Source organism: Cupressus sempervirens, chromosome 11, assembly GCF_028749045.1.
Source record: "Cupressus sempervirens isolate cs-2001-9-10 chromosome 11, ASM2874904v1, whole genome shotgun sequence".
NCBI classification, from domain to species: Eukaryota; Viridiplantae; Streptophyta; class Pinopsida; order Cupressales; family Cupressaceae; genus Cupressus; species Cupressus sempervirens.
In genome coordinates, this window is record NC_143128.1 from 211,563,126 (window position 1) to 211,707,304 (window position 144,179).

At 34.4% G+C, this 144,179-nt stretch overlaps 3 protein-coding genes across 4 annotated transcripts; all 3 read right to left on the bottom strand.

Moving 5' to 3' along the window:
- Nucleotides 1–32,343: 32,343 nt before the first annotated feature.
- On the bottom strand, nucleotides 32,344–70,407 carry CPSF30 (cleavage and polyadenylation specificity factor 30). The gene is made up of 7 exons (XM_089810424.1): nucleotides 69,110–70,407; nucleotides 49,119–49,517; nucleotides 40,843–41,005; nucleotides 40,455–40,565; nucleotides 39,687–39,755; nucleotides 34,309–34,395; nucleotides 32,344–33,916 (listed from the first exon to the last, which is right to left on the bottom strand). Exons 1-7 carry the CDS (start codon nucleotides 69,472–69,474, stop codon nucleotides 32,927–32,929), a joined length of 2,184 nt encoding a protein of 727 aa, XP_089666550.1. The 5' UTR covers nucleotides 69,475–70,407; the 3' UTR covers nucleotides 32,344–32,926.
- Nucleotides 70,408–77,302: 6,895 nt separating this feature from the next.
- On the bottom strand, nucleotides 77,303–86,257 carry LOC149528915 (30-kDa cleavage and polyadenylation specificity factor 30-like). Of its 2 annotated transcripts, none has more exons than XM_089810426.1 (2): nucleotides 85,718–86,257; nucleotides 77,303–77,611 (listed from the first exon to the last, which is right to left on the bottom strand). In XM_089810426.1, exons 1-2 carry the CDS (start codon nucleotides 86,113–86,115, stop codon nucleotides 77,548–77,550), a joined length of 462 nt encoding a protein of 153 aa, XP_089666552.1. In that variant the 5' UTR covers nucleotides 86,116–86,257; the 3' UTR covers nucleotides 77,303–77,547. The 2 variants fall into 2 exon arrangements, with proteins under 2 accessions (XP_089666552.1, XP_089666551.1); XM_089810425.1 differs by having other exon boundaries at nucleotides 77,303–77,668.
- Nucleotides 86,258–129,715: 43,458 nt separating this feature from the next.
- On the bottom strand, nucleotides 129,716–131,701 carry LOC149528916 (uncharacterized). Its single transcript, XM_089808088.1, has 3 exons — nucleotides 131,538–131,701; nucleotides 131,117–131,324; nucleotides 129,716–130,387 (listed from the first exon to the last, which is right to left on the bottom strand). Exons 1-3 carry the CDS (start codon nucleotides 131,699–131,701, stop codon nucleotides 129,716–129,718), a joined length of 1,044 nt encoding a protein of 347 aa, XP_089664214.1.
- Between the last annotated feature and the right edge of the window lie 12,478 nt (nucleotides 131,702–144,179).

Sequence of the window (144,179 nt, forward strand, 5' to 3'; positions counted from 1 at the left end):
AGACTCTCCATTTCTCTTTCTTTGTTTCTTGTTCCTGGAGAGAAAATTCATTCCTTATTACATCTTCAGGGAAATAGAATTCATGCTGAATTGGACGAAGCTTGATCCTATGTCTAAGAGCAGAATTAAAGAAATCTTTTGCATCACAAAAACAAGAGTGAGATATTACCATCTTATACTGATCCAAAAATTTGTAAAGGAAGATCCACCCCTCTTTGGTTATTACAAACTGATGAGCTACAGTGCAAGTAGGAAAAATTGATCCTATTCCCCTTTTGTGCAAAAAGGTCTCCTCCACTCCTCCCAACTGCCATAAAAATTCAGCTACTCCTACCTTTAAAGGCACCTGATAGGGTAGTACATGGGGTGTCCCTTTGAGTCTGTAAACTCTAATGACAGTTGAGACCGAATATGGGATGATATCCCCCCAATTATGTGAAACTTTTAGACTATGGGGTCTATCCATAGGCCTAACAAGGTGCTTTAGTGCGTTAGGAATTCTGGGATTGTCACTCAATATGAGGCACCTTAGTTTAGAAGCAAAGTGCCTATCAAATCTAACAAAACTAGCATTTTCTGCTTCTCCAGTCATGTCTGCACTCCATAATTGAACTGGTAGTGCTTCCCCTTTTTGTTCCCTATTTAAAACCATTTCTTTACTGAAATATGTAACCCCTTTAAATAGAAACATATGCATCAATAGGGAATACTGACCCCAAACCTTTTGCACCTTTCCCTTTGCAATCCCCACCAATCCACTGTGAATCTAATTAGCCAAGTAAGATGCAAGATCAAAAATTATTTCTACACCAAAAGAGGAGATTTGGGTGATCATATACATGAAGCTCATAGGAATAAAATCTTCTTCACCCTCTCCGAAGACTCTACACAGGGTCCTGTATATCTCTACTGCCCTGGCATTAAAGCATGATTTCTTGAAAGGTTCTTTAGAAGATGATGTTATTGCTGGTAGGTTTCCAATTCTACCTATGTGGACCTTCAGTGCACCTTGTCTAACTACATCCCTTTTTGACATATATTCTTTTTCTAACTCTATCAAATCAATGGGCACATGATACCTAGTGAGAGGTCCCAGACTGAAAACTTCCCTAATCTCTTCTGGACTGATGGTAATTAAAACCTCACCATCCATGCTTCTCACTACCCTAGTGGCTTGATCATAACTTTTTTCCACAGCCTCAAGAAGGTCATAATCCATAAACACACTGGGAACAACTAGCTTTCCTAGATCAAAATTCCATATATTGGCATGAGGGGCATATAATTTCCTTTCTACAAACCATTTCTTGAACAAACTCAAACCAGCTTGAGAAGTTTGAGCATCTTGGACCCAATTACCCTTATCATACAATCCATCAGCTATCCTTAGCCGAGGGTTCAATGAGGTTAACCTTTTAACTTGCACTGTCTCTACAGTAGACTCTGGGAGCAACTCAAGCAAGTCATCATGCACATTTCTATCCAAATAGTTTATTTGACCTGAAAATCCCTTCTTCAGAGGTATCTTGGATTTTTTTTTACAGAACTGAAAAGCCTACAGAGATTATGGTAGTACTACTTACTTGAATTCTATCTTTTTTTTCCTTTGTATTCTTGCAAACTTTTCGCGAGCAGACAATTTCACTAATTTTTCCAAACTTCAACATGCTTTCCTTTAGTAATTACTTCTGCACAGGAATGGCTCAGAATCTTTGCTCGCGTAAGATGAAACTGATGAAATCTTTCTATATTATACTTTATTTTTCTCACGAACGATGCTTTCATGTCTAATTAATACAGAGAGTGACACCACATTCTGTGTTCAAAGTTGTGCCATTGATCTTCAAAAATCCTACGATCATGTGATACGGAGAGAACAACTAGGCGTTGCACTTGACATGTTGGTCAATTCATCCAATGAAAATTTACCATGTACATAACTCTTTCCTTGATGGCGCTTATGTCCAGACCCACTGGAAACTGAGGACATGTGTCAGTAGGTCGCTACTTTTTTATGCATAAAGAACGAGCACCTTGCCATAGCGAAGCAGCGACAACCATTGATCTGATCTGAATTCGACAGATGATATGTTACTGGGCTTGCTTAGAAAATGGCGGTGGGCCCTTATTTGCTATGTCGCTATACGTATGTCCCTAGCAACTCTTCATAGCGACAAGACGATAGCCATTGATCATAGACCTAATCAAAGGTGGGGAAATTGCATGCAATTTTTTGACTTATACTCGCTATGTCGCATAGCTTAAAAAACATGCAACTTTTCAATGCGAGGTAGCAAGGACTGTTGATTCTGCTCTAATCTAACGCTCAGGATATCTTGTACATTTGATCAGAAGGGCATTGATGAAGTATGAAACTCTGCACAGTTGGCGCCCTTTAAGATCTTACTTTAGTCCTAGTCATCATTCCACGTTACTAAAGGTCCCACCGGCTCTTGATTTCACGTAGCCTCGCTACTTCGCTAACGGCGAGATGTCAAATTTTTTTGATAGCGAGGTAGCGAGCTCCAACACTTTAATAAATTTTGATACCGTGAAATACAAGGGTCCATCAGATTACTACTACTGCTATTAACTGCTTTTGACAAAGGCAGTTATTACTTATCATGCCACCTGGATTAGTCATGGTACTGATGAATTTCAATGTTACCGACTCTTCAATTTCACAGGCCCTCGCTACTTTGCTAATGGAGAGATGTCAAATTTTTCTGATAGCGAGGTAGCGAAATTTTTTTTGCTGGGTCCCCTTTCCTTTTTTGACGGTAATTGCAGTGTGTACTTGACTAATAAATTAGCCAGAAAACAAAGTTTTGACTGCCATATCTTCATTTTGCGGTCCCGTTTTATAAACTTTTCAGCACTCGCTACCTCACCATACATAAAAAAGTGCCCATGTTTGCAAAGCGAGGTAACGACAACGGTGGATCTACTTAGATCGAACGGTTGGGGAATATGAGAGGAAAGGTATCTCGAGGGAACGGAAGATAAAAGACAACAGAATATTTGCCTTATTTGAAAATTCAAATATTTTGCTTCTGACAATTTACGAATAGAAAGAAGCGTAGGGTTTTCACAGTTTTTTCAAAGGCTAATAAACAAATGAATTACCTAGAAACCCTACTATCCACTAGAATGAAAATCTGACTTCCTACAATTGGACAAAAAATGTCTATCAAACAAAAAGTTAGACCAACACAACCCATGCCAATAAGACCATGGGCAAGTGTAAGTATGGATTTCATCACAGGGTTGCTTAATGTGGATGGGTATACAAGTATTATGGTTGTAGTTGATAGGTTCTCCAAGTATGCCACATTTTTAGCATGCAAGGCACCATGTAAGGCAAAGGATGTTGTGGATTACCTTTTCACAAGGCCATTCGAAGTCCAATGTGATGCTTTGGATTATGTAGTTAGGGGTGTGTTGATGCAAGATGGACATCCAGTTGCATATGAGTCTAGGAAGTTGCACGATAGGGAGAAGAATTATCCTACCCATGAGAAGAAAATGATAGGGATCATACATTGTCTCAGGACATGGAGGCATTATCTCTTAGGGACACAGTTCATTGTGAAAATAGACAATGTCTCCTCAACTTACTTCAAGACTCAAGCCAAGTTGACACCGAAGCAGGCCAGGTGGCAGGAGTTCCTAGCAGAGTTTGACTTTGAGATCCTATATAATCCAGGAAAGAAAAATGTGATTGTAGATGCTCTAAGTCGAAAGGGACAGTTAGCTGCAATTGAGGAGGATCAAGGGGCTCAACTAGGGGCTAGCTGTGTGATACTATCTGAGGACATCTTGGAGACTATCAAAGAAGGGTATCAAATAGATCCTTAGGTAGATCAATTGTTCAAGCAAGCATCAGAGGGTAGGACTCGCAAGTTCAGTATTCAAGATGGGTTTTTGGTCTTTACCTAGGATTGAGTCTACCTTCCTAAGTGGAAGAATGTAAGGAAGGAAGTCCTACATGAATGTCATGATAGTCCTTGGACAGGTCATCCAGGGCAAAAGAGGACCCTTGCATTGTTAGAAAGAGGGTTCTACAGGTAGAATATGAGAAAGGATGTAGATGAGTATGTTAGGAGTTGTCGCATTTGTCAGTAGGACAAGGCAGTAATGAAGCCTTCGAGAGATTTATTATAGCTGGTACATGTGCCAGTAAGACCATGGGCAAGTGTAAGTATGGATTTCATCATAGGGTTTCTTAATGTGGATGGTTATATAAGTATTATGGTTGTAGTTGACAGGTTCTCCAAGTATGCCACATTTGTAGCGTGCAAGGCACCATGTAAGGCAAAAGATGCTATGAAGACTTGATGGCTATGAAGAGAATAATGAGATATCTGAAAGGAACAAGATGTTCATCATTTGATTTACTTGGTTGATCACTTTGGTTTTCCATCAATGTCAAAGAGGGAGATTGTTGAGATTGTTGATATATGATTGAAGAGATCATTTGAAAAGAGTATTGTTAAGAAGGAGATTGTTGAAGAAGACTATGTGTTTCAATCATTATTTTGACACTGATGTCAAACTTTCTATTTGTTGGTAAGACAATTGCTTATATGATTCAAGTACTATCACATAGTTGATTGATGAGGAGGATTTGATCAACAAGATGTAACAAAAAGCACCTAGAGGAAAGGTTGAGTTATGATAATGTAATGAAGTATAAGGATTAGTTAATATAATGATGATATGATGTATTGATGATCTACTTAAGGTTACAAAATGGTTAGCTACACTTAGAAATTTTAGAAGAATAAGTTTAATAAAAAAAAATTTCCAAGCTTGACCGAGTGGATAGTAGATGCCAAGCAAAGTTAGTGCAAGCCTAGCAGAAATTCAATTGGAGCCAAGTAAAAGCAAACTCTAGTAGATGCCAAGCAAGACAATAGATGCTAAGTGAATTTCAGTTAGTGTCGAGCACCAGTAAAATCCAGTTGATGTCAAGTGATTTTATAGTTGATGTTGAGTGATGCAATAGGTATCAAGCATCAGAAGAATGATAATGTCGAGTTGTTGCATTATGACAAAGATCGAAGCTTCGCCATATAAAAGTTGATATGTTTGTTTTCTTAGAACTTGTGAATTAGGAGAAAGATGAGATTGATGAGCTGGTGGCACAAAATTTGATGTAAACCATTTTAGGAAAATTCAAATGGATTCTAAGAGAATTTTCTAGAGAGGAGAAGATATGAGGTAGATACATTGTATCCTACCTAATCCATCCAAAAACCTAATTTAGACGATGGATAATGAGCGAGAAAATATTCTAATTTCCTTTATATATAGGAATGTCTAGTCATGAAGCAAATAGAGTTAGAGAGGTTGGTGTCATATGCAAGAACCTGAGGAGAAGGAATTAGGGGTTTTTCTTCATCAAGTGTCCCAAGTAAAGTGTTTGCAATGGCATACCAAGCATGAAGGCTTAAGGAGATGAATTCTTGAAGGGTTAATAAGTTGTCAAAGCTGTAAAGTATGAAAGCCAAGAAGAATTGAGGACTGAATAGAGATTTGTAATCTACAAGTGAAGTTGTAAGTTGTATTAGATCACACCTCTATTGTTACTCTCTAACAATTGTATCAGTCTAGGGTAAATCCTTTGGATTAAGGTTGACTTAACAGTCATTGGAAAATCCTTTAACAAGGTGACATTCCAAATGAATGGCCTAAAGTCCTCTAACAAGGTTCCCTTTTAACAGGGTGATTGAAATCCCTTAACTAGGTCACATTTAGCAGTGTGTATTGTAACCTTTAATAGAGTTGGCCTTTCATAGGGCATCACTTCAGAAGAGTGAAAAGGAGTAGCATGTTACCGATGGTTTTTCCCAAATTGGGTTTTCACATTAAATCATTGTGTCAAATGTGTTGATGAATGTGTTGTGTTTCATGCTTTACATTTCTGCAATTTGATTAGACAGTAACATGCAAGTTTTAAGTATTCATGTATTCATTTGGATGCATGCACGAATATGAATGCTTTATGGGTTCACTGAGTTAAAAAAAGTTTTATTTGTGCATCTAGACCTTGAATAACTGATTCACCCCCCTCTTAGTTATTCTAAAATATTTTCAATAGTGTGGTAAATAGCCTAAAACATAGTTCGTAGGCACTCCATAATCATCTAGGGCATAAGCCATGGAATCTATCACAAGGACCTTGTAGAGAAACAGAGAAGTTTTTGAATCACTGCATCAATCCTCCTCCTTGTTCTATAGATTTAAGGTTTGCAATAAAAACATCAAATTCCTTTGAGGCCCTAACTAGGCATGGTGATTTCGAACATAATATCACACTGCAAGTGAATCACAATCAACAAATTAGAAATAAAAACTTAGGCACTCCCATTAAAGAGATATCAACGAAATCAACATAAAGGTTAGGGTTTAAACTAGCCACAAAATTCAATAAGAATAACAAAGAGAGATCTAAATTGGAAACAAACCAGGGCAACACACTCCAGTTCTTAGCAGTGCATATTAAGGCAAGTAAGCCTCGATTTTTTTCTCAAAAAAGAGACAATTTCCCCAAATTAGGTAACACCTCTATTAGAAAAGGCTTTTTTCGTAATATGATTTTATCCACTAAAATCTTGGATAAATAAATATTTTTCTTTAACAAAACTAAATATGTAGGCCAAAATAGATTACCTCTGTATTCCTAGCAGATAGGATTTCTATCTAAACCTATTGTGAGATCCCTCAATTTGTGTGGAGAAAATCTTAGAAAGAGTGAAAATTATAATCCCAAAACTCCGCATAAACCTTCTAATTCATATATCCTCTCCATCATAGGATTTGTAGCACCATGTCTCCTTCTCATCCCCCTAATCAACTTGTGGCTCTCCAACCCTTGAATAATAAACTTGAATAACAAATCTTGATTATTAGCAATTAGGATAGTGAAGATCATTGGCAAGAATGTAAGAATGTTGGTATTTTCCCATTTTGGAATGGGCCAAGACAAGAGATGATCAATCTTACTAACTGGTTAAAGGATTTCTGTCAAAATCAGGTAAGTATATCTCACCTTTGAGATAGATTGTTATATATACATTGTAGTGATGAATGTGTTAAAAAACATTTCCTCTTTGTCTCTGATTGCTATTTTAAAAGATATGCTATTAAATTATTTGAATGGATTCCAGATTGTAAGAAAGAATAGTTAAACTTCCTTATACCTACCTGGATCTCCATTCAATCACTCCCTCCTGAACTTATGCATTAGAGATTCTTAGGAAACTTGAATTTTCAATTGAAAATTTGATAGGAATAAATGCCTCTTATAAATATTGTAATAATGTTAAATTTTTTATTAACATTAAAAATAAAAAATAGGAATTCCATTCTATTAAGTTAATTTCAAATAACTACATCTATAAATTGAAACATTATAGATTTGAAGGCAAAATCTTAGAAATAGTCAGACTAAATAATAGAGAAAGATCACATTTAAAAAATTTCAACCTATATCCAATCTTAAAGATACCTTCCCTATGATTTACATTAGAAATAAAAAAGAAAGCCAAGGGAAGAGCATAAATGTGATAGATCCTTTGGTGTCGAGTAAGGCTACAATGGGAAAAGTAGTTGTAGAAATGGAGGATGGACAAATTAGATAAGAAGAAACAAAAACTACAACTATAACTACATGGATTAGTAAAAGTCTCAGACATATCTCCAAGGAAGATCAAAATAGAAAAATAGAAACAATTCAAGATTCAAAAGAAAAAGATTCTCAAAGCAAAGAAAAGGAAAAGGTTTTAAATCTATATAACAATAAAGAAATCACTCAATTGTTAGATATGGAAAAGTGTAAAGAAACTCATCTACAGATGAATCTAGATCTTATCTATGAAGATCAAAATTCCAAAGAAATCAAGAGCAGGATAGAAGGAATTATAGAATATAATATGGCAAGGACAGTAAATAGTAGCAGAAGACTAAACAAAAAACAAAAGAAAACACAAAAAGCTAAGAACATAAGAGCAATAAGATGGAATGAAAAATTGTCAAAAAAGGACTCAAGATCTTAGGACAAAAAGCTCTTGGAAGATAGCAATAAGACTCTTGAAGTAACAAAAAACAAAAATCTTCTCTCTGATGATTCTCCAAAGTGAAGAAATGTTGAATGCATAGAAGAAATAATGGAAGCTCCATTGCAAAAGATGGAAGAGCTAGTGAAGGAGAGCATAGACTCCAAAAAAGAGAAATTAAAATGATGTACCAAATTCTGGTACATACCAACCACAATACAAGATTCTCCTTTTTATAAGATGAGTGAGGACAATGCAAGGGAGAAGGATCAAAGTAAGATAAAAGGAATTATTAAACAAGATTTTCAGGTCTTCCTGAATAAGGATTTATCAAATAATGATGATATGGAAATGGTAATTTTAGATAAGGAAAAGAAAGAGGATTTCAAAATATTAACTGGGGAATTGATCCAAGTTTTTAACTTTGACAATATTGATAAAAGCAGTGAATCACAGAAAGATGATTTAATACAGCAAGTTCTAAAAATAGGTGGAGATAATTACACTTTTGAAGATTTGAGAAGAGATATGTTAAGTATTGAGGAGGAAGATAAAAGAAATAAAGGTCTATAGACAATCAAATCTAGAACAATAACAGTACAAGGAAATGGTATTGATTTGAGTAGCACATGGAAGTCACTAGATTTAGCAGATAATATATATACTAATAATTAGATAAGTCTTGCAGAACAGATAATGAAAGAATTAATGAATGAAGAAAAATTTGAGAACGAAGAAATATAATCTTAAAGTGCTTTAAATGCTCAAGAGAACATAGAACATTTGGGTATTTTAATGAATCAAGAAGGGATAAATACCCTTAAATATAGTAGATTGAGAGCTAAAAGAGGAAAGAAGTCTCTTAAAGAACTTAGAGAGGTAGATGGGCAGGAAAAAGAAAAACAAAATATCAATCAGTTACTTAATACATGGAAGCGGAAGAACCTTCCCAAGGTAGCATGAAGATCACTACCTGAAATGCTAGGGGCTTGAATGCACCTAGCAAGAAATGATTACTAAAACATAATTTAAAACAATTTGATTATGAAATGATGATGTTACAAGAAACAAAACTAAATAAGGAAGAAGGATTTAAGCTAGAAAAGAAATTACGTAGCTGGAACATTAAATTACATGGATCTAGAGGAGCCTCAGGGGGATTAGGAATGATTTGGAATCTTAGGAAAGTAACTCTAAATATACTAAAATCATACTATTCATGGGTGATCAATAGAATTAAAAGCATAAAGACTAACCTACAACTAATTCTAATAAACATATATGACCCAACACATAACATAGATAAAAACCTGCTATGGGAAGAAATGAGACTATTTATTAATAATCATAGCAATGAACTCATTCTTATAGGTGGAGATTTTAATACTATCACAAATACAAATGAAAATTTTGGAGGCATCCAGCAAATTTCCCAATCACCTTTGGAATTTAAAAAATGGATAGACCTTAGCAACTTTTTTGATATTCCTATTAATAATGGTAAGTTCACGTGGAATAATAGAAGGAAAGACTTCTCCTTTATAGTTGAGAAACTGGACAAGTTCTTTCTCAAAGAAGAACTAAGTGGACTAGACTTAGATATTCAAGCCCCAATCCTACCTATAGTAGGATCGGACCACTATCCTGTTAGGATTGAATTTCTAGAACCTTCTAAACCCATAAGAAACCCCTTTAAATGTGAAAAAATGTGGTTTTTAGACCAAAAAAATTTATGAAACTCATTAGAGAATTGTGGAATCAAGACAATTTTAAAGGTTCCAAAATGTATACATTTGTTTCTACGATGAAAAAGATTAAAGAAAATACACTTAAGTGGAATAAAGAATATTTCAACAATATATTTAAAGAAAAATTAGACATCAAAGAAAGCTTTAAAAAATTAAACACGAGAGTAATTAAAGAAGGTATGAATAATGAGAACTTTCTACTAGAAAAAGAACTCCTAGTTAGACAAGAAAACATCCTAGCAAAGGAAGAAGTCTTCTGGAGACAAAAATCTAGAAAAAAATGGCTAGACAATGGAGACCGTAATACAAAAAAAATTCATAATAGAACTTTTTATAATAGATCTAAAAGCAAAATTATTAAAATTAAAGACTCCTTGGGATCTATCATTGAAACCCTGACAGCATATCAAAGATTTTTGTAGATCATTTTAATAATTTATTAAACAATTTTGAGAGTTTGAATATCATTATTCCAAAAGTAATTTGTATAGAAGATAATAAAGAATTAAACTCTCCTACATCTTTGGAAGAAGTCAAATCTGTGTTATTCAACATGAACCCTAATAGCTCTCCAGGTCTAGACGGAGTCTAGGCTTTCTTCTTCCAAAAATGTTGGGATATTATCGGAATTGATCTTTGGAAAGCCATTGAAGCATCAAGAAATGGTGGGCCACAACTATCAAAAATGAATACTACCTTTCTTACTTTAATTCCCAAAAAAGATGATTCTAAAAACCCAAGAGATTTTAGACTTATAGCTCTTTGCAACACCATTTATAAAAATCATATCTAAAATTCTAACTAACCGAATGAAAGTGTTTCTCCCTAAGCTTATTTCAGAAGAACAAACAGGTTTTGTACTAGGAAGATCAATTCTAGATGGGATACTCATTATACAAGAAACATTACACTCAACCAATAAAAATAAAATGGCAAGCATGTTCATGAAACTAGATATTCATAAGTCATATCATATGGTTGACTGGAGGTTTTTATGAAAAACCTTAGAAGCATTCGGATTCTCTTACCAATGGATTAATCTTATTTATCAATGCAACTCAACAACTAAAATCTCCATTCTTATTAATGGGACCCCTGAAGGCTTCTTTGACACATCAAGAGGTATAAGACAAGGAGATCCCCTATCTCCTTTGTTGTACATTATCATGGCAAAAGCCTTTGATAGGACAATTACCAAAGCACACTCTAAAGGAAAAATTAGGGGTATTACTGTAACCAAAATGTCTCTAATATTACCCACCAACAATATGCAGATGATGCAATTTTACTAGGAGAAAGTACAATAAAAGAGGCCCTAAATATCAAGATGATTATTCAACAATACATGGAAGCTTCAAGTCAAAATGTGAATGTTGTAAAATCAAAAATATTCTTCATTAACACCAAACATGAAATAGAAAAATAGATATGTAATATTATGGGATATAAAAAGGGCACATTCCCCTATAAATACTTAGGAATAGAGTTAGAAAAAGGCAATAAAACTAATAAAGGATTGCACAATATCCTTGATAGGATGGATAAAAGGATAGGAGGCTGGAAAGATAAATGGCTTACAAAAGTGGGTAAAGTTACTAAGATCAAAGTAGTTTTATCTGCCCTCCCAACATACCCCCTTTCCTACTTACCTCTATCTAAAAGTATCAATAAAAAGCTTGAATCAAAACTCAGAAGCTTCCTTTGGAATGACACTGATGAGCATAAAAATGTGGCTCTTAAAAAATGGGAAAAACTATGTAAACCAAAGGAAGTAGGAGGCCAAGGTATCAAAAACTTAAGTTGGAAAAATGAAGCTTTAGGGGCTAAACTAGCATGGCAACTTTTTCTTGAAAGAGATCAAAATGGGCTAAAATTATGTATAAAAAATACCTTAATGCAATTGATCCCTACTCCTTGTTTAGAATGAGGATTCTTCCTAAAGGATTTGAAAGCTAGAATTTTATAGTAAAATGCAGTCCTTATTAGTAAATATCTCATGTGGAATGTTGGTAATAGTGATGAAGCTCTCTTTTGGGAGGATTCATGGGATGGTCACCCCCTAGTTGACAACATGGGGATTCCAACCATCCTTAAAGAGCAATTAGTCAAACTCTGGGGGTGTAAGGTTAGAAATTATAAAACTAAAAAAGATAATAATGGTAGTATAAGTTGGGAATGGAAATCTCTAGACAATATTGACTTAGAACTAGCAGTAAAAAAAGCTTTACGAAAAAATCATCCATAAGAGGAAAATAAAGCAGTTAGAGGGAAATGACAAACTCATATGGGTAGCATCAAAAGATGGCAGGTATAACATTAAAAATGGATATAAAGTAATCACCCAATCCCAAAGGTGGGGAGAAGTGAATATCCCCCTTAAACTCTGTTGTGATTTGCCATGTTTACCAAAGGCAGGCTTCTTTCTATGGATTGCCTCCCATAAGAGGATTTTAATGGTGGTCAGACTTAGGAAGATGGGCATTGAGGGACCATCAAGATGTGTGCTATTTAAGCAAGATGGTGAATATTTTAATCATCTCTTATAAATGTCCATATACATAATACTATTGGGATTGGCTCAGACAAATGTTGGGCTGGACAACTCCTTTTCCAGAATCACCAGATGATCTCCTTAGGGGTTGGCCAACTGATAATAGTAATTGTATATATAGAAAAATATGTAATATTTTCCCATCTATCCTTGTTTGGGAAGTTTGGAAAGAAAGGAACATAAGAATATTTCATGATTAGGCTATGTTTGCAGGTGAGATTATTAATAAAATTGAGGCATGTATTGGTGAAACCTTAAACACTCACCTTAGGAAAACCAAGATAGAGGAAGGATCATTTTTAGAATAGGATGGTCTAATGAAAAAGAGTTGGAAAAATCTAATTAATCCCCCACTTATGTATTAAAAAAAAGAATAAAGAGGCAAGGGGAAAATGTAGATGGATTCCACCACCCAGTGGTTCCACCAAACTAAATTTTGATGGAGCCCCAAGAGGAAATCCCGGTATTGCAAGAATAGGTTGCATCATTAATAATGATTCTGGCAATTGGATAGCGAAAAGGGCTAAATTTATAGGATCAACCACTAACAATCTCGCTAAACTAGAAGCCCTTCAAGAAGGTCTGCAAATGTGCTTAAATCTTAGTATATCAAAATTCATTATTGAAGGAGATTCACATATTGTCTTAAATGCCATTAGAAAAATGGGGACTCCAAATTGGTTTTTTCATTCGAAATTGGAAGAAGTGCTTAATCTCCTAGATCTCTTTGAAGATTTTCAGATTCTACATATATTTCGGGAAGGTAATAAAGAGGCAAATCAGCTAGCAAATAAGGGCGTTGATGGTGAAAATACCTTAATCTATAATTAGAATTAATTTAACTAGAAATTAAATACATGTCTTAATCAAACTGAATAATGTAAATCACATTCTTATTAGCAAAATTAGCTTTGACTTTATCCTAAAGATAAATCCAAACAGTTAAACAAAGCATCAAATAGTTAGTAGGTCTTAAGAAAAAAATTTAATAAGATACAAGGTAGAATAGTATACCATCAAATATAAACATCAAGCAAGAAGTAGCTAAACTAATTTCAAAGTTAGTAAATAAAGGGTCAAGGCATAGAAATGATAATTTCTGCAACAGTAGATTTTAAACAATATTGGCAAATGATTCCAAACAAATTAGAGGAAAAAAGAAAATTATGTTTTATCGTTCCCCATCTGATCTTGATCAAGTACTATCATCATGAGATGATATGAATCATGTCAGAATGGGAAGAAGCATCTTTATTAAGGAAGCAAACCCTTAGTCCAACAAAAGATAGGAACTTGTAAATTATAATGGAGAACATTATCTTTAAAAGACATATCAGAGTATAGAGTACTTTTAAACATTAGAAAGTATGGAAATTACAGACTTGTTTATTTATATAGTTTTATAAGCTAACTTCCAACCTTATGTGGAAATTAGTAGTGTTTTGGATGCAGCTTCCGGCCTAATCTTGAAATCTAGAAAGCAAAAATGCATCTATGCGGAAGAGTTTCCTTGTTTCACATATTCTCAAAAGAGTATTTTGATTAAAATACTTGTATGTAAATTAAATGAGATGATGTAAACTGGGGTATGCCCCTTTTAATCTGTATAATATAGGATTTTGGTCCTAGGCAAGACTAGAGGCTTTCTTACCCCATTCTTTCCTACCAATGCTCATTTGAACAGGGAATCTATGTAATTTTTTATTTTTATTAAATTATATTACAAGGCTTTGGTTGTTTATTGATTAAAAAAAAAGAAACTCTAATTTAGTTATTATTAATTAAATAATTATAATAAAGTAATATTAGATTTTTAATATATTTTTATATCCAACTTATTAAGTTAGACTTTTAAATTAAATCTTTTAAACTAAAGCACATATTTAATTAATTTCTAATTAATTAAATATAATTATATTATTATTTTTCTTTAACCAATTTTTCAAATTAGACCTCCAAATTAAGTCTTTAAAATTAAAGCATGTATTTAATTAATTTTTAATTGATTAAATACCCTCATAGTTTATTTTAAATCAAATAATATTTAATAATTCTCAATATAATATGATTGACCCAAATATTATAATTAAATCATTTACCAAATAAATCACATAGCCAAATCCACATAAAAGCAACATTACCAAAACTGACCAAAACTCAAAAGTTAAACAACACAGGCAAAGATAAACTCGTGGGTTTGAAAAGGGTGGAAAGTTAGATACATGTCATCCTTCTCAGGACAAGTAATTAGGCTATGGTTGGGATTGGACCTGAACTTTATCTCCTCATTCTAACTAGTGAGTTATTGTGATAGGAAAAGCTCATCCTAGAAATTTAGGCAAGTTGATGTTTGGTGCCGACAAAAATATATATATATAAGCTAAACAGGCAATGGCGGGGAGTAGTACAATGTATAGATCATGACTTCCTAGGAGGTGACTATGACTCCCTCCCTCAACCATATCAAGCACATCAAAAATAAATGTAACACACACACACACACACACACACCATAGACATACAAGTATGGAGTAACTATAATAGTAAATCCTAAATATAAATAACATCATATTTTAACATGAATATCTCATCATCATGAGAACATAATAAACATCTTTCTAAGATGTCGTATGACATCATCATAAAAGTAATTTCATTAACTAACTAAGAACAATTAAAGCATCATCACTTCAAGTAGGAAATTTTTACAATCTAACATAATCAGTTACTCAACATATCAAAGTATTGCATTTCAAATATCAAATAATGGCTAACACATTTATAGAAGAGTCATATAGAACTTTAACAACTAATTCTAAAATGATAGCAAAGGAGGGTATTACAGGTGGGACAATAGTGAGTTGGATTTCTTAGTTACAGAAGGTGAATACTTTATCCACTACAAATTTAGAGTATGTTGCTACTACAGAGGCAACCAAGGAGATAATATGGCTTCAATTTTTCATGGAAGAGTTGCGACACATACAGACTAGAAATTATGTATATGCAGATAGCCAAAGTGTCATTCATCTCGTCAAAAATTCTATTTTACTTTCAAAGACAAAACACATACAGTTGTGGTATTATGTCATTCGATCAGTTTTGGATGATGGATAGTTAAAGCTGGAAAAGATATATACAGATAAAAATTTAGTATATATTCTTAGAAAGACAATGCTAAGGGAGAAGTTGAACTCGTCTTCATCTTTGATTGATCTTCTAAAGTGAACATAATAAAAGAACAACGAAGTTTAGGGTGCATCAATCTAGTGAGAGCTTCAAGGATATTAGTAGTCTACAAGTGGGAGGGGATTCAATGTGGGATCTCATCACTCCCCAAGTGGAAGATTGTTGATTTGTGGTGACTGGTCAGGAATCTATTGTACACTTTTTTATAATTCTTGTTTTGGTTAATTCGTCAAGCATTTTTTCATTGACTCATCAACCATTTCCTAAGTTTGACTCATCAAGTATGTTTAGGGTTAACTTGTTGAGATGATATAAGTTAGGGTTAGGGTTTTCTGTAATGCAAATGTGTAGCTTTTTTCAGTGGTATTGAGTTGTAAGGAAGATTGAAGATTGTAACAGGTTGAAGTTACTGGATAATAATATTAGACTCATTGTTTGGTGGGTGTATCTCAGGGATTGGGTAAACCATGTTAAATCTTTGTGTTTTCTATTAAATTATGTGTGTTTTAGTCATATGTGATATTGTTTATATTTGCATATGAATGTATTATTATGTCTAACTAATCCTAACAAACCTATCATTGGGGACCATGTTGAAGGTTTTCTTTGAAGTCAATAAAGTAACAAATTGATTCTTCCTTTTCTCCCTGAATTTATTTTTTTGTTTTGTATGTTTGATGACAAGGTCTAACCAGTTATGATAAATTATGAAGATAAGTATATAAAAACTAAAAAATAGTACAGGTGAGAAAAATTAAGTTCACTCCCTGGAAGTCATATGGACTTTGCCCAGAAGCTAGAATCTAGAGAAACATATAAGCACTAGCTAGAAACATAAACAACCGAATAAAAGTATAAGCATAGCCTTGAGATGGAAAAAAAACCATGTGCATCCAAAGCAATAAGAGGAGTGGGGTTTGGATCGTCCTTCCCCAACCTTTTTTGGGTTATGATTCAAGTTCTAAAAGAGTCCAACCATCTACATTATCCTTTTCCTCCTAATGCAAAAGATATTTCCAAAGGTAATATAGGAAACCATTTGGAAGAAGATGTTCATCTTGAATCTCCACCAAAAATGAACCAACCTGAAGGTGTCAAAGGAGCACAACCAACAGGACTTTTCTAGACAAGGGCCTATAAAGAAGTGGGGAACCAAACCACCTATGAGGTGAAACCCTTCGCAAAGGTCATTGGCATCAAGTAATCGGGGAATATAGATGTAGAAGTTGAGAAATATGACTTCGTAGAACCCAAAGAACGCCCCCGCAAGCAAAATAACATGTCACAACGAAGAATGGAGCAAAACGAAAGAAGATAGCTCTTAAAATAGGATATATCTATTTCATTGATAATGGAATTGGATTACAGGCTACAAAGGATCAATCATTATAAAAGGAGATCAAAATCTAAAATGGAAACCCTAAAGGTGAATATTTAATAATTATATTAATATGATTATTAAATGTGAACAATGCATAAAGTGAAGTCTTAAGAAGGCACAAAAGGTAACTTAACAAAATAATTTGTGTGACCTTTTATTCTAACACCCTCCCATTTATGTGACCTTTTATTCTAACACCCAATCACAACATAATCTCTGTAAAGTGGAGAAATAGAGAAAATCACATAGGAAAACTCTAGTCCAAGAAGAGATGGAAAGAATTCCAAAAGACTAATGAAAGATTGCATAAGCCTCCAAACTAGAGAATTTCTCAGAAAATAGGAACAAAGAGGAATGATCATGAAGAACACCACTAAATTGTGAAGAAGTTACAAAACGTTGTCAAAAAGTAACTGTTAATCTAAAGAACCTCCACTAAAATAAAACCTGGTCAGGTTGAGAAGAGTATAATTTGCATGTTTTCCCTCAAATGACACTACTCAAAACAAGAGAAAAACAAAGATAAACAACTAAAATCAAATAGACAAGTGGCATAAAACATCAAAGCCTAAAGAGATGATCAATTGAATATGGAACGCTCCCCCCAAAATAGGCATGAAAAGAAAGTGTCTATATGGTAAATGATCTATCTCATTGAAATGCATAGGTACCCAGCCACTGCATTTGCCTAGTACATAGAAACAAATAATGTATACATAGCTCACTCCATCAAAATAAGGAAGTATAAGAACCAACATGAGAAACATCCCCCCCCCCTCAGGTAAGGAAACTCAGGTGCGGAAATAGCTTCCTACACTAATCCCTTAAGGAAAGTATTGTGCAAATTCTATTTAAATCCTTACAATTTTAGATTTTATATTATGTAAACAACAATATTGTAGTCAACCATGAATATAGAAAACAGATAGAGAAAGAAAACACAAACACAAAGATATGTTGGTGGGGAAAAACCTTTCAGTAAAACAACCCCACCCCTCCAAAACCTGCACAATGTATTATCTTCAACACAAAGGTTACAACACACTTGCAATGCAAGTTCTTTCAAGACACGGAAGACAAATCTAGTTGCAACAGAACACTACCAACAATACACTTTCACTCACATGTATCTATAACCCTAAAGTTGCTTATATCATGCGCTTTCCATTTTAGGGAAACTTCCAAAGAAGAACCATATTAGGGTACAGTACTCAATGGAGACTTGAGTGTACAGTATTCAATGATCAATTGCCACATGTCTTCATGTCTTCACCCATCATCATATCTTCCAAAGATAGCTCTTACGCGTCATAGGAATCCGTCATAATCATTTCAGTCATGATCTCCTTACACACGATTCAAGATGTCGACACATGCAAGTGGAGTGACACATCAACATGCCAACTAGACATGTACACTCACAATTAATTACATTATTTGCAAAAAATACATTGACAAAATAAGTAATAAGGATAGGAAGTATCCAAGGTTGAGAAACCTTATTCCTAACACCCACCCCGATGCAAACAAGGGAGAGGTGACAAGCAATTGAAAAAGTGGCCATAAAGAACTGCATGTCAAGAAATCATGATCAAGATGCAAAAACGAATACATAACAGTCTTATCGGGTTATCAATCTCAGACATGCCATGGGAGGAACACTCACTAGACAAAGGTAGATGAAAAACAAGCCAAGCATCTACCCCCATGGCACCTATCAGAGTAGTGCATGTATAATAAGGAAAAAGTTATGGTGGATCCCAATAATATAGTAATTTGTATGAGTGCCCTCAAATGATATTGCTCAAAATCGGAAGGCAAAACAAGGCAAACAAATGAAGTATGTAGATGAAATACAGCACTTTATCTCAGTGTGTCCGCATAAATACTTACAAAAGATGCCAACCAAGATGAGAAGAGACATAAGGTTGGTACAACAAAATGTACAACCCAACATAAGTCATCCCATGCAACAAAAATGATCCCTGGAACTGAAATAACCAAGATATCTACCAAAGTGTAAAAATGTAAAAAAAATTGAATAGAATGTACTTGGAACATAATCTAGAAAAACAACCAACATCATTGGAAAGAGCATAGAACAAGTTGTCCAATGATATGAAGTTTTTCCAAAATGGATATTGGATGTTGAAGATATGTCTTCCGAAGTTTAAAAAAAAGAACCCCTAACTTTTGATTGAAAATGTCATCAAAAAAAGATTAAGTCCATAAAATACTTGCACCTATGTGACAAGCTCAGAACCAACTTTCAGATGATATCTCGTTTGCAAAATAATGGAGATTGTATGCCCAAGTTATGAGCAAAAAATCAAACATGGGTCCAAACAAAGCTAGAAGGGCTAATGGGCATGTTAATGCAATGTTAAAGATGAGCCCAAATTTGACAGTCAAATGGTTGAGGCAAAAAACACCAATAGCCACAAAAGATTTCTAAGTAAAAATTAAGTTGTTAGAAAAAAGATCCATTTATCGGAAAAGTGGCCAAGTTGCTAGAAAATGGAAACTGGAACCTTTAAAAAAATGGTCAAATAAATGCATGTGTCACAACTGCCCAACAAACCTGAAAAATCGGTTGAGAAAAAGGCAAAACTGCCCACAAATGCCAAATCGCCTTCATAAACATAGATGGTCAAAAATATTGAAATCAACATGCATGAGTAAAAGGAGAAACCCGTCAAAAGGGGTTGAAAACCGCCTAAGAAATTTTTAGAAACTACCTTGTAAAATCCATACAAAATCACTAAAAAATTGTGGCAAGCAAAGACTGCAACATGGAAAGCTCATGGGACAGAGGAGTCTCCACGTGGCATGTTTGGTAGTGCAGGACGGATGGGCAATGAGTATTGTGTGTCAAAAAAAAGGGTGCAACTTAGGATAGGCATGTACAAGTGGAGGGCATGGAGGCCCGCAATGTCAAGCCAAGTACATAGCTCACATAGAAAAAGAGCAGCACTACAAAGGGAAGTAGGGGCTTGTAGCATATGGCGCTTAGAGAGACTACAAGACCCTGTGCTAATAGTACATAGAAATCAAAGGATGTACCCATAGGCCTACATCAATACGCTTTTTGGGGTCCAAAAAAAACCCTTCACCCTTTTTTTTTAAAATATGACCACTCTTTCTTTGTTAAAAACCATGTGAAACCCTCTCTTTTAAAATTTACCAAAAAAAAAAAAAAAATATGCACATTTTTTTCTAGAAAATTGCCTTGACAAAAAAAAAAAACATTTAAAACGTTGCCTTAATTTTTGTGCCTAGGTCATATAGCTTGGGCCAAACAAATTTGCACCAGCTTTCAACTATGTCCAAACCATACATATTCTATATGAAAATAGGGGTTTTTGAGTGATGTGAATCCAACTATGAGGTTCATTTGGGCCCAAGATGCTCCAAAAAAAGGTTCACCTCCAAATCCAATCAAAAAATTTATGAAACCATCAAACCCTTGAAGCCCCTGAATTCTTCAAAAAATAGAAAAAGTTGTGGTAGGTCAAATCTTTAATACCATGTAGAAGTTGAGAAATACAACTTCACATATCACAAGAACACCTACATGCAAAATAACATATCATAGGCAAGAATGGAGCAAAAGGAAAGAAGATGGCTCTGAAATAGGAAAGATCTATTTTTCAGATAATAAAATTGGATTACAGAATGTAAAGGATCAATTCTTTGAAAAGGAGATTAAAACCTCAAAGGTAAACATTTAATAATTAATATAATTATTAAATGTTAACAATGCATAAAGTGAAGAATTCTGCTCACAATGAGTTCTTCTCACGCTCTCGCTTTGGATGCATTTCAAAATGTTGTTGTTCCTGCTCACTGTGTCCTGCCTGCTATTGCGCTCCCTATTACAACTATTGTCATTTTTCCTATGACCATTGTTCATAAGAAGTCTTCCGTCGATGTCGTTGCGTCTAGTGGTTTGTAATGCCTACCCATAGTTGACTTTTCTGATTATAATTATTAGTACTTGGTTACCAAATTAGATTAGATGTATTTCATAGTCAGTTTATCTATGTGATGAGTTAGTTATTTCAGGTTTTTATGATTGTTTCGATGATAATATATGTATGTTCATTTAATGACTTTCAGTTATTTCATGATGTTAGTTAGAGGAATGATTTATATGCAGTTTATATTCCATGTGTACGGTGTGGGTGTGTGTGTGGGTGTGGGTGTGTACGTGCGTGCGTGCGTGCATGCATGTGTGTGTGCGTGCTTGCATGCGTGTGTGTGTGTGTTGTACATTATGATTGGCATTCCTGATGTGGTTGAGGGAGGGAGTCGTAATCACCTACTAGTTGGGATCTATACAATGTACCACTCCCCACCATTGCCTTTTTAGTTTAGAATATATGTGTATGTATATGCATGGATTTTATGCAAATTGCAGGTATCGGGTATTGACTTCCCTAAAGTGCCAAGATGAGCGTACCTTGTTTCAGTATCTGAATGGTATAAGTGAGGAGATAACTCTTGAGTCTAAATCCTAACCTAAGCCAATTGTCCTAGAAAGTAGGACAAGTATCTGAGTTGTTTACCCATCTGAATTCATCAAGTGATGTGGATTCGTGATTGTGACCCTGGAGTTTGATTATGTTCTTTGTCTTTAGTCGAGTTATTGTATTTGGTTTTGTGGGCCTATTGTGATTTTTACTTATAATTAAATCAAATTAAAAGATAATTTAATGAAAATGTTATAAAGAAATTCAATATTTAATTAATTGATAAATTAATTAAATAAAAGAATTAAATTTAAAAGATTTTATTAAAGTTTTAATTTTGGCGCTTTTGTATTTATTTAATGTAATAATTATTATTTAGGAGTTTTTTAAATAATATTATTAGTTGAATTAATAAATATATTATTAAAATGTCTCATAATTAACTAGAGAGAGAAAATATAAATTTAAAAAGTTTATTTTAATTAAATTGCATAAAACTTATGCATGAAATTAAAATATAATAAATTAATTGAAGAGAAAATTATTTAATAAAGATATTTTAAATAATGGCAAAAGCTTGTGCATGAAATTAAAATATAATAAAGATAAATATCAACAAGTCTTCTCGCGTGATTGCACAATCAAAGTCCCAAATTCAGGGGGGAACTCTTTTTCAGAGATCTAGAGCTCATTTTGCAAGGATTGAGGGATTTGGAGGAGCAATTTTCAAAAAGAGGGTTTGGAAAGGAAAGGGAGTTTTTTGCGAGTTTTGTGCGCCTATCATTTAGCATCAGATCCAGGTAGGATCTTGTGGTTTTGTGTAGTAGTTGCTTGTTCTTTGAATTCCTATCTTCTTCATGTTTGTAAATTTGTTTTCGAAATGAAGATTGAAACCCTTGTCTGGTTTATTTATTGTTCTTCATTTCAGATATCCTTTTTAAAAAAATTTAATATTTGAAACCCTGTTTGTTAAATTTGGTATTTCACAATTGTATGTTTTGGGGTTTTCAAAATTATATTTCTTGGGAATCGAGATGTGGGTTCATAAGAGACAATTTGTTTTGTTTATGAATTTGATTATTCTTTATTTTTGAAAAAACCTCTATAAATAAATTGAAATTAGAAACTCTTGTTTACTAATTTGGATGTTTGTATTTCAAATTATTAAAATCGAGACGAGGGTTTGGAGAAGGAATCAAGATTTGGGTTGTAAAATTTGATCGATTATTCATCATTCTCCTATCAATCTTCTATGAATATTGATCTAAAAAAATTATGTATTATTTTTAATTACTTGATAATTTATACGTATGCATATGACCTTCCAGAGTACCTGATTGCCCTAATGTCCACCTTTCCATTCTAGACTACTTCTCGCCTGAGAGGAGTTCTTAGTTGGTGTTATTCATTTTTCTTGGTTCTTTTGTTGCCTTGCTTTCATGCTCTTTTTGCGGACATCGTTTGGTGCTCCCCCTATTGGCGTTTGCCCTTTGTATTGTTTCCAGTCTCTTAGACCCCCGTTGGTCTCTTGTTGGACATTAATAAATTTATCTTATATTATCATATAATAAATTTCATAATGTTGTTTTAAATGTTGCAGTACGGATTCGATAAGGAAGTGGGGCGCTATTTTATTGTCATCTTAAATTCTAAAAAAATATAAAATAAGGAAAGAGGCAATGACCCCCCCTCCCCTCTTGGCTTGTTGCTTGGCAACGGCTCATGTTGCCATGGCAGTGTGAGTGCTACTTGATAGCGGCTCAGGTTGCCATAGCAGTGTTGACTACTGCCACAACAGCCTCACGCATAGCATGAGAGCCCTTTGGGCTTTAAATGTTTTTTTTTAAAGGTAAGTTTTATTTTTTTAATTAATTCAAATTTTATTAATAATTTTATTATTATGTTAATTTAAAAAAATTTAAGTTAGTAATTATTAAATATTCTAAATATATTAAATTTTATTAATTATTAAATATTCAATGTTATATTATTATATTATTAATAATGATTATTTCATTAATTGATTAATAATTATTTATTAATAATTTAATATAAATTATTTTATTAATAAATAAATAATTATTATCATTAATAATTATTGATTATTGATTTAATTATAATAATATGTAATTAACGTAGTTAATTAATTTATTATTAAAATGTATTTGTTCAATAAATTGTGAATTATGAATTTAGGAAAATCGGTAAACCGGTCGAGAGTTCAAGGTCATATTTAATTGACTAATAATAAGAATTTTTGAATCTATTGTTCTTGTGAGTTTGAAAACATTAGCAAATCAGCACTTTAGAAGAATGAAAAACAAAGCCTTGTTTAAAATCAAAAACATTATGAACTATAATACTTGAAAATAAAAATGAGAACTTGAAAACCTATAAGAGAAAATCAAACCTTGTGTGTTTTGCCAAAACATGATGTAATTATGGAAATGATTTCTATTACTAGGGAGTTATATTACATCTCTTTGATCATTTGAGAACCATAGTAGTTTTGATACTTGGGTAATGAAAACTAGAACCTTGTTTGTACATCAAATGTTCTTGTGTTTTGAAAATCCTATCAAAATATAATACTTTGAAAAGACAAACACTGTTAACTGGTTTTTTATTGAATGTTGTGTTGGATAACGATTTGAACTATGAAACAATGTTTAAACAACTTATATAAATTTTTAAATTGTTTAGGATTCTAGTGAAATCGGAAACTTAGTAAATCTAGGAAACTAGAGAAATAGAAACTAAAACCTTAGTTTTAAACATCAAATCTTGTGCATGAAAAAAAATGAGAATTTGAAAACCTTTAGTAAATATTAAACCTTTGTGTTTTCAAAACCTAATGAATTGAGAAAATTACTTCTATATGTATTATATGCAATGTGTGGTTTACTAATGTTGGGTGCAGGCTAACTTAGCTTTGACCAAATTAGGATGTTTACCAGAGGCTTGGGATTTTTGTTTTGTGATGTCATGATGATGTTTTGATTATGATCTTTTATTCCTGATCATGGTGATGTGTCATGTGTGTGCTATGAGTATGTTCAGATGTTTTGATGTGCTTTCCAGTTTCTTGTGTAGAACTGAGATGAATGGTGTAACTTTCTCGATATAGCCTTTGAGTCTTTGATCAGTTATCCTTGATTGCTTCCAAGTTGCTTGTATAGAACTAAGGTGATTAAATGATTTATTTTTGGTGATGTCATGTTATGACATAGATTTAGTTTATGTGTACTTTGATTTTGGATCAGTTTTGTTAGGATGATCGTATTGGTGGAATGCGTGTTTATGATCAGTAATATTTCAGTACTTTCCAGTTGCTTGTTTAAGAATTGATGTGTGGTTTATAATCATTTGAGATCTTTTTCTTTTTCTGAGCTTAGGGTAGGTTATATTTATGTCATGTTGGGAAGTGGCTTGCAATGAAGGATGAGGCCCTAAAGAGGCTGATGGGTAACCCATTGTAAGTTATTTTAATAAGTGATAACATTTCATTAAATGGGTTTAAAATGAATTAACAAGAGTCATTGTCATTCCTCGCTCATGCCTTGAGTTCTAGTATAGTCTAAGATGGGAGTGGGGAGGATGTTTGGTTGCGACCTTGCTTCATTAGTATGCCTTATTTTTATGAAAGGATATTGGTGTCGAATAGAGACACTATGGGGTTGGAATATTAAAAGGTTGCTAGGGTAACCTTAAAGTTGGCTCATGCGATGACACTTTTCTGCTTACATAGTAGATTTCCTATGTGTCATTGTTGCCTCTGGGATTAGTTGATACTTGTATCTTGGTACCTTTTGAGATAGTTTGATTTTAGGTGATTCCTTGAACCTAGATGTTGGTTTTGACTTGTGTTTTTTATCTTGTTTGGGACTTGATTTTATCTCCTCGGCATGGTGGGAGTGGGCCATTTAGGTTTCATGAGGTCAAGTAGTAGTGCATTTTACTTTTACCATTGAGATCTGATAGTGCAATATCGTGGTTGGAGTTCCTTGTTCTGCATTTCCTTTCTTTCTTATCTTGTATTCCTGTTAGATGGTTATACTCTATTGTATTGTATTTGATTTCAGGAATCGTAAGAGATGTTGTAATCTATTTTATAATGTATATTCTTTCAGCCTTTCATACCCTATGACCTAGACAGTGGACGATTGTGCATTCTAGTTATTGTCAAGTGGCATTTGGAATAATTGTATATTATTTAAATGGAGTTGTACTTGTAGTTATTCTTTAATGTGGATGTGTGATATATTGGTTTTAGTATTAAATAAACTTAAATGTGATTCAACTTCATGGGACCCTTCAGAATTGTAATTTATTTTATAGTATGTGCTTATGTGTATGTTATTGCTTCCGCTATATTATACCTATTGTTATATATTATCTTTTCAAAAAAAAAATGTTTGGCAAATTTATTGAAACTTTAGGTTAATTTCTTTTGGGTTCCCTAGCGGCGCATTACATGGTGGGTCTTTTGGGTTGTCTCAGATGTTGCCAGCGTCCTCCTAGACGGCCCTCTTAGGGTCTCTAGTAGCTAAGAGGAGATTAGCAATTTCTTATGCATATGTGGTTTCTTTTGACGCTGGTATTTGTGCCTCTGTTAGGAGAGGGGGATCCCGTCCTTCGGTGCTGCATGTCTCTGTAAGTAGCCCCATCGTAGTTAATCTTTATTCAAATACTATGGATGAGATCTTTAGAACTTCTGAGGATTTCTCTTCTACTTTTGCTATTTTTCATTTTAGGGGTTTCTTGCCCTCTCTTCTTGATTTACATGCTTGGATTTCCAAACGTTGGGAACTCGTCATAACTCATACAGTTTAGATTTATCCTGTGGCAAGGGATTTTTTATTGTGAAATTTTGAAATGTTGTAGATAGGAACACCATTTTGTGTAATTGTTGTTTCTCTTGGGAGGAGCAGTTTCCCCTTATGGCCAAACCATGGTATCATGGGTTTGATCCTTTTACTGAATCCTTTAATAAAATACCCTTATGAGTAAGATTGTTGAATCTTCCCCTTCATCTTTGGTTGGATCCAGTCTTGGAGTCTGTGGGGGAGGCCATTGGAGATTTTCAGATGGTTAATATGGATTCTTTTGATGTTTTTAATAGGACGTATGTTCGTATTCTTGTGGAGGTGGATGTTTCAAAGGGTCTCCCTGAATAGATTACTTTGGCTTCTCCCATGGCTCTTGGACACAAAATCTTGATTATGAGGGTATTCCATTCATATGTAGGAAATGTCATAAGGCTGGTCATCTCATTGCGCGGTGTTCCTCTGATAAGGTTAGATCGAAGAATCACCTTATTGGTGGTTGGGGGTTTTGGACCATCATTATACAATTCAAAAAAGTTTCCAAGGAAAGGGGTGTGACAGATTGCTCACCTCAGATTGATCATTCTGTGGCAATTGCTACTATTGCAGTCTTTGATGCTCTAGATGTTCTCTCTAAGGCGGCTTTGGTTCAAAATGTTAAGATTGCCCCTTCTATTGTTGTCTTCGTTCAGAACATTGATGTTGGCGTTGGTTCAACTATCTTATCTCATGTTGTGGGTATTGATGCCCATGTTTCTCCTGGGAGGGTTTTGGGGGTTATTTGTGGTGCTAACCCTTTCCTTGCTATGGGTATTGTCGTTGTCTACCCTTTAGTGGGTTCTCTGGATTGGCAAATGGCTACTGAAAAGATGGAGGATAGATGGACATCAAGTAAAGGGAAAAAAGTAAAATCCTCCAAACCTTCAATGTCTTTACATTATCATAAGATTGGGCCAAAATGATCTTGTTGGTCCTTTGGCATGTTTAGCTAGGTTGGTTTTTAGCCCTCTTGATGGGAACTATGGTGAGTTCCCCTAGTTTGTTGGGTGGTGCTCCACAATTGTTTTAAGATTTTTCATTGTTATATCTTTCTTTTCTCTTCGTACAAGGTTTTGGATCCTTTCAAAACTTGTTTTTACTTAATCAAAACAATGCATAAAGTGAAATCTTAAGAAGACATAAAAGGTATCTTAATAAAACAATTAAGTCAAACCCTTTACTCTAACAATAGAGTGTGTGAATCTCAACAACAGGAACTTCAGACACAATATCGGTCATGGGAAGAGGAAAGGTCATTGATAACGAAAGCATCTAGTGGAACTCTTGTAACCATAAATGGGGATCCTTCAAATGGGTCACCTTGCTAGCTTATATTTCTAACATGACATTATTAGATGTACAAGCTTTAGCAAAAATAGAGATATTAGTATCAATCGTGAGGTTTGAAAAAAAAATTCTCATTTCTATCCTTCATGCAAATAAAATTTCCAACCTAAAAGTGTGCCAAAGTTGCAAAAAAGGAAAAGGGAGTCCGGGACTATTTCCCAAAAAAACTATATGCCAAGAGAAAAACTCTAGGTTAAATGGGGAAAAGAAACCAAGAATTCTTATATTTGGAATTCCCAAATGATGAAAGCGAGAACCTAAAGGCAAGCCTTGGAAAAAATACATCAAGCAAAGTGTGTTATTTTAGATTTTATGATAGCAGCCCAAATAGTGGAAAATCGCAAACTTAGAGTTAAGTGTGAGGATTGTAAATAGCAATTATTGTTTATTACCTAAGCTAGTGAGGTAAAAGACATCAATAATACCAATGCTAGTACTTCTACCATGGTTTGGTGCTTGAAACAAAAAATTTATTAAGCAATTCTATTGGCAACGTGGAGAGAACTAGTTCAAAAATTTGATGATATAGGTGAGCCAAATGGAACATGACTTGCAAATCCTCTCAAGTGTGTATAGACATAGTAGGCTTGGAAAAAAAACATCTCTAGGGATTCGGATGTCATGCTTATGAAAATGTAGAACATGACCACTCAACTTATGAGCAAATGGAAGCCCTTGGACTTGTTTTAGAGAACACCACTAAAGATTGTGTTGATTAAAAGAAATACCATCTCAAAATCTTGCACCACCCCATCATAACTAAGGCTTTGTAGCTTCTCAAGCACACAAATTCTTTTAGCAACAAAATAGCTATAGGTTTGTACATGCTCTTGAATGACAAAAATGGTGTGAAATCCGATCCTATTCCAAGCAAGGTAATGCAAGGAAAACTAGAGGCAATGCAAAGCACAAAAGATTTTTCCATGCCCCATTGCCTACAATGGATTGAACAACCCATTTGACACATAGGGCTTGACCACGTTTCAAGGTGGAAATGAGACCAAGGCCACCAAAGTTTTTTGGGAAGACAAAAGTATTCCCATGCAACCTTGTGAAAACCGTGTTTATCTACATCTAGGGGCCACATGAAATCACACAACTTCTCCAACTTGTTGTATGGTGATTTGGATGGTGCCCAACTGGAAGAATAATAATCATGTGTTGTTGCAAGCATCTTTGAAAATATCTGAAACTTGCCTACTAGGGAAAGAAACTTGGTTAGTGATTATTACAATTTGGTATCAATCTTCGAAAAAATCATCCTCCAAAGCTCTTGTGCAAAATCATGAAAAGCAGATGGGATCCTAGAAAGTGAAAAATGTAACCATAATGAATACATTTCCAATCATACTAAAGAATCCATTGTAGAGGTAGTAGAAATGACTAATGATAGTAGGGGTCTTGTGTCATTGAATTGTTGAGACAGAAGCCAAGCAGAAGGTTTCCAAGCATTAAGGAGCATTTTAAATAGGTTATTTATATTCATGAGAGTAAGGAAAGAGTCATCGGCAAATGGCCATAAATAGGATACGCATTGGAATCAGGAAGGGAAATTCCCTAAACCTGACCATTAGATATAACGGGCAAACTTGATGAATTGATCTATGCAAGACAAAGGTATGAGACTGGTGACCATTAATAGTAATGCAAGCAGAGATGTTTGCAAAAAGCATTTGAAGAGATTGAATGAAACGAGGACCAAACCCAAGAGCTTGTAATTGGCAAGAATAAAATGTCACTCTATTTGATCGTATGCTTTAGCAAAATCAATTTTGAAGAAAATGACATTCTAATTGGACCAACAAGCCCATTCCATACCCTCTCAAACCCCTATGATATTATCCAAAATAAATTTGGTCTGAATAAAATCAAGCTGCTCATGATGCACAATTTGAGGAAGAAGATAATGAATTTTTTAAACAAGGACCTTAGCACTAATCTTGTAGGAAGCATTAAGCAAGGTGATTGGGCATCAATTACAAATCTCCTCTACATCGACATATTTAGGTATGAATTTTATATTTCCTTTGTTTATTTCAGGTCCTAGAGACCCGCGTTGAAAAGCGTCAAGATGAACATGATGCAAGTCCCAGCAAACACAGTCCGAAAGGGCCTTGTAACGTTCACATGGGAAGCCATCATAACTAGGTGCAACTTCCTTTAAATCTTGTATAAACAAAGGATGGTCATAGAAGGTCCTTTGAGTGGTTGTAAGATGAGAGAGAAAAATTGCAAGGCAATCCTCAAGGGCTTGTTGACTGGAAATTGCAGGTGCTTGAGGAGGAAAAACTTTTTGGTAATGATTAACAAATGCTTAGATGATGATTGGAAGTTCAATAAGAATTGAATTGCCTTCTCGAACCATTTTAATATCCAAAGAGGAATATCGAGGACATAGACAAGAGAAAAGTTATTTGCTAGCTCATCTTTATCTTTTAACTAGTGCATACGTACTTTAATATTAGCACCTCTTCTCGCATAGTTGTCAGCAAGTTGATTTTGATGATGAAGAGAAGCCATTGTTAGCTATAACTCGATTAAAATAGGTGAGCTATCAAACCCTCTATTATAATATGCAATTCCTTGGTGGACTGAGCATAAGACCAACAAAATTGGGTTAGTTGTCTCTCATAAAAGCAAAGAAATTTTGCGATGAATTACATCATTCCATCACAAAATCCACCTGTAGGTTGAATAGACATGGGTTGTAAATTCAAAATCCTTTGTATGTAGGTCAGAGTAGGAAGATGACTCAACAATGAGGTGATGAGAAAAAATAAACTTAAAAGAGTGACAGAGCTACACCTTTTGAATGCAAAATTTGATGAGAAAGTCGTCTCACAGGGTGACATTAGCTAAAGGAAAAAGTTAGAAGAGATTGATCTGTCACAAAAGGGGGGGAAAATTGAGAGATCATGCCACAATTGAGGCGTTTAAGAACTTTGTCAAAGCCATCCCGAAAATTGCTCCAAATATGTCAGATTGCATGTGGAAAGCGAAAATTGGTATTGAGGTCAAGAAGGTCCAACTTATTACGCATGTAAAACCAAGCTTCACACTCACCAATCAGCCACCTCAACCATATTGAAGTTTACACACAAAACCCAAGTGGTCAAAGGTAATGAGTCAATTATCCACTAAAAAATGTAAGCTCTTTCCATCACTTCATTTGGAGCATAAACATTAAAAATTCCAAAAGCATGATTGTTCATTTGCATGAGAACTCAAAGCAATCTGTGCATGGGGTACTCGCCATGACTAACAATTGCATCTTGCCAACATGAAATGTGAACTCCTAGTAAGTGCAACATGTAATCGTTTTGAGCTTTGGGAAGAGACCCACTCCCTAGGAATTAGGGTGTGAACTTCCCCATGGGAGAGAGACATTCTTAGCAACCTTTGATGACAAGGCAAAGATGGTGAATACTGCTTAAACTAAAAAGCCAATGTATGCATGCCTTTAAAAACCACAATTGTCCAATGCATTACCTTGGGTTTTTTGGAGCTCGAGACTCTGCAGTTATTTTAAGAGGCAATTTGGTCCTAGGAGTCGCAAAACAGCAATCCTTTATGTTATGATCTATAGACTAGCAACAAAAACATGTATAGGGAAAATAAAAATGCATGACACATAAAAAACAATGCTCGCCAACCTAGATATCAATGGTATGTTTGATTTGAGAGATCAAATTCCTTACAAACCCTCTTTTTGAAGGTGGAAATGGAAGAAACATTCTGGCTCCATTGGCACCATGCATACTATTAGACTAAGGGTTTGAAAAACATTTTTACAAAAATGGCCAACAAAGCAAAGGGTAGACCAAGAAACTCAATCCAATTGGGGACCATAAGATTCTCTTTTGCGATAGAGAATTTCAGAGACCAACATCAGAAAACGAGGATGAACAAACAAATCAAGCGCCATTTTTTAAGACAACCTCAGCTTGAGTCAAGTTCCCAAAACAAAATTAAATTTAAAAAATAACTTTTGGTCAAATTTTGCACGCCATCTAAGTGGAACCCATGAGAGATCTATGCCTTGGCAACCCTTTCTTACAGCACACTTTCAGAGGGAACACGACTAACAAAATAATATCCTATTAAAGTAATAACTTCCCAGCAATACATGTCAAATAGGAGCAATGCACCCTCCTTAATACCACTAGGTAAGATTGGTGATATTTAAATGGCATCCAGATTTATTAGCAACCATGGACTCTTCCATTATTAAGCTGTTGAAAATGTCCTTGGGAATTTCAAAGAGGCATTGCAACATGCCATTATAAATATACTGCAAATGGAAGTAAGCTTTAAGTTCTCTTGGCATGCCCTTCAAAACATATGTAGAAATTATTTATTTGACATTAATTTATGCTGTCATAAAATGTCTTTCTATTTTTGAGAAAATAATTTTCACAACATTGGCAATTAACAAATGTTCCCTTTTGTTGGAACCTAATGCTCCCAAATCCTAAATAAGTTCTACTACAGTCCTAGCTTTCAATAATTCTGAAAGCACTCAATGTCTTTGTGCTAATCAAGATATCTATCAGATCAGCCCCCATAATCTCATAATTAGTTCTCAGCAAAATCTAGAGTTCATGCTGATATTGTTTACTTCGAAACATAATTTTCTCAAATGAATAGTTTGTTTAACAACAATGAAACATCTAAAGCATCACACAAACCACATGTAAATAAAATCTCAGTGGCTCACTCCAGGTTGTCAATTTGTAAAACACAACTTTGACTATTCATCAGACCGTCCTATATTTGTTTGAGAAAAACGGTTACAATGAGTAGTTCTGTAAGTAAAACCTTTTAAAGTACAGATGCCCCCATGAGGAAAAATTGCCATGGTGACATTTTCCATTTTAAGTATCAAATCTTGAAAAAGTATACAAATAACCCACTATTTAAAACTAACAATACATGTACAAGATGATTGGCTGAGGCATTTCCCTGGGTTTCCAGTTCAGCAACCACCCTATTTCTATCAGATTCCCTCAATTTCAGAGGGCTAATTTCTATGTTACACATTCTCAAATCTCCGTATGAAGCTATCATCTCCATGAGTTCAATTTTGGGGATTTTATTAAATAGTTATTAGAGTAGAATGAACCAATCAAATTACATGCTGCAAAATTGCGGCTTAAGATCAGTTACAAATACCAGCTCTGAACTTCAATCTTTGATTATCAAAAAACTCAATTATCTCATTGAAGGTACGCAACTCGTCTATAGGTCAAGCATTAGCCAAGCTAAATTCTATTTATCCTACTGAACTGCAAGTCAAAGGAGGTAAAATTCATCTTAGTATCCATTCTCTTCAGGTTCAACTCCTGTGAATGGAAGCTCCCAATGATCAGCTTGATCCTCCTCTTCTCCATCCCAGTCACGCCTTTTCTTCTTGCTCTCCCCATGCCTAGATCTTCGAGGAGCCTCATCTTCACTTTCAGTGTCATCATCATTAGTTACAGCATAACTATTTATCCTGAATCCATTGTGCTGTTGATGTCGTGAAGGTTCAGTTTCTGATGCTTCACCAGTAGGTCGCGTCTGCTGAGACTTTCCAGTCACCCTTTGATCCATGCCCGATTGTAATCTGTCAGTGCTTGTATTATGCTCATTTCTGCGCCTCCTGTGATCTCTCCGCCCTCTACCACTATTCCCACTTTGTGGGGGACGAAATGGCATCCCTGATGGTCTGTTTGAATTCCCAACTACACCAGATCCACCCATAAAGTGAAGCCTTCCAGCTCCACCCATCATCCCATTTGGACCTGGAGCCATCATCCTTGCACCACCATGAGGGAATATTCCATTAGGTTGGGGAGCTCTACCATGGAAGATCATTCCAGGATTGGAGCCAGCCCCGTACTCAGATCCGCCAAACCTTGGACCTGCATGACTGTAAGGTGGAAAGCCTTGACTGGGACCAGCTGATGCATTGAACATTTCTGGCATGGCAAATCCTTCTGAAGGACCCATCCCAAATCTGTCAAAGCCATAGCCATCACCAATCATTACAGGATAGAAACCCATTGGATTTGACCCTACCAACCCTCTACCAGCCCTTGCCATTGGTCCATGTGGAGGCCACATCATTCCTCTTCCCCTCCCTCTGCCTTGACTTGCACCAAGTGAATGGCTTGAGCTTTCCTCTTCATCGCTCTCATCATCATCTTGATCATCATCATTATCTTCAAAAGGAACTATATTTGGATCTTCGTTCCTGTGGATTGCATTCACACCTTGGGCCTTTTCTTCTTCACGTTTGGATTCAACAGCACATGCAATGGCCTGAGAAAAAAGCACATCAGATATAATAACTCAACAGCTAAATCATTCTCACCACACCCTCAATCTCCGTGAAAATGATAGAAATAAACAAAGAATGCAGAAGATGATGAGACTACTGTACTAGAACACATTCTGATCAAAGGACTTCTATAAATTGATTAATCTTTGGTAAACTAAATGAAAACAGCACTAACAGTCTACATAAATAAAGATCATGAGACTACTGTACTAGCACACATTCTGATCAAAGGACTTCTATAAATTGATTAATCTTTGGTAAAATAAATGAAAACAGCACTAACAGTCTACATAAACGATGTCAAGACTATACAAAACAAATCAATCATTTCTTTGTTCTCCTTATCAAAAGAAATATAAAAACTGAAGCATACCATAAGCTCACTATCAGGCTCCAGATAAAGCAAAGAAGCTAATTGCTCTCCTATAGAAGGCTCCAATTCTTGGCAATCCCGACTAATCTGCATAGCAGAAAATTGTAACGTTAGGTCACAGGTGTAACAGCTCATTATAGCGACCTTACAGAGCTAGAGAAAAGAATGAAATATATCAAGCACTATCTTATTGGCAATTGAATCCTGTTGATAAAAGTATGTACATGTAGTACGTTTATTTAGTGCTAGCTTAACTCATCCCAATTAAAACTTTCAAATAGGACCACCAAAACAAAAAAAAATCCTCAGAACATGTTAGATATTTAACAAATTTGCTTGCATACCTTAATCTAATTCGTAACATTATTATTTGGGCCCCATTCATCATGCAACTCTAAGACCTTTGAACTATGAATTTAAGAATGCTAATCAATATTGTATAAGTTACCGATGCGTCTGGAAATAGGGCAGATGCGGGTGCGGATGCATTCTGATGCTCGCAGGCGTTAGGATGCATCGTGGATGCTGCCAAGAATCTTGCTTCCCTCCTACAGATGCGAGGGGGATGCTTGGGAGAGCATCTGGAAAGAATCCGTTGAGCATCCGGGCACAGTACGTGAGCATCCAGCCATTTTGAATGCCCAGTCACTTAAGTGATTTATTAAAATATGTGTTTAATAGGTTTTTTTTATTATATTTTTTCTCCTATTTGCCTCAACTGAAAAATGGCCCAAAAAGAGGCCATTCATTGCCATTAATTCTCCTATTACTGTTATTTCAATTTGATTATGCTAATTGCTACATAATGGTTTTATTTTGTATATTTTTGCATACATATAGTATACACACACGCACGCACACGCATATATATTTATTTATTTATTTAAATATATATATATATATATATATATATATTTATGCATGGACGCACCAAAACACATCGAAAATTGCAAAAAAAAACCGTGCATCAGCAACCCGCACCCACATCAGCATCAGAACCAGCATCGGTAACTTAGAATATTATTATGATACGATTGTATCTAGATTTAAAAGGTCGGAAGGACAGAATCATGCGTGAGATTATTGTCGCTAAGCTCAAAAGAAATACTTCAAAGACTTGGCTCAAACCATTAAAAACTAAAAGGAACTACATGAAATATTTGAGCTGATAATAGTGAATGTCCATAATGGCAAGTCCTGTGGATAGTTATGCCGTATGATACATTCTAATTTCAAAATATTCTGTAGTATAGAATAGGAGAAACACTATCTGGTACCTACACCTTTGTGAATAAATGATGGTGTGATATGCTCCAGTGAATACTTTGCACATTTTCGTTAGCTAGTTTTGCATTATATGGAAAAGAATTTATCAGCCACTTCTAAGATAATTTGCAAAGCTCTAGATTTAGGTATTTGTATGACATCAAAAGAGAATTAGATTCAAGGTGGAAATGTAACAAATATAAGAATACAGTAGCGTCCTTAAACATTGTCTATACCGGAGAGACAAACACATGCAACTATCAACTTGTATCCTACGCTGATCCTATCTACTAGGTCGAAGATTAAATGATCCTAAAACATAAATAAAAATGTTAGAGAGAAATTCTATCTTAAATTGGGTTATTCTTAATTGGAAACACTTAATGTTATTATCATTGGTAGATTTTTTATACATGTTGCCATCTATATTAGACCCGATGATGGATGGGAGGTTTACTGCGGCTTAAGTTTGGACACGCTCAGCTTGGGGCTCCCTAAGACCTCAGTCTATATTGGGATTCATTTGCCCCAACGCGACCGATTTACTCCTCCCCCTGTGCACACTCCCAGTCCATTATGTGACTAATAAAATAGTTGTTAATATTAAATTTACATATTAGTTGAATATCATTATTTGTCTGTCTTATTTAAGTGTGGAGAAATATAATTCATATTTAATGAGGGGTAATGATTACATACCTTAATTTTGGAGATTGCCACTTTACAATATATGTTTATTTATATTCTTAACTTGATAGATCCATACACCCGAAAATGCCTAGTCTCAAGGCTTTGACTACGGCCACGTGTATTGATTGTATTCAATGCTTGAATACTGAAACTTGGTGTCCCTTCCACTGTACACCGCTTGACTGTACTGCGTATGCAAAATGTCTTTTTGTTTTACCATGTAGATCCGCTGACGTCTTTTTTTCCTTCTGCCCTGATGTCATGGCCACGTCCTCCATTTATAATGTGACATGGTGAGGAGACGTGACATTTTATACACATAACCCTTTTTAAGTGTTTATGTAATGCTGTAGGTTTATTATTAGAACTTTGAATATAGAGACCTAGTTCTAAAATTAGGATTATATGATGATTTTTAATAAGCAAATAATGTCCTAGTGATATAGGGTTAATATCCATAATTAAATATCAAAATTCTATTAATGAATGTATGATGAAAAGTTGAGATTTGATAATTAATATCAAATAGTTTATCAAATAATGAAGATCTGAGATTGATAAATAATATCAAATATATATATATATATAATTGTATAAATGTAAATAATTTGAAGGTTTGTGACACATCCACATTGGACAAGAGGCCCAAGAATTTCTGAGGTTTAAGTGGCTCATTTATACTTTATAACTATACTCCATAAATATTACAATTTATCGTGAGAATTCATAGATTCTTTGAACAAGGGCTTTGAATTTAAATAAAAATACCGAGTTACCTCATCAATTTCACAAGTCATTAAAACAGACCTGAAAACAAACTTCCAAAATAAAATGTATACCCAAACCTCTTGCTCAAGTATCTGCTGCAGTAGCTTCTAGATATTAATGTACTTTTCAACCATTAGATTCTTCTCACTAGTTAAACCCCTTTATAATATATGTAAAACTCTACAGAGATTCAGATAGCCATCAGTTGTCACCAAAATATTTATCGACCCCTACATTCTTATATTTACATCCAATAATACTTTACCCAAATAATATTCATATACACTGTTGAAATTCACAACAGGATAATCAAGATTTCTAATATGGAAGATAAGATTAGCATCACACACGGGCTTTGTAACAAAGATGCCCTAATGCCCCATATATAAGATCAGACAAGTGTCTCTAGGAGAAAGATTATGTGCATCAACTACAATTTAGTCTTCAATTAAGCTTCTTCTAATCTAGTCAACACAATCGCCAAATAAATTACTTAAAGCACTCCTCTTTAATTTTTTCCTGCATAGAATAAAATATAATTAGTATTAGAAAACTACAGAATTCAGCAAACTCAACCAACCTAAAAGTGATAAACTCTCTTCATCTTGCCAGCTCAAAGATTCATCAAAATAGCCAACATTTACATGTTGCCAAAGTATTATTCATGTTTATTACTTTAAACACAAGCTCACAGAAACAATTCAACTGCACACAAGATCTAAGTTCACAAGTTTTTCTTTTGAACTTTCACATGACTTGGCCAAGCATGCATTGTATGCACTTTACTTCTATGTTATTAGAATGCTGGACATTACAATTTTTCCAGGTCTGCGTTGTACTGGAATCAGGTACTGATCCAAATAGCCTGTTGAATCAAGTAAAGCTTGTGTTTGAGGCTCTTTGAGCACTGGAAATCATGTAGGAACAAAATAAGGTATCCAAATTGGAGTTATCATGTGTTGGATAGGGCAGCTTGCAGCAAACGCTCAAAGAGAGAACATTTGCAGCAAATTTTTTACATTTAATTTTTACTTTGCCTCCAACTCCGACAATATGTTAATTCAAAATCATTTATATACAAATATCCCATTTTCCTTAGTTTTCACTTTATTCCTTCACATGCATTCTATTTTATTGACTCATGCAGTCTAAGCTGAAATAAAAAATTGTAATATTATAATTTATTGTTCCTTGATTACCTTCTTTTAATTCTTTATACCATCATTTTCGGTTGTCTCATTTTCTTTTACTTTTGTTTAGCTTATTACATTTATAATTCTTATCATTTAGATTTCAATTTTTTATTTTTTTTTAAATAATGTTTTAATTTATTAAATAAATAAATGTTTAATACATAATATTTATGAACAAATATATATCATAATATTTAAGTTCGATAAATTCATGTCATTATTATAATATATTTCATATTTGATATTTCTAATATTTATGGAGTTGTATTTAGCATATGCATAATATGTGTTATTCTGAACTTGAATAATACATATCAAAGTAACGAGATTCGGAATCAGATTGGAATCGGCAGGCCGAATCAAATCGCAAATCGGCCATGAATCGGAATCGAATCAGCCATGAATCGGAACCGAATCGGCCATGAAACGGCAAATTTAAAAAACCCTTGAAATTTAGTGACTTATTTCATAAACCCTTCATCGCTGATTCAATTCACCAATTCACAAAAAATCATTTGGCTTGAATCGAATCGCCGAATCGTGTGAATCGCCACAATTCACGTTACTATGATATATATCTATGATGTTCATATGTTTTTTGTAATGGTGAACCCAATCCAAAACTTTTGTCATACCAGTGCAGTGCACCCATGTACCTGTGCCTAACTTTACTACTATCTGAGAACAATGAGAAAACAAAGGTCTTTTTTTTAATTTTATTTTCATTATCTGCTATCAAGCGTTCACCAGAAATACCATAAACAAAAGGTATAAAAAAATTATTTTAAATAGCATAAAAATTTCTCAACATATGATCCAGTTGTACAGGCCTCTTTGGCTTTTCTACTGGAATCAACAAAAATGTTGCCTACAGATGGCATAAGCAGTAACCATAAAAGTCTCAACAGATCATAGATAGCAGGAAACCCACAGTACTGGAAACAATATTTAGGACGAAAGCAGATCACTCCCAAAGGGTAGGTAGATTGATAAATGCGTATCTCCTATTCATCATATGTAATGATGACATGTTTTGTGAGTATAATAACATCCATAACGCAACTAAAGAATGCAATACTCAATTGATGATAAAGAGGAGATCAAACTTGTGGTAAATTGAGAAATGAAGTTGGGTCAGAATATAGAAGGTAATATAGGATAATAACTGTATTGATACAAACCTTAGTAAATTTAATAAAAAGTGATGTTAATTAAATGCATAACGTGAAAAATAAAATTACCTCATTTTGTACATTTTATATTTCATCAATATTGGACTATGCATTAATGTGATAAGCTCACAAGCATTTTCAAATTATAACAAGACTACAATGATCACTAGAAGTAAAAAATATATCTCCTAATTATCAAGACTATCATGATCACAAAATGCACAGTTCCAAAATTCCAAAACTAGCCCACAATGCCTACAGCATTTAAGTTCAGGGTAACTGCAACTACCTTTACAGGTAAATTTTCATTGTACGGATTCCTCAAATGCCGAGTTTTGTGAAATGATAATTCACAGAGCTGCAAAGAATAAACAAATAGATTTAGAATTTAAGTTGACAATCGTTAAGCTTAATTCAACAAACATCAGAGAAGCAAAGAAAATCATCCAAAAAGTTACTGTAACGCCTAAATACTGTATCTTACTGACAAGGTTACTTGCAAGATTATAAAACATAGACCGGCATATCTGGATTCATTCAAAAAAGGTCACCGATACTGTCCACATAGACAGTGAACCATTGAAATCATTAAATAGTACCATCCACGTATATCTAAATGTTACATTTTTCATATGTGGATACTCCATGGCATCTTCTTCGGGTTAGGTCGATTATGATCATATGGTTAAACAATTAAGGTTAATCCACTAAAATTTGAAAATATTAATTAGAATAATTCAAAATCGCTAGAAAAAGGCCTTCTAAGATGTATTTGCCATCAATGTTCATATATTTAGGTTGCAAAATGAAATCAAGTGTTAAGACAATCTCAAGAGGTTTAGAGGGAGGAGATTTTCAGCACAAAGGCAGTTAATATTAATTCATACTTTAAAATGGCTACTCATTTGCAACAGTACCAATTTCCTAGTTTACTCTAGTCCTATATCTTGGGAAAAAGGAAAACATATTAAAATGTTCATGAAAATCCATCATCAGCCAATCCCCTCCTTGCTATAAGATTCCCTTTGCAAATGCTCTACGCTCAAATGAGTGTTACCTTCAACCATTTAAGACTGAAGTTTCGCCCGTAATGTGCAGCTCCATGTGCATGCTTCCAACCCCCTCCACCAACAAATCCACCGATTTTAGAAGTCATCTTTGCACATCCCTGTACAGAATTGCAACAGTTGGCACAGGAACATGGTAAATTTTTATGTATCATTAATGAGTTGCAATTATAATAACGATAGCAAAACAATCCAAAACACACAGCAGCATAAGAGAAACTAACACTAATATCATTCTGCTTGAATACAAAAATAAAATGTGTCCCTTGTTTTTCACCAATGGTGAACCCTTTTAAATATAACATCACAGAAGACAAAATGTAAAATATATCATGTGATATCTACACATAAATAGATTGAGTTTATATCATAAATTACCTGAAAATGACGAGTCCTGTTGATTGAGAATATAAGAATCACATTATCACAACAATCAAAGGCTTCATTAAGCTTTGCCTCATTGTTTCGTTGGGTTGCCCACATTCCTTGTTGTACAGAAAGTTCCAAATTCTCTTTATTGCTACTCTTCACAACAAAATACCTGATGTTCCTCAAATTAAAATATCCTCAATCAATATCACATCAATGTTCATAAATGATTTATAATATAGCAAGCATTCCAGTAAAAGATAACAAAAAAACAATTTTCTGATGATCAGATATATTCATTAAAAAAAATGTGATCAAAAAATGTATAACATTTTATTGCACAATGTGCAATCTAATTGCCACTATCAAACTCCAAGACTTCTTACAAGCATCTCCAATGTTAAAAAATGAATGCAAAAGCAGCAACAGATAAACTGATGCCTTAACACTAAATAGAACTGAGAAGTAACAATTTAATTTTTAAAACAAAAAAGAATCTCCATTGTTCATTAATTTAACTGCAGTTCAATCATTAAATTGATTATCAAAACTGGTATAACAGACACCAACCACTCATACTTGCCTTGAGAAAAAAACATTTGACATTTCAACTGATAAGCATAAACTGTCCCAAGTACTCTATCCAAACTGAAAACTATCCTGAACTGGAGTGTTGACACTACATGAAACTAAGAAGCAGGAAATTATTTTTAAATACAAAAAGAACTCACCATTTTCTATTTATTTAAATTGAGTTCAATCATTCAATACACGGACCATTTCTACTTAAGAAAAATCTGACATTTCAACTGTTAACATAAAATAGTACTCTATCCAAAAAGGAAGACTTTTCTGAACTGAAAAGATATGTAACTGGTAAGACCACTAACCGAACAGAGTCAGAAATACATATGCTCTCAGAGAAAACAAGAAGACATTGAGAAAACTCCCTAGAAAAGAATAAATCCACTGGAGCTGTTCCAATATGAAAATACATACAACATAAAACAAGTCCAGGTGCCAACGGTCAGCTCTAAAATTTGAACAATAGTTACAGGACTCATCAGGTACCTGGAGAAACTCGCCCACACATGGCAAGGGAAGCCAAGTGATGTCTAGAGACTTCCGTGCAACTCTGGGCAAATTTCTGACACTCACTGGGAATCTAGGAGCTTAATTAAAACCAAGTTTTTTAGACAGTTTATACCATATTTCCCAGTCTCCAACTTAGCGCGGACTCGGCAAGGCTAATTCAACTTGGGACTCCGCAAAAAAAAAAAATACAGGACTCCACAAAAACTCGACAGGAGAGTCATGGGTCACTGAGATTCAGCAAGGGTGATTCAACTCAGAACTTGCCAGGACTCAGAGTGTCTTGGAGAGCCCAGGAACTATGGCTTAAACTCTTCGAAATTAGTTAAAATTTATAGCATAGTTACCAGTGGAGGGATGGGTATTGGTACAAGAGATGGGTACTTGAGATGGAAAAGAATAAATATGATATAAATCTAGGAAAAAAATCATACGATAGATATGCAACTTTAAAGATCCAAAAAATACAAAAAATCCTTTTAATTCAAAAGCAGTACTCTAGAGTTAAGTTTCCAGTTTGGACATGGGTTCGACATTTGGGTTTACAATTCACTCAAATTTTTTGGGGGCTGGGTTCTGGTTCGTTTTGGGTTCGTCCATACAAGAAACTTTTTTTTAATTGTTTATATATATATGTAATCATATGCTGCAGCAAGTTCATACACCACTATGCTAATAACTAAGAATAAGATGGCGTTTTAGGTCTGCTGCTGCATAAAAGCCCAAAACGACATCATTTTAGGTTCAACAAAACAAAAAAGCACTTTATTGAACAGTTGAAAAGTCAACAAAAAAGTTGCTGTTTCCCAAATTCACTGTTAATCGTTGAAATTCTGCCCAGGCTCATTTAACCCAAACCAAATTCTGTCTAAATTCCCGCAAATTTGACCAGGGTTTGAAATTACAAATCCACAGGGAATTTACTAGCAAAATAGCGAATTCGACACAAGTGTGAACTAACTACGAATTTGGGCAAATCAAATTTAGACTTTCAGCTTTCTGGAGTAAATATGGTAACTTACCTCTCCAGTATCAAAATACAAGTCAACAAAAGAAAATATCAAGTATTATGAGATTTGACAATCATTATAATATAAAATATTATTTAATCTAAAATCCCTTGGAGATGGCAGGCAAAATGCAGGAGCTAATGCTGCTATTTTAAAAACATGGTATAATTGTCCATGAAGATGGCAATAGTTTCAACTTTTCCATTGATTAATATAACTTAATGCATGTACACATCTTAAGCCTTATGGTTGTTTCTCTTTGTACTACTACCAAATCAGCAATTTAAAAAAAAATGTTGGTGTAACTTTATATGTCTGAGAAATCTCTATAGAATGTTTCACAAGTTTCAAGGCATGCTTCAAGTAAACGCATAGAGATGCAAAGAACTTCATCTAAAGTCTCCTAATGTCTGAAGACATCCTCATATACGTCTCCAAGACAGGGACATGTTTCCAGTGTGAGAGACAAGTAGCAAGGTTCAGGGCACTCTTCTGGTAACTATAGTTAAAAGTGATTATGAAAAATGACATGACATAGAGATCCTTGTGGCCTGAAAGGCCTTAACATGGACTGCTTAGCAGGGCCTCCACCACCCATGCATTGTCCAATATCATTAGGATGCCCCAAGGGATGTTACCCCTCAGCTCTGCTGAGAACTACCACCCCAAAACCCCTACTCTAAATTCAAATAGTATTAGATAAAAATTGTTCAGGGCTGCCCCAGATAAACACAATGAGTTTTTCCTTTATCATTCAGCCATTTTAATAACCCGAGATTTTCCATACAATTGAATTACAATTGAACTTATGGTTTACTGAGTCAATCCCAATCTTGAAAGCATGCCACCATAGCTTCAGCCTATACAAGACTTGAGTCCATGTTCAAATTTGACAACAAAATTCAGATTAAATTCGGCAAGGAAAAAAAAAAGGATCAAATCTGCCTTCTAAAAATTTGACTTTTGAAAATGTAACTAATAAATCCATATATAAAAACATTATTAAAGCAAATTTGAATACATTATGAGAAATTTAAAAAAATTATAATATAAATATGCTTAGACTTTTAATATAATGTCAAGAGTTTGAAATAGGCAGTATCATCTTTTAGAATTTCAAAGATACTTTGAAAGGATTCTGGTGGAGGGATGTGGTCAATTCTTCCACAAATTCATCTCAATTTGTCTTTCTCAAACCAACAAAATCCATACACAAGTGATTCAGATTATGGGAGGAAACAATAAAAAAATTATCAATCTTCTTCAATGTACAATCAAGGAAACCTAACAAAGCCAACCAAAACTCCCAACCAAAGTGAAAAAAATATGTGAGCCCTTATTTGTATGAGCATTAAAGTAAAATAGAACAAATTTATAAGATGTTTTTGACATTCATTGAAATTTGAATTTCACAGATAAAATTTGGCAAACCCTATGACTTTGGATGCAGTAGTACTGTTATGCAAGCAAACAGTTCAAAATAACGCTGATGTTGCCAGACCTGGTATTACAAGTTCATCTCTAACATAGAAGAACGACTTGATATGCTAATTTTATTGTTTTTATTTTTTATGCCATTGATATCACAATCAATAAATTTTGTACACAAAAGACACTTGAGAATATTTAAATATTTAATATTCATAAAACTCAGCTAAAATCCTCTTTTTAGCTTCCTTTGTTCAATGTATTTTTGTGTATGGAATCAAAGAGCTTGTAATTTATTAATTTTTTATGTTTTTAAAGGCGATTAGAAAAAGCGTGTAATTGGTCAAAACTTAAAAACAATTATATAGATCATGTTTCTTAAAAAACTGCATTGCTAAGTCCAAGTCCAAAACCAGCCTGCCAAGTCCAAGTTTGGTAACAATTATCCGAATACCAGGAAAAAGTGTTGTGCACTAAGTTTGACCCTACATTTCTCACACTAAAATCAGAAGGATTGTAAGTTTCAGCTGGACAAGTAGAAATGCTGTAGAATGAACATTTTATGTAAAATACATTGTTCCACAGGCAGACATCTCCCCAAAACAACCTCCCTTCCCTATTAAGCAGTTTTTTTTGTCAGTTGGAGAAAATGTCCCCCACAACACCTTTTTTGCCGCCATCATCAGGTCAATGGCTATACTGCACAAGCTATTACATACTGATTGTAACCTGTAACTTTGAAAAAATTGGTTAGAACTTATAACTTATCCTTTCATGGGGCACTCATGGAGATGCCATATTGAAGATTCTTCCTAGAAGATTTTGATTCAACTCAATCTGTGTATCAGCATATGCATGCATACATAGATACTACGTCACAGGATTCTCTGAATTTCGGCTATGAAATCCGAAATCCAGCAAACCTGAAAACATAACTAATTTCATTGAATTCTGTCAAACATTCATATGGCTGAAGGGCACAGGTTTCTGTTTTTAATGTATATTTTTAAACATCATCTTTTCCCTGTCGCTGCGGCCTTAGGGGTTAAAAATTTTGTGTGATTGCAAACAAAGCAGTTTAACTTTTTTCCCTATCCAAATCTCTTCATCCCACGAACCAGAGCTACATTCACCATGATTTGGGCATCAGTTGACTGCTGCTTCATTGAACCTCCTCCAATCTTCTGCAACTATAGTTATGCACTTTACAATAAATAATTCTATTTTTAATATCTTCTGCATTATATATTTTAATACTGATTAATTATATTATGTTTGAATCTGTTTTTAGTATTATTTTTATATAATATATTTTTTTTTTAATAAATAGCAATTATTATTTATTGTATATACATAATGTTAGATATATATATATATATATATATACACATACATATACTTTTTTTTAACTTTTTACAATTTTAAAATTAATTATTTTTATTACTTTCCTATATAACTTTTTACTATATTTAATGTAAGTTACATATTAACATTGTACATATGCTCACACAAATACATACTAGGGGAAAATTAAAAAAACTGCATGAACTTAACTATTTAGCAATGTCAAATTATTTTATTATTTTTGTGGATGCATTACTTAATAAGTTAATTTAAGAAAGAAATAGAAATTAAAAGGCAATTTTTTTGTCGAACTTTTTTCATCTTGCAAACTTCATCCGAATTTGTTGTTGTAGAACACAAACTCAAACCTGAAACATGTGACATAGCATACACACACATACATATATACATAAATACAGATGCAAACACACGCATGCATGCATACACAAATGTCATTGCTATTCAGATATATACATAAATATGAAAATGTTATTGTTGTTTACACACATCGTACCCAAGGATATTTTTATGCTTTTTCCTAAAGAATCGGCAAGGTGACACCACTACTTCCCTGGGTTACCTTTGCAGGTTTTTTCCTAAAAACCTATTAGGTACTGAAAGTTGAATTAAATCCAAACATGTTGTATAGGCTAGTCTTCATAAGTGCTTTTGCTTACATCTGCCCTGGTTAAAACTTAATTATGTTCATGTCCCAAGGAATTTGGAAGGCTTGGCCACGATGCAGCAGCTTACCTTATATTAACAAAAGGCAAGCTCATTACACTAAGAGGAACATTCAAAGAGCTACCACTACTTTTACCTTTGTGGAGATGTTCTTCAAAAACCTGTAAACTACTCATCAGTTTAATTACATCCAAACATCTCAAAAAGGCTATAGTCTTTATCAGTACTTTTTCATACATCTGCCCTGATTAAACCTTGACTTTGTTAACATCTCAAGGCATTTGGAAGGCTTGGACCACGGCGCAGCTGATTACCTTATATTAGCAAGAGGCAACCTCATTACGATAAGAGCATTCAAAGAGCCAAAACATTGCTCCTCTGAAGTAATAAATCTTTTATTTAAAATGGTCAAACATATATGTACTTTGATGATGGATCCATTCTCTAGACGTGTGGATCTTCGAGACACCAAAATGTGCATGCAATGCACATTAATTAGAAAAAGAAAAGCATTTTATCCAAATGCTTAATGTTGTTATAACTGAGCAAGAGCACTACCAAACAAATTGAACAAGAGTTTCTATATCAAATATCAATTCTGCAACAGAACAAACATTGCCAGAAATGTACGAAATTCAATAATGGTGATTTCATCAGTTACTTTATTCTGTCCAGAAGATTAAGATATTTAGACAAATCATATGCATCAGTAATTGTCTCAATTTGTTTGGGAAAGGCTATGCCAAATTAAACAAGATGATGATTACTAGGTTAGTCACATACCTTCAACAACAATAGATGAGCTAAAGAGATAAAAGTGACTACCTACATTCTTTTTGTTGTTCATTTCACCACAGTTTCCCAAATGATCCTATCTGTAACAGTTCATCCTTAATTCTTAACTTCAGCATTACCATTTCCATAATTCATTTCTAAATTAGACAAATTCTTTCTATAACAGAAGATGAGCTGAAGAAATAAAAGTGAATACCTACATAGTTTTGATGTTTCAACTTTCATCACAGTTTTCCTTTTTAGTATTAATCGTAACGTTCATCTTTCAATGGTAACAGTTCATCCTTGTAAATATTGCCTTCAGTATTACCCGATCCACTTTCATTACTAGATCAGACACATTCTTTCAATTACGGTGGATAAGCTGAAGATATAAAAGCGGATACCTATATTTTTTTTATTGTTTCAAACTTATCACTTTTTTCCTATCAAGATCCTAACTCTCACCTTTCAACTCAAAAGGTGACTCCTTATAATTATTGCCTTCAGTATACTATTCACCAAAATGCAGTACTAGATTAGACACGTTCTATAACAGAGGATGAGCTGAAGAAATAGATATGGCTTATTTAGTTGTTTCCTTCATCACAGTTTTCCTAGTGATCCTCACTCCTAATTGTCAACCATAAATGTTCATCCTTATAATTATTGCCTTCAGTAATTACCATTTCCACAATTTATTCCATATATAATATTTAGCACTCTATAAAAGCCTCTATTGCTTTAACACTCACAATTTCTCACTGACACTGGCATTTAATAGACACCAATCTCTCATATAATCACAAGAGAAGGTTTAAAAAACTTTTCAAATGGCTAATAGCATAATTTAAGTACAATAAGTTCACCCAGCTCCCACTAAAAACCAAACTTCTGTTTCCTGGATTCCCTGCATGTCAATGCTTTACAAAGATCTTTGCTGTATCCTGCAATGCTTTTGACCACTAATGTTGATAAGTCATAATATAAGTAACAATTATGAAGCTATCTGTTACTGATATTAGCTCAAATACAAACCAATGCAACAGAGAAGACCTATGAAGTATACTTAAGAGTGCCCTCTGCTATTTTTAATACATTTGAGGACACAGAGGAACAGAAAAGAAGCATAAAATAGATCTCTTCGCTGCTACTCATAATAAACAGAAGACATACTCAGCCATGGCTGCATGATATAATCACAATGTTACACCCATTAATAAATAGTACGAAATGCTTGCTATAACAATAATCAATATAGTCTTAATCAAAAACAATAATTAATGTTGCCTCAAAATAACCAATATTTAAGAGAATTATATGAGAGCTTCTAAAAGCAGAATGATTTTTCATCACCCAAACCCCCCAATTGCAGACAATACATCGTCTGTTCTACCTTTATAAAATAATCCTTTAGCAAAAGGAAATTCAGTGTAATAATGTGATCAAATGTATATAGAATGGAAATCTCTCCAGACCACAGTCAGGCTTACGGGTTGCAACAAAAGACCCTAATGCCCGCACTTATTCTCATTATGGTAGAATGGGTTGCAATCAACTATGTCGCTCTGATAATAAAACTTCCTGGAACAAACTAAATTACTCAGTAGTTTCACAAACATCAGATTCAGTAGCCGTATAACTATTATTTACAAGGAAAAGCTTATAATGCTCCAACGACAAAATTTACAATATCTTCTTATTGATTGATATCCATGTACATTTAAATGAAGCACAGAAAATGAAATTGGTACATGTAAGAACTTCTGAAGCTGAAATGTATACACCGAGCACCAGTATAATTCTAACAGCCAATTCCAATGGCACACCCCCAACATCACTTGAGGAAAGGCAACAAACAATTAAGTACACATACATCACAGACTTAGGAATTAAATTGCAATACAATAGTCCCATAGAAGAACAACCATGCACTGAGTCGTGTCAACGAACCTAGAAATTCCTTGTGGCAGTGGCAACGCAGCAGATACAACATTCGGTTGATTTGAGAATCCATTTGCTGAAGGGTTCACTTGCTGACCTTGACTCTGATTTGTCTGATACTGTGGTACACGTTGTGACCTTTGCTGCTGCTGATTCTTGGGCTCGTCAGCTGAAGGTGAACTTCCTAGCGGTCTCTGAGAAGCACTAGGTGAAGGCTGAGCCTTTTCTGCTTGATGATGATAATTGTTTTGCCTGTGCTGAGGATATCTGTTTGGGTAGGAACCATTTGTCACTGTCGCCCACTGCTGAAGTTTCTGGAAAACTTCTTCTACAGGAGGAGGTGGACCAGGCATCTTTTGATGCCTATATCGACAATCAGCTCCATTCGGACAGAAACCATGTTTATACCTATTAAACAGTAAAATTAAACATTCATTTAGTACTATTACCATTCAGCTTCCAAATATATGACAGAAAAATCTTAATCACTAGCATGAATGTAAGAAATATTATTGATCAATGATTGGAATCATAGCACAATCAAACACCAAAATGGTAATTCAATATATTGTACCCAATTATTTATTAATCAGTTGTTTCTTGTAATTACCTCTGAGAAAATAGGATAAGCCATATTCTTCATCAAGACACTAGCAGAAAACTGATATAAAATTTAACGAAATACTCAAAATAAATTATCAGCACATCTAATGATCTGCTGGTAAAAGCTACGAGTGCTGATCAGAAAACGTGCTACCACACACCCAGTTTATAATTCTAAGTTACACGGGTACCCCTCCCCCCCCTCCGGACCTCGAACTGGTTCGAACCGGTTCGAGATTCTGGTCCGGTTCGACCAAGGTTTGACCAGGGTTCGATTTTCGAATCTTGGTTCCAACTGGTTCGAACCATGGTTCAAACCCGGGCGGACCAGGCTGGGAAAATCGAACCAGGTTCGAACCCAGCCAAGAACCCGCCCACGGACACGGAAATAAAGTGATTTATTTGCATTTTTTAATAATTTTTGGGGTCCACGTACCCTTAAAAGGTGTTATGAATTGGTTTTTTGCTCTCTCATAGTCATTTGTTGTTTCTAAATAGGTTGTTTTGCCTTGAAGGAGAGCACATAAGTTTTTGAGCAAGCATCTGGTTGTGCAAGGAGGAGTTTGAAGATTGACTTGTTGGTGTTCTTGAAGTGTTTGTGCATCATTTATACACATTTGCAAACTTGCAATGGCTGGAAAAGGACCAAGAGGTAAGATCTTATTCCATTTACTATTGTTTTGTTCTAGTTTTTCCATTTTTTTTTCATTTCTCTTTCAATCTTCATATGTTCTAAGTTCTTGAATCTTTTCCATTATTTCAAAATTCGTCATTTTCTTGCATATAGATTATGAACATATATCTAATTAGTAATTTATTGCCATAGGGAAAGGTTCGAAAGTAATGTCATCTACCTCTTCATCAATAGGCAACACCGAACAAAGAATGGAAACCAACTCTGATTCTCCTCTATGGAAGTATGTAGACATTATAAAACCCATTCCAAGAGGTGGTGCATTCTGTTGGAGATGTCGAGGATGTGATGTAGAAAGAAATAGTTCTTATTATCGTGTGGTAGGCCATCTATGTGGTTATACTGGAAGAGGAGTCAAGAAATGCCCTGGCAAAAATGGTGTCCCTATACCAAATCACACCGTGTTAAAATATATTGAAGAGCATGAGGCAGCAGAAGAGAGAGAAGGATGCAGGGCAATAGAACTCGGTAGTAGTAGCAATAAAAGTAAAAAAGCTAAGGGAATGCAGCCCCCCTCAGATGTTATTGTACAAGACCACCCCTTCTTCAATACTACAATGGACACTGACACTGAATCTGTCCCCATTGTACACAAAAGAAAGGGGCCAATAGAAACTTCTTTTCAAAACAAGGCCCGAGATATTGCTGACATTAAGGTGGGAAGATGCCTCTATGCAAATGGGTTGTCTTTTAATGTTGTCCGCTCTCCGTTTTGGAAGGACATGTTGAGGGGTGCCAATGAAGCTCCAAAAGGGTATTGTGGCCCCGGTTATGAGAAAGTGCGCACCACCTTGTTGGATGATGAGGTCCAACGGGTTGAAAATCAATTGAAGCCCATAAGGGACTCATGGGTTGAGACAGGGGTGACAATTGTTTCAGATGGATGGAAGGATTCTAGGAACCGTCCCTTGATCAATGTCCTTGCGATGTCCCCTAAAGGGGCAATGTTTCTAAAAGCAGTGGATTGTGAGGGCAAAGTAAAAGATGGGCCATTTATTGCTGATATCTTAATTAAGGCCATTGAACAAGTGGGTGCAAGAAACGTTGTCCAAGTCATAATGGACAACGCAAAGAATTGTAGAGCAGCAGGTTTGTTGGTTGAATCACGATATCCACATATCTTTTGGACACCTTGTGCAGTCCATTCACTCAATCTTATCCTACAAAAGATTGGGAACCAAATTGAGTGGATCAAAACAGTGTATGAAGAGGCTGAGGACATACAAATGTTTGTCACAAACCACCACATGACTCAATCTCTTTTCAGGAACTACTCAAAATTGGAGCTATTGAAGGTAAATGAACTTGAACTCAAATTAGTAATTGAATTTTTAATATTTGACAATTTCTGATTTTTCATATTTTACTTGTGCAATTTGCCAATGTTTATACTTTTCTTAGTTTTCTAAAATATGTATCTAATAGTTTTTTTTTCTCTAATTTATGTCACAGGTTGCTGAGACCCGTTTTGCATCACATATAATCGTCTTAAGACGACTTGTGCAAGTGAAAGATGCACTTCAAGGTATGGTAATCAGCAAAAATTGAGGTGTATGGAAGCAAAAGAACACTAAAAGGGCAAACAAAATAAAGGATAGGCTATTGGCTGACTCGTGGTGGGAACGTGTGGAATATCTCCTTAAGATCACCGAGCCCATTATGAGCATGCTTAGGTACACTGACATGGATAGGCCTTGCCTTGGAGAGATCTATGATGGCATAGACTCAATGATTGAGAAGATCAAGCAAGTTATAAATGAGCAAGACCAAGATCCGCAAGAGACCTTTTTCAAACAAGTGCAAAAAATTATTGATGAAAGATGGAACAAAATGACCACTCCATTACATTTGCTTGCCTATGCCTTGACCCCCAAATACTATAGCTCACAATATTGTGATCTACCAGGAAGGTTGCCACCATATAGAGATATGGAAGTGTCTGACGGGTACCAGGCAGCATTTAGAAGAATATTTCCTGATGATGATATAAGAGATGTAATCATGGATGAGTTCATGGCATTTGTCAATGCTTCAGGTCTAAGTAATGATGCTCTTCGTCATCGGTTCAAGAAGCATGCTCATGGTTGGTGGTACCTCCATGGCCAAAAATTCCGAACATTGCAGCCCCTTGCAATCAAAGTTATATCACAAGTAAGTTTTATTTTTTTTAAATTAGCTCACTTTATCTTCAAAAGAATTTTTAATAAGATTGAATTAATTCCTTTTTAATTGCCTACCCTATGTTGTCTTTATAGGTTGCTAGTTCTTCTGCATTAGAAAGAAATTGGAGCACCTATTCTTTCATCCACTCGGTGAAGCGCAATAGGTTGCAATCAAAAAAAGCTGAGAACCTAGTATTTGTGCATAACAACTTGCGCCTTCTTTCGCACAAGGGTCAAGAATACAAATAAGGGGAGACAAAGAAGTGGGATGTAGATGCAGAGATTGCGGACTTGGATGCTTCCACTGCTGCGCTTACAATTGATGATTTTGATGACTTTGATGCCAATACCATTGTTGATTCTGCTGCTGATCCCATTGGCCTTGGTGCAAGTAATAGTGTAGGCGAAGAAGGAGGAGATGAAGAAGAAGATGAAGAAGAAGATGAAGATGAAGAATGAAGAACTTAGAACTAGAAATTCAGAATTTTAATAGATTTTCATTCTCTTAGTTACTGTTAAACATTGAACGTGAAACAATTACACTTGAACTTGATATTTTAAATGTTTTGAATCTTTCATCTTTGATGTTGAAGTTGATTGAATTATGTTACTATATGATGGTATGCTCACCATGATACATTGATATGTTATTGCTTATGCTGTTTTAAAGTTTTAAATGTGTTTATGGTACTATGCTACATTCTAATTTTAACTCATGCTTCATAAAAATGTGTATATATATATATATATATATATATATATATATATATATATATATATATATATATATATATATATATATATATATATATATATATATATATATATATATAATTTTTACATGTTTTTGTACTAACGAACCCAAACAAACCCAAACCCCTTTCCAAAATTTCGTCGAACCAGCAAACCGATTCTCGAACCCGAACCCGAAACCGAACCACAAACCGGCAACTTAGAGTTTATTGAGTACAGAACAAAAGTTTAGATTAGAAGCTAAGATTGTTTGAACAAAGCTATATCGATTTAGGTCCATAGGTTACAAACACAGAGTTCTTGCTGGAGGTGTGATTTTTCCAGCCAGAGACTCTATTAAGATAATATCTTATACTTTCTATAATAGTCAACTACTTGTCTGTAGTCCGTCTTTCAGTCTAGATAGAAATGTTTCCTATCCTGTCTCTAGTTTTGTTTCTAATTCCGTCTTCAGTCTACGTTGTTTCTTTTAGAAACAACGTCCTTGTAATTCTTTATAAAGAACACATTTGTTCCTCTGTTAATCAATCAATCATCCGGAAATCCGTTAATCTGCCAACTCTTCTTGAATCTTGCAACATGGTATCAGAACTATTACTCTAACTTTTTCGAAAAAATTTATAATTTCTTCGTGAAATTATTTGTTTAAATTTTTTCAAAATTATTTTTGTTGAATTTCTCTAAAACCCGCTTAGGGTTTTCGGCCTAGAGAAATTCCCGAACTCGGGTCTGCCTGTGTTTGTTCAGCACACTCTAGCCCCATTCATCCATGCACATCGATCCTTGAAGAAAAATCTGCCATTTTTTATCAAGAAATCTGAAGTTTTTTCAAGCTTTTTTCCAGCTAGGGCCTTTTTTTCGAAACCCTAATTTTTGGGGTCGAAAAAATATTTTGTTTGCAGATTCTTGGTGGGTTTTTCGAGAGCTCAACTGGGTTGTCCTCCGTTTTTTCTGGGTGCCTCGATTTTTGTGCCTCAATTTTCGAGCCAGCGAATCCAAAAAACGACAGTAGATTCCTTTTGGGTTTTTCGAGCTCTCTTCTAGGTCATTCTTTGATTCTTCTGGGTCTTTCGTATTTTTGCCTCGAAGAACGTGCCTTCATAGATTTTAGCAATTTTTCATTGAAAAATGTGCGATGGCATCTCTAACAAATATTCTGCTCGAACATAATTCCAAATTCAATGGTCGCAATTATGGAACCTGGAAGCAACGCATCATCGCAATCTTCGAATATCGAAACACCGATCAACTTGTTCTGGGTGTTACGCAGCGTCCGACTTCTCCGGGTCCTGATCAAGGCGAAGCTGCATTTTTTGCCTTCTGAATTTGTTTCTGTTTTTTTATGGATTTGTTGATTTTCTCCTCAAAAATCATTTCAAGTTGTCTGTAATACGCAAGGTTGTGTGAGATTCTGGGTTTGTTGATTTTCTCCTCAAAAATCATTTCAAGTTGTCTGTAATACGCAAGGTTGTGTGAGATTCTGGGTTTGTTGATTTTCTCCTCAAAAATCATTTCAAGTTGTCTTTAATACGCAAGGTTGTGTGAGATTCTGGGTTTGTTGATTTTCTCTTCAAAAATCATTTCAAGTTGTCTGTAATACGCAAGGTTGCGTGAGATTCTAGGTTTTACCGTTTTTCCCACAAAAACGAAGTTTTGTAAATGCAACTTATTTCGAGTCATAGCACTCTTCTAGCAAAGCTTCTTGATTTCAGCATTCTGTAGATCCAAAGAGGGTCTCAGTTATCACAGAATGTTCCGACATCTGTACGTTGACCATTAAGGGAGGGTATTAAGATAATATCTTATACTTTCTATAATAGTCAAGTACTTGTCTGTAGGCCGTCTTTCAGTCTAGATAGGAATGTTTCCTATCCCGTCTCTTTTTTCTTCAGTCTAAATAGGAATGTTTCCTATCCTGTCTCTAGTTTTGTTTCTAATTCCGTCTTCAGTCTACGTTGTTTCTTTTAGAAACAACATCCTTGTAATTCTTTATAAGGAACACATCTGTTCCTCTGTTAATCAATCAATCATCCGGAAATCCATTAATCTGCCAACTCTTCTTGAATCTTGTAACAGACTCATGGATCAAATCGGTGGAAGAAATTCACAGTTTTCTCTCTCATGGTAAAATAGCACCACAAATCTGCAAAAAAACTATTTTTTGGTTCTTTTCATTTTTGCCAGATGTAAACAGAACAGGTTGAATTCACCGATGACTGCTTGGAGATGTAATTTGAAAACTTAATCAATGGTTGTTGTGCATTTGTATTTAAGTTTCCTCTCATTTACATTGTTTAGATACCAAACCCTAAAAAATGAAAATGCTGCTGTTAAACCGCTAAAAAGATCTTTTCTTTCCAACCATCTTATATTGTTGAGCATTTTTTTAGCTTTATTGTGCAAGCTTTTCTCAAATATTCAATATTCAAATGAATGAAAAATGTGCTTGTGTGCTTCTAGGGAAAAAGGCAATGTCTAGATTCTACAGCATAGCAATGCAAGATGGTGCAGAAAGGATTCTCTACGGAAGCCTGCCATACCAAGTGCAATCTGTTAGTGTAAATAATTAATTATTATTTACACTTTACTTATGTTTACTTAGGTTAAATGCATTATTTTATTATTTATTAGTTAGACACCTAGGAGTATGCATACTCATGTGAGTCGTCATGTTGACAACACAAGAGTTAGCAACTCTAATTTAGTACATGGTGTCTACAACAATAGAGTTTGCATGATCAACTGAGTTGTCATGTAGACAACACAGTTGTTTGCACTCTGATTAAGCACATGGTATCTACAACATCTTTTTATGTGACACACCTATGTAAAGCTTATCCTCTCATCATCACACTAACTTCTGTACTCAATGGAGGATAATCCACTCTTGGTGGACATGTGCTTAGTTGTGAGACTTATCATTTTGCTAACTCCTAGTCATTCTAGAGGCCTTTATATACAGGCACTTCTAGTGTACATGTACAATCAATTATCTATCATTGAATAATCTGATATCCAAAGAATCAATTATTCATATTGTTATTATGATCATACATCATTTGGTCCATATTGTGCTTTGTTATTGAGCTTCTTGATCTTGGCATCATTTTGCCTTAAGGCAAATTCTTACATGGTATAGAGCTATACCAAATTCTTACACAATCCAAGGCACAGTAACCTATAGTTAAATCAAGATCCTTATGAGAGAAGGTATCATCGATTTAAATATAACCTTGACCAAATTATTGTTGACCCAAGTGTATGGTTACAGATGCTAAAAACATTACCAAATTTATCTACCAAAATAATTGGATCCTTATTTAATATTAGAAAACACAACATGCAAATAGTGTGTGCAATAAAATGTGATGGAATCATAGATGAGAGGAAACTCCATCTTCTGTACCTACAATTTCTAATGATTTCATGTACAAATAAAATAGTTCTCCTTAATCATTTAATTGCAAAACCTAATTTGGTTTACACTCCAATCCTCATATCAATACCAGTATCCCTATATCTCCTAGTAATTATGGACAATATTTACCACAAACTTTCGCTTTAGAAAACATCTTAGGGATAATACTTCTCTCAAGAAAATGTTTGTGAGGAATGCCTAAATGAACTCTCCAAATTCAAAAATTAAAAAGACAAATATGCCACAAGGGCAATTTTTAAAGAGGTGTTTAAAATTAATGTGATACTCAAGGAAAGTAACAACTATAAGCGTTGAATATAATTTTACTACCTATTATTTGATTCTTTTTTGTTATTGTTATAGAATCTCTATCAACTTGAATTTTCATTTCATTTTCTTTAACAATAAAGCCTTCGATCAAAGTTTTGTGTTCCATCAATAAGAATAATAAGGAGTTGGAATATCATCTATATGCAGCTGTTAATTAAACCAGGCAGGCTATTTTGTATTATTATGGTAGGAACAAGTGAAAAAAATGAAATCATGTGACACATCATTGGTGTAAACAAATGAAACAACTCCATCAACTAGTACATGCCATAGTGTAGAACCTAAACACCAAACTTTACTTCATGGGTAGCGTTAACATTAAGGAGGTATCAATCAATGATGTGAAACAAAGGCCTTATAAACATAGTTCTAATGAGTTGGTAGTCTAACAAGTTGAAAATGGGAGGTTCTTTTCTTCATATTTATTCATTCAAAAGAAGAAAAACCAACTGATAGGTGAAAAGAAAATTAGTTTAATCAAACACTTGCTCTGTATATGCAATTTTAGGTTGAGTTTAAACATTATTTTTAATGGTTTTTATTGTATACTTGTTGTAGGAGGTTTCTTTTAAAGAAAACCAAACTATCTAAAGGCTAGCTAGCCATGTATTCTTACAGCCCTATAGCACTTCTGGGCGTGAGCACAATTGGAGCCTATTTGAGAGCATTCACACTAAGATGAGAGAAAACTTGCCCCAAAAGGACCTCAATGACATTGTCTTCAGCTAGTAGAACCTTAAAGACATTAAACCATATTAAGATTATATTATGAAAGATGCAGATGTAACATGCAAAAACAAATAACTAGATGTAACATTCAAAAATAAAGACCTCCTTGAAACTCAGAAAGGAGCAACAACAAAAGCTTTAGATTTTTTTTACACAATTATACATTGTTTGCAACTTTAAAAAAATGTTAACATGTTTGGAAGTCGTGTAATATTTGAATTATGAAAAAATCATAATCAAAATTGAGAAACAGACGTGTTCTCTAAATTGCATGTATTGATTTGTCTTTGCTGTGTAATTATGTAGTTTTATTTTGCCCAGTCCTGAGCCTGAGTAATATTTTGGGTTGAAAAGTTTTGGTAAAGTCCCACTTTGAACTGTGTGAGATTATAAATGAGGAAAAAACACAGGAGTTGACTTTGAAGGCTTTGAAGGAAATATGCCAGTTAGATGTCAAGAAAAAAAATTGACTTTGAAGGCTTTGAAGGAAATATGCTAGATAGATGTCAAGAAAAAAATTAAGTGTACAATGGAGAGACTAAACAGGTGGAAGGAAAGGTTTTGGCATAGGCAAAAACGTTAAGAATCTTACTATATTGAAATGACAGGATACTAACAAAGAGGTCATAGCAGAAGAATTTTCAAGGAAACTGTAAAAGATATTTTTAGCGCCACAGTTGTGCGTATGAACGTCAGAAAAATAGATAAGCTGATGGAAAGCTCAAGATGATCCATTTCGTTGAAGCAAACAAGGGTAGGAGTTTAACAGAGTCGACTGTCGAGTATTGTCGAAGCCAAAGACAAATTAATGGCATTCAATTGAGAGAAATTGGCAATAAATATTTGATTAATTATCACAATTTTGACATGCAACACTATCTAAAACAGATCATCATTTGTCTTGATCCCAATTTTTTGAGGACAAATAAATCAGAATTTATTCATGAATATTGCATTCCAGTTTCTTACAGGCTTTTTAATTTTTCAATGAATACCTTTTTAATAATTTACACCATTTAATATTACAAATTTGGAAATTTAGCACAGTGGCACATTTTGATTTTATAAACATTGCATAGTGTAGGCCACAACAAAGGTACACATTTTTTAGTTGTTATCTATTTGATTCACGGTGGCTTAGGAAACTCAAAAAAGATAAAAGCAAAGAGTACTGTTTTTCAGGGTTTTTAGTTTATCGTTAGTATTTAGGTCAGTTCAGGCATTTTTCAAGATGTTTTGTTTATCTTTAGAATTTAGGTCGGTTAGGCACCTATGTTTTGAAAATGTAGATTATAACAATTAGGCTTCCAGATGTAATGGTTCACAATTTTTATGCTAAAATGAAAAACCCTAACCATTAGGACTTAAAAGTCCATAGTTAATTGAAAAGTCACGAGTTCTCACAAGACAAATTGCTCATTTCTCAGCTACAAGTTTTCCTGATTTCTCAGCAAGTTACCATGATAAGTAGGAGATAATTTCCACAGCAAGTCAAATTGTGATATTGCTATCAGGGTTTAACTGTGTAATTTTGAGTCAAAGTCATTGACCCATGTTTCATGAATAGTGATTCAACACGAATCCATCTGTCATGAGAATAAATGGAACACTTAGCACTCATTGGATCTAGGCGATGCTCACAGGGGTGAAGCACTGGGACTTCCCGGGAGGTCACCCATCCCAGTACTACTCCAGCCTGAGCACGCTTAACTACGGAGTTTCCTCCATGGTTAAACCCAAAGCTTGCAACCCCATTTGCAAAACCTTCACCAAGTGTTGTGCCTTATGAACCATTCATTAAGCTTTGGGTTTAACCATGGAGGGAACTCCGTAGTTAAGCGCGCTCAGGCTGGAGTAGTACTGGGATGGGTGACCTCCTGGGAAGTCCCAGTGCTTCACCCCTGTGAGCATCACCTAGATCCAATGAGTGCTAAGCTCTGATACCGATTCGTGGCGCTGCTCCCTGGCTTCCGCATCCGATACGGACAGATGCGAGAAGCCTCCGAATGCCTGCGGATGGCTTCCGAGCAGCATCCGCAGGGAATCCGGGAGCATCCGGATGCATCCGCGGGAGTTAGGCGGAAAACTAATAAAATAAAGTATATTTTAACTTAAAACTATGAAACAACCTGTGACTAAAAGCATTTTTTAAAGCATTTTTTCACAATAAAACCCTAAAACGACCCTAGAAGACAACATAGAAGCATTCACAAGAGTCATTTTAGAGTTTTGTTTGCACCTACAGCCACTCCTTCATTGTGAAGCTAAGTTCAGCATTTTCGAAGAGGATCGATCGAAGAGGGAGAGATAGCTTTCTCAAAGAAGTTTAAACCATTCAACGTAAGTGATCAATCCTTTTCTTGAGTATTTAGATGAATTTTTTTGAGTTTTTGATGATTTTTTTAAGTTCTTGAAGATTTTTTTTTTTTTAAATTTCAATTTTTTTTTTTGAAAGATATGTAGAAGCAACTTTGGGTATCTATTTTAGTAGTTTTTCTCACTTCTTTCCACTTGTATGCATGATCATTGATGTTCATCGTTGTTAGGAACTAATTAAAATTTATTTATTTTCTTATAAAATAGGTTGCAAAAAACTAGGCAAGAATGGATACCGGTGGTAGTGCTAGTCAAAGTTCAATGGGGGGCCAAGGAGGGGAAGGGACTGATAATTTCAAAATTGATGTAGGTTCTCCTTTGTGAAAACATACAACACGAATATCACAGGTTTCAGGAGGTGGCTCATACTATTGGAAGTGCAATTATTGTCAAAGTAACAAAGGAAAACCTTTCAATAGCTCATATTCTCGAGTGAAGCTTCATTTTATGGGCCCTGCTGGCAAAGTATTTGGAATGTGCAAAGGCAAAAATGGTACTGGGATGACTAGCGCGGAAATACTTTCATTTGTAAAAGAACAAGAAGCTGCTGATGCATTGATCAATAGATCAAAAAAAAGCTACTATCAAGGTCCTTCCTCAAAGAGCAAGCCAAAGACACCCACTGAACCAATGGCATCCTCCCAACACCCATTCTTGCAGGTACCTGTGCCAGAAGAGGATGAGGAAGAAGTGGAAATTTCAACCCGTAAAAGAGGCCCATTGGACACCGCATTTAAAATGGGGGCAAGAGACCGCGCTGATGAAGCTATTGCACGTTGCCTCTATGCGAATGGGCTTTCTTTCAACTTGGTGAGATCACCATATTGGAAGGAAATGGTGGCAGCAATCAAAGAATCACCAGCTGACTACACAAGCCCGAGCTATGAAAAGGTGTGTACAACTTTATTGCAACAAGAGAGGGCACATATAGAGAGAGACCTGCAACCAATCAAAAAATCTTGGAAAACTTCGGGCCTAACTATTGTGTCAAATGGTTGGAAGGATACAAGAAACTAGCCACTGATTAATGTGATTGCAATTTCCCCCAAAGGGGCAATGTTTTTGAAGGCCATTGATTGTGAAGGGCAAGTGAAGGATTCGGAATTCATTTCTAGAATTCTCATTGAGGCCATTGAGATGGTGGGTAGTGAGAATGTGGTACAGGTGGTCACTGACAATGCCAAAAATTGCAGGGGTGTGGGTGCTTTAGTTGAGAGTCGGTATGACCATATTTTTTGGACTCCATGCACTGTTCACTCCCTTAACTTAATCACTGAAGTAGATTAAGTGAAGAAAATATATGAAGAGGGGGAGGACATACAAATGTTTGTGACCAACCACCACATGTCACAATCCATTTTTAGAACATACTCCAAATTGGAGTTGCTGAAGGTAAATTAATTTTTTTAAATTACTAAGTTTCATGGTTTTGTAATTTAGTTAAAAATTAAAATTTATAATTATATTGTCAATTGACATATTGCTAACTTGCTTAGGTTGCTGAGACCCGTTTTGCATCTCATACAATCGTTATGAGATGACTCCTCAAGGTAAAAGATGCATTAAGTCAAATGGTCATCGGTCATCAATGGGGTGTATGGGAGATCTCAAATTCAGAAGGAGCACAAAGGATCAAGAATTTGATCTTGAATGAGAGTTGGTGGGCTCGTGTGGCATATGTATTGGATTTCACCGAGCCCATCATGACTATGCTCCATTTTGCTGATACAGATACACCTTGCTTAGGGGATGTGTATGATGGCATGGACACCATGGTTGAGAAGGTAAAACATTCTATACAAGCACATGAGAGTGACCCCACACAATGTGAAGCCTTATGCAAACAAGTGCAAGCAATTATCAACCATCGCTGGAATAAGATGACTACCCCATTGCACCTCCTTGCATATGCCTTATCTCCTAGGTACTGTAGTGAGGAGATAGCTGGTATGCCGAGTAGAGTTGCACCATTTGCGGATGAGGAGGTTGCTAAGGGGTGCCACAAAGCCCTTTCAAGACTCTTCCCACTGGAAGAAATGCATGAAAAAGTGAGGGAAGAATTTGGGTTGTTTGCTTCGGGGTTAAAGCATTCTCCATTTGCATTAAAGGACCAAAATAGAATGGGAGCTATCACATGGTGGTACATGTATGGTCAACCTTTCAAGCATCTTCAACCTCTTGCAATCAAAGTCCTATCACAAGTAAGTTTTTTATTTTGTTTTGTAAATTTGTTTTAAAATTTTATGTTTACACTTGCATTGTAGAATTTAGTGTTTCACACATTCTATAAAATTAATTTGCTTTTCATTTGTATGTTTTGTGACAACTATATAGGTTGCTAGTTCTTCTGCTGCTGAAAGGAATTGGAGTACATACTCCTTTATCCATTCGGTGAAGCGCAACCGGTTAGGCTCCAAGAAAGCTGAGGACTTGGTCTTTGTCCACACTAACTTGCGTCTTTTGTCACGTAAGAATGATCATTACAAGGAAGGGGCAACAAAGCTTTGGGATGTAGCCCCTGAGTGTGCAGATTTGGATGCAACACTTCATGATCTTGTTACAATTGGAGACGGTGATGATGTTAGTGTGGCACGTGGTGCATCTAGCATAAGTGGAACCATGCTTGGTTCAAATGATCTTTCAGCAGTTGGAGATGACAATGAGAATGTGGATTTTCTTGCAAATCCCTATGATTCAGAGCCAGACTCTGATTGATTGAATCTTCAGACTTCAATCATTTACCATGTTTTTAAATTTTATTTTGTTGGAATCTTGAACATGACCTATTTGAACTTATTGTTTAAGAGTCAAGACTAAACGCTAATGTTGGACAAGCACATATTGATATTGATATATGAATATCATATGAATTTTGAAATATCTTGAATTTTGTTTAAAGGTTCAATTAACTGTTAAGTATCATAGATTCATAGTCATATTATGCTTTATCAAATGATTTGTTTTTGTATATTTCTTGCATTTCGTTGCATATGTTAATATTATATATATATATATATATATATATATATATATATATATACGTTTCCTCCCGCATCCGCATCCAAAAAAAAAAAAATCCCCGCATCCCGTATCCGCTTCCGGAATCCGCATCCGAATCGGTAACTTAGGTGCTAAGTGTTCCATTTATTCTCATGACAGATGGATTCGTGTTGAATCACTACTCATGAAACATGGGTCAATGACTTTGACTCAAAATTACACAGTTAAATCCTGATAGCAATATCACAAAGTTACCATGAGTTAAAAATTTCTCACTTATTGATGCAAAAAAGAACAGTCTGCAGCCACAAAAGTATCAAAACACTTCATTTTTCACAGTTTCATCTTGAAGCTGTAACTCCTGCCATGCATTGACAGCATTCTATGCATTTTTTAACAATTTTTTACATACTTTTGAATGATCTTAGGCTGTTTCCATGATTTGTTTTCAGACATTTAATTTGTTTCTCTGTCTCATTCTAGGGTTTTAATACACTTTTTTTAAATTTAGCAACTACATGGGTAAGCTACACAAGAGGTAGAAGAAAACAAGGTCAACAGGACAATTGGGGTGAGACTATCAAGAGTATCATTTGGGTAAGAATATCGTTCCGGAACAATATTCTTCCTCAAGCCAATTAACTGTCATCTATTAAAATATTGTAATGTTTATTTAATGGCCATCTTAGTTAGTATTTAGTTTATTAGGTAGCTATTATTATCATCTTAGAGCTTAGCTACCGGATTCACACCCTAGACCCTTGAACCGGGTCTGGATGCAAACCCAATTCAGGTTTGTGTGGGGATCCTTGCTGGATCCAGATAGGGTCCTTGATCAGACTTGTGGCCCAAAAAACATTAAAAACAGAATTTACTTTTTCTTTCTGACCCTAAAACAGCCCCATATGAAGCATCCAAATACATTTCATTTCACATTTGCTCTCTCCATCTTGCAAGTTTGAAGTGAGGTATATAATACACACTCATACAGACACAAATCCATGTACCAATTTCTCATATCTAAGCCCATCCCCAAACCTAAACCGATAACTTCGTTTTTTGTAAACATATATAAGGAGCTTTCATCTCCTTTATTTAATACAACATCGATTTACCATAACATAGGGAGAGGACCCAGTACTTGAACACCCTGACTTTGAGTTTATCAAAATCCTATGTGAAAATTTCAAATCACTCCCATTTTTTGACAGCAGCTTACTTGCCATGACACCTACTTATAACTAAGGCTTCAAGTCCACATCACCTGCTATGATGCCACATCAGCATGCTTTTTGCCAAGTTGTCCAAAACAGCCCAAATAAAAAGTAAGACCAATGCTCGTGCATAAAGGGTACCCATACTAGAATAGCTGATGTGGCATCACATCATTGGTTAATTTTTATAACTAAGGGTAGATTTTATTCAATTTTGGGTAGTAAGCATTGTAATAACAACTCTAAAGTCACAAGTATTGGTACAATGTTGTCAAAAAAAATTGGGCATTAAGTCCATAAGTGTAGGTATCAAGTCAACATCTCCTATCACAACTATTGGAACGATTTCAATTATTGGGTCCTCTCCCCTAGCATCAAAGCAGGTCAATATGATTTCATGAGATTTGGCAAAAAAAATTAAAAATTATTCAAGCCTCTTCTGATCTAGAATGTTTTTCTAGAAATTTATTTTATGAGTTTAATAAAACCCTTGGAGGTATTTTATCATAATTTTGTGCTCAATCTTCAAAGATTTTTGCTGAAAATCACGAACCTAGTTGTTGATTTTGATCACATGATTTCCTGGTTTGAGCAAAAGTCTCTAATTTTAGAAAGTTGTGTGTACTTGCATGTGAGTTACATGTGCATTTTGTAAGCTCATGTTGCTTGCATGTGTTTTTAGTGAATTGTGTTGCTTGCAAATGTTGTTTACTACAAGAAGTCTCATTTTTTGGTGCATAAAAGTTTCTCTAATGGGTTTTCATAAATTTTTCCCTTGAAAACCTTTTGATGGGTTTTCAAAATATTTTCCCTTATTAAAATTCTAATAGGCTTTCATAATTTTTTGCCGTACAAAACATTTCTAGTGGCTTTAAATTATTTGTTGGGTTTTACTCGTTTTAAAGAAAAAATTATCCTCAAAAATTATTTATTGAATATAATGGTTTTGCCTCGAAAATTCACTTTTATATTCTTGATAAAAATTCTAATAGGCTTTCATCATTTTTTGCCTTGAAAATTTTTCTATTGGCTTTTAATTATTTGTTGGGTTTTATTCATTTTGATAATTTTATCCTCAATAATTATTTATTGAGTTTAATGTTTTTGCCTCGAAAATGAACTTTAACATTCTTGATCATGTGTGAGTTCTATTTTTTAGTATTAACTAATTTTAAACCTCAAAAATCATGTCCAGTTTTTCTGAACTTTTTTCCTCAAAATTTGTTTTTGGTTTCTAAAATTTGCGAAGTTCGTGCGGGATTTTCTATCAAAGATTCTTGTTTTAGGGTTTTTACTATTTTTTCTAAAAAATGATGCTTTGTTAAATTCAAATCATTGTATCTTGAAGTATGTTTTGGGAAATCCTACTCATCTATAGTAGTTTGAAAGGGTTTTCAATTTTCCCTCAAAATCATGGCACTTGTTCTCAATGTGTGCCTCTATATAGGGAAGGACAGTTTTGTTATCCAACAAAAGGTTGGGCGTTTTGCATTGGTTTTTGGCTAGAAGGTTTAACTTTAAAATTCTGTGAGGGTTAGTGGCAGAGTCAATAGCAAGCTCTTTTCTTTTGTTGCAGAGCATTCTTAAGCAGGGGGCAGCTCTCTCTGTAATTATGGACAAATTTTGGCTACTATTGGTCATTAATATTCTGCAAATCCAGGGAGGCACTCAGCAACAGTAGAACATTCTGAAAAAATTACAAACACAAGTTATACTTCAATTCCACCCACGTAGCCACTTGGTGATGACCCCACTCTAGGCCTGAGGGAGTAAAAGTGAGACCTTGTGTTCAGTGCCAGGCAATTTTTTAGGGTTTCCTATTTTTCAGGAACCAAGTGAAATTTTTTGACCTAGTCCTAGATTCACTAGGTGGGCTCACTGAGACCCCAATTTCCAAAAGATTCAATTTCCGAGTTGTTTTGAGGGAGTTATGAATTTTTGTAAAGTTGTTGCAGGCAACTATAGTCTTTTTAATAAATTAAAATTAAATGACTTATTAAGCCATTTTAATTTTTATAACTTGAAAATAAAGTTCTCCTAGGTTGGGCACCTAAGTGGCAAAAGGAAATTAGGGTGAAAAGGGTTTTCTCAGCCCTACATAAGTTGAACACCAGCCCTATATGTTTCATTTTACTTTAGGAAGAGGCATTGTTTTTGCACACTAAATATTTTGCCCTCATTCTTTCATCCTATGGCGGCTAGGGTTTGGAGTCTTCTTGGGAATGCATACTCTGCAGGAATACAGTGACTTAGAGTTTGTGAAAGATCAAACAAATAGTTGCAGCCAGTTTGCTGGAATTTATTGAGATTTGTAATTTCCAGCACTTTGATTTTGTTGCTTCAATAAAATTAGGCTCTGGACACGGGAATGTTGGAAATAAGCCTTTAATATATTTTTTGCAGTATTCAATTATTGTATTTGAATCTCAGCTTCTCATTATTTTGACAACTCTATAACTGAAATCCAAAACAAAAACCAAATTCTGCAAATTCTCTCTAATTCCAAAAGATCACACAAAAATATTTAAATTAAATTTTTAAAAAGTACAAAGGCAGGGTTGAACTGGATGGTTTCTTCACACACTTAGAAGTTTCACTCATAAGAAAAATTAGTAAAATATTAATATGTATAGGTAATTTATGATCATATGAGACTGTGATGTATACTGAACTTCTTTTTAGATCGACTAATAAACACAACCACTAATCAATTTTCTATTTTCATTTCGATGCATCTTTTTTGGGATAATTTTGCAAATTGTGTTTTTATGTTTAGAAATTTTTCCAACTTTTGCGAAGTTTTGCCGACTTTCAGAAAAATTGCCATGTCATCAAGTCCAAGTCAAATGTAGACCTGGCATGTTTTTCATAGTGACAACTTTTTTATTAATATGATTTAAACTTTAAATGTCATTCCATGGAATATGGGGCCCCTAACAAGCCCTATCATATTATCATGCTGGGTTTGAAACTCTAAGAAACTGATTAATTATATAAAAAAGCAAAGTCATCTAAATATATACAACTAAAATAAATATAATTAATATAACTCAAAAATAATACCTAAATGACCAGTAACTAAGTTCTAAAATAACAAGCTAAAAATAGCAAGAACATAGGATACTAAAAATAGTCGAATACCCTCCCTTATCTTTTGAATTTTTGTTTGAATTTTTTTTATACACTACATGAAGAGATTTTAGTTTTAAAAAAAGGGAATGTCCCCTATTTTTGCTATAATAGGGAATGTCCCCTCAACCTCACAAGAATGCCTAGGGCATAATGGACATCAACCAAACTCTCTCTTGAGAATGTATCTCTCTAGAACACAACATTATAGCAAACACAACCCTAATTCCAACAAAATAAAATGTAGTTTTTATAAAATTGGGTACATTTGTTGAATAAATTTTGTCAAAGGTATCAACGCATGATAGCTTGCAAAAACAGCCTCACTAATGTAACTCCATAAAGTTTTACCGTCCCTTGAGGCCTATGCAAAAATCAAAATCTATAGGGCAAGGATAACACTGAAAGCAACATTCACTAAGTAGGGAATAAAACCTTTGAAAAAGGACAAGCCAACACAAGATTCTTGTGTAAATACTATATATCTTTACACTTTGAACATAAAAAAATTAATATGGTTGGGGAAAACATAAATGTGTTATGTTATGGTGCAAAACATTCAACCCTTGCCTTCAAAGTTGTTCCCAAGTTTTTGGTTCATAAAGTCATATGGTGTGACCTCATTGACAAATCTAATCTTTCATGTAGTTTGTGCCTTTGTGCCTTTGTTGGGAAAATTAACCCCTCCCCAACATGGAAACGAGAAGATCAATGACGACAAGATGCATTTTAATAATAGTGCCTTCTATGCCCTTGCAGTGAGCTATAAACCTTGTATAATTCCATAGAAACCTTATTTTGAACATGCTTAAAGGCTCGGTGGGTTATCTCCTAAAAAGTCTGAAATTAATGGCGAACCACTATGGGATCAACAGGAAACCTCAAATGATCAAAAAAGTCCATATACAGTCACTAATATACCCAAAGATAGATGAACATCACCGTTTGAACCAAATATAGACATTAGGAGTAGGAGCAACCTGAAGGCCTCGTGCCCCAACAATTAGCCCTCCATGCTTGGAGGCCTTGCAAAGGGTAAACATTCAAACCCTAAAGCTCCTATTCAAAGCACATGGATGTGGCATATGATGAGAGTTACTCACTATGGGTGAGAGTCAAATCCCTCCCCAACAAATTGACATAGTGAGAGCTAACTTTATGCATGCCCTCTCTAAAGAGCTACAAAGGGAAACAACTGCTAGATGATTCCAAAGAAAGATTTGTTCTCCTCATTTTTGCCATGTTGTACTCTTATGCATGCAACCCAACCCTTCTGGCCCCATTGGCCACCGATTTGGACTAGCAGACATATATTAAATCAATTTCACTTTCAATAAAGAAAACCAGGAGACTGCAGTATAGTCCACTTTAACAGCGTAAATTCCAGCCTCCTTGCTCCTGTCCTAGTAAACCTTCAGACATAAGAACACCACAAATCCATTCTTTTTCCCTTTGTTTATAGATATCTATAATTTATTGTGTTCTTTATGCATGAGACCCCGTATACTGTTATGGGATGGTGCAGATAAGTAATATCAATTTCAATTTCAAGTTATAGAAAGGAAATAATAATAAAAAAATAAAAAGCTTACATATTACACTCTTTAATTTCATCATTGCTGTGCTTGTAGACACAGTCCTGCTCGCGGCATTCCCCAAACCGTGCAAAGAATCGACAGACTGGCATTCTGCTCTTGTCATACTGATGTAGAAACCCACAAGAGTCTCCCTTCATACACAAGCTCCTAAGCCAGTGTCTGCAAACGGTCTGTCTGAAACTCCTGCTCCCAGACTGAGCTGCTGGTCTATTAGCAGCCGGTGCTAAAATTGAAGGAGTCCCCAGATTAATATCACTTGAGTTCAGAGAGCTTCCTAAGGCTGGGGGATTGCTAGAATTAGGCCCTGTCTCTAATCCACCCTCGAAATCAAAACTCAGGCCCCCCTCTGGATCCTCCATCGCACTAAAAGCCTGATTCTAACCCTTATTAGTCCTTCATTTAACACCAGTCCCTACAAAATGCCAAATCTCTTTTTCTCCGCTTGAAATATGCCCACCTAACCCTACCTACAAACCAACACAATTTTCTTCTAATTTTCTTTCAGCGATCTTTTCTCAAAGATTGTGTACGTTCTATTCGGGACGCAGCAAAGCGATTTCAAGCACTTTTTCTCACTTGCAAAAATGCTACAGTATCCCTGATCCTAATTTAGAAACAGAATAGTTTCTTCGATGTTTCTCAGTAGTTTCGTTTCTGGAAACCCTTTCTATTTACAATACTATTGCCAAAAGAAAATTTTCCAGTCCCTTTTCCCTGACCAAAGGAGATATTTCAAAGCCCTAACCCTAAGGGCGAAGCCGCTCCAAAAAATAACCTTTGGCTGCCAGAACAATTTCTTGTATCCTAAACTACAGCCAAAAACTCCAAGCTCTTTTTCTCCGCTCGGAAAATATTCCCCAACTCCAGAAACTCTAACAGCATTCGTCAAAATGCAGGCTAAAACACCCATGGGAAAGTGCTCCGACCCAATCTGAGCTCCGACAGCTCCATTTGATATCAATATATCGAAATCTTCGCCCGACTCATTTTCCACGATTTACGCCGCAGTTGTTCACCCGTTTCAGCACCTTTGATCTCTTTCGAGCCACTTAAAACTCTGTACTCCGATTCTCACTAACTGGCTGAGGAAATCTGATGTCCCTGATCCTTCTAGATCTGCCTTTGAGTTTGCGGCGCAGTCTGCAGGCTCAAAACCCTCTCCAACGAGTTTTTTCGGGTATATTTGACGAGGACGTGAATTTCACCGAATGATTTGTCCGTTTGAACGATCGGATACACCGTTGTTTCAGAGTTACCCCTCCGATGAGCCAAAAATGCGTAAACTTTAATCAGGAATCATATTCGTCTACGATTCATTTCAACTGAAGAATTTTGGATTTGCTTGCATTAAACAGACTGCATCTTTTCCAAGTTGAAGGGTCAAAATTATTCAGGCTTATTCCTTGCTTCACATCGGACGGTCAGCATGACGGGATAAGTTTTGCCCTTTTTCTGATGGGAGAGCACTATTCCTAGTATATTGGTCTAAATCTGGCCCGTTGCTTTTGGTCATAAAATGGGGGGAATTATTACTTCATAGGTATATTTTTTATTATTGAAACTAAATTATTCTATTTTTAAAAAATTTAGACTAATTTTCGAATCATTTATTATTATATCATAAGTAATTTCTTACATTATATAGAAATAAATATGATAATATTTAATTATAATATAAATTTATATTTATATTAGTTAATTATTTGAAAAGTAAAAAAATCAAGATTTATAGTCTGTGAAAATTGTTAATATCTTTTAAAAAAAAATTTTTAAATTTTGATATTATTGAAAAAGGAGTTATTAATAATTTTGATAATAATATATGATAAACAAAGAATAATTAGGTATGAAAAAAAAAATTAGTATAATGTGTCAATGTTATGAGGGGAAAATTTTCATCAAATAAGTGTCATTTATTTCCTTTTCATCAAATAACTATTATTCACTTTTTTCCATAGTAAAATGAATTTTCACTTCATTTTCATAGAAACATGAATTTTTAGTTCACCATTCAATTGAAATGTGAACTTTAAGATAACTTTATGCTTTCTACCTATAAGACAATGTTCTAAAACTATCAAGTGCATCTATAACTATCTACTAATTAGAGACATAAATATAAGTAAACATCTAAAATGAATCTTTGAATTTAGAATCTTCATTAATAAATCATTTAATGTTTTAAGATTATAAATATTTTTAAGAAAATGTATTGTTATAATAAGTTGGTTTAAGCCTAGATTATAAAGGTGAAGTAACATACTCTTAATGACTTTTGTAATGACTTTTGTAGGATACCTAAAACAATGTAATCTACATACTTCACATAAAACAATGTAATCTAAACACTTCTCTCTTAATAAAAAAAACTATATCAACACCATAATCACTCCTTTGAAAAGTCTAATATTTACCAAAAGTTAATTTTTAAGATGTCTCTATTATAAGAGATACTCCAAGACTAGACAAGCTCATTCCATCTCTATCCTTCCAAGAAAATCTTTACCATATTCATGCAACCATTCCATTAGTGAATAATAGCAACTACATGCACTTCCACAGCCTACTAGAAAAAGGAACTACAACATCATTCAAGCTAAACTTTAAATGAACTCTAGCATTGAAAAATAATCTATATGAACAATATATAACATAAATGCACATTTGAAGATGGAAAAAAAATGTGCATAAAGAATTTTTGTATTGTTTATAATATAATAATATAGTAGTGTTTATTTTACCATAATAGAATTTGAATTGAAAAACATTAAGAAATCATGCCTTAAGCAATTATCATTCTATTAATTGCTCCTTTTGTTTTCCACTACAAGCAAAAGATTGAGAATAAGTATCAACGAGATGAAATATTAAGGTAAAGTGAGATTATCCATAACACATTGCTCTAAATTTCCTTCAACTTACTTCAACCCTCGTCATGTTCTTGAACATGAATTCTCTCTTACTAAATCTTAATCATGAAATCATTTCACCCAAACAATACTTATTATTCAAAGTCATTGTTTGCAAATGGACCTTTAAAGGCATGGTGAATCACTCGGGTGTACCATTATAAAGATGGCATCCAAACCTAACATCAAAAAGATTCATCTTATCCCATTTTCAGCCTTATAAACCCTATTATCAGCACCTACAGTGATACTTGATCTAAACCAAACTTCTCAATGTATCTTCTTCAATCTTTGTTTCCAATCAATTATAGTAAATGTCAAAGAAAGTAGTAGCAGCACATAATTTTAACTTGCTCTAAAAACAACACTTCAACACTATTTGATACTCTAAGTAAGACAATCTCATGCTTTAAGGGTTTATTGTTGTAAAGGCATCCATGAAAATAGACTTGCATTAGTTTATCATCACTTTGCATTATCAAATATTAGTGTTTATACATTCACTTCTCATATTTAACTTTAACTACTATATCATCATTAAGAGGTCAACATCTATGAAGTTGTGATATTGCTATCAGGATTTAACTGTGTGATTTTTGAGTCAAACTCATTGACCCATGTTTCATGAGTAGTGATTCAACATGAATCAATTTATTCTCATTGACCCATGTTTCATGAGGAGCGATTCAACATGAATCCATCTCTCATGGGAATAAATGGAACACTTAGCACTCATTGGATCTAGGTGATACTCACAAGGGTGAAGCACCGGGACTTCCCGGGAGGTCACCCATCACAGTACTACTCTAGCCTGAGCGCGCTTAACTACGAAGTTTCCTCCATGGTTAAACCCAAAGCTTGCAACCCCATTTGCAAAACCTTCACCAAGTGTTGTGCCTTATGAACCATTCATTAGAAAGCCCCTTAAGCTCATCAATTGATAAGTAGGAGATAATTTCCACAACAAGTCAAATTGTGATATTGCTATCAGGATTTAACTGTGTGATTTTTGAGTCAAACTAATTAGCCCATGTTTCATGAGTAGTGATTCAACATGAATCCATCTCTCATGAGAATAAATGGAACACTTAGCACTCATTGGATCTAGGTGATGCTCACAAGGGTGAAGCACTGAGACTTCCCAAGAGGTCACTCGTTGCAGTATTACTCCAGCGTGAGCGCGCTTAACTACTGAGTTTCCTCCATGGTTAAACCCAAAGCTTGCAACCCCATTTGCAAAACCTTCACCAAGTGTTGTACCGTATGAACCATTCATTAGAAAGCCCCTTAAGCTCATCAATTGATAAGTAGGAGATAATTTCCACAGCAAGTCAAATTGTGATATCTAGGTGATGCTCACAAGGGTGAAGCACCGAGACTTCCCGAGAGGTCACCCATCCCAATACTACTCCAGCCTGAGTGCTCTTAACTATCGAGTTTCCTCCATGGTTAAACCCAAAGCTTGCAACCCCATTTGCAAAATTTTCACCAAGTGTTGTACCTTATGAAACATTCATTAGAAAGCCCCTTAAGCTCATCAATTTGTAAGTAGGAGATAATTTCCACAGCAAGTCAAATTGTGATATTGCTATTAGGATTTAACATTGCAAATTTGACTTGCTGTGGAAATTATCGCCTACTTATCAATCTATGAAGTTACTAATTTTGGCTCATTATTGTACCTGATAAGATCGTAGGTATTCTTGTATATCTATGTGAATTCTAGAGTACAAATGTGTGTGATGTGGATTTTTAAACTCTTCATGCTTTCTCCAATGTTATTTTCTTAAAAGCACCAAATCTGCATGCAATTTCAGCCAATATCTTATTTCAAAGGTTCTTGCTTTTCTCTATAAATCTTACTTTTTAAGAATGGTTGACACAATAGCTAAGATATTCCAATCCCTTTATTTAACTATGATGACCAATGATCTTTATGATCCTCACAAAATGCACACTTTATAATGAGGTGAGTCATGGACTCAAGAAGGATTACTCGCGATGTCAAACTTAATTAATTCCATTTTTTAAATGATTGGGAGTCCAACTTGTAGTCTTGTAATCCTTTTTTATATGATGAATTTCATTATCGTGTGACACTTTATTTATATTTTTATAAATGAATTGGTCAATGTAATCATAGTAATAAAAAATCTGTTTTCACCTTTCAACTAAAGATTATTGTTTATAGGTCAATACGAGGTCAACATGAGGGGTAATGAACGACACCCTCACCTCCAATAGGGGATCTGAGAACCACACACACCAATGAGAGTTTGCAAGACCTATTAAATTAGCTATAAAAAATGTGTTGGTGAATGTAATCATAGTTATAAAAAAATGTGTTTCCAGCTTTCAATTAAAGGTTATTATTTATAGGTGAATAGGAAGGGTAGTAAACGACACCCTCACCTCCAATAGGGAATCTCAAAACCACACACACCAATGAGAGTTTGTGAGACCTATTAAATTAGCTTCAAATCTCTAGATGGTAATACTCTTACGAAAACTTGCTTTCTAAAAATATGTAATATTGTTGATTCTTGAATAGTCAATTGTATGGCTTTTAGGATATATAATTTTTCTCTCAAAGGGTTTTTTTTTTTCCTCCAATAAATTTTGTGGTATGAATGGTATTATATTTATTTTTGTTTTATTATGTAACAGTTGTAAAGATCTAAAAAGAATTGCATTACCCTCTTTCAAGTTTAGTAAAGAGGGTTAATTTGCTACTTTATCTTCCTTATAGTAGTCTCCAATCTCATGAATAATAATAGTGTTCCTTTAAGTAACAAAACTATTTCATGTTCCATCATAAATATCCTGCCACATTTTATCCTCAAATGAAATTACTCAATGCTCCTCATATATCGTACTTCTTAATTTTTTTAGAGCAATATGCATCAACTACTATTATATCAAGCACAACATTCTTACCAAGTATATGAACCTATACCTTTCATAATTTTGCATGATTCTATGGCCTTTAATTAGTACAAACAAATAACATTTTTAAAAATCAATTCCTCATAATTTATCACTTTAACTGTTTATTAGACAACTTACTCCTCTAGTGATCTTAAATAACAACTAATACATGTACAACAACTATTTATATTAGGCCTATTAATGGCCCTTGATAGGTTAATCCATCCCTTTCAAAGGAAATGCGCATAGAGTGGAAAAAGACCGAATCACTGGCTGGGTGAAAGTGAGCTTTGATGGTACTTCCAAAAGAAGTCTAGGTCCCTTGAGAGAAGGTGTTACAAGCTAGGGTTGTCGTTGCACCAAAATGATTGATTGGGCAATTATAAAGGCATTCTCACATCATCAATGATACACTTACTAAAAGAAAAGAGGAAGATTGATATCATGATAAACTGATCAAGTTGATTTCAACCCACCTTTCACTGTTCAATAATTTTTGAATCTCGCACACTAACATTAAGGCAATTAGAAAGGAGACACTCTTTCCAATATGGCAATGACATCAAATAGTGGGGCAAGAGAAAGTTGGGACTAACAATCTTACAACAAATTACTAATGAAAGTACATGAGTAAATGTACTTACATTTATTTTGAATAGTAAAAATTTCTAAAGCCATGCTTGTTGATTGTTGGTGTCTGCAACCACTAATATAAGTAAATTATCCCCTATGCCTTCCTTTTAGGTTTCCAATACTGAAGTCATGCTTGTTGATGTTGGTGTCTACAAAAACAACATATTGCTAATTTTTCTCTAAAGATGACAAAAGCAGTGAAAGCAGTGATTGAATTCCAAGGAAAGTTTTCTCAAAATAGGCCAAAGAACATGGACAGATAGAGAGATGGTCTCGCAGATATCCTAATCTAGGCCCACACGGGTGGGACTAGTGTTGAGAGCAAAAGATTGGATTTAAATTGGGGATATCAATGCCTCCATCTACCCCTTTTTGCTCTAGAACATCTATGGCAATTGGGACATCCGTTAGCAGGCCACAAGCATTGGCCTCAGTGGTAGCCAGAGTTACCTAGACATCAAAGAGAGACAAGCTCGACATAGGAGGAGGTGACTAAAAGGGAGCAGCCAAAATGCAAATGTGGACAACAGATAGCAAGCTGCAAGGCCAAAAGGCTAGAGGGTAGCCCCTCTTCAACAACTTAACTTTTGTAAGAAAGTCGTGGTCTTGCTTTTGGTGCTCTATTGGATCAAGGTTATTGGTTTTTGCCTTCTACCCTTTACTAGACACAACTCATAATTTTACTATGAAATTAGAACTAGTTTCACAGCCTACAAAAACTTATCTGTTATCAGTCTTATATTCGTGAAGATTCTTCCTGCATTATCTTCTGAAATAGTAATTGACCCACCGATGACTGTAGAAGTTAAAAATGAAACAGAATAGCATAGTTAAAATTCAAAATGTTATATATAAGATCTGTATCCAATGGTAATTGTCTGTCACCGATTCCATCTCAAAAGCAATCCAATACGCCAAAGATGGTTTGTTCCAATCAGGCGGCTTCCTTAAATACTAATGGAAACACACTACTTTTAATGATCAGCTGATATCCGAGAGTTACTAATCAGATGAGATCCAAGAGTGTGATGTCTTTACTAGTTTATAGAAGTGAATTGCATACTACATGAGAACAAATGGAATAGCTACAAAACTAAAACTCTTAAAAGTTGATTATAAAAATGATGAACAAATTTAGACTTACAAGTATCTTCTCCCACTGGCATTTTAAGCAAAGCCTGCTCCACCTTTGCAAACATCTACACTAATACACAACGTGCAAAAACAAGTACAGAATACTCTTGGCCAAAAAAAAAGATTCTAACAGTTGAGACCTATTATGCCTACAGTAAAAAATCTGCAGAACAGCAGAAGTGCCAAAGAGTTTCAGCATTGTATTGAACTTCATGGATAAGGTGAAAGTTCTCATCAGATTCAAAAAAAAATGCTAGCGACTATCCAACAGTAGGACAATAGAATGCAGACATTGTCTGATTCAAAGTCCAAGTACTCATATAGAGCAATGACATTGAAGTTTGGTAAATATAGTATAATTGTTCGCTAAAAATATATAAAATACATATTACAAGTATAGCTTTGACAGCCATTTTCTAATTGCATGCTTTACACATCCCAGGAGGAAAGTAAATAAAAATTATATGCATACGAATCAAACCACAGAAGCAGATTTCAATACAATTGGGATAAAATACCAGTATAACAGTCCCATAGAAGGACCAGCATGCACCAATTTGGTGTGAACCAACCTAGAAACTCCTTGTAGAAGTAACGAGGTAGCAATGACAATATTATATTGAGTCAATAATCTGTTTCCGGAAGAATCCATCGATTGGACTTGACTCTGGTTTCCCTGATGCTCTCAGAGACATGGCATCCATTGATGTTTATTCCGACTCCAGGGGTCTCACCCAAAGGTGAACTTCCCAGCTGTCTCTAGACCAAATTAACTAGTCATTGCTGCAAGTGCATCTTTTCTGCATGATTGTGATGGCAATATTTGGCTTATGCTGAGAATACCTGTTTGGCTAGGAACCATTTATCATAATAGCCCAATTGAAAATTTCTTCTGCAGGTGGAGGCAGCCACCGTGACAATTGGGACAATTTGCACTGCAAATATAGATCTTATGACAGAAAATGCAAATATATCTTTATAATCAATGTCATCAAATTTTGAGAAATTAAAAATTTTGATATAACGATACAACTACAAATTATTGTATATTTTCTCGATAGATTGTGTTAGAGGGTTTTTCATAAACATTTTGGATCACACATCACACCCTGTGATCCATCATCAGGTGATAAAAGAGAACTCAAGGAAAACAATTAGAAATTGTTTGCACAAAAGTTGTGTCAAAACAAAAGTTTATTGTCATATGAATATGCTATCCATTTATAATATTTAAGAACCAAAAGCATAACCACCAAAGATTATGATATCACCTATCACTTGACAACGGCATATATTACCTTTATTTTAGACATCAACCTATAGACTCAACAAATTTGCCATGAATATAAAGGAAATATAAAAGCTAAATTTTATACACTCGAGGAAAAAAAAATCTAGTTGAAGGAAAAACTTAAAAAACAAATGTCCATGATGCCATTCAAACAAAAGACACTGGAAATGAAAACCCACATAAAGGAGTGCAACCTAACTTGGTCAAACTATTATCAGCCCAACCAATAACATACTCGTGAGAAGATGCACAAAATAAGTAACATAAATTTTGCAAAAGATATGCGATAACATTTAAAGCAGAAAATGTGATATTATATCCCACTCGGTATCAAATGTGAGCCCTTAATTGAGGCTGAGTACTATGATAATTTGAAAAAAATACCGGGATTTCTATCACATGTATACAAATCTCCTCCATGGTAAAGCAAAAGATTAACAAATCAAAGAGGGCATTGATTACGTGTACCACCAAGTATTCTAAGGCGTCCTATTTCTAAGAAAATACAAAGGGATTAACACTGCTCAGTATACAACACTACCATTGGGCAACTACGAAGTTCAACACAACAAAAACTCTAGAGCAATCTTTTAAGGCATATCTTAGAAATTTAAATGAATGTCTAAAACAAGCAAACATCAAAATTCCCCCGGTTCTAGAGCATTTTGGAATCATGGAAATACTGTGCCATGAATATGACGTGTAAAGAGAGGCATCTTGAGCAATAATTTTGCACCAGGAAACATTAAAATAAAATTAACTTTGCAAACTCGTGATATATACTGACCTTGGTGTTGTAATGTTGAACAAATAACAAAGTTTCTAGCTCAATTTAAATACCAAGATCAATTAATAAAACTCATCATGGCTTGTGAGGCATCTTAGTAAGTCCTATGACATCACAAATTGAAAAGAGCCATAAGACAATGCCCCCATTCTCCCTTCCCAAAGATCAGCACTTGCATGTTTGCCAATATGCCCAACATTGAATACTTGAATTAAATATTGTATGTAAGTGATGAAATATTTCATTTCTTTTAGCTTTGTGGGTATTTACTCTATCGAATGCCTATGGTGTTGAGCCTGAAGTAGAGGAACTTGGAATCCAAGCTATGAAAGTTGAGATTACAGTAAAGAAATCAGACCATGTCTTTGTGTAGTTGAAACTGCAACTCCATTTTCTCAAGAGCTATTTTCTGCTAGTTAGGGAAATGAAAATTGGAAGAAGGTAACCCAGAGCCCAAGACAATGAATTGTGTTTTCCATTATCATACTGTTAGTAGCCAAACAGTTGCACTCCAGTGGTAGCTGCCTCATGTTTCTTAACAGTATTTAAGTGTGGGACAAGAATTAGAGTAAAATGGCATGATAATTAGAGAAGGTAATTTGACACCTAATGATTCTTCACCAACAACATAGGAAGAGTTCTAAGTACAGGACAACAGTTAGTGAAAAGAACACAAAAACTAGGGGAAACGGTCCAGTAACTGCCCAAGCTAACTTTGGGCACCTAGAGCTCCTAATCTATACATCGCAATTTGCCGATTTTTTCGATGAACTTTCCGTAGGTGAGTGAAGAGCTTAAAGCTAACCTTTCGGCTTTTCCACATTTACAGAGCTCTCTATAGAACTCATAGAGTGCAAGGTGGTCTAAAAGTGTCATTTTAAAACATTCACCCAGAACCCATTATGGTCACCCCCCAATTGTCACTCACCAAAAAAAGAGTACTTTTTTCACAAATAGACCAATCAGCAACCAAGAAAGCTGAAAATGGATCAACTATTAGTACATGTGTGATCGGTTATTACTTCATGTGGTATCATTATTTGGGGCCTATGTTACCCCAAGTTTCCGGGACGAGGGGACGGGGGGACAGGGAAACGGGTTTCTGGGACGGTTTTTTTTTTGCAGGAATAGGGGACGGTAGGGGACGGCTATAAATATATATATATATATCTGAATTTTTAAAAATATTCATCAATTCTACATTCATCACAGCAACATAGCTAAAAATTATCAATTCCATTCATCAAATATTGATTCATCGATGATCATAGGGCATAGCAATCAGCATCTAATTGAGTCATCATAGAAAATCAAAATTCTAAATAGCATCATTTTCAATTATCTAAGAAAATTCAAATAATCACTTTCAATCATCATCTAAGTACTTACAATACCATTAGTAAGTCATGAAATGAATCAAATGAGACAATGAAAAACATCAACTTTCAACAAAATGAAAACATTGAAAAGTTAAGACTTAAACAATTAAACTAGATCTATAATATAAATTAAACCATAAAAGATAAAGAGATATGTATGATATCCGTGGGGATAATGGATCATGTAACAGCAGAAGTATACAATTATTATTATTATTATTAATGGACGCAAGGTTATGATTATATATAATAAAACATTAAGATAGGAAATGAAAACATTGAGTTATTATTATATTAACAAACCTAAGTCTATATAAAAAACATTAAAAGTTTTATTTTTTAATATATTTGAAGTTGCGGGGTCTGCAAGTGGCTTATTTAATTTTTGTGGTAAAAATCGAAAACTTTTTTAGAAGTCCCGAAAACCTCTAGGAAACGAAAATGCAGTCTCCAGGACAGTCAACAAGTTTTCGAAACTCGTTGACCGTTTCCTGTGTTTCAGAGATGCATTTCCGATTTTCCTATCTAGGTGGGGATGGCTTGGAAACGTTTCCTGCCGTTCCCCCGTCCCCGAAACCATCCCCATTTCCGTAACCTGAGTCTTAGAGGTGGAAACAAGTTTTCGGGTAACATAGTTTGGGGCTTTTTATGAGCGGTAATTGGGAAGATCTATAACAGTAGACATAGTGGTCATTGGAACATGGGCGGTTACCGGGCCGTCTCCCCTAGAGAAAGTGTTGGCATTCCTAAAGATTGATGTCCAATGACCAACAGCATAAACTTCAGCCACCTCAATGTGCAAAAATGTCTAATCTCTAACCAAAACCTGTAAATGGTCTATGGTTATGCTTCACTTCAGAGATAAATAAAATAAAATGCAAGCAACAATCCTAGATAAGTGTAGCATTATCACAACAATGTAAAGCAAAAATCTTACCTTCTTTTTTATATTGTTTCCATAAGAGATAATCTTTTTATGACAAAAATCAAATTTTCCCTAAGTTTGGCAGGGGTTATTATTCTAAGATATTAAGATATTATAAATACCAGTTTATGTAAGCTATGTAACTAGTTTATGTAAGCTATGTAACTCAGAGTTGAATCCTAGGGATAGATGGAGCTTATTGGTGGATTCTTGGAAAAAAGTCTATCAGAGTAATGGTAAGAAAAGAGCTAGGGATAGGGATGAGGAGGAACAGTTCTTGCAGAGCACCTTGAACTCCATTGAGAGAGATCTTCAGAGTAAGGGTAGTGATCCTAACATAGAGGGAAGACTTATATGGACTGAATCCCAACTTAAGAAAAATCAGCAATATAGGATAAAAGGACAGCAAATCAGAGCTAGGATGAATTGGATCAATGAAGGAGATAAAAACTCTAAATACTTTTTTAATATTATTAGAGCTAAACATAAGAAAGAATTGATTGAGCATGTCCAAGTAAATGGAGATCTTAATAATGATCCTAGCTGTATTAAAGAAGCTTTCTATAGTTTCTATAAAAGTCTTTTTACCTCAGAATTCAGTGATGAAAAGAAACAGGAGCTAGATAAATGCCTTAAGTTCATTCCCAAAAAGATCTGTAATGAAGATGCTAAGACACTGGATAGGTCCATCACTCTGGATGGGATTGAGGAGGCTATTCTTTCTCTAGCTAATGACAAGGCTCCAGGGCCTGATGGCATTCCAGCAGAGTTTTACAAATATAATATTGGATCGATTGGTCCTGAATTGGTGGAGTTGTATGAGAATGCATACCAGCTTGGCTCACTTGGTACTGACATCAATAAAGGGGTTATTAAATTTCTGCCAAAAGGAGGGGATAAGTTAGAAGTAAAAGATTGGAGACCCATAACATTACTAAATCTGTCATAAAAAATTATTGCTAAGATTTTGGCTAGGCGGATAGGGAGGCTTCTTAATGAGTTTATCTCAGCTACTCAAACTGGTTTCATTAAAGGAAGGTTTATTCTAGAAAACCTCATTACTAGGTGGGAAGCAATGCATTAGGCCAAGAACGATGTTCAAAATGCAGTAATGGTTTTGTTAGACTTTGAAAAAGCTTATAACAGAATAGAGTGACCTTTTGTGATGGGTATGCTGCATGCTTTTGGGTTCCCTCCTGGTTTTTTGCAAGTTAATCAACATATTACTTAAAGATCCTTCTACAGTTATAGATGTTAATGGCGAGTTGACTGAAAGGATAGTTCTTCAAAGATCTATAAGGCAGGGATGTCCAATTGCTCCCTCTTTGTTTGTAATTGCTGCTGATGTATTATTCTATATTCTCAAAGCTTCTCAATTAGGACCTCCTGTCAAGGGTATTACTGTACTCAATCAGGAGATATTGCTTAATGCTCAATTTGCAGATGATATTGCCTTGTTCATAGGTTTGGATGAAGAGAATTTTGATCATATGTATCACAGGTTGCAATTTTCCTGTTTGGTATTTGGGCCAAAGTGGCTTCCCATACATCATCCATTATTGGGCGGTCCTTGCCCCCTCCAGATTGGGCGGTGAGTAAAGGATAGCAATGGCTAGGGCCTAATGAGATTGTTAGGTGTCCGGAATCCCATTCTCTATTGAGCCATCTATTAAGGATATGTGGATGTGGCTCTTTTCTAGCGTGGAGAAGAAGTATTTGAAATGGCAAACTCATCTCCTGTCTCTGGCAGGTAGAATTCAAGTGGTCCAGAAGTTTTATCTGCCCATCACGTATATTTCTCTTCAGCATGGTTATTTGCCAACTATCAGAGCAATAGTTTAGAAAGGATTATGAGGGTCTTTTTGTGGTCTAATGGTTTAGGGAATAAGAAAAGGCATTGTGGAAAGTGGGAGTGGTGTTGTTTACCCACAAAAAAGGGAGGATTGGGGATTATGGACTTAAAATCTCAAGGTATGGCTCTGGCTTCTAAATGGATCATTCAAGCTCACAGTGGGGATGAACAATGGAAAGTATTAATTATAAACAACATTTCTAGGTATGGTATCAAAAAGGGGAAATGTTTGACCAATGTTCAACCATGTGACAAGGGTTTTGGTAATTAAGTGTTATCGATGTTTGGATTCAAAGTTTTCCATTCTCTTTGGAAGGCATGGTCTCAAGTTAGGAAGCTTATTCCATTCAAGGATGCAATTGGTGGTCCCCCTAAATATTCTATTATAGATAGATCTATTTAATGGGGTGTTAAACATAATGGTAAACCTCTTGTATTAACCCAAAGTTGTTCTGCAAAAAAATTAAAATAAGTATGGCACTTCTGATGTTGGTGATATATTGGTTGACAATAGGTTAGGGTTGTGGAATGAGATTGCTAGCAAATTTAACATTCCTAATTCTCAAAAGAAGACTTACACCATCATTGTTAAAGCTGTAGGTAACGCATTCCCTGGACATATTATGAATTCTAATCAATTTGTGCAGAGGATTAGATGGAAAGATGGCAATCATTTCAGTAGTGTTTCTACTAAACATATATATAAAATGGTTAAAGATGACTGTTCTATTCTTGACAGGGTTAACCTTGGCTGGGTGTTTGGGGTCTTGGCAGATAGATGGCATTTTATCTTTAGTTTTTTTTTTGGCATTGTCATTGTGAACCTAAGAAGTCGTGTTTCAGATGGTTGTTACTTTTGAAAAAACTTGTTGTGGGTAATACACTGCCTAATGGTCTTGGTAATCCTATTATGTGTGGTGTTTGCTCTATCCATGAGTCCTATGAGCACCTTTTTTTTGAGTGTTTCTACTATATATATATATATAATGCTTAAAGATGATTGTTCTATTCTTGATAGGGTTAACCTTGGTTGGGGGTTTAGGGTCTTGGCAAATAGATGGCATTTTATCTTTAGTTTTTTTTGGCATTGTCGTTGTGAACCTAAGAAATCTTGATTCAGATGGTTGTTACTTCTGAAAAAACTTGTTGTAGGTAATACATTGCCTAATGGTCTTGATAATCCTGTTACGTGTGGTGTTTGCTCTATCCATGAGTCCTACGAGCACCTTATTTTTTTAGTGCACCTTTTCCCGTGGCGTTTGGTATATATATATATATAATGCTTAAAGATGATTGTTCTATTCTTGACAGGGTTAACCTTGGTTGGGGGTTTAGGGTCTTGGCAAATAGATGGCATTTTATCTTTAGTTTTTTTTGGCATTGTCGTTGTGAACCTAAGAAATCTTGATTCAGATGGTTGTTACTTTTGAAAAAACTTGTTGTAGGTAATAGATTGCCTAATGGTCTTGATAATCCTGTTATGTGTGGTGTTTGCTCTATCCATGAGTCCTACGAGCACCTTATTTTTTAGTGCACCTTTTCCCGTGGCGTTTGGTCTATTTTTCTTGGGTCACCCATAGTTTGGAATAGTAGGCCAGGTCTCTCTTGGAGTGAAATCTTGCAAGTTTCGTTGAAAATTTTGATCTTAAAATGAATAATTTTTTATCTGTTTTTACTGGTGAAATTCTCTGGTTTCTTTGGAAGGAGAGAAATGAAAAGATCTTCCAGAAGAGGAGACAACTTATTAAGTTTGGATGTAAGCTAATACATTTTCAAATAATGTCACAGGTTGCTGCTACTTTGGAAATATCCAGGGACAGATTTATGATGCTGATGCGGGAGGGACAGATCCTGATCCACAGAAATGATATTGTCTCATGTCAATATTTTGATATCCGCAAGAATATGCTTAAACAGAGGGAAATGAACAATCTTAACCAGTTTATTAAAGATCTTAGTATTGGAGATAGATTAAAGTCTGTTAATTATGTTCCTCATGATCATGCTGCAGATGGACAGATGGGTTAGCCCTATATATGGGTTATTTTTCAGGTTGGGAGGGCAGGTCAAGCTGGTTATACATCCTTTTTTGTATTAACTAGTTTTAAATATCAGTTATGTCAGTTGTTTTTGTAATCAGTTAACAGGTTCTATGTATTGTAAGAGGTAGTACCATTTTAGGTATCTATTTAGGCTGTATGCATATACTTTCGGCTGAGCACATTTTGAAGATGTATTGTAAGGTGCTCAGCATTTATTAGAAATCATGATGTAACCCAGATGACTTCACTATGTTAATACAAAAAGGATATATTATAGATAACTTGGTACCCTTCAAAAGAAAATCAGTTTTCAATAAGAGCAGCCAAAAGAACGTTCTAATTTTTCCTTTGAGAAATAAAAATACAGATACTTTGCCCATGGATATTTCCCTAACATATTGTCAAAGTTTTATGATGTAAATAACAGTCCTATTGAATGTTATTTTTGTTATTCTGTTTTAACTTTTCCTTTATTTCTTCACAACTAATTTGTCTTGCAATTATTTTAAAAGTGTGGGCTCACATTTTCTCAACAACAAAACACAACAAAGAAAACACTACACGAATAGGCATTAGAGTATTCATTAAAGCAACTGCAGAGTTTAACATTGACGTCAGTTGGACGGAAGGTAGAAATATCAAAAACCAAATTAAAAAGGAAGAAGCCTAATAACTCAGAAAAAATGATTAACAAAGGGAAAAGGAAATGACAGAAAACTCACATAAAACACTCTTTCATCTGTTCATTGATGTGCTTGTACTCGCAGTCCTTTTTGTTGCACTTTCCAAACCTCAAAAAATTTCGACAAATTGGCATCCGGCTCTTATCATACTGATGCAAGTACTCACAAGCATCCTCTTTCATACACAATCCTTTAAGCCAGTGTCTGCAAACAGTCTGCCTGGTGTTCTTGATCACAGATTTACCAAAGGCTGTATTTTTACCCACATCAGAAGCAAACTCTAAATTTGAATCAACAGCCGACCTTAAAATAAGACACAAATCTGAAGGAGCAACCAAAGTTGGACCATTTGAATACCATGGGGGTTTACCAAAAGTGGGATATATCTTTACTCCCTCCTCAAAATCGAATTTCAGATCTCCCTCGACATCTTCCATTGCCGTAGCTATGTATTCTTCACAATATGAATCTTCTTCAAACCCTAATCTCCTTAAAACCCTAAATCCTCACTTGTAAAGATCTTGAGTTCTAAAGATTATAATTCATATTTCTATTAGATATTGTCACTGTCCAAACCGTTTGCAAAATATAAACTTAAAAATTGAAATCTTTCAGTGAAAGTAGCATTAGATTGTCTAAGATCGGTCAGATATCATTCACAGTTTCAGAATATCATCAACATAAAGCTCATTTAAACTTCAATTTTCAGGATTCTGTCCCAAGCACAGCAATCAATTAATTCAAAAAATTATCCCAGACCAAAGGCAACTTTCAGGCTTCAAACATGCAAACATGACAATGCTTGTTTAAGATCTCATACTAACTGTTATTGACTCCTAAATGCCGCTGCTTCATGAGGTTGGGAAGTCAATTGACGACGGTGCACCTTGGAAGTGATGCGGCAACTGCTATGGACTGTTGCACTGCAGAGTGGTCTTGACGATCACCCAGATAGCAAACCCAACTGATCACCTTGTTTATCCCTTTATGATCGTCTTTTAGCTTGCGAAAATTCTTTCAGTTTTCAGCTGCTCCCGTCACTACACAGGCCTTGCTTCAATTAGATTTGCCAATGTTTCTTCGATGAAACAATTATTTCTACGAAGAGATGATCGTCGAACAACCTGATCATATTGCCCGAAGAGAATAAATCGTCCTCTCCCTTTAATGGCCAATGACAAAAAGGTCGGCCCAAGTTCCCGCCGGTGGTGCTATTTCGCGTGCAAATAATTTTTTTTATTAAGATTTTACAAATTCAAATATGATGTTTCTCTCTTTAAAAAAAACGAGGGACGCCAGCGTGGAAGTCCCTGTCAATAGATTATGCATTTAGAATTGTCATTAGGAATAGTGATTTAGTTTATTGGTAATAGATATATGTGCATATATGTGTTAAGTGTGCGTGCGTGCGTTTGTTTTTTAATAGTGTTCGTAGTAATTAGATTTTCAATGAAGGTGTACAATAAACATTTTTATATAAAAGTTGATAATTTTAGAATGTTTTTAGTTAGTTTTAATAAAGGATTAAGGTCAATATGAAGAGGCTTATATGAATTAGGAAGGTGTATTGACAATTATTAAGAAATTGCAATGAAGTGGATAGGAAATTGAAACATATATTGTTTATATTTAGAATACATTAATTTTTATAAAGTATTTATTTAATTTATATTAAAAATATATATAATTTAGATATATTGAAATAATTTTTAAAAATATATCAAAATATTATAGGACATTGTTGGTAAATAGATTTGTCGTTTGAAAATGGTCCAATGGAGTGTATGTGGCAAATTGTTCACAACAGTTAGATAGGTCCTTGATATGTAGCCTTCCTCTCCATTTAGAGGGGCAGCTCTCTCATATGATATAATTTTGAAGTTTTTCAAATAAAAAATGAAATTAAACTTTAAAAGATCAAAAGAAAGCCATTGATGACGAATGCACCACACGACTCTAAAGTTTTCCTGGATTAAGTTAAAACCGCTAATAACAACAATCAAGATTTACACTTGAGAACTATTACTAGCACAATGTTGATCCAATGATTCATAAACATCTGCACAATACTGTGAGAACGTTCACTGCAAAGAGAATCAACATTTCTAACAATTTAGATTTGGAAGAAAAGAATTCAAATTGCATGTTCCTTTATTTTCTTGCACCAAGAACTTGAGAAGAATTTTTTATTACAAAGACAAAATTTGTACACATTTTCCAAATATTATCTTCTAATCAAAATTTTAGCATAGTGTTCCCTTTTTCTAAAGTCCAAAAAGTCCCTTTACAAAGTCAAAAATGACTCTTTATATGAACATGGAGGTTAAGAACTACTTTTTCGTGGTTAATAACTACCTCCAAAATATGTAATTTTGGAGAGGTTAATTAACCTCCACAAAATTAACTACAATGACTTGAGATTTCGAAAAGAATGTTGATTGATTGACCTCGATGATAGCTATTGGGTCTTCTCCTTATTTTAAATTAAGAGCACTGATCCTTTCTACTTTGACATTTGTCAAGCAAGTCTGTGCTTTCACGTCAATTCCAAAATTTGACTAGGTAATGGCATCTCTACTTATAACTCGTTGATCAATTCCTTGAATGCATAAGCATACACGTACTGTAGTTTTTTACTTTCATGAGTGATGCTTTGGTATAGCTTTATTCTCACCATCTTCAATTGCTTGGGAATTCCAAATATTTTTATATGATAATTCCATATAATTGTGAGTTTCCAAGTCATGTATCTAGTAAATTGACATTGAATATCAAAGTCCATGCTTCACAAACCTACTGGTGGATGCATGCATACAAGTTCTTTCCCTTTAGAATGTATCACATAGTCTGTCAAGGGCTCGAGTCTAGACATTATTAAGAAAGATAGCACCCCATTACTGATTCAATATCTTCCGTCATTTTATTTTGCATAGCTCTTCTATTAATTGCACTATATGAGACGACACCTTCTCGAGAACAATCAGCAACCCATTCTCATGTCTTTAAGAGTCTTCAAGGCCAAACCATCAAGTGACGCAGGTTGAGAGAAGAAGGAAAGTCGCGGATGAGAGTAGAAACATCCCGCTAAACAGTTCACGTGATTTGTCATGGCCCAATGGAGAATGGAAAACTCAGACCACATGGCTCCCGTGCCTTGGTTATGTTTCCACAATGCGGTCTTTGTTTTGCTCCAAGACTCTCACTCGTTTCGGATAACACCAATGAGGTTCCCCTATTGTGCGCCTGCTCTCACTTTCCGCAGATTCATTTAAACATTCTAAGTTGAACGTGGCATTTTACAGAATGCTATCATAGACCTCATTTGTGGTTTCATGTTTCACCTTTATATTTACTACACTTTCACCATGAACATTTGATCAAGCATATTCCATGTTATCCATCTGTGTCTCAAGTATACAGTTTTAAAGGACATTCTGACAAATGGTTAACATGTATCAGCTTGCAATACCAGTCGAACGTTGCAAATTGGAGGGTAAAGAGAAGTTTATAAGGAAGACCACATGCATCGGTTTCCAATACCAGTCATATACACATGTGGCTTACGATTCACCTCTTGTTATTGCTACGGTCACCATATTTTGATTGTCGTTGGTTAGAGGGTGCGGATAAACTAGCAAAACAAATCACATGTTTACCATTTCTTCTATGTTGATGTTCAAGGGGATCTCCATACATTTGGCACTCCAAATACATTGCGAATCAGGAGCATGTAGTGTCTGCACCGGCCAGAGATTAGATTAAAGTATTATGCCAAAGAGTTTGCACACATTGTAGAAGGTGGCAAAATAAAGGATTCTCGTTGTTTTCTTTTTAAAGTATTCTTGTTTGCACCAGTTCAGAAACCGCGGAAGCACCTATTGGAAGGCGACACACAACACTTCTCTGCAATGACTTTAGGCCTACTAGATACTTAGTCAGACAATCTGCATGCTAGAAGCATCTTCACTTTTCTCGTGCGGTGAATAAGAAGTGTGAATGAGCTTTCATGGGCGAGGCCATCTACACGTGGGATGGAGATGAGATAAAGTTCAGCAAGTTCCCTCTAAAACTTCAGACTCCTCACATGTAATATTCACGATGTGCATTTTCCATTCCATGCCTCGGATATGATTCATCTTTCAATCTCCAACCTTTATCAACTTGGTCAGAGAGGTTAATAACCGAAAATAAAATACTTGTTTTGAACCTTCAACCTAAACTTTTTGGGATGAGAAGTTAAGGTTAATGGTTCGGAATACGTGTTTTGGGAATTTATCTTAACCTCTTTTTGATGGAGAGGTGAAGATTTCAAAATGAAACACCTGTTTTGACCTTCAAACCTTAACCTTTTAGAGGTTAATGGTTAATGATTTAGTGAAAAACACGTATTTTTGTGCTCTTCATTAACCTGCCATAATTTGAGACTTGGATGGTGAAATTTGGAAATTTGAAGTGTGGGGCAGAGCTAATGATTAACCAAAGGATTTGAAATCATGAGACTACCAAGAATTGGATAAGTCTTCGAACGCTTTAAAGATTGAATTTTTATGTCCTCTTGCACATTTTGATTGAAAATTTTGAAATTTGGGTACGATAAATACCAGTGCAATAGACCTAAAGATATAATTAGAAATTCTTTATAATATTTAAAGATATAAGCCATATATTGATGTTAAACATTATTTACTTATAAGTAATTTGTTGTTGGTAGTTATTATTAAATTTAATGTAGTTGTTCAAAAATATGATTTACTTAATTTATAGCTAAAAAAGATAATCAATATATATGATTAAAAAAATGAGTATATAAAATAAAATATTTAAATTATTGATTTATTTTATAAAATAATTAATTTAATAGATTTTTTTTTAAATTATGAACTAAAATAATTAATCTATTAGAAAACAATATATGTATTTATGTTTTTTTTCTTTCTTAAAATAAAGATATGTGCTAAAACTAATTTTAAAATTAAAAAAAATTAAATGAAAAGAAGACACAAGGGATGATTGACAAACTGAAAAAAGCAATGAATGCAACAATATACTTTGCAATGAAAAGGTGCCCTATATTATCTATCACACCATAGTCAGTCCTACAGAAACAAGCGATGCACATAAGTATGGTATTTCAAAAATAATAATTATCATTTATGTACAGTACATGGTGACCTATATTTTGCCTTTTAAAAAAGGTAAAAATTGATTTTTTTTTCATTGTTATTTTTACTATTAACGAATCATAAGACAAATAAATTGTAATTTTAATGATCACTAAAAATAAATATTCAATAAACCTATATACATTTGATCTAAAAGTTTTAATATTCTAATATGATTGGCTAAATTATTTAAAAAGTAGAACTTAATGATTCCAATACTTTCTTGCCTTTGGTAGGAACTAATAATAATCATTTTTATTCTACAAAGTTTTCTATTGGTTGGTGTGTTGAACATTTATGGGGAAGAGACCAAGTAGTTGTTAGGGGTCTAATGATATTGATAAAGAGTACATGTCATAGATACTTCTAATTATCGCGATAGATTATATGTCATACATACCTCTAATAGTCTATCACACATGTACTAATAGTTGTTCATTTTTTAGCTTTTTGGCTCCAATGACTGTGATAGGGTAGATGTCATAGATACCCTCCAATAGTTGACCACCTATGTACTAATAGTCAAATATTTTTTAGACTTTTTGGTCAATGATTGACCCAATCCTGCATCATTAATGGGACATTTCATAATGACTACTAAGACATTTTACCACAAGTACATTGAAATGTTTATTTTTTAATTTTTATCTTTTACTTGATTTTGTTGTGCACAACAATAGAAGACATGAGTATTATTACAAAATCAAGAAAGGTCATAAAAGATCTATGTACCAATTTATTGTGTCCAATTAAAAAGGCATCAATAACAAAGACAGAATTAATCATATCTAAGAAAAATTGTCCTCATTTTTTTCCCTTACATCAATGTTGATCGCAAAGAATGCAGGATTTTTTTGTTGAGTAGGGGAATGTTCATTATTTACATTTGATGTGGTATTTTGAAGAAAATATATGTGAAATAAATGTGGTAGAGGAATTAGAGATTTTAATTTAAAATTAGGCTACATTCAGGAACATTCATAATCAATAATTTGTCACCTCTTTTCTTAGCTTCTTTTATTAAGTGAAGTTGCATATGAGTTGAGCTATGTTCAATTTTTTGTCAAATGCAATATCCATAGTTATGGGAAACTATTAAGGTAAGGAGCTCATTTCCCCTTAACTTGCAATCTACATGGTTTGTTTCCTTTTGTAAATGCATAACTTTTGCTTTGTCAAAGATGTTGAAGCTCTAGATAATTTTTAACTCAAATTGAATGTGTGCTACATAAACATGATCTTTAGAGCAATATTTGTAATTTCCCCATGAAACGCCACTATTAGTTTGATATTGCCCACAGAACACCAATTAGATTCTTCAATTAAAAACATCATACCTTAGCATACACATGCATATTAAAGTATAAAAAAATTATTGTTTACAAACAACACACCTACAGAACTAGAATTCATAACATCAATACATGATATGTGAATGCATTTGCATTGTTTCTTTACTCCTCTATGTTTCTAATCACTTTCAAGATGATCAATAATGTATTGGAGGCATAAATTTTAAGGCACATGCATTTAAATAAGATTCACCTTGTTATAACTAAAAAACTAACATATGAATATTATAAATAAATACAATTTATGGCACAAATAATTACTTTAAATATAAACATATAATTAATTTACTGCTATTTATTTAACAAGTAAAAGATATTAATCAATATTGATATTAAAATAGTTTAAGCCTAAGATTGCATAATAGGTTCCTCAAAACTAGTGTTATTTAAAGAAACAGACTTAATTATCTAGCAGGGTAGCTCCTATTAGCTATAACTATATCTATATATTAGCATTTACATTATGTTTAGAGATAATACCAAATGTACGTGACTACGAAATTGGATCGTAACACTAAGAAAATAATTTCTCAAAACCAATGTCACAAAAAATATTATGAATGTTGTGTTTATTTGAGAGGAACTTGTACTTCCCCACTAGTAACATTTTTAGCTATGCGGAGACCTTATGTAAAACCCTTATGACCATCTTGTGTATCATCAAGCTTGAGATTTTGGGTTAAGTGGTTTAAGTTCTCAAGCTCCCTTTACTTGAGCATGTCCTTGTGAAAAAAGAAATATTGGCAAGTGATCACATCCTTCTTGTGTATCAAAAGTTGACCTTCCCTCATCAACATCATGAATCTATCCTTAGAGACTTCAAGAGTAGCAACAACCTATGTCATAATTTGAAAATGAATGAGTTTACGTCCAAACTTGGTAAGTTGTCTCCTTCTCCTTTGAAAAGTCTCTCTATTCATATCCTTCCATGAGAGCCATGAAATCTCACATGTTAAGACAAACCAAAAAGTGTTAAGCCTTTAGATCAAATGATTCGACAAAACCAACTAGAATTTCACTCCATGAAAGACCAAAATCACTATTTCATCTAATTGGTAAGCTTGGGAAAATATACCATATACCACAAGCATAACTACACTATAAAAAAATCCTCAAAAGTTTCAGGAACATAACAAAGACCACACATAATGATAATGTTTTTATCATGGGGAATGGTAAAAACAACAACATGTCTCTTAAGTAATAACATCCATCTAAAACAAGCCTTTTAAAGTTCACAAGAGGAGTGCCAGAAAAAAAAATCAAAGATAAAATGTCATTTAGAAATAGACCAACTCAACACCCAACCTTGGTTCACTCTATCAAAGGTAGAACATCCAAATTTTAGCATGTTATTAATCTTCTTAGTAGAAATCTTATGAAATTTGGTGTCATCTTTCCATTTCATCCATTACAAGAACTAGTTAGTATTTATAATATATCCAGGAAAGGAACTACCGACAACTTTACCAATTATAGAATTAGTCTTTTTCTAAGTGTTAGGGCTATTGTACTTGGATGAGATTTCCTCCAAAGACCCTAATCAATTATCAATCAAACTGTCTTGCACCATTGAAATGCCATACTTGTACCAATTTTTAGCAAAGAAACTTTAAGTTAATGCTAGGGGCTTTCCATTAGTCTCCACTTCCAACTACAGGGATCTATCCATGATAGAGTATGTAGGAGAACCACCACTAGCTTTGATAAATAGAATAAATTTTCTAACTTGGGACTGTGCCTTCCAAAGAGATTGAAAAACTTTAGAGCCATAAATAAACAACTAGAAGTTACCAAAAACTTTTACACAAAGAGAAACATTGGTACGTCTTTTACCTTTATTAATGAAAAACTTGCTAATTTTATTTCCAACTAGAACCTTCCAGGGCTCATCCCCAAATAGGGCTTGAAGGATCCATTTAGAGGCCAAAGAAACTACATGGGACTTCAAAGCCTTGATGCTTAGACCACCCTAGCTTTAAGAAGACAACATCTGATACAATGCAAGATAGGAAAATCTCCAAAGGAAATGTCCTAGCCCCCAGCAAATAACCACACAGCGAAAACACAATACAAGATACATAATCTGATACCAAATGCAACTTTTTATTAATAAAATAATTGTCTACATGTAATGTGTCAGGTTTTTAGGTCTTCTTGATTATGACCAAATACAGTAGCAATTACAATAATAGTGATACAAGATCCCTCAAGATCTAATCTAAACCCTAGCTAGTCTAGACCCACACTGTAGTAGAAACCTCCAAGGAAGATCTAAACTTGTGCTTGCAAGCCCACCAAGCAATCTCCTTATTTCTAAACTGCAACCACTAGCTCTTCTCGCAAACTCACAACTCCACCACAATCCTATTGTAAACTACCTCGCATTTGGCGCTCTGTCCATAGACTCAAGAAAACTCACTCATCTACTTCCTCCTTCTCTCCTAGTTTCTACTAAGAAGAGATCACCCTTGAAGCTTGATTAGAAATGCTCATATGCCTTGCTTACATAGGCACTTACCACCCAAGATGTTACAAACACGACCAATGTGGGATAAAAGGTAAATGCAACTACCTTACAACAAATATTTAATTCCCACCCAAATACAACTAAGTATCACCATGTGGCCCAACAAATATTAAATGCATGATTTAAAGAAATGTCCACAAACTTCTAGAATTCCACCTACACACCTCGATAAATGGAATGACAACCATTTTAAAAAAAATAAAAATTATGCTACTTATGCACCTTGAAAATAGAAATTCCCCTTTTCTCCTTTTTTTCTTCTTTTTTTCTTTTGACGAAAGATGTCCCTACATCAGACTCCCCAAGTAGATAAAAAAAAGTATGTCCCATACTTTGATACCAAAAGAAAGATCCTCAACAATTTTCATCTTCACTAAAGGCTTCCACTCCATCAAGGACAAGAAAAAAATATGCACATCATCCACATCTACATCACTTTGTCAAGCACGAGAATATCAACCATCCAATCAACATGCTCACTCCCAGGAACAAGCTGAACATAATGCTTCACCAACAAATCCTCATCCATAGCAACAACTAGTGAATTCACACTAACAAGAACAAACTCCATATCAATAGCAATATGTAACCCCTTAGAAATATATGCCAAACTCACAACACTAGTGGTCTCACTTCTCTCAACAAGATGCTCTATAACACACAAGTCGCCACCAACAACAACTAGATCATCCATGATCAAGTGCTCTACAATCTCCATGTTAGACTCAACCAACTAATCATGAAAACCAATCTCCATCCCATCATCAACAAGGTTAAGAATATCCTCAGCAACAATCTCTAGTTGCTCTATAGGTTCAATAATAGACTCCACAAATTGATCAACAAAACCAACCTCTTCCACCTCGACCTTGCTATGTCATCTTATCTCTTGAATAAGTCTTCTAACCAACTAGACAACTCTCTTCCAGATTGGTTGGCTCCAACTCTAATAACATAGTCTAACCTCCTTCTATTGTTTCTCAACTCTTTTAGGAAAAACAACATCGACAACAACATCCACCTGAGCTATTGTCTCATTAATCCTCCTCTCCACTGTATCACGAAGATTCACAATCATCCCAGGGTCCAATCCTCTTAGAGCCATCTTTCATGATCTTCACAAACTCTCTGCAACAAATAAATCTTCTCGAACAAGATCAACCTTCCATCTTCGCAACCATAGATCCATCTGCATATCCTCCCAAGCTCCTAGTGCAAACTGCCTCAACTTTAGTGATCTGTCTACATGCTCAAGAACAACCTATCTCTGATACCACCTAATATAGTGCAAGGCAGGAGAATCTCCAAAGGAGATGTCCAAGCCCCCAACAAACAACCACACAATGGAAACACAACAAAAAGCAGCACAAATGCAAGCTCTAATACCACTTGATGCAGTGCAAGGAAGGAGAATCCCCCAAGGAGATGTCCTAGCCCCCAAAAAATAACCACATAGTGAAAACAGAACACAAGATACAAAATCTAATACCAATTGCAACTTTTTAATTATAAAATAATTATTCACATGCAATGTGCCAGGCCATCAGGTCTTCCCAATTATGACCAAATACAATAACAATTCTGCAAGATCCCTCAAGATCTAATCTAAACCCTAGCTAGTCTAGATCGACACTCCGGTAGAAACCTCCAAGGAAGATCTAAACTTGTTCTCACAAGCCCACCAAGCAATCTCCTTGTTTCTAAACCGCAACCACTAGCTCTTTTCACAAACTCGTAACTCCACCACAATCTTGTTGTAAACTGCCTCACATTTGACGCTCTATTCATAGACTCAAGAAAACTCACTCCTCTACTTCCTCCTTCTCTCCAAGCTTCTACTAAGAAGAAATCACCCTTGAAGCTTGCTTAGAAATGCTCATATGTCTTGCTTAAATAGGCACTTACCACCCAAGATGTTACAAACACAACCAATGTGGGATAAAAGGTAAATGCAACTACCTTACAACAAATATTTAATTCCCACCCAAATACAACTAAGCATCATCATGTAGCCCAACAAATATTAAATTCATGATTTAAGGAAATGTCCACAAACTTCTAGAATTCCACCTACACACCATTCATAAATGGAATGACAACCATTTTTTTTATTTACACCACCTATGCACCTTGAAAATAGAAATTCCCCTTTTCTCCTTTTTTCTATTTTTTTTTCTTTTGACGCAAGATGCTCTTGCATCAAGACCATTCTCATTTGATGTAGTGCTTTGTCTTATTCCCCAAACCATTAGACCATAAGAAATCTCTCATAATCCTTTCAAGATTATTGGATTGATAATTAGCAAATAGCCTAGTAGAAGAAAAGTATGTACGATGAGCTAAAAGAACCTTCTGAACTACTTGAAATCTCCTCGCCAAGGAAAGAAGATGAATCATTTATTTCGAGTATTTATATTCTCAATTTTGGAGAAGAGCCAAGACCACATGTCTTTAAGTGATGGATCAATAGAGAAGGGAATCCCCAAATATCTGACAATAGAATTGGGCCCAAGCCATTGCCAACCTTTAGATACAATCCCCTTAGGGGGTTCATGATGTCAACCTATGGTAGAACATTTTTTAGTAACAATTTTATCCCTAGACACCATGCATAATTATTGGAGCCTATTATTCATATTTTCAAAGTTCTCTTCCTCCAACTCAATAAATAGAGTAGTATCATCTGAAAATTGAGAATTAAGAAGTATTTCTTGATTATGGAGAGTGATGCCTTTAGTTAGGGGTCCCTTGCCTTATAAACCTTGCAAATTGAGAATAGGGAACCCTTGTCTTATAAACCTTTTGAACTTAATATGTCTAGTTAATTCACTACTAACATCAATGACTGTAGAGGAGTCGTAAAGGAAAATGTTGATCCATTTACAAAAATAAGGAGGAAATCCAAATGCTTGAAGCATGCCTAGAATAAAGTCTCGTTAAATTCTATTACATGCCTTTTCAAAATCTAGCAGTACCATTAGTGGATTTTGACCCTCATTCTTAGCCCAGTGCATTACCTAACTAGTGATTAAGTTCTCAAGCTTGTTTGAGTTTGAGATATAAACTCATTAAGAAAGGCCCATATTCTCCTAGCTAACACCTTAGTAATAATTTTATAAGATAGATTTAATAGAGTAATATGCCTCCAATTCTTAACTTGGATCTTATCACCACCCTTAGGTAGGAGTTTAATAACTCCCTGGTTGATATCAACCCCTAGAGTGCCTTGATCAAACACATATTCATAAAGCTCCAAGAGTTATGAACTAATCTAATCTAAGTTATGCCCATAGAATTCTTCTAGGAGGCCATTAGGGCCAAGTGACATATCATTTTCCAAGGAGATAACTGCATTTTCTATCTCTTCAAGTTTGATAGGGCTTTCTAGTCTTCTAACTTCCTTTACTGATATATTTTCTGGAATGAGCTTGAGACACCTCTATAGAGTTGATCTGTTATTATCATTATATTTAGAGGTGAAATGGTCTTTATAATAAGTTATAGAAGGCTTCCTTAATGCTATTTGGGTCCTCTGAAATATCCCACCTTATTTTGACTCCTTCAATCAATTCCCTTTTATGTTTAGCTTTAATAATATTTAAAAAATACTTAGTACCTATGTCACTATCCTTCATCCAATTCATCCTTGCCCTAATTTTTTGGCCTTTAATCTTGTATTGTTGCATCTCTTGACACATACTAAGAGGTCTTCTAACTTAGGATCAAATCCTTTAATTTGCTAATCTTTTTCAATGATATTCAATATGTTCAGCAATTCATGCTCATCTTTGACTCTGTCAATAGCTTTTTTCTTTCCAATAATCTAATATAATTTCCTTCATGCATCTACTAGTGAAGACCACCCCTCCTTAGGTCTTGTGCCTTGATTACAATATTTACTTAAACTAGTTGCCATTATGATAGCATCAGCATTATCTTAGTCATTAAGTAATGACACGTTAAGTTTAAAAGTTCCATTCTTCCTCCCTCTACTAATACTATCAATAGAGTCCTTTGAATATGCACTTGTTAAAATCAAATAATGATTAAACATAGAGACAAAGGAGACACATACAAGAGCATTTCTAGATTTAGCTTCACAAGAGAAGGTAGGGATTTCCATATAAATCATATCCAACCAACAATAGACTCTTTGGTGACCACTTTGATTGTTGCACCATGCGAACAAAATATCATTAAAGGAATTCTTTTTAGAAGCTAAAGGATTAGCTATTCTAAAATTCCTCTTAAAATTAGACCGGACAAAAACTTATTCCCTTTCCAGTTGTGTATATTTCCCCTACTTTTATCCTCTTTATTTTCCACCATATTAAAATCTCACAGGAAAATCTAATGATCCTTAGGGAGACTAGAGACTAGCCATTCCCATAAACATGCTCGGTTCCTACAGCAATTAGGGACATCAATATTACATATTCAAATAGTGGTATCATTATGTTTGAAAATGGCCAATAAAGCTCTATGGTAGGGAGAGGCACCATGTGAAATGATTTTATCTGCTCATTAAAGACCCACCAAGATAGCAGTGTGCCCCTTACCTTTGGTATGATTGGAATAGAATCCAATAGATTAGTCCTAAAAGAATTTCAAGATGGTGGAGGCCCAAAAGCCAACAATCTTAATCTCTTAAAGACATATAATGTCTTTCGATTTGAGGTTATTATGCCATTTCCTAACTATGTGTCTCCTATCTAGAATCTCAAGGCCTCTCACATTCCAACTATGTATGTGTAATACCCCTCCTTTGCTACCACTGTAGACTTAGTTGTTAAAGTTCTATACAACTCTTCTATAGAAGTGTTAACCCTTATTTGATATTTAAAATGCAATACTTTGATATGTTGAGCAATTGATTATGTTAGGTTGTAACAATTTCCTACTAGTAGTGATGATACTTTAATTTCTCTTAGTTAGTTAATGAAATTGCTTTTATGATGGTGTCATATGGTGTGTCTTAGAATGATGTTTAGTATGTCCTCACGATAATGAGATGTTCATGTTAGAATATGATGTTATTTATATTTAGAATTTACTATTATACTTACCTTGTACTTGCACGCGCGCGTGTGTGTGTGTGTGTTAGTTTTACATTAATGTTTGGCGTGTCTAATATGGTTGAGGAAGGGAGTTGTAGTCACCTCCTAGTTGGGATCTACACAATGTACCACTCCCCGTCATTGTCTATTTAGCTTAGATATATATGCACATGTACATGTTCGTATTTTATACAAATTTATAAGTGCCAAACATTGACTTCCCCGAATTGCCAGGATGAGTGTGCCCTATTGCAATAACTCAATGGTAAGAATGAGGATATAATGTTCAGGTCCAACCCCAACCATAACTTAATTACCTGTGCTAAGAAGGAGGACATGTATTTGACTTTCCACCCATTTTAAACCCATGAGTTCATCTTTGGTCAGTTTTGGTTAGTTTTGGTAATGTTGCTTTTATGTGGATTTGACTATGTGATTTATTTGATAAATAGTTTAATTATAATATTTGGTTAATCATATAATATTGAGAATTATTAAATATTATTTGTTCAAAAAGAAAATATTAAAATATGAGAATATTTAATTCATTAAAAACTAATTAAATATATGTTTTTATTTAAAAGACATAATTTAGAAGTCTGATATAGAAAATTGGTTAAAGAAAAATTAGAATATGATGATATTTAATTAATTAGAAATTAATTAAATATGTGCTTCAGATTAAATATTTAATTAAAAAGTCTAATTAAAGAAGTTGGTTAAAAAGAGAATTAAAATATTTAAAGATTAAAGATTAAAGATTTAATATTGCTTTATTATAAATATTTAATTAATAATAATACAATTAGAGTTGCATTTAAATAATAAGCTTTAATTATTTATTAATATAAATAATAAACTACACATTAAATAGTGCTTGCACTAATTATTAAAGCGGAGGAAAAGAAAATTAAAGAATATTTAAATCAAAAAGTGCTTTAAGTGTGCATGAAAGGATTAAATAATAAAAGTTTATTTTAAGGATATGACTTTGCATGTTAGGTAGAGTTAAACTCTTAATAAGACATTCGAGTTCATTTCTACACATAGGTTTTGGGGAACAAAATTCAAAATTGGATCAAAATAATTGTTGAAAGTTTCAGAGGATTTGAATTTGCATGTGTTCATAGATTGTCTCAAATTTTAGTTGTGTTTTTGAGGTAGGGATTGAAAATCCATTATAGAATTTTATTGAAAGATTTATCTACTTTGTGTCTTCCTGGGTGCTTGCATAATGCTTATTAATATATTGTATTGATTTTTTGATAAAGAATTATGTTGTAGATTTTGAAAAACTAAAACTTAACTAAGAAAAATTGTAGAAAAATCTAAAAATTTATTATGATTGTATTATTTTAAAATCCTTTCTAATATAAGGAAAAATTGATTATAGAATAATGGAAAAATACAACAAATTGAACAACTAAGGATTCAACTTTAAATTTGTCATCAGAACTACATGATTATATTAATTTTCTAAATAAAGATAAATATTTGTTTTATATCTAAAATAATTTGGTTGCAAAATTTAATGGGAAAATTTTTGGAATGTTCAAAATGGGAACAATACTTCTGAGGGGGGGGGAGGGGGGGTGTGTGAATCAGAAGTAACAAATTTTATCCTTTCAAAACCTTATTAACACATAACTGAAAGAAATGCACATGCATGTAAACATATAAGAAAACATGAAATGAAAGCATGCATGAACACATAACACAAATATTTGGTAACCTAGAAACCCTCAACGAATAAGAAGGTAAAACTGGGGTGGGGATGACACCCACAAAAATCACTGTAGCAATCAATATTCAACCACTTCTTATGGTATGCCCTATTAAAAGCTTTACACTGTGTCAATAGTGACCTGGTTAGAGGATTTACAAACACTTACATGAAGTGTCACCCTGTTAAAGGATTTACAATAGGTTGTTAAACCCACCTAATACATAGGATTTTCAAGACCTTCTCCAAAGGTTCTCCTTACCTAGCTATTAAGCTAACCTATCAACATAGGATATCAACCTCTAATACAATTATGAGAGAGTAATAGAAAATTTGACCTAATTGAATGCAATCTCAAATTGCTGGTTTCAGGTACTAAATCTGCGCTTCTCATTTTGATCCTTGTTTGATCTAATCTCTGTATGTGTTCCTTGCCCCTTGTGCTATTTTGATCAACTAGATATGAAATTGTTGCTCTATTCCTCTTCACACTGAAATTTCACTATAATTTCCCCATATACTACTATAATCCACACATGCAATGGGTTCTTGACCTCCTTTTAAAGAATGTGAAGACTTACGGTTAAGTATGGATCTACAATCCATATTGAATCTCAAATTCCCACTCAAATCCTTGGATTTTCTTCATTGGTTACATGCCTTCTCTCCATTTTTTTGATTGGTTGCATGCAGATTGCATAGGGAATGTAAATGATTCATCCTTATCCTTTCTCTCCGTCAAAATCTCTCTAAGTTAGCTCCAAAAATAGTTTACATCTTAGTTTGTGAAAGCACAAACTCTTATGTTGATCCTGAGTTACTCAACACTCATTACATTACTGATGCTCGACATGAACTGATTCTTGGATTACTCAGAATCTATTACTTTCCTGGTTTGCTTGGCATCTATTAAACATTGTATTGCTCAGCACATGTATGTTTTGTATTGCTCAACATTTGAACATTTCTGGATTACTCGACACATGAACATTTCCTGGATCACTCGGCACATACTACGTTCTGACTTGCTCGACACCTATTGAAATTCTGGCTCGACATACATTGTGTACTCGACATGTATAGTGAAAATGGTTAAGTGTGTTGACACTGAATTATCAAGATTATTCTTTTGACCAACAAAAATAAAAGATTAATCAAGAGGAAAGCATGTTGTAACTAAACTTATGTATGCACGTGAGAACAAATATACTAAAGATAGAAAACTAAGTATAGTATGGTTACATGATTTAAGAGATCAAAGGCATGTGGAAATAGTAATTGCACATTTATTTTTATTTTATAAAAATATAATTTAATTTTTGGATTTATTTATTTAAAAAAATAAAAACTTGTTTTAATGATTAATTATTAATTTCAATTTTTTTAAAAAAAAATTTAAAATATATTACTTATTTAATTAAAAATAAAAATAAAAATATTTATTTTCTTATAAGTGAGTTTTTAACATCAATTACTTTAAAAACTCTTTTTTTAAATCAATAAACGACCAAAGCCTTGTATTTATATTATATGAAATAAGGAATTACAGATTGCTCCGTTCAAATGGGCACTGGTAGGAAAGAATGGAGAAATAAAACCTCTAGTATAGTGTGGGACCATAGTCCTATAATATACATATTTAAAAGGGGCATTCCCCAGTGAATATAAAAACTTAAATCATCAAATTATACAAAGTGTTGAATCTGTTTATAACAGAGAAAGATCCATTGAGAACTTGCAAGGGCCAAGTTCCATCCATATGTGCCTAAAGCCTAGTTAGGGAAAATTAATCTTTCAATAATTTGCATCAAAAGAAACTGCTAACTTCCAACAAGGGGTTAGTAATTAGGATCATGTGAAAGGGACAAGAAGGAAGGGTTTATACCGACCATTATCCATAAAACTCTTAATAACATGCCTAATAGTAAATGATTATTATTATTCAGGCCTAGTTTAATTTAATAACTCTTATGTAGGTGGGATTCTTACAATCCTTTAATCCCATTCTCATTATTAAGTGCTAGTGTGCTAAACATTAATAAGTAAGTTTCCTAATCACTACTAAGAATTAACAAAGGGGCATTAAATTTTATATTACCATAACTCCGGTCCTTACTCTACACAAAACGCTAATTATACTTTGGGATTTAATAAAAATGTAGATTCTCTACTATGTGTGATAAAAGTTAATTAGATCAAAAGGCTAAAAAGGTCATATCTCATTTGTTGTTAAACAATTAAAGTGACAGTGGAAGGAAAATACAAAATAGTCACCTTACTATTTACTAGTTGGATTACCAATTTGATTGTTGCTCTACCAAAGTACACTAGGAAGTATGAAGCTAGATGGATGAAGGAGAGAGGATGACTAGAAAGTCACAACTCAAAACTCAAAACACGGTCATACAATTTCTGATGAAAAAGGATTCATTTAGGATAGCTAGGAAAAGGCCAAACCTAGCATACATTGTTATTCAATTTGGACTAATCATTTGTGCCTTATATTTGTGAAATGAGCCATAAGTTAATTATATCATCTGTATTTATACAGCTGCCAGACCATTGGCTTATACCAGAAAAGTCTTAAAATAGGGTTCCATCTCTGTCATTTACAGGCCAACATAAAACTCACTCTAAATCCTATAGGGGATATGATAACCAATAGGCCAGACTTTACATCTAACGAGTATCTTGTAGATTATATTAGATGTATTAATAATTAGGATTTAGGTTTATGTTTACACTAGTCATACATGTGTTTTGCTTATTAATTTCTAGTTAACTTCTGTCATTATAAATTAGTACCTATTTGATATCAATTCTTAAAGCGAGTTCCTACCAGACCATTCATTAATCAATAAGCAACAGAAAATTATAGAGTTGCTTCAATGTTTATAGGGATGTCAATATATCACTCAGTATGAAGCTTGATACTTTTTATTTGACCTGTGCTAGTAAATCAAGATTTATTATAAAATGTAATTGCAATCATAAATGTGATTAGTCTGGATGGGAACAGGAGGATCCCCATTGATAGGATCCATTATCTACACCATTAATGAATTATTTAAGTATCTAAATGCTAAACTATTTAAAACATAGATGAGAAATAAGGTAGTTTCATAAAAGTTAATATATTTGCATTATGTCCTTAATACTTACATTATAAAATTGGCTCAAAGATTGAAGAGCGCCCCATTATATAAATGGTCGGAAAGAGAAAAAGTAGGGAGATGAAGACAACAAAGGACAGAGCCAGTAGATAAAGGGGCAAAAAGATGACAAAGGGAACAAAAAAGGGGCAGGAAGCAAAGACCTAAATATAAACAAGCTATAGTAAGGTAGAACCATTGATAAACCAAAATATTTACTGAGACTAAAAGAGAAGAGAGGAAAGAAGGGTGGAAAAACTACTCAGAAGCATCCTCCACTTGATCAATCCAATCTACCAGTCTACTTATTATTATAGATTAATATATTTTCACCATCAATTCCCTTATTTGCTAACTAGTCTACTATTCTATTACCTTCCCTGAAAATATGTTGAATTTGAATTTCTTCGAAGAGGTCTAGAAGTTTTAGAACTACTTCCAATTTAGAATTTAAAACCCAATTTGGGGTGTCCCTATCTATGAATCTCCTTCAATAATAAGTTTTGTAATTCTTAGGTTTAGGCAAATTTGGAGACCTTCTTAGAGGGCTTCTAATTTTGCTAGGTTGTTTGTGGTGGACCCTATAGATTTGGCCCTTTTAGAGATCCAATTTTCAGAATCTTTATTAATGATGCATCCTATTCTTGCAATCCTAGGGTTGCCTCTCGAAGCTCCATCCAAATTTAATTTTGCCCAACCACTTGGGGGGGGGGGGGTTATCCATCTACACTTGTCCCTAGCATCTCAATTCTTTTTTTTATACAAAAGTGAGGGATTAATTAGATTTTTCCAAATCTTTTTCATTAGACCATCCCAATCTGAGAAGGATATTTCTTCTTTTGGGATTTTCCTAACGTGAGAATTTAAGGTTTCAACAATACAAGCCTCAATTTTGTTAGTAAGCTCAAATACAAACATGTCCTAATTGTGAAATATTTTTCTATTTCTTTCTTTGCATACTTCCCATATAAGGATAGATGGACAAATATTCTAGAGTTTAACATAGATACAACTACTACTATCAAATGGCCAACCCCTAAGAAGATCATCTAGATATTCTGGCAAAGAAGCGGTCTAACCCAACATTTGTTGGAGCCATTGCCAATAATATTTTGTATATGAGAAATTATATAAGAGATGATCAACATCTTCACTATAATGCTGACATAACACTCATCTTGATGGGCCCGCAATGTCTATCTTTTTGAGTCTATCAGCTATTAGAATCCTTTTTTTTGAGGCAATCCACATAAAGAAGGCCGCTTTTGGTAGGTAAGAGGATTCCAACAAATTTTAAGGTGAAGAATAACTTCTTCCCACCTTTTTGATTGAGTGATTATTCTATATCCATTTTTAATGTTATATCTACCGTCTTTTGATGCTACCCACATAAGTTTGTCTTTTCTCACTAATTGATTTATTTTTCTCTTATGAATGATATTTTCATAAACCTCTTTTATTGTTGGTTCTAGGTCAATCCAAAGTTTTCCATTCCCAACTTATGTAGCTATGAATATCTTTCTTAATTTTATAATTGCTGACCTTAAGCTCCCAAAGTTTGACTAATTGATCTTTAAGGATTACTAGGATACATGAGCTATCTAGTGGGGGATGGCCATCCTAGGAGTCCTCCCAGAAGATAGCTTCATCACCATTACCAATGTCCCAGGTGAGATATTTACTAATCACAGATCTATTTTTTGCTATAAAATTTTAGCTTTCGGATCCGTTAGGTTGGTTCCTCATTCTAAACAAGGAGTAAGGGTCGACTACATTGAGGTATTTGTTATATAAAAAAATTGACAATTTTTTATCTCTTTCTCATAATAGTCACCAAGTCAATTTGGCCCCTAGGGCTTCATTTTGCCAGCTTAAGTTTTTGATACCTAGACCCCCTAGTTCCTTTGGTTAATATACATTTTCTCATTTTATAAGTTACAATTTTTTCTATTCATCTGTGTCATTCCATAATAAATTTATGAGTTTTGCTTCTAGCTTCTTATTAATAGTTTTAGTTAGAGGTAAGCAAGAAAGAGGATAGTTTGGGAGGGCAGATAAGACTGCTTTGATCTTTGTGACTTTACCAACTTTTGTGATTCATTTATCTTTCCAACCTCCTATCTTTTTATCCATTCTTTCAAGGATGCTATGCCATCCCTTGTTTGTTTTACTACCTTTTCTAGCACTATTCCTACGTATTTACATGGGAATGTGCCTCTTTTATATCTCATAATATTATAGATCTATTTTTTCTATTTTAGGTTTAGTATTAATGATTTTTTTTTTTGATTTTTTAGCATTCACTCTTTGTCTTGATGCTTCCATGTACTATTGAATAATAGACTTGAGGTTTAGGGCCTCTTCTATTGTACTTTCTCTTGGTAGAATGGTATCATCTACATATTATTGGTGAGTAATATTAGAGATATTTTTTGTTACAATAATTCCTTTGATTCTGCCTTCAGTTTGAGCTTTGGTTATTGCTCTACCAAAGGCTTCTACCTTTCTTCTTTCTTATCATGCATGCAATTAAACATTAAACAATCATGAAAAGTAAACATGCATCACACCATAACACAAAGAATTTTGATGACCCAGAAACCCTCCACGAATAAGAAGGTAAAAACTAGGGTGGGAATGATCCCCACAGAATAACTACGCAATTAATTTCAACCACTTTTGACGGTCTGCCCTGTTAAAGGCTACAACACATTGTTAAGTGTGACCCTGCTAAAAGATTTCTACACCCTGTTAGGAGTGTGCCTTGTTGGAGGACTTAAGAACATTCAACTTAGAATGTCACCCTGTTAAAAGATTTACATAGAGTTGTTAGGCTCACCCAAGTCCATGGGATTTACAGTCACCTTCTGAAAAAAAATCTTTCGTCCCTCTCTAAGGATCTCCTATCCTCCTCCTAAGGATCTCTTATCCTTCTCCTAAGGATCTCTTTATCCTTCTCATGAGGATCTCTTTATCCTTCTCATGGGGATCTCTTTATCCTTTTCCTGAGGCTTATCCACCTAGCTATTAAGCTAACCTAGCAATGCAGGATTTCAATATCAAATACAATGGTAAGAAAGTATTAGAAGGGTTTTGACTTGATATAGATTGCAACCCTAACTGTGTAGATTTCATATCACTCTTCAGTTCTTTTCTTTGCTTGGCTTTCCTACTTTGTAGTGCTGACAGCTTGTTCACCCTTCAAGATCTATCTCCTTGAGTTCTTCCACTCATTATGCTAATGCATTCTATGCTCACTTGATCAACTCAGAGTCTTGATGCTTTGTTCTTACTCCTCTTGACTTCTTCGCATGACCACACTTAAGACCAACTCCCTCTCATACATGCGCATTTGATCTCTGACCTGTAACTCCTTATAAAGAAGTTATGTTCTTCATTTCCTGCTCAAATCTTAATTTGATCTTTGAGAAAATGGTATTGTTTTCCCTCCAAGTTGTTTCTTCTAGAAACTTCATGATAAGTCCATTAGCGTTTGCCTTGAATTGGTTTGCATGGTTTACATAAAATTATGTGACATCTACTCATCATCCTTATCATCCAACTAATTCACAAAATTTGATGTAACAAACTTATTGCTGCTGATCTGGTGAATCTTTGACTTAACAAATAATACAACAACTCGGCATCATTCATTTACTAATGCTTGGCTCTTTCTGTGTTACTTGGCTTCTATTGTTATTTTACTGGTGCTCAACACCTATAGCATTTCTTCTTTGCTCGACACTTGAAGACTTACTCGGCATCCATTATCTTTTTTTGCTACTTGACACCTAAAGGATTCTGTGTTACTCAACATCTGAATAATTACTCGGCTTACACTAAAGTTGAACTTGCTCAACTTCAACTAAGAATCTGCTCGGCTCTAACTAGCTTGCTCAACTCACTCTAATGAACTTAGTTAGGCTTTACAAATGACTTAGTTAAATCTTACATCTTTGTTGTGTCTTAGTGTGTCCATCTTCTTAGAGTATGTCATCAATACACTATTTCATCAATGACTTAGCTAATCCTTATACTTCATTACAACATCATAACTTTAACCTTTCTCTAGGTACTTTAGTTACATCTTATTGATTGCCACCTCCTTGACAATCAACCAATTGATAGTATTTGAATCACTTAAGAAATTGCCATTCCTACAAGTAGCAAGTTTGACATCAATGACAAAACAATTATTGAAAACATTCTTTACCAGTTCCAATATTCTTCATTCATGATTATTTCAATCATTTCCAACAACTTCTTCTAGAGATATGGGTGTATTTAATACTTTATTATCTTCTGTAGTAACCACTTTTGGGATAGCTTCTAACATTTTTGATTGAGCTATTATATCCAAACTACGAAAATTATTTAATAAATTATTGAAATGACCTACAAGAAGCTTTGTTGTGCTGTCTGGATTTTTATTGTCAGTACCTATCGACTCTTTGATTTTTATAATTTTTCTTTTATCTCTGTTATACAGAGTGCTATTATGAAATTATTTTTATTTCAATCTCCTTCTTCTAGTCATTTTCCTCTTGTTTTTTGTCTTTAGAAGACTTCTTCCTTTGCTAGAATGTTTCCTGTTCAACAAGTAGTTCTTTTTCTAGAAAAAATTTCTTGTTATTCATTCCTTCTTTAATTAATTCTATGTTTAATTTTTTTAAGCTTTATTCATTCTTTATTTTTTCTTTAAATATATTGTTGAATTGTTCTTTATTCCGCCTAAGTAAATTTTCTTAATTCAATTTCATCTTAGAGACAAATATGTACATTTTGGAACCTTTAAAATTTCCTTGAGTCCACCATACTTTAATAAGCTCCATAAAAAATTTGTCAAAGAACCACATTTTTTCGCATTTTAAAGGATTTCTAAAAGGTTTTGTAGGTTCAATAAATTTAATTCTAATAGGGTAGTGGTCCGATCCTACTATAGGTAGAATTGAGGATTGTATATCAAAAGTTAATTCTCTTAGTTCTCCTTTCAGAAAGAATTTGTGCAGTTTCTCAGTGATGAATGGAAAATATTTCCTTCTATTGTTCCATGTGTACTTACCATTATTAATAGGAATATCAAATAGGTTGTTAAGGTCTATCCATTTTTTAAAGTCCATAGATGCTTGGGAGATTTGTTGGATGCCTCCGAATTTTTCACCTATGTTCATGATAGTATTAAAATCTCCACCTATTAGAATGTGTTCATTGCTATGATTTTTAATAAATAGACTTATTTCTTCCCATAAAAGTTTTTTTTATCTATGTTATGGGTAGGTCCATAAATGTTTATTAAAATTAACTATAAGTTAGTCTTTATGCTTTTAATTTTGCTACTCATCCATGAATTATTTGATTTTAATACATTTAGAGCTACTTTCTTAGGATTCCAAATCATACCTAATCCCCCTAAAGCTCCTTTAGATTCTTGTAGGTTAATGTTCCAACTACCTAATTTCTTTTCTAGCTTAATTCTTTCTTCCTTATTTAGTTTTGTTTCTTGTAATATGATAATTTCATATTCAAATTGTTTTAAATTTTTCTTTAGTAAGTGTTTCTTGCTAGGAGCATTTAAACCCCTAGCATTCTAGGTAGTAATCTTCATGTTTCCTTGGGAAGGTTCTTTCCCTTCCCTAGTTTGAGTAACTAACTGATCCTTTCCTGTTCTTTTGCCTGCTCGTCTTCTTCTCTAAGTTCTTTAAGAGACTTCCTTCCTCTTTTAGCTTTCAGTCTACCATATTTTAGGGTATTTATCCCTTCTTGATTCATCAAAATACCCAATTGCTCTATGTTCTCTTGTGTATTTATTACACTATCAGATTGTTTTCCTTCTTTCTCAGCTTTTTCTTCTTTTTCTAATTCTTTCATTATCTGTTCTGCTAGGATTGTCTGAGCTTCTATTTGTATATTATCTGCTAAATCTAATATTCTCCATACTCTATCCATATCTGTACCATCTTCTTGTTTTGTTACTATTCTTGATTTGGTTGTTTGTAGAAATTTACTTATCTTATCTTCTTCCTCAATGATTAACATATCTCTTCTTAAATCATCAAAGGTGTAGTTATCTTTTCCTAGCTATAGAACTTACTACATTAATTCCTCTTTCTATAAGTCACTACTTTTATCGATACTATTAAAGTTAAATATGTGGATCAATTCATCAGTTAATAGTTCCAAGTTCTCTTTCTCTATCTCATCTAAATTGAACATTTCCAAATCTTCATTCTTTGTTGGGTTGTTATTTAGAAAATCATGAAAATCTTGCATTAAATTTTCATTCATCTTACTTTGATCCTTCTCACTTGCATTGTACTCACTAAGATTATTAATAGGAGAGTCTTGTATTGTGGTTGGTGTTTGCCAAAATTTGGTGAGCATATTTATTGCCTCTCTTTTGGATTCTATCGTCTCCTTCATAGACTCTTCTTTCTTTTGCAATGGAGTTTCCATTATTTCCTTTATACACAGCATTTCTTCACTCTGAAGATTCATCAGAGAAAAGAAGTTTGTTTTCTATTTCTTCAAGAGTACTATTTTTATTTACCGAGAGCTTTTTGTCTTGAGACCTAAATTACTTCTCTGAAAATTTGTCTTTCCCACTTAGTTCTTTTATTTTATTTTCTTTTTGTGCTTTCTTTTGTTTCTTATTTAGCCTTTTGCTACTATTGACAACACTCTGCATTCTTATGCTAGGAATATTATGTTCTATTTTCTCTTCTTCTCTTCTAGTGATTTCTTTAAAACTTTGATCTTTAGCGGTAAGAGCAATTTTCATTTGTGAGCTAGTGCCTTTGCATTCTTTCATTTCTGACAACTGAGTAATTCTTTTATTGTTATCTAATATTGGAAACTTTTCCTTTTCTTTGCTTTGGGTTTCTTTTTCCCTTGTAGCTTGTAGTATCTCTATTTCTTTCTTCTGATCTTTCTTGGAGATTAGTGTGATAATATTTTTAATCTCTATAGTTGAAGTTAGAAATGTTGTTTTTTCTTTTCTTATTTCACTATCCTCCAATTCTGAATCTGTTTTTCCTATTGTATCCTAAATAGGCTCCAAAAGGTCCTTCTCATTTAAGAACTTCTCTTGATATTCCTTTTTGTTTCTTATATTCATCATAGGGAAGGAATCTTTAAGATCCAATGTTGGTTGATAAGTTTAAAAAGGAATCTTTTTCTCATTATTTAATCTGGTTATTTTAGAGATTTTACCTTCAAATCTGTAGTAGTTTAAGTTATATAGTGATCTATTTATTATTAGCTTAATAGGTTTGAATTCCAAATTTTTAATTTCGAAGTTGATCAATCATTTAATACTATTACAGTATTTGAAAGAACTATATATTCCTGTCAAATTTCCAATTGAAAAACCTATTTTCCTGAGAATCTCTACATGCATAAGTTCAGGAGGTAGAGATTGAATGGAAATCTAGGTTGGTATGGGGAAGTTTAATTTTTCTTCCTTATAATCTAGAGTCCATTCAAAGAATTTAACAACATAACCTTTAAAATAACAATTAGAGACAAAGATAAAATCTTTCTTAACATATTCAACACTGTAATGTATATATGCTAATCTATCAGAATGGTGAGATATACTTACCTTTTTTTTTACAAAATTCCTTTAGCCAATTAATAAGATTGATCATCTCTTCTTTTGGCCCATTCCAATATGCAAAAACACCAACATTTTGATAGTCTTGCTAATGATCTTTGTTGTCCTGATTGTCAGCAATCAGGATCTATTCCTTAGTTTTTAAAAGTTTAATATTGGGGTGAGTAGATGTGGGGGGTTGAAGGGAGGAATGTATAGGAAGCTTGGGGATAATATTCCTATGGTGAGGGGGGGTATATGTGTTAAGAAGGTTATGTGGTGGTTTGAAGTTTGAAGTCTCCTTCTTTTGAAGATGTGCTTTATGAGTATTGAGGGAAATCACATGGGGTTCATATATGAATCCTATCTGCTGAGAGGACAAGGGTAATCTATCTCAGTTTGCATATTTAGTATGGTTAAAAAAGAGAATTTGTTTGTCTAAAATTGAAGTGGAGCAAATGATATTAGGTCGAAAGCCTTTCCAGGTAGAAGTGCAGACTAATTTGGGAAAATCATCTATTTTAATGGTTTGAGAAATTTATAGAAGCTTACTTGCCTTTTTATGAGCCAGGGAGACTTGAAGCGGAGTGACCTGATTTGTTTCCAATTTATCTTTGGCTCTATTTTTCATGTTGTATTTTACCTTTGGCCAAAACCCTAACCTCTCTATTGATTTGGTTGACATCTCTCGAATGGTAGTGCATGACTTTTTATTATTGATATGATGTTTTTAATTTTCCTATGGCATATTGGGATGCTCTAGTTCATTGTGCTCAATGAGGGTCGAAAATGAGTTTATCGTCTTCACTGCATGCCATAAATTTATAGAATGTGTGAGTTTAAGGGATGGAGGGTCGATGCATTGTTTCCCATACTTTTTTGCTTCTATTTTTTCTGCATTTGTGCCATACTTTGCAAACCCTTAGTGCACTCCATGTGAAGCCATAAGCATAATCTTTGAGCCATCTGAGAGTTTAGCAACCTTCAATGTCATACTGTCCTCCAAAATTTTACCTTTGAAAATGACCTTCTGTCCTCGTGGAAGGACTTTGGTGAGAGATTGAAGGTGAGCTTTCAGATCTTTCACACTTGCTATTGTGGGGAGCACTGCCTGCAATGAATCATGCTCGAACTTGATATGCAGAGTTATTTAGGGTTTGTCGATGGTAGCAACCAAAGAGTAGTTACTGAAATATGACTTTGAAAAAAACATTTTTAGGACTTTTCTAGCTTTCAAAAAAATATTTTCGCAACTTCTTTACAAGTCATCGACATTGTTTTCCTTCAGTGTTCGTAAATTTTTTTCTTAATTCTTTTCAATCAGCATATTTCTGTATGGCATGAGATCACAGTTGCCTAGATTATCTATATAGCACGTCGATTTTAGAAAGAAAAGGGTTGAGGCTTACAACATAGGTGCTAAAGTTGTAGGAGCCTCACATGACACAACATGAGAATGATCATCGCAAATAGCAAGGGCAGAATTACTTTTAAAACTCTTAGTGGGATATAACTTATTATATATTTATTAATGCAAGTGGAGTTACAAATTAATAAATATATAATTGTGATTTAGTTATATTTAAGAGAAGTTATAGTGCAGTTCATTATATAATCATCTAGTTATGAATATTTAATATTATGAGAAAAAATGTAGAAAACTTAATTAAAATTATAATTCAAGTTTGAGTTATCTCTATTTGCATCATGAATTAAAGGAAAAGTAAATATTAATATTAGACTTTTTTTTTATTGGTAAATGGTTGAAGCCTTATATTATATTAGATAAACAAAAGAGATTATAAAATTCTCTGTTCTGACAGGCACTAGTAGGAAAGAATGGAGTAAGAAAACCTCTAGTCTTGCCCGAGACTGAAGTTCTATAATATACAAATAATAAAAGGGGCATTCCCCAGTGTGAATACAAGTTCAAAATAATAAATTAATACTTGGATGAAAAGTAGAGTAGCGTGAAACACTCAAGATGAAGGGACCAGTGAGCACTAGAAAAAATGGACAATCAACTGGGAGGAACAAGAAACCTGCCAAAGGAAGAATAAAATTGCAACAAAAAATTCTAACAACCAAAGGGGTTAAGTAGCACGAGTTATAGTGAAAAAAGATAGCTGCCATTACCTTATTTGGACATACTAATCATAAGAAAGTGTTTCATTCAAGTCCTAAATGTAAAATAAGGATCAATGCCAGATTATGCCAATGGGTTAACTATAATGTTCTTCACTAAACAAACATATTTGTAATGAATCATAGCTAAATTTAAGGATTATCCCAATTTGGATTTACATTGATATTATGATACCTGTTAACATTCTTTGTTGGTTTTTGTAATTAAAATGATTAACTGATTTGTAATTAATTACTATTTTTAGATAATATGTTTAAGAGTATTTGGAGTATTGAAAGACCCATATAGCCTAAACATCCCTTGTAGTTTTAAATGCTATAGATTGAGAATACAGGGTGAAATATGAGAAGGCAAAAATAGATTCTAACCTTTGAGTGTGCAATAATATAGTCAAAAGAAATAAAATAACTACAAACGAGTGTTGGTAAATTAAATCTTTTGTAGATTTAATAAAATTTGAGCAATAGATTTCAATCTAAACTAAGAACCAAATCTGGTATCCATGTTCAGACACGAAGGACAATGGCATACAAAGGGGCCAAGCTCAAAAACCCAAATCGGTCGAAAAACATTCACATATTAGGTAAAGGATATAGTATTAACATAAACAATATATTTACATAGCCATAATTTTCTAAGTACTAAGGATGCCCTAATCTTAAGATAATCTTTCCACTACTTAGGGAAAATGCAACAATCCTAAACCTAATATAACCCAAAAATTATACATCTAGATCCACACCCAAAGCTTCTTAAAGAGAGGGAGTAATGCCACTAGACTTTAAAAAAAAAAACAAAAAAAACCATCATCACCATGCCTAAGATCCCATTTATTCTTCAGGAGTCTTCTTACCAAAAACCATGATGATTTTTGAGGATTTCTTGATGTTTTTGGCCCTAGAACTAGGGGGAACTCGTAGGAGTTTCTCATTCTACTGGATTTGTCAAAGTTAGGGAGGTAGAACTCAATGACATCTAAGTTAGAGAAGTCTACATTCGGGTGAATATAAGTGTGAAAGGCTTGCAAGTGAGTTGTGAGCCACTCTGTCATAGGATCCTCTTTGATGTCTCTCCATCACAATAGAGAATTGCACATTGGCTTCCATCCTGGGTCATTCTTGAAAGAAGAATATTATCTCTGACAACCCAACTAGGATGCCTAGGGACAATTGCAAGCTTGAAACATTCTAGTTGGTGTGTCATGTAGGCTTCTACCTGTGAGATTTTAATTTCTCATTGATACTAAAGACCACTTGTTCTAAACCTACTAACTAGCTAGGGTCAAATAGGTTATAGCAGATCTGATTATATCCCATTTCTCTATTTTAGCCCTAGCTAGGCATCCAATCCATGTCCCTAGGATGTCACTATTGGTATGCCATGAATAGTTGTAGTTAAAGACTCCTTCACCCAAAACCCTACTGATAGCAACCCTAATCATGTCATCTATGGGCCTGAGTAACTGATTCTATCTCTTAGGTTTAACTATACCACGAAAGTTCCATAGTTTGAATTTTAGAGGCATAACACAAACATGTATTGGTATCCATGAAGGGGAGAACTCAAAACCAATATCAAAAGAGATGGGAGGAATGTGAAGAGAAATGGACCCAGCTCACATTTATAGAATTACAGGAGGGAAGCATCTAGAAAATCGAGTGGTGATGCCATTTCCATGCAACTAGATGATTATTAATCCACTTGAAATCATAATCAAAATGATGCCAATGATCATGATATCTCTAGATAGTAGATTCATATGCACATAAATATGTGAGCTGAGATTTACACCAATAGGGATAATCATGTATCCAAGTGTCAAGGGAGATTGCAATAGAGGACTCGATCTTATGATAATCATCTCCAACTAACTATGATTAAACAATAACATGTTTTCTCCATTTGTATCGTTATTTGCTAAAATATCAGCTTTAGTATTGCCTTCTCTAAATATATGTATAAATCTTACTTCTTCAAAATTTTCCAATAGTCTAATAGTTTTCTCTAGTCTAGATTTTAATTCTTCCTTTCCCAAGCGCATTTAGGACGATTTATGAATCTCCTTCAATTATGATTTTCTTGGTTTTTAGGCTAATACAAAGTTTTAGTCTTTCATCTACTGCTCTAGTTTTGCCATATTGTTAGAGACTATTCTCAGAGGCTTAGATCTTTTTATGAGCCAATTTCCAAATTCCTCCTTGATTATACACCCTATTCCTACATTTCTGAGTTTACCTCTAGAAGCTCCATCAAAATTGAGTTTCTTCTAACCATTTGGTGGAGGTTCCCATTTGCATTCTTTTTTGGTTGTACTATTGCTTCTTTTATAAATGAGGAGTGGATTGATTAGATGTTTCTAATTCTTTTTAATTTTGGCATCCCACTCTGAGAAGGAGCCTTATTCTTTTGATTTTTTCCTGATATTGCAGTTTATGACCTCTACAATTCTAGCCTCAATTTTATTGTAAAGAGATGATAGATTGAGTTCTTCATTCTTAAATATATGTCTATTTCTTTCCTTCTATATCTCTCATACTAGGATTGCTAGAGTGATATTCCAGATTTTTTCATATACTTTATTGTTTGCCTTTTTTTGGCCACCCTATTAGATGGTCTTGCTATTTTTCCAGTAGTGGAGCTATCTAATTTAGTTTGGATTTGAGCCATAACCAATATTCCTTCACAAATTTGCATTGATATAGAAGATGCTCTGCAGTTTCTAGTTCTTCTTTACAAAGAGAACATCTTGATGGGCCTTCAAATCCCATTTTCATAATTCTATTTGCTATTAGAATTCTCTTTTGGGAGGTTGTCCATAAAAAGATACCTACCTTAGGAAGACTTGCTGGATCCTAGTAGAGGTTTACCGAGATGTTTATTGCTTCCCATCTTTGTGAATTTATAATTTGGTTATATCCCTCCTTTATAGATTCCATCTTTAGTAGCTAACTAGATAAGTTTGTCCTCCCTATTTTTGAAGTTAATCGGGCACTCTCTAAGGTTATTTTCTAGGATCTCCTGATCTACATGTTTGAGACCACAATTTTCTAAGGATTTCTATTTCTAGGTTGTTTCTTCATTAGACGGGTACAATTGAATATAATCTTCTATCTTAGTTCCCCAAATCATTTGTAATTGAATTTTTGCATTACTGATTATGTCAGAATGGTTGAGGGGAGGATACCCATTCCACGAATCTTCCCAGAATAGAGCTATATCCCATGTCATATAAATATTGATTAGGTAGTGACATTTTAATAAAAAATTCCATACTGCAGAGCCTCTGGGAGGGTTCCTAGTACTAAATAGTGATGTACTATCTAATGTGTTCAGATATTTATTATATAGAATTCTAGCCCATGTCTCTTTCTTGATACATTCTCCATACTTGTTTTGCACCTAATGCTTCATTCTACCAATCTAGATTTTTTTATTCCTAGTCACCCTACTTCTTTTGGCCTACATATTTTTTCCCATCTTATTAATGGTACTTCTTCTTATCTTCTATGACTTTCTAAAAGAATTTCTTAATTTCTTTTCAATTTTTTGATTGATATCATTTGGTAATTGTGAACATGATATTTGATAAGTAGGTATGGATGATAGAACAACTTTGATTTTTGTTGCTTTCCCAACTTTGGTCAGCCATTTTCCTTTCCAAGCTTCTGTCTGGTTATCCATTTTTTCCAATGCATGCTCCCAACCCTTATTTTTTTTCCCTTTATCCAAGTATATTCCCATATATTTACAAGGGAAGGTACCTTTCTTATACCCTAGTTCATTGCATATGTATTCTTCTCTATCTACTAGTGTGTTTAAGAAAAATAAATTATATTTTTCTGCATTGATTTTTTGACCCGAAGCTTTTGTATAATTGTTTAGGATTGTTTTAATATAGTCTATCTCTTTTTTGGTGTTTGCTCTAGGTATATCATCAAAAAATTATTGATGTGTGATATTAGCCACATTTTTATTGACCTTTATACCTTTAATTTTGTTTTGGAGCTATGCTGTCTTGATTGATATCCCAAAGGTTTTTGCCATGATGACAAATAGAAAGGGAGAGATAGGATCAACTTTTTGGAGCCCCCTATATATACTAAAAAATCCTTCTGGAGTTCCATTAATAAGAAGCAAGATTTTGGGGGTAGAGATGCATTGAAAAATTATATTTGATCCATTGATTTGAGAATTCGAAAGCTTCTAGTGTTTTACATAGGAATCTCTAGTCTACTTTATCATATGATTTTTGTATATCTAGTTTTAATAATATGCATGCTTCTTTATTCTTTGATGCATAGTGTATTGTTTCTTGAATGATTGATATGCCATCTAAAATAGATCTCCTAGGTACAAATCTTGTTTGTTCTTCTGATATTAATTTAGGGAGATATTTTTTAAGTTGATTTGCTAAAGCTTTTGAGAAGATTTTATAGATAGTATTGTAGAGAGCAACAGTTCTAAAGTCACATGTTTCTTCATTCTTATTTTTCTTTAGGATTAGAGTTAGGAATGTGTGATTGATTTCTGCTAAAAGTGTTCCCCCATTTCTTGATGCTTCAATTGCTTTCTATTGCCCCACTTTTCACCCTGTAACCATTTTGCAAAAGTGACAAATTTTGTGTCTTAGTAAAGCCTGGGTATGTCCAAGTCTAGTTTTAAGTTCCCTTAGGTGGAAAGAGTCTCCATCAGATTTTTCATCTTTGCCTTCCCCCACATTTCATAGCTGGGTGATTTTCCTTTATGTTTTGAGTCTTATGGGTAGCTTAGTACCTAATTTGAAGAAGATTCTTACAACATGCAAAAATTGTTCACAAAGTTGAGCTTGCTTGCAGCTTACCACATTTTTCATGAAAAGAAGAAGCTTGCAAAAAATTGAACTTCACCTTCTCCTCGTCGGGTTTTCAACCCATGAAGGCGATTCCCTACGGAGAGCACCGAATGATGCATATGGGTTACAATGAGAGGAAGATAAAGTGCCTTGTGATGGATTCCTATTGCCTTTATGATTATCTGCCTTAATAGGTATTAAGGACTCATTACAACTCTTAGAATTCTCATTGGCAAAAAATTGAAAATTGGCTTCTCCTTTGTGAGTTTTCAACCCATGAAGTTTGTTTTCTACAAGACACAATTTTAAAAGGAAATAAATGAAAGATGGGCCCTAATGAAGTTTTGCACTCCTTATGGACATCTCTGAACTCAAAGAAAGAAATAAGTTAAAAGGTGGAGGTGAAAAAGAGGCCTGGGCAAAAAAATGAAAATCGTCTTCTCCTTGGTGGGTTTTCAACCCATGAGGATGATTTTTTGCATTCAAAAGAAAATTAAGTTTGTATGTGAATTGGACCCACATTTCACATGCAAAATACTTCAAGGGGATAATGGAAACAATCCAATCATCACAGGAAAGATCTATTAGGCAGGATTTGATCTGGCAGATATTATCTTATAGAGTACTCTGTTTATAACTTGCTGAAACTTAATGGGAAATGAGAAAGTAAGTGTGAAAGGATGGAAAGTTACCATTGGGCCAATGGAATAGTGAAATGACACTGAGTTATCCATTAAGAACCTCACATTTACTGTTTTAATGGATTTATCCTTTAATTCATTCATGTGGTGTGAATCTTAAAGATTGAGGGGTGAATTGAGATTCCTATATAGATGGAAACGTAACAGTTATTCAAACTACCACTCTTCCTCGAACTATTATTCTGTTAAATTGCACAACTTTTTCAAATAGCTTGTATTTGCGAATCAATATCCTATTCTTCTTCTAGATTAAAAATTTAATTCATTTCATTCTTAGAAAAAATGGCAAATAGGTTTGCGAGTTATGATGGGTTGAATGGAATCAAGTCCACATTGTAGAATTTCATAGATACTTCACTCCATTTTTATGATATGCAAGATTTTCAAAAGAGGGTGAAATCAAATCTAATTCATCCCATAACAGAGAAGCTTCGAGGATGTGGGCTAGTGGAAGCAGCTGGTTTCCTGGTGGTAGTCCAAGCTCTGAAATTGATTTATGAATGCATAAATCACTATAATCCAGATACCTGACAGATCGTATTACCTGATGATACAGTGTTTACCTTCATTGATAGATAAATAGTGGTGAATTGCCTATGAATTCCAAAGCAAGAGGAGTTTTCAAACTTGACAATTAGTGGAGCCATCGTTGAGTTCTCTGCAAAGAATATGGTTTGGAGAAAGGAGATTATGCAAACATGGTTTCAAAAGTTGTGGAGCACCAAGAGTAAGGTTCCTAAGACCCTTTTTGGTACTAATCTCAAACTCAAGATTGTACACATTCTGGCTCTCTTGTATAGACTGAAAGGTGAGGTAGAAGCTCTAAATTTTGTTGAATAATATTTATTTTTGGTACAAGTTATCTGTTTATATACTCAATATATTGACTTGCCTCATGAGGTAAGTGAGAATATTTCTAATGCCCATGAAGTTCTACAACACTTTCTATATGTCTTCTTTTCTAATTTACATGCTAGCTTCTCTACAGTTATGGCCAGGCCTCCCAAGGGTAAATTTTTTTCCTGATGATGTGAAGTCTTATGAGTTCTATCCATGTTTGCAGTTGGAAAATAGTTATGCTGACTATACAAGGGTTAATGATGTGTTTACAATGAGAATTTGCAAGGAGCTTCAAGGATGCCTAGAGAGGAGATTCAATCTAGAAGCAATGGCAACAATTAGTCAGTTTGGAAGCTATTCCTCTTATTTATGTCTTACAACTTTTGATGGATTCCCCTTGAAGCTACTAAGGTACCCGAGCGACATGATTGTGCTAATTGAGATAGTGAGGCAAGCTATCTAAGTGAATGTGTTGAGTGGGAGTTTGAAGAACAAGGGATATGCATTCCTTATGAAGGTGGCAGCTTTTAGTTGTAAGTCACATTTAGATGCAAAGAACATGTTGAAAGCCTTTGAGATGAAATATAGATTGGAGTGACCCAAATGGGTATGCATGGGAAGTGTTGCAGATTGGGAGTATGATCAAGCATATCACCATGGTCGAAGACTACTGGGCGGATTGTAAAGATGAATTTGAAAGTTGAGACTGTGCTTTTGCGAGATTAAAAGTTGATCAAGTTAAAATGTATCAAGTCAACCTTAATGTTGAAGGAATTGAAGATGATGAGCAGAATATGTATAGTAATACATATTTGACAAAGATAAGAAATGCCCTTATTAGTTTAGAGCCTTATCAAGATGTTGGGGATGATTTAGATATTATGATGGCTCAAATTGTTAAAAGAAATAGGAAGTAGGTAGAGTGGACTACAACAAGAAGAAGCTGAAGTAAGAGCACGCCCACTCAAGCTCCTTCAACATCTACTCCTACCTCCTCACAAGATGATACATTAGGTGTGACCCTTGCTATCACTCAAGGATTGGCTCAACTGGCGGGTGGAGAGGATCAATCTCCAAACAAGAACATCCCTTTGATAAAAACTTGTCAAGATGGCTCTTCTCCAATAATTGGTACTCAATTAGAAGCTGAGAAGAAAATAGAGGATCCTAAAGACAACACTATCACTCTTGTTCCTTCACCTCATGGTAGCCCTGTTCCAACCACAAGTGCTACACTTCTCTAGCCAAGTAGCCCTCAAGTGCAAGTAGTAGATTTGGGAGATGGAGGAAGTAGTGATAATGAGTCCACCGAATTAGAAGAAGTAGCTAAGAATACTGCAGAAATGGAGAAAGGCCAAGAGTCTTTGAAGCTTGTATGTCAAGCTCAAAAGAATCCATTCTCCTCAACTATGAAAGCAATTACTCTAGTTAAGAGGAAAATGTTCAGTATAGATTAACTTAGGATAGCTTCTAAGGTGATGGGCACTGATTCTTGGTTGGAGGACATTCTAGAGAGAAAGAGAAAGAGGAAGGATGAAAGTGCTCTCAATAAGGATACCTTATCTCTTGTAGTTTGGTTTGGATCTGTATTGAGTAAGATTAAGAAGTAAAAAACCTTGTCTATTCTGGGACAAGATCCAAAAATAGGGTACCTAACAATGGAGATTGCAAAACTCACCAAAGATGGGAGAATCGAAGACATGTTTGCCAATGATTTTACTCTACATTTAGTAGATCTTGGGGAAGCCAAACATGACACCAAGGTCGGCTTATGGAAGTCAACCAATGAAGTAATTGAGGGAAAGATTAGGATGAAGGTGGAGATAGAAGAGCTAAATAGATTTATTAGACAATTGGTCACTCCATTGGCAAGTATCTCCAGAATGCTAGTAACAAGTAATCCTACTATTACCAAAGTTCAAGCTCTCATCTCTCAGCTTTAGGAAGATAGGCATTTTGGCCAGATTGGTAAAGAATGAAGTAACAAGCTTAAATCAAAGGGTCTCTCTATTATAGAACAAATTAGAAATGTTATCTTAAGACTAGAAATAGAGAAAGATAACATTTCATCTAATAGAAATACCCTAGCCATTGAGAGGACTAAAAGTGATGATTGTGTGTCCTTGGTGAAAATGATTATTCAAATTAAGTTGTCAAAGCTACAATTTTGCCCAAAGGAGATGAGCCTCCATTTGAGTGGTTGCAAAGCATGCAGTTCAAGCCAAAAATTATCATGGAGGCAGAGAAAGGTCTAAAGGAGACTGAAGAGAAGGTAAAGAAAGATCAAGATAGAGACTATGAACTTCTAAAGGGACTACACATAGATTCATAGAGTAGTGGGCAAGGAAAAGGAGTAATTGGAGTCACTGTCATGCAAAATAATTTCTCCATTTTTATAGATAGCCTAACAAGCATATCTTCAAGGCACCAGAATAGAGTTGCCAAACTTTAGAGACTTGGTGGATACATACATTTAGCTATGGAGGAATTGCAAGATAGAATAAATGCCATCAAATATTTGGCTAGGGAATACTCTAGATGGCTCTTGAGATATACTAATGTGCATGTACATAGACATGAAGAGCTGATTCCAATTATTGTTGCCACCAAGGCCTATAGGGAAAAGTTAGAAAAAGGAAATAAGGCAAAGTGATTCATATTCTACCCTTTCCATTTTTATTTTGTAATCTTTACAATGGATAACTTGGCTCTTTGCCACTTGTTAGTTTTGAGAAGATGAATTGGTTAATCTTGCTTTGTAACGGTCATCTCAGAATCCTATATGTATGATAACGAAAGATAAATAAAAGGTTGGCAAATTTTTTGTATGAAAGACTTGAAGTTGCAGAGTCAATTGTAGGGTATTTTTGCATCCATCATTTTCTACTCCATTAAAAATAGTTTTGTTAGTTTTTTGTTTCTCTTTAACTGGAATTGAAGCAAGGGATAAATAGAGTTTTACTCCCCCTATTTCAATACAGTGAGTTGAACATGATATGAACTGTCACTTTAAATTTGAAGAGATTCATTAGGTTTCTTATTCAACTTAATCTTCTCCATTCATTAATTCCTAGATAGATCAATTAATCTTAGTGCATATTAGTTATAAATTCATAAGATGTGTGAATTCGTTAGATTTGAATAACTCTCAAAGCATTAATTTCCACCTAAGTTGAATTCTACATAGGTTTAACTTAGTTTTTCCTCTCCTATTCTCTAGTTAAGAACATACCCTATTTTAGATTTAGGAATAAAAAAAATTCGTTGCAAACTCAAAATAGGGAGCTATACATAATAATTCAGAGGAAAGTAAAACTTCAAGAGGTCACTTTCCAAACTATTGTAAATAGAATTTGTTCATAGATTAGGGCATTTGTGAATAAAAAATGGAAAGAACAAATCTGTTTACCAACATATTTTTGGTTGACTCTGTTGGGGAGATGAATAGTCACTTGATTGATAGATCTTATAACATGAGGAAAAATGGTACTACCTCATCAAAATATTGTCCCAGTGCTCCAACCTAACCTTGGTTTCCAAGATGACCAAGAAGACATAATTTTATCTCTTAATACTTTTGTTTGGAGAAATAGGAGGAATGCTAAACATTATAGGAACACTAGCCAAGTATTGGAAGAGGAAGAATCTAGAGCTGAAGAATTAGAAATAACTATTCAAAGGAGAGACATCCGAAGGGAAAAAAGAAAATTGAGATGTGAAGCTCAAAGACAAAACTAACCTATCACCTTGGAACAAACAAGGTTGCTCAGAAGTACCAAAGAACAGGGTGGGAAAGACCCTATTTTTGATAAACTTATAGAACTTGGTTTTCCCATCCTAGACATTCCTAAATAGAAAGGTGATAAGAAAAGTTGGAGTAGACCACCTTCCCCTATTAGGAATCAAAGCACTTCACATGCTACCTACCAGCTATTGGCCCTATACAGAATCACTGCTCTCCCAATTGTCAATTTTTTGCCATACCTTGCCAAAACAATTATGGTTGCTCCTTGGGCTGTAGTAATAGGTCCATTAGCACTAAAAACTTATCACCCACTCCTAGCTAGTGTTAAGTTTCAGGATTTGCACCCTATTGAACTAGTAATGTTCAGTAACCCTTACTCAACATGGGAGTCATTTCATTGTGTGAGACTAGTTAATGAAATGAAACTTCCAGATTCTAGGCCGGCTACTATTGGATTCTTCAGTGAAAAACTCTAAACTCAATAAAGATTTGCAGGGAAAAGGTAAGAAATGACTGAAAAACAAACCTAAAACGTAAAGTTTAAACCAAGGAGGTGATACACCAGAAGTTACTATGAAGACATAACACACATGTAACAATGAGGATCATATAGCTATATGAAACATACATAAAACACAGTTTCCTATAAAGGCTTGCAAAAAATGATTTAGGATAAAGTTTTAGTACTGAAACTACAAAAAGGAGGAAACAAATACCTCACTTTGATTAATTTCACCTATAAACACATATCATAACCTGCAAGCAAACTTACTTTTCTACAAAAAGGTGCTGGAATGAGACAGAAAAGACAAGGAACAATGAAACATTCACAAATTAATCCATCAAATCATTCAAAGATGCACACAGAATTTGTAGAAAGGAAAAGGCTTTAACACTTAACTCCACAAAACATGATCATAGTGTTGTTACTGGTATTACATCTCCAAAATCTTGAATTACAAACCCTGTAATAAAGCTCAGGACTCAGAAAGAGGTCTCAAAAACTCTATCATAAAATCAAAACTCCCTAAATGAGTTACAAAAACTCCATAAGTATAATGCCCAACTCCTTGGGTCGTATGCAGAAAGATAGCCTCCAAATCAGGGCTTAGAACCTTCTGAAATAATGATCTTTTTCTTTAAAAACTCCATCCAGTCATAAAGCACCCTATGAATCACTTAAAAGATCTCTAAAACATGCCTTACTAGTTAACAAATGTCATTTAATTGATATGATAAGGTCAAATTCGACCCATAAAGCCTATTTTTGCTCTAAAGGTTCCTAATTGCTATCAGACTTAAAGACTATGATGAGGAAAAATGATGACTCATTTTCTTTTGCATAAATAGAAAAATATCAAATGGCTTATAAGAATATCATTTGAACATTTTCCTTTTACAATAATACTTATGCAAAAGGGAAAGAAAAGAAAAGAAAAACTTTCCTCTTATTGTTTTTTGCATTTAAAGAATAAGAAATAATATTAAAGGCTATATTAATATTATTTCTTATAAGAAATATACAAATTTATGCAAAAACAACAAACATAACCCGTCCATTAACAAAACTCTTTGTAAAAAAGAAAGGGATAAAATATCCCATGATATATCTGCAAATTTCAAACATTGGTTCAATTTGGTAAAGGATATAACACATTGATGAAAGCCAAAGTTGTCTCATTTTGCTCATTCTAGAGTTTTCAAATGGAGGAATGAGGGTTTGTGGAAGCTTGCAGGGTCGACATTAGAATGGATTTCCTTCACAATAGTCAGCTTTGGAGGTATGACCACTGCTATTATATGATCTTTCTCTTCTTTAATCCACCGTGTGGAAGAGTTTTGAAGCGTATTCTTGTTTGCTGTATGTTTTCCATGAAGCCATTTTTCATTTTCCTTTTCTATCTTGCTATGATTGGGCTTCTTGCTGTAACTGATGTCTACATACAGCCCAGTCATATTTATTTTGTCTTGTTTCGTGCACAATAAGTTGAATTTTCCATGGAAAAGTGTTGAAGTCCTTGCTTTTAAAAAAAATACCTAGATGGGTTTCTTATGCATTTTCTTAAAGCTTCATGTTGAGAAGTTTTCTTGTTCCAACTCGTGGATTTCATAAAAGTAAAACAAAAAACATTAGTAACATGAGTAACATCATTCTGGGTTTGCTTCTTCATTTTTTTCTTGCTAGCTGGAAACACGATGAACATCATCTCTTACTTTCGATTTTATACAGCCAGATGGTAAAGCCATTGCTATGAACATTTGATAAAATTTTCATTTATGTATTAAGTTGGATTTATTTTCAAAACCGAAATTGGTTTTCACTGTAGTGTTAACAACACTTTTCTTTACTTTTCCTTTTGATGATTCTTCGAACCCTTATGCTGCTGTATATAGTTATTCCAGTTGCATGTTTTGAATGAACTTGCAGGTTAAGAGACACTATCATTACAAAAAATTGTTGTTATCATTTTTTATAGTCTTTTTCCTCAAAGTTCACACTTATAAAACATGGGTAAGTGAAGGCTTGTTCAGAATGATCACGCTATTGTTTGAGTATAAGTCAATGGCAACTTAACAAGCTTTTTCATAACTATGTGACTCAATCCCAATCCCGAAACAATAACTCTGTCTTGGTCACAAAGTATCTTTATATGCAATTGTAGAACTCTTGTAGCATGCATTTCTAGTTTCATTTGAGATACCATGTGCCTCTTTCTTACCTTTTAAATATTGCCATCCCTGTAGTATGCTTTTTTGGAGTTGCCATTGGAAATGTCACTTCTTATGGAACTCTGATTTCTATCTTCAATGATAGCTTCTTGGAAACTCTTACTAAGTTATTGCTTCTTTATCAAAACATAAAGACCTTTAATGTGAGAATATATGTATGTGGATTGTTTCATTAAATCATGTATTCCTTAAATAACATGTGGCTACCTTATTTAGATCAACTTTTATAATATTGGACTTTACCCTTCATGGGTCTTCAATCATTATCCAACTGCACGTCAAAGTCCACATCAGATTACCAGTTCTCATTTTAGCCAAAGCTTCCAGAACTAACTGTGATGCCTTATTGCTGTCATTCCATGGTTCATACTATTTTATCTTCTTAGAATCAGTTATTTAGATCTTATAACAGCTTCTTGAGCACATTTCAAATTTAGTTTCTGATAATAGCAACTTGTCATTTTTCTCCCTGTTGAAAGGCATTTGATTAAGATCTCTCCCTCTTGGGAAGAAGGCAGAGCATTGCTTGGGCTGAATGGAGGTCTGTTTTCTGCTTATACTATGTCATTTTTGACTCACGTATGATCATGGAAATGAAATGAAACTAGTCCCCATTTTGGATGGCTCTTCTATTCTCAAAACTTTCAATATTAGGAGCCACATAGTTACTAATATTGCAACTTGCCTTTAATCCTTAATCAGATTTTTTTGAAACCCTGTGACTTTAGAAGTGCTGTTACAATTAGAGCAAGCTTTCCTTAGAACTATTTATTTCATTGTTGAAGATATTTATTTTCTTTGATACTGCTCAGCTACATCTGAAATGTGCTGGTCCAAATTTAAATGAAGGAATACTCAGTTTTGTATATTTCTTAGTAATCCACTTTCCAATAGATAACTAATTCCCTTCATTGCACCAATATCAGAGATAGTTTCTCTTACTGTCTTATTTATTTGTAAATTGTTACAAGAAACTTTAGATGTTGAGAGTCATCTGAATACTCATTGTCTCTGCATGCTGAAATGATGTTCTCCTAACTGTTAGAATACTCTGAGTTTCATGTGATATTTAGGCTATCCTTCATGAGGTTCGAGCACAAGCTCGTGACACTCATAAATGATTTTATTTCCTTTAGCACTAGATTTCAATATCATTGCTTTCTTTTCTTTCATGACGAAATGCATAGATAGATAGAGTATGTAGTCGTAGAGATATGTAGTGATTGCTTAGATCCTTCAAGATCTAACATCAGTTGCTTTCATGTTTTTTGCAGATGCTGAAGATCATGGAGTTCAGAGGTGGATCCTATTGCGCTAGGGAAAGATTGCATAACCAGTCAAAGCAATAGGCAATGACTGGTTATCTTTGCTCTTTATTTCTTTCATTCATATGTATCTGTTCATGTATTTTTTTATGAAAGAAATGTAGCATAGTGAGCTATACTCATGGCTTGTGTGAGATCTTTTTCCGTTCAGTAGATTAATTCATTTCATTGTTTGAAAACATCAATGTATATTTGAAAGTAAATAAATACAAAGATATTTCTATTGTTTAAATGAAATGAAAAACACTTTTGTTGCATGTTTACTTAAAATTTTACACATGTGCAAAATTTTAGTAACATTTTTTGTCGACTTCTGTTGTATGTTTGCTTGCTTGACATTTGACTAGTGTCTAATTTATCCTTATTCTTTGGGCACAAAGTCTAATTATGTATTCCTAGCACCTAAATCTGACACAAAGCGACTCCTAAAGTTGTTGGTTCAGTTTTGAATGTATGCTCGTGAATTTAATAAGATTGGAAATTCTTATTAAATTGATGGGTATGTAGGTTCAAGACTCAAGTATCAACTTTAGAAGTCAAACCATCATAGTCGACCATTCGGTTGGCGTATGTGTGGACATATGGACTTATGTGACTGTATGTATGCAACGTATGCATGTGTATGCAAATATGTATGGCTGACAACTAGACATATTTAATGTCAGCGATATGTATGTGTATGTGTGCGTATGTTGGATATGTGCATGTATGTAGGCACACATATCTATGCATGCATGAATCAAATGAGCGGATATGACTGCAAAACAACATAAACCAACAACTTAACTAACCTAGACTACCAAACCAAAATAGAACAGTAAACAAAAACTAAACTAAATGTAGACACATTTATTGAAAACAGGAAAACTAATCCTAGTATGTATAAAGTAGGACTGAAACTCATACCTCAAAATATGGTTTGAGGTGGATCTCATTCACAGGGATCAGTAGTACATCTCCTTCCATGGTAGTTAGCTGGTAAGCATTATGTTGTTTACACTTAGCAATCTGAAATGACCCAGCCCACATATGATCAAATTTATTGTGCTGGTCTGGCCTGCTCTTCAAAACATTCCATTTCAATACCATGTCACCAACATGGAACTCCCGAGCTTGAGCTCTTCTATCAAAGCTCTTCTTTATTTGTATTTTCTAGTACTCCATGGTTTCCATGGCCTTTTTTCTTGTTTCCTCCAACTCCATCAGATGGGCACACCACACTAGCATAGGGTTATCTTCCTCAAATAAAACTAGTTGCATAGCAAGATCAAGCGCTGGTAATTCTGTTTTGATGGATAATCTACCCTCTTTTCCATACACAAGCCTATAAGGTGAGTTTCCAATAACTTTCTTTGGAGTAATCGTGTCAACCCATAAGGCGGCTTTTAGTTTTGAATGCCAATCTCTCTTATTTTCTTGCAAGTTGCACTTGATAATCCTTACAAGGTTCTTATTTGAGGATTTCGCTAATCCATTACCCTGTGGGTAATAATTAGAGCTGGTGCTAAGATAAATCCCATGAATAAAAGCCCAATCAGTTACTTTCATTCCAATGAAAGAAAGTGCATTATCAAAAATAATGGAATCAGGTACTCCAAACTTGTTCACAATATCATCATAAAAACTTAAGACTATTATTTCATTTGCATCCTTTAACGCTACTGCTTTAGTCCAGCGTGCGAAATAATCAGTGGCTATGATAATCCACTTGTGACCTGCACTTGAAGGAGGGTTAATAGGCCCTATAAAGTCAACACCCCACTTCTGAAAAGGTTGTTCTATTTTAATTGGCATGCAAGGGCAAAGCTGGCAGCCTTTCTTTTCCTGCAAATATAGCGCATTTAGCACATTTTATGACATATACATGACAATCCTTGAACAAATCTGGCCAATAATAGCCTGCTCTTAGAATTTTATAAGCTGTAGTCTTAGGAGAAAAGTGTCCTCCTAAATGTCCATCATGAAACTTGTGCAATATTTGAGCAATCTGATCTGAATCCACACACCTAAGAAGGACTCCATTAAAGTCTTTCCTGTATAGAATATCATTAATCAACACAAAAGTGACTGATTGCAAGTGATAATATCTTCGCTTTTCTCTATCTAAGGTGGCTGGGCATTGACTAGTTTTCAAGAAATGTATCATATCCTGCAACCAGTTTGCTAGTTGATCATCATTTCTAGCTGCTCCAATCAACAAAACTGCATTTACTTGCTCCTCAAGCTCAGCAATATCCTTATGTGTGATTTTCTCACACAATCCCTTTCCTCTAACCAGTTTGGTTATCTAAATATCTACGTCATACTCCATGATGTGTGTGATCCAGCTAGATCTTTTCTCATTCAGGTCCTTACTTAAGAGGAATTCCTTGACACTTGGGTGCATAACATGCAAAATAACTTGTTATGTGCCAACAAATGCTTGAATTTTTTAAGACTTTTCACAACAGCAAGCACATGTTTTTCAACAAAACTGTACCATTGTTCGTACTCCTCTAATCCTTTGCTAAAGAATGTGATTGGCTATTCCAATCCCTTTGCATTTTTCTGTACTAGCATAGCTGAAATCACATCATAACCACCATAAGCATAAAGAATGAAAGCCTTATTGAAATCAGGATTGATTAAGACAGGTGCTGTTGCTAATGCATTTTTGATGGCCTGAAAATTTTCTTTGGCCTCCTTGGTCCATGCAAAAATTGCATTCTTTTTCAGCATAGCTGTTAAAGGCTTGAGAAGAGCTGCAATATCAGGCAGAAATCTTTGCACAAAATTGATACAACCAATAAAACTTTGAAGGCCTTTCTTGTGCTATGGTAAAGGCAACTCTAAAATTGTTGCAACTCTTTCAGGATCCACCATGATGCCTAACTTGGAGACAACATATCCAAGTAATTTTCCTTCATGTATAGAAAATATGCTCTTTTTGGGGTTTAAGGAGATGCCAAACTCTCTACAACGCTCAAAAATCTACCTTAAATGATCAATATTATTTGCTATTTTCTGTGAGTAAACTGTGACATCATCCAAAGAGACCAAGACAAATTTGTACATCAAATTGCTGAAAGCCATCTCCATGGATTTTTGAAATGTAGCTCCAGCATTGGACAATCCAAATGACATTCTTTTGTATGCCATTGTTCCCCATTTTGTTGTAAATGTTGTTTTATATTGGTCCTCTTCTTTGACCAAGATTTGGTTATAACCCGAATAACCATCCAATAAAGAAAACTTCTCAGCCCTTGATACACTTTGAAAAATCTATTCCATGGATGCAAGCGGGAGCCTATCCTTTAACAAGGCTCGATTCAAGTCTCTGAAATCCACACACAGCCGCAACTCTCCATTCTTCTTCCTCACTGGAACCAAGTTAGCAACCCAACTCGTGTGCTTAATAGGAAAAATTATCTTACTCTCGATTAACCTGAACACTTCCTTTTGCATCACTGGTTCCAGCTTTGGATTGATAGGCCTTTGCCTTTAATGCACTGGTTTTGCTAATAGTTCCAGCTCTATTATGTGTTGTGCCAATCTCTGGATAAATCCCTTTAAATCACTATACTGCCAAGCAAACACATCGCTGAATTCTTGGAACAAATGAAGAAAATCTTCTTTTTCTTCAGCTGAGTTAACTTTACCAAATTTCAATCATTTACTTGGTGCAATTTCCAGGTCTACATACTGATTTTCTTTAACCAGCAAATTAGCTTTTCCAGGTTTGAGTTGATCATCTGAATTAAAGATGCTTTCCAGCATTACTAAACCTCTTGGCAACTTATTATTTTTTAACTAAATTACCTGATCACCATACTGATCCTTATACCTCTGCTGGTTAGCATTAGCAAAAATGTCTTCTTCCAGCAAAAATTGTAAAATTTGTTCATCGCTGTCAAAAACTTTCCAATTAGTATCATTATCAGGAACTGAAGGCCTGGTAATGATTTTGATATGCTGTAGATCAGTATGTGCAGACACACTGTTAACAATATCATACTGGGCTCCTAAAGCTGCTAGCCTATCAGCATGCTGGTTTTTATTTCTAGGAACAACCAGTATATTAAATGCATCAAAATGTTCAAGTAAATCCCAAACATGATGTCTATAAGATTTCAAAATATCATTCTTTACAACATTCAGACATCTGATTTGATTTACTACCAATTCACTATCACCGTATACCTTTAAACACTTGATTCCACATTTTCTTGCCCATTCTAACCCTTCGATTAAACCTTCAGACTCTGCTGTATTGTTGGTACAAGAAAAACTAAATCTAAATGTAGCATAATATTTCTCATTATTAGGTGAAATCAACATAACACCCCCACTAACACCTTGTCTACCCCTTGAACCATCAAAAAAATGCTCCATAGCTAATTTTGGGACTTTGCCAACTGAATTGCTAGTTTGACCAAGTGGGAATGACTTCCTTTTGTTCATGGATAATGTAGGTCCCTAAGTCAAAATTTGTTATATGATAATACTGATTCTCGTAAGTTTGACTAGTTGTCCATTCATCAAGAAGAATATTTGGGACATTATCTAGCTGGGTTCAATTTTCAGTAGCTGTATGACATTCCTCCTCATCAAATGCAAGCAAATTTGCATTGACAGTAGTGGGTACATAAGGCTCTATGTGGTTTTTTGCAAGAAACTTAGATTTAATGGTTACTTTAGGGCCATATCTAGTCCTAAATAGCATGTGGGACCAATCAGATGACAATAACCACCAATCTTTGCTATAAAGTCTCTAGACAAGTAGATAGCAAAGTATAGGGGTAAATCTATGACATATATATCCTGCTGAATGGAAAAATTATGGCAGGCATGAAGGGTGACACTTGCATCTTTAATCAAGCCTATAGTACCTACAGACATCCCATCAAGTTGGACAACACCTCTTTCAATTGCTAATATTTTAGTCCTAACTGGTCAACTATCTTTTTTGGCATGATGGAGCTTGTAGCTCCACTATCTACCATATAGTTATGGACTAACTTGTCACCAATGATTAAAGAAAGGTAAAATGGAGGTGGTTTTATTACCTTATTTGATTCCTTGACAATTTTCTCGCTATCCTTCTTTTCATCAGCATTGGTCAACACCACCTTCACTGGTTCATTTGTCATCTTTGTGGGATTTGCTTCATCTAAAAGAGCCTGTTGTAGGATATCCATTTGACCAAGAATAGCCAAAGTCTCCCACATTGACATAGACACATTCACCTTCTTCATATTCTCCACTATGTTGAATGGTGCAGCAAAGTGTGATTTTTGATGTATTTTAGCAGCATGATGTTCTGCTGGCTTGTGAACAGTTTCCTTGGTGGCAAGGATGCTAGTGTCTCCCACTGTTTTTGTAGCACTTGACGATGGCTCAACTGTATCAGTTGCTTTACCCTTGTTTTCTGTTTGGTCTATTTAAAGAGCTCTTTTCTTAGCTTGAGTATTCGCTGATATTGGTGAGTCATTGTTGACTGTGCAAAACTCATCTCTCTGCCAGTTGAGGAAAGCGGTCTTAGGAGTCAGTGCATCATGTTTTTGTTCAAGTGTGTCATTTGTGGCATTTTGCTATCCCACTACTATATTTTGCAGCATTAATGCCTGATTTATGACTCCATTTGTACATGTAGCCTGATTGTGTGGTTCATTACAGGGGTAACACCACTCAAAATCTGCTGCAAGATTGTTTTGCATATGCATAATATCCCTAATGGTATTTGCAAAATTGAGAGGAATTAGATTGTATGGACGAAAAAGCCTTTGATTAATATTTTACTTGTAACCCATTGCATTTCCTTGAAATGGTGGCCTATTTCCTTGGGGTTGGCCTTGATTTTGCTGCTAGGAAGGCGGGTATATAGCTGGATTCTGTTGTTGGTAAGATGGCCTAGGCTGAAATTGTTGTTTTTAAAGATTAACCAGCTCATTGCTAAAGGTTTGCATCATATTTTCAATTTTGAGCTGACTATTCTTAATTTCCTGTAGCTCCATTGAAGGACCTGTAGTACTTGAAGGGCCTGCCATGGTATTTTCTTGGCTAGGAACAGTAGGTAATGGGTTAAATGGTGGGATTACCAATGGCATATTGGGCTGGATGTTCAAAAAAATGGGCATTGGAGGCCTAAGGGCTATTTTACCAACCTGGATAAGACTATTTTAAGCTCTAATGGAAATATCATAAGCTTGAGGTAGAAAAACACATCCCATAGACTGAATCATCACTGAAATATCGCTATTTAACCTTCTTAAATAATAAAGAAAAGCATGCTCTGCTGAAGGTCTTACCACAATAGGTATTCTAGTCTAGGTCCTCTGAAATCGGCTATTAAAATCCATTATCTACTCTTGTGGTGCACGCTTTATGGTTGTGAGCTACTCTACAAGTGACAAAAAGTCAGATTTGTCTTCAAAATGTCTTGTCAAAGTGTCACCCAAAGCATCCCATGAGCCTATAGAACCAACAGTTAGACTTCTAAACCACTGAAGTGCTTTCCTTTTGAATGATGCTGCTAGTAACTTAGTAGCTACATCCTCCTCTGTAACATGATGTACGTTGCACAAATTTGCAACATCTCTTATGTGCTCATATGTTGTAGTTTGGTTCTCCCTTGTGAAATCAGGCAAACTCTTCAATGCAGCCAATGGTATATCATGGTGTTGAGCAAAATTCAAGGGGCTCCCTTGATTAAAAGGTACAAAGGCATATGCTCTTGCCATTGGTGGAATTTGCTATTGTATAGGAACACTTTGTTGAAAACTTGAAGTTGCTAAACTTGCTGGTATAAAACCAGTACCTATTGTATTTTTAGTTGAACCAGCAGAAATATCAAATGATTCAGCTCTTACTGACGGACTTGTTGAATATCTGATTGTTCTTCTTAGACGTGTTCTGCTATATACACCAAGACCAAGGGCTGAAAGTCGCCTCCTTGATGCTGGCTTTGTCTTGGATAAACTCCTTCCATGTCTTTTTGGAGTTTCCAACTATAGATACTCAAAAGAAGTGGAACTTCATGTTTGAATCTTTCTCATAAATTCATCACCCTCTACTGGCTAGTTGAAGAATAACTTTCAGCTATACCAGCACAGTTGAATAATGTGCTCGTGTCCCACCAAGTGTGCCAAAACTGTTAAGTTTCAAGATTTACACCCTACTGAACTGGTAATGTTCAGTAACCCTTACTTAACACGAGAGTCATTTCACTGTGTGAGACTAGCTAATGAAATGAAACCTTCAGATTCTAGGGCGGCTCCTATTGGATTCTTCAGTGAAAAACTCTAAAACTCAATAAAAACTTTTAGGGAAAAGGTAAGAAATGACTGAAAAACAAACCTAAAACCTAAATTTTAAACTAAGGAGGTGATACACCAGAAGTTACTATGAAGACATAACACACATGTAACAAAGAGGATTATATAGCTTTATGAAACATACATAAAACACAGTTTCCTGTAAAGGCTTGCACAAAATGATTTAGGATAAGGTTTCAGTACTGAAACTACAAAAAGGAGGAAAAAAATACCTCACTTTGATTAATTTCACCTATAAACACATATCATAACTTGCAAGCAAACTTACTTTTTTACAAAAAGGTGATGGAATGAGACAGAAAAGACAAGGAACAATGAAACATTCACAAATTAATCCATCAAATCATTCAAAGATGCACACAGAATTTTCTGAAAGGAAAAGGCTTTAACACTTAACTCCACAAAACATGATCACAGTGTTGTTACTGGTATTATATCTCCAAAATCTTGAATTACAGACCCTGTAATAAAGCTCAAGACTCAAAAAGAGGTCTCAAAAACTCTATCATAAAATTAGAACTCCCTAAATGAGTTACAAAAACTCCATAAGTACAATGCCCAACTCCTTGGGTCATATGTAGAAAGATAGCCTCCAAATCAAGGCTTAGAACCTTTTGAAATAACGATCTTTTTCTTAAAAAGCTCCATCCAGTCATAAAGTACCCTATGACTCACTTAAAAGATCTCTAAAATAGGGCTTAACAGTTAACAAATGTCATTTAATTGATATGATAAGGTCAAATTCGACCCATAAAGCCTATTTCTACTCTAAAGGTTCCTAACTACTATCAAACTTAAAGACCATGATGAGGAAAAATGATGACTCATTTTCTTTTGCATAAATAGAAAAATATCAAATGGCTTATAAGAATATCATTTGAATATTTTCCTTTTACAATAGTACTTATGCAAAAGGGAAAGAAAAGAAAAGAAAAACTTTCCTCTTATTGTTTTTTGCATTTAAAGAATAAGAAATAATATTAAAGACTATATTAATATTATTTCTTATAAGAAATATACAAATTTATGCAAAAAAAACAAACATAACCTGTCCATTAACAAAACTCTTTGTAAAAAAGAAAGGGATAAAATATCCCATGATATATTTGTGGATTTCAAACATTGGTTCAATTTGGTAAAGGATATAACACATTAAAGACAGCCAAAGTTGTCTCATTTTTCTCACTATGGAGTTTTCGAATGGAGGAATGAGGGTTTGTGGAAGCTTCCAAGGTTGGCATTAGACTGGATTTCCTTCACAATAGTCGGCTTTGGAGGTATGGCCACTACTATTATATGATCTTTCTCTTCTTTAATCCGCCGTGTGGAAGAGTGTTGAAGCATATTCTTGTTTGCTGTATGTTTTCCATGAAGCCATTTTTTGTTTTGCTTTTCTATCTTGCTATGATTGGGCTCCTTGCTGTAATTGATGTATAAATACAACCTAGTTGTATTTATTCTGTCTTGTTTCATGCACAATAAGTTGAATTTTCCATGGAAAAGTGTTGAAGTCCTTGCTTTAAAAAAAATACCCATATGGGTTTCTTATGCATTTGCTAAAAGCTTCATGTTGAGAAGTTTTCTTGTTCCAACTCGTGGATTTCATAAAAGTAAAACAACAAACATTAGTAACATGAGTAACATCAATCTGGGTTTGCTTCTTCATTTTTTTCTTACTAGCTGGAAACATGATGAACATCATCTCTTACTTTCGATTTTATACAGCCAGTTAGTAAAGCCATTGCTATGAACATTTGATAAAATTTTCATTTATGTATTAAGTTGGATTTATTTTCAAAACTCGAACTGGGTTTCGCTGTAGTGGTAACAACATTTTGCTTTACTTTTCCTTTGGATGATTCTTCGAACCCTTATGTTGCTGTATGTAGTTATTCCAGTTGCATGTTTTGAATGAACTTGCAGGTTAAGAGTCACTATCATTACAACAAATTGTTGTTACCATTTCTGATAGTCTTTTTCCTGAAAGTTCACACTTATAAAGCATGGGTCAACGAAGGCTTGTTCAGTATGATCACACTGCTATTTGAGTATAAGTCAATGGGAACTTAACAAGCTTTTTCACAGCTAAATGACTCAATCCCAATCCCAAAACAATAACTCTGTCTTGGTCACAGAGAATCTTTATATGCAATTGTAGAACTCCTGTAGCATGCATTTCCAATTTCATTTGAGATACCATGTGCCTCTTTCTTACCTTTTTCATATTGCCATCTGTGTAGTATGCTTTTCAGAGTTGCCATTGGAAATATCACTTCTTATGGAACTCTGATTTCTATCTTCAATGATAGCTTCTTGGAAACTCTTACTAAGTTATTGCTTCTTTACCAAAACATAAAGACCTTTAATGTGAGAATATTTGTATGTGGATTGTTTCATTAAATCATGTATTCCTTAAATAACATGCGGCTACCTTATTTAGATCAACTTTTATAATATTGGACTTTACCCTTCATGGGTCTTCAATCATTATCTAGCTGCACGTCAAAGTCCACATCAGATTACCGATTCTCATTTTAGCCAAAGCTTCCAGAACTAACTGTGATGCCTTATTGCTGTCATTCCATGGTTCATACTATTTTATCTTCTTAAAATCAGTTATTTAGATCTTATAACAGCTTCTTGAGCACATTTCAAATTTAGTTACTGATAATAGCAACTTGTCATTTTTCTCCCTGTTGAAAGGCATTTGATTAAGATCTCTCCCTCTTGGCAAGAAGGCAAAGCATTGCTTGGACTGAATGGAGGTCTATTTTTTTGCTTATACTATGCCATTTCTGACTCATGTATGATCATGGAAATGAAATGAAACTAGTCCTTGTTTTGGATGGCTCTTCTATTCTCAGAACTTTCAATATTAGGAGCCACATAGTTACTAATATTGCAACTTGCCTTTAATCCTTAATCAGATTTTTTTGAAACTCTTTGACTTTAGAAGTGCTGTTACAATTAGAGCAAGCTTTCCTTAGAACTATTTATTTCATTGTTGAAGATATTTATTTTCTTTGATACTACTCAGCTGCATCTGAAATGTGTTGGTCCAAATTTAAATGAAGGAATACTCGATTTTGTATATTTCTTAGTAATCCACTTTCCAATAGATAACTAATTCCCTTCATTGCACCAATATCAGAGATAGTTTCTTTTACTGTCTTATTTATTTGTAAATTGTTACAAGAAACTTTAGATGTTGAGAGTCATCTGAATACTCATTGTCTCTGCATGCTGAAATGATGTTCTCCTAACTGTTAGAATACTCTGAATTTCATGTGATATTTAGGCTATCCTTCATGAGGTTCGAGCACGGGCTCATGACACTCATAAATGATTTTATTTCCTTCAGTACTAGATTTCAATATCATTTCTTGCTTTTCTTTCATGACGAAATGCATAGACGGATAGAGTATGTAGTCGTAGAGATAGGTAGTCATTGCTTAGATCCTTCGGGATCTAACATCAGTTGCTTTCATGTTTTTTGCAGATGCTGAAGATCATGGAGTTCGGAGGTGGATCCTATTGCACCAGGGAAAGAGTGCATAACTAGTCAAAGTAACAGGCAATGACTGGTTATCTTTACTCTTTATTTCTTTCATTCATATGTATTTGTTCATGTATTTCCTTATGAAAGAAATGTAGCATAGTGAGCTATACTCACGACTTTTGTGAGATCTTTTTTCATTCAACATATTAATTCATTTCATTGTTTGAAAAAATCAATGTATCTTTGAAAATAAATAAATACAAAGACATTTCTATTGTTTAAATGAAATGAAAAACACTTTTGTTGCATGTATACTTAAAATTTTACACGTGCAAAATTTTAGTAACAACTAGTTCAAGGAAGAATTTCTCTAAATTTTTAGGTGATGGGAAGGTTACCAAAAATGAACACATTAAGGCCTTCTTTGTAGCTACTCACATCTTAGGAGTTTCACATGAGGATGTCATTGTAAGATTATTTGTTGAAACCTTGACAGACAATGCAGCAAACTAGTTCTATCATCTAGATGATGGCTCAGTCACTAATTGGGATACAATGAGAATGGCCTTCGAGATAAGATTTAAAACTGTGGAAGATGAACATGTATTGTTAACATAATTAAAATCTACTAAAAAACAACCCATCATGAGTATGAGGGATTTTGTTGCCACTTTCAAGAAGATTACTAGTAGAGTTCCAACTACTGATAGGCCCACTATAGGTAATCTGAAAACATTCTTCATAAGTGTGATGCCCTCGGATATCAATTATGACTTAAGAAGGACACATCCCACAAATTTAGCAGATGCACAAAAGAAGGCAGTTGAATTTGAAAATGACTTGATTTCGTTGGGAAAATGGAAGCGAGAACTTCAAATTAAAGGAAGTTCTAGTAACACTACATCATCTGATGAAATGATTCAGAAACTGTCAAATGAATTGTTAGTTGTAAAGAGACAATTACCTAGGTTGAATCAATCTTACCAGTGAAATTACCAAAATTCAGCAGGAAGAAATAATGATGAGAAATTCCCATAAGATTCACAATCAAGGTTGGCAATTAAATTTGCACCAAAGAAAGGAAACATGTGCATGTTTCATTTGATGACTGATCATGATAGTGAGAGCTACCCAGAAACTACTCGTATGATGCAATTGTTATCCACCAATGAATTAAATACTACAACCCCTTGTTTAGAGGCAAATTCATACTCAAATGGTGACTCCAAAAATTTATTTTTGGAGTACAAATTAGATTCCAAACCTAAGGGTGAATGTTATGCGACCATTGATGGAACTTCATACACCGTGTTGACTTGAGGTCAAAGGCTCAAAAATCAATCCTCCAGTCATGATCATAGGAATGACCTCAATCCTTTAGTGAATAATATTAATGTTGATCAAAGAGCATCAACATTTCAAACAAGTAAGGACAAAATGCCCTTTGATTTTATTCAATTCCGTGAAGAATCAAAAATCCAAATTTCCCCCATAGATTTTTTGAAGTCTCATCCCTCTGAGTTGAAAAGACTAGTAGATCATTGTAAAGGAAATACTTCATATTTAAATCAAAGTGTGACCATGGTAGAGGGAGTTGAAAATTTGACATCTAACCTGTTTAACCATGAGGATTCTACTATTCTAGCAACCTCTCCTGGGCAAAAACTTGACCCATTCTATATTTCATTGTACATCAATGGATGCAAATTGAGCAATTGCATAATAGATTTAGGTGTGTCATACAATGTTATGCCTTATTCTATAGCTAAGGCCCTGGGTCTCAACCCCATTGAAGTTCATGGAAGATTTTATTCCATGGATGCTTTAAATAGGTTCCCTTGCTCGGATAGATTAAAGATGGTCAAGTAGCCTTAGCTTCTCATCCAAAAAAGAAACTCTTATTGACTATTCTAGTGGAAGATATTCTAACAAGCTATGAGATTCTCTTAAGTAGGAGCTTTTGTCTAGACTTAGGAGGAGAAATAAAACTAGATTTATCCCAAGTAGTTATACCCATAGGGAATAATAAAGTTAAATTAGAACCTGAAGAAAATGAAAAATTCACTGTGCTAAATTCAAATGATCCTAAAGCTCAGATCCTCTACGAAGAGATGGAGTTTGGTAATTATATTCTGTTTACTGAGGAAACTCTTATTGAACAAAAAAGTGGAAATCTAGAAAAGGAAATCCTTAGTAAGAATGAAGATTCAACAGATATCTAGACACTAGAGTTTGATAGAAGTTGTTCCTCTTCAGGGTCTGGTGTAAGGGTAGTGTTAATACCTCCTGAAGGAGAACCTGATCCCATGGCTTTTATACTGGTGTTTGTAAACACAAACAACACCATAGAATATGAGACCTTACTCCTTGAGATAATAGCTACAAAAGAAAAGGGGGTAAAGATATTGAAAGCTCATGGTGATGCGGAACTTATTGTGAGACAAATCAAGGGGCAATATTCTATAAACAACCATAAGCTAAAAAACTATAGAAATAGAGTTTGGGATGAAGTAGAAGGCCTAGATGCTTTCACTATTGAAGCAGTACTGAGGGAGATGAATACCAAAGCTGATTCTTTAGCGGTTTTCGCTTATCTGCTACTACCCCATTTGGAATTCAAAGATAAGAAATACTAGATTGAGATTATGTATCAAGCCTCTATCCTAGATAATATAGAATCCTGGCAAGTTTTTGAAGATGAAAAAAGCTTACAACTATTCCTAGAAAATGGCAAGGCCATTTGCGACCATCGATTTGATGGAGACAATCATGGAGATCCTGATCATGAGCCAAAAGAAGATCAGATGGCTGAAGTCCAATTACGAGGTAATATCATCCCCCCATACTTTGTATGTTTGGAGAAATTGTTTAATAGTCATGATGCCTACATAAAGCAAAAGAGGGTAGAAAAGGGACCTACTACTGGTGAGTATGAAGGTGTGAATATTGGTGATGTCTGTAATCCTAAAATGATCAATATGGGTAAGTGTTGTTCACCAAATTTTTATAGAAAATTAGGATGTATTCACCTGAAGCTATAAAGACTTGAAATGTTTTAGGGATGGGAAGTGAAACATCAAATTCCCCTAAAACCTAATGCGGTCCCTTTCATATAGAAGTAGAGGAATTATAATCCTAGGATAGCTGATGCTATATTCCACGAAGTGGAAAAAATGTTAAAAGCAAGGATTATTTATCCTATTCATCATTCTACCTAGGTAGCTAATATAGTGCCAGTTAGGAAGAAGAACAGAGAGATAAGGATCTATGTTGATTTCCAAAAATTGAACCAGGCATCTTTGAAAGACAATTTTGCTCTCCCTAATATGGATCATTTGTTGCAAATAGTAGCTGGAGCTGAAATGATGTCCATGCTCGATGGTTTCTTAGGATATAACTAGATAGAAGTAGAGGAGAAGGATCAACACAAAACAACCTTTACTACTCCATGGGGAACATTCATGTACCACATAATGCCTTTCAAAATCATTAATGCTAGTGCTACATTTCAAAGATACATGAGCAAAACATTTGCATACCTTAAAGATCATATTATAGTCATATACTTGGATGATCTCACCGTGTTTTCAAAGAAAAGGAAAAATCACATAAAAGATCTGAAGAAAATCTTACAAAGATGTTGAGAACATGGAATCTCGCTCAACCTCAAAATGTCTATTTTTTGTGTTATAGAAGGGAAACTTCTATGTCATATAGTTTCCCAAGAAGGCATCAAGATTGATCTAGAGTGAATGGAGGCCATTCAAAAGTTAAGCTTGTCAGTAAACAAAACAGGAGTTAAGTCTTTCTTCATACAAGTAAATTTCCTCAGAAGATTCATCTTGAATTTTTTAGAAACTACTAAATGTATCATAGATATGATGAAAGGGAATTCAAGTTTTGAATGGAATGAAACTAGGAAACAAGCTTTCTATAACATTAAGACTGCCATCACTAATGCTCTAGTATTATGCCACCTGAATTATAAGTGAGATTTCATCATTTACTATTATGCCTTTGAACACACCTTATCAACAATACTTATGGAAGATAATGACGAAGGGATACAAGACCTAATAGCCTTCATGAGCATACCTTTGAAAAATCATGAGTTGAAGTACTCACAAATTGAGAAACATGCTTTTGCAGTAGTCAAAGCACTTAAATTTTTTTGATTTTACATATTGCGTTCACATTCCATGGTCTATGTCCCTAATGTAGCAGTAAAAAGTGTGTAAACACAACATGATGTTTAATGCTAGAGGAACATGGATAGTAAAGACACAAGAGTATGATATAGAAATTAAGCCTACCAAGTTAGTTAGAGGCAATGCCTTGTGCAAAGCAATTTTAGAGAATAGAATTGTTGAAGAAATAGAGATATCAGAAGAAAAGCAGTTAGTATTAGTAGTAGGCATGCAAGATTCCTAGTTTGAGAATATCACTTATTTATTAACCTACGGAGAATGTCCAGAGGGCCTAATTGCAAGACAAAGGAGAGATCTTAAATTGAAAGCAACTAAGTATGTAATTTAGGATGGAAAATTATTTAAAAAGCCCATAGATGGCACTTTCCTCAGGTGTGTAGACAAACAGTAGCAAGAAAAGCTATTGAAAATATTTCATGATGATGCATGTGGAGGGCATTTCTCATCCTCAGTCACGACTTTCAAAATATTAAGATAATGTTACTATTGGTTGAGAATGTTCAAGGATGCCTACTCCTAGGTAGTAAAATGTGAAAAATGTAAGATGTTTGCTGGGCGTCCTCAATTAGCCGCATTGTCACCAAGGCCTGTCATCA

Bases quoted from the DNA above. Each gene is read 5' to 3' on its own strand.
- CPSF30 (XM_089810424.1), bottom strand. From the start codon at position 69,474: ATGGAGGATCCAGAGGGGGGCCTGAGTTTTGATTTCGAGGGTGGATTA. The intron at 49,518-69,109 runs GTAAGCTTTTTA...ACTGTTTAATAG, and splicing joins GAAATTAAAGAGTGTAATAT to GTATAAACATGGTTTCTGTC. The intron at 33,917-34,308 runs GTATGCTTCAGT...CTTTTTTCTCAG, and splicing joins AGCCTGATAGTGAGCTTATG to GCCATTGCATGTGCTGTTGA.
- LOC149528915 (XM_089810425.1), bottom strand. From the start codon at position 86,115: ATGGAAGATGTCGAGGGAGATCTGAAATTCGATTTTGAGGAGGGAGTA. The intron at 77,669-85,717 runs GTGAGTTTTCTG...TTCTGTCATAAG, and splicing joins CAGATGAAAGAGTGTTTTAT to ATCTATATTTGCAGTGCAAA.
- LOC149528916 (XM_089808088.1), bottom strand. From the start codon at position 131,701: ATGGCATACAAAAGAATGTCATTTGGATTGTCCAATGCTGGAGCTACA. The intron at 131,325-131,537 runs GTAGATTTTTGA...TTTTGTGCAAAG, and splicing joins AATAATATTGATCATTTAAG to ATTTCTGCCTGATATTGCAG. The intron at 130,388-131,116 runs GTACAGAAAAAT...CTATATTTGCAG, and splicing joins ATGTGATTTCAGCTATGCTA to GAAAAGAAAGGCTGCCAGCT.